Source organism: Anoplopoma fimbria, chromosome 17, assembly GCF_027596085.1.
Source record: "Anoplopoma fimbria isolate UVic2021 breed Golden Eagle Sablefish chromosome 17, Afim_UVic_2022, whole genome shotgun sequence".
Taxonomy (NCBI): Eukaryota; Metazoa; Chordata; class Actinopteri; order Perciformes; family Anoplopomatidae; genus Anoplopoma; species Anoplopoma fimbria.
In genome coordinates, this window is record NC_072465.1 from 16,058,701 (window position 1) to 16,172,067 (window position 113,367).

At 40.6% G+C, this 113,367-nt stretch overlaps 8 protein-coding genes across 17 annotated transcripts; 5 read left to right on the forward strand and 3 right to left on the reverse strand.

Moving 5' to 3' along the window:
- Nucleotides 1-840: 840 nt before the first annotated feature.
- On the reverse strand, nucleotides 841-58,357 carry bsnb (bassoon (presynaptic cytomatrix protein) b). The gene is given in 13 exon segments (XM_054617536.1): nucleotides 841-921; nucleotides 1,108-1,163; nucleotides 1,301-1,447; nucleotides 1,539-1,650; nucleotides 2,152-3,086; nucleotides 3,467-4,524; nucleotides 4,526-5,559; nucleotides 7,508-13,831; nucleotides 15,211-16,011; nucleotides 37,109-37,711; nucleotides 38,060-38,245; nucleotides 50,525-50,915; nucleotides 58,170-58,357. Coding segments are annotated over 12 exon segments (11,820 nt in total). The 3' UTR covers nucleotides 841-921; nucleotides 1,108-1,122.
- A 1,694-nt stretch (nucleotides 58,358-60,051) lies between these two features.
- bap1 (BRCA1 associated protein-1 (ubiquitin carboxy-terminal hydrolase)) lies at nucleotides 60,052-68,223 on the reverse strand. 2 transcript variants are annotated; one of them, XM_054616256.1, is made up of 17 exons: nucleotides 68,019-68,223; nucleotides 67,700-67,729; nucleotides 67,557-67,611; nucleotides 67,254-67,386; nucleotides 65,968-66,087; nucleotides 65,498-65,559; nucleotides 65,207-65,349; nucleotides 65,031-65,109; nucleotides 64,827-64,950; nucleotides 64,451-64,583; nucleotides 64,181-64,359; nucleotides 63,223-63,359; nucleotides 62,629-63,092; nucleotides 62,145-62,380; nucleotides 61,880-61,972; nucleotides 61,715-61,787; nucleotides 60,052-60,995 (listed from the first exon to the last, which is right to left on the reverse strand). In XM_054616256.1, exons 1-17 carry the CDS (start codon nucleotides 68,053-68,055, stop codon nucleotides 60,862-60,864), a joined length of 2,232 nt encoding a protein of 743 aa, XP_054472231.1. In that variant the 5' UTR covers nucleotides 68,056-68,223; the 3' UTR covers nucleotides 60,052-60,861. The 2 variants fall into 2 exon arrangements, with proteins under 2 accessions (XP_054472231.1, XP_054472232.1); XM_054616257.1 differs by lacking the exon at nucleotides 67,700-67,729.
- rad54l2 (RAD54 like 2) lies at nucleotides 68,221-82,939 on the forward strand. Of its 5 annotated transcripts, none has more exons than XM_054616252.1 (22): nucleotides 68,221-68,283; nucleotides 70,645-70,846; nucleotides 71,005-71,314; nucleotides 71,405-71,541; nucleotides 71,647-71,784; nucleotides 71,866-72,098; nucleotides 72,212-72,394; nucleotides 72,519-72,652; nucleotides 72,740-72,936; nucleotides 73,062-73,404; nucleotides 73,494-73,671; nucleotides 73,809-74,039; nucleotides 74,293-74,411; nucleotides 74,682-74,800; nucleotides 75,156-75,255; nucleotides 75,351-75,556; nucleotides 76,094-76,263; nucleotides 77,105-77,301; nucleotides 77,976-78,160; nucleotides 78,315-78,404; nucleotides 78,491-78,583; nucleotides 79,269-82,939. In XM_054616252.1, exons 2-22 carry the CDS (start codon nucleotides 70,696-70,698, stop codon nucleotides 80,291-80,293), a joined length of 4,539 nt encoding a protein of 1,512 aa, XP_054472227.1. In that variant the 5' UTR covers nucleotides 68,221-68,283; nucleotides 70,645-70,695; the 3' UTR covers nucleotides 80,294-82,939. The 5 variants fall into 5 exon arrangements, with proteins under 5 accessions (XP_054472227.1, XP_054472228.1, XP_054472226.1 ...); XM_054616253.1 differs by lacking the exon at nucleotides 68,221-68,283 and adding an exon at nucleotides 68,812-68,878; XM_054616251.1 differs by lacking the exon at nucleotides 68,221-68,283 and adding an exon at nucleotides 68,850-68,960.
- Nucleotides 82,940-82,998: 59 nt separating this feature from the next.
- LOC129106173 (transmembrane reductase CYB561D2) lies at nucleotides 82,999-85,102 on the reverse strand. The gene is made up of 3 exons (XM_054617520.1): nucleotides 84,671-85,102; nucleotides 84,532-84,569; nucleotides 82,999-84,261 (listed from the first exon to the last, which is right to left on the reverse strand). Exons 1-3 carry the CDS (start codon nucleotides 84,801-84,803, stop codon nucleotides 83,758-83,760), a joined length of 675 nt encoding a protein of 224 aa, XP_054473495.1. The 5' UTR covers nucleotides 84,804-85,102; the 3' UTR covers nucleotides 82,999-83,757.
- A 2,467-nt stretch (nucleotides 85,103-87,569) lies between these two features.
- Nucleotides 87,570-93,762, forward strand: rassf1 (Ras association domain family member 1). The gene is made up of 7 exons (XM_054617434.1): nucleotides 87,570-87,699; nucleotides 89,250-89,757; nucleotides 91,018-91,142; nucleotides 92,339-92,443; nucleotides 92,588-92,876; nucleotides 92,971-93,086; nucleotides 93,189-93,762. Exons 2-7 carry the CDS (start codon nucleotides 89,466-89,468, stop codon nucleotides 93,336-93,338), a joined length of 1,077 nt encoding a protein of 358 aa, XP_054473409.1. The 5' UTR covers nucleotides 87,570-87,699; nucleotides 89,250-89,465; the 3' UTR covers nucleotides 93,339-93,762.
- Nucleotides 93,763-94,067: 305 nt separating this feature from the next.
- Nucleotides 94,068-98,589, forward strand: tusc2b (tumor suppressor 2, mitochondrial calcium regulator b). 3 transcript variants are annotated; one of them, XM_054617010.1, is made up of 4 exons: nucleotides 94,068-94,107; nucleotides 95,010-95,255; nucleotides 96,413-96,533; nucleotides 96,630-98,589. In XM_054617010.1, exons 2-4 carry the CDS (start codon nucleotides 95,107-95,109, stop codon nucleotides 96,693-96,695), a joined length of 336 nt encoding a protein of 111 aa, XP_054472985.1. In that variant the 5' UTR covers nucleotides 94,068-94,107; nucleotides 95,010-95,106; the 3' UTR covers nucleotides 96,696-98,589. The 3 variants fall into 3 exon arrangements, with proteins under 3 accessions (XP_054472985.1, XP_054472983.1, XP_054472984.1); XM_054617008.1 differs by having other exon boundaries at nucleotides 94,072-94,235; XM_054617009.1 differs by having other exon boundaries at nucleotides 94,077-94,118.
- Nucleotides 98,590-99,712: 1,123 nt separating this feature from the next.
- hyal2b (hyaluronidase 2b) lies at nucleotides 99,713-106,003 on the forward strand. 2 transcript variants are annotated; one of them, XM_054616729.1, is made up of 5 exons: nucleotides 99,713-99,787; nucleotides 100,935-101,007; nucleotides 101,617-102,596; nucleotides 102,919-103,008; nucleotides 103,101-106,003. In XM_054616729.1, the coding sequence occupies exons 3-5, from the start codon at nucleotides 101,646-101,648 to the stop codon at nucleotides 103,488-103,490; spliced, it is 1,431 nt and encodes a 476-aa protein (XP_054472704.1). In that variant the 5' UTR covers nucleotides 99,713-99,787; nucleotides 100,935-101,007; nucleotides 101,617-101,645; the 3' UTR covers nucleotides 103,491-106,003. The 2 variants fall into 2 exon arrangements, with proteins under 2 accessions (XP_054472704.1, XP_054472706.1); XM_054616731.1 differs by lacking the exons at nucleotides 99,713-99,787; nucleotides 100,935-101,007 and adding an exon at nucleotides 100,862-100,934.
- A 243-nt stretch (nucleotides 106,004-106,246) lies between these two features.
- Nucleotides 106,247-110,175, forward strand: abhd14a (abhydrolase domain containing 14A). Of its 2 annotated transcripts, none has more exons than XM_054617222.1 (5): nucleotides 106,247-106,582; nucleotides 107,190-107,467; nucleotides 107,738-107,853; nucleotides 108,536-108,771; nucleotides 109,272-110,175. In XM_054617222.1, the coding sequence occupies exons 2-5, from the start codon at nucleotides 107,208-107,210 to the stop codon at nucleotides 109,452-109,454; spliced, it is 795 nt and encodes a 264-aa protein (XP_054473197.1). In that variant the 5' UTR covers nucleotides 106,247-106,582; nucleotides 107,190-107,207; the 3' UTR covers nucleotides 109,455-110,175. The 2 variants fall into 2 exon arrangements, with proteins under 2 accessions (XP_054473197.1, XP_054473198.1); XM_054617223.1 differs by lacking the exon at nucleotides 106,247-106,582 and adding an exon at nucleotides 106,962-106,985.
- The last annotated feature ends 3,192 nt before the right edge of the window (nucleotides 110,176-113,367 follow it).

Genomic DNA, 113,367 nt, shown 5'->3' on the forward strand with positions numbered 1-113,367 from the left:
CACAGCAGTGAACCAATTAAATAAAATAATGAAGCAAACCAAAGCAAAACCAACAACAAAACTAAATTCAATCAGCCCATAATCCAGCAACAGAAACACACATACATGAGCACACACATGTACACACACACACACAGAGATGTGAATGGCTTCAGTTACTTACCATTTGTCCAATGAGGCATAAAACGTCTCCGCAATCATTATTCTGGGACTGTAGTTCGGTCAAGACATCCACTTACTCTCAGGCCTCTTCAGCCCTCTGCTCATGTCTTCTAACACCGTGCTGACGAAGCGATCACCATTATTTAATTCACTTCAGTCGTGTGCCCGTGTCTGGGGAATTCAGTGCTGACAAGGCATCCTTTGATTCCAGCTCTGTTCAGTAATTTAAGGTAAGGGAAAGGTACAACTGATCAGTCAGAATACAACACAATCACAATCACAGACTTTAATCAGTCATCAATTTGCTTGAGTCTTCTCATTATGCAGACAAGGACTATGCTAAACTATGTAAATATCCAGCTGATAAAACACTTACATCAATTAATCAAAGCATGACAGCATTCTATGTTTTCACAGTTTGTAGTCTTGGTGTGCTAAATATAACTAAAACTAACAAGCTAAAACAGTAAATATGACCTTACTGCTTTTGTTTTACACAACAGAATGGTAACAAAAGTGAATAAACATACATTGCATTTTTAAATTACATTCTTGTTTTCACTTCCTTAGTGGACCAGGTGACACAATATTTATCATAAAGACATGTCCAATGATGATGAGATATTAATGAGATACTCACTGATGCACTCAGGATCTCTCTTCTTCTATTTATTTTGTTATGTGAAATTGATTTATTGCAGTTTCATAGGTTTTTCAAGTACAAAGCTACCAATCCATCTCATTTCAACTCTGCATACCCTGGAGAAAAGCACAGTTGATTCAAAATTTAAAAAGTGAAACAATAAGCACAAACATGATGACACCCATTATTTAATGCAAGGAAGCATTTCATAATTTCTGTTGATAAGCCCATTCTAAAATCAGCTTCTAAATTGAGTTTCACATGCCTGTTACTTTCAGTAAAAACAAACTGAATTCACTCACCCTCCTCTCTCCAGTTCACCATAAAGAAGTGAACTTCTTCCCAAATCCAGACAAAGCTGCGAGAATGACGAAGAGAAATAGGCGATTATCAGAAAACAACCTAACCCAAACAGCAATATACCCATTCCATTTGCTAGACCTGAAGATAAGCTGTATTTCAGTTTCTTAAACATTTATTTATTCATGACTGTACCATCGCCCAGTTTCCCTGCTTGCTCTGCTGCCCCTCCTTGCAGGATTTTAGTGAGAACATTATCCCCTTCAGCAGGTGGCTGTCCTGCTGCGGCGCTGCCTATACCTACAGGTTTGCTACCGATCCCAACGGGGGTGGCCTTGGAGCCTGCAAACAATAAACAATATAACCATGACATATGTCGTTGTTTGCCTGTGTTTATTGAGGGTTTTAAGTTAATGGTGGAACTAAGACTTACCAATGCCTGTAAGAGGAGGTGTAGCTATTTTGGTAGGCTGAGGTGCTGTTGGGGCACCTGTTGTAGGTTTCATTCCTGTGGCTGCTGCTGCAGGTGTAGCATCCATTTTTGCCTGTCAAACAGAACAGAGACAAATGGTGAGTAAATTGCAAAGTTTGATTTACTATGTATTTATTCTCGACTATATTTTAAATGTAATACTGTTTCAAGTATAATCTTATATAGTTAAATTGATACTATAGTTAAACAAAAAAAAATCTTATTCTATACTTTTGTTTTTTATCTCAGTGTAATTCTTAATTTTTCCTTTCCCACTTCTGTCTTTGTTTAGTTCACATAATGCTCACTTTCCACTAGAAGTGTTATTTTTTGAGTGAGTTGGATTGTTCTCAAACAATCCCAAAGCATACAACATTTAAAGTATTTTTTGAAGGTTAAAAGGTCACAATGCAATTTTTAATGACTAAACTTATTTTCTGTCATCATAACTAGCTTCATGCAATATTTGATTAAGAAAATAACACAATACAGGATTTTTAAGTATCACATCCTTAGTAAAAGAAAGTAGAAACAGTTAATGTATTACAGTTAAACCAGGCTGAGGTCTACTCACCGCTGTGGTAGCTGGCTGCCCTGCTGCAGACCCTACTCCTGGCTGTCGTCCCTGTGGTGGGGCTTGGCCAGATTTGGGTTGCTGCTGTGCCGGTCCAGCAACTGTAGGAACTGGACCGGACCCAGTTGTCGGCTGGCTGCTCTGAGGGGTTTGGCTGTGCTGCAGGGGTTGCTGCTGATGCTGCTGCTGCTGCTGTTGCTGTTGTACGCTCTGCTGATGCTGCTGCTGGGCCTGCTGAGTACCATCAAGGGGTTCGGGGCCTGGATGTCTCCCAGACGGGCCCTGACCGCCTGACCGCTGCTGCCCAGCATGGCCCTGAGAGGGCTGCTGCTGCTGCTGCTGCGGCTGCTGCGGCTGCTGCGGCGGCTGCTGCGGCGGCTGCTGCGGCGGCTGCTGCTGCGGCTGCTGCTGCTGTGGCTTAGGCCCTGGTGCAGAGGGCTCCTGCCTCCTGGATGTTGTGCGATCTCCTTGGGGTCTCTGGCTCCGTCCACCTGTGCCGTGATGATGACCAGAGGCTGAGTCTCGAGAGAAGTCGCCTGAGTTTCGGGGGCTCCCCTGGGCAGAACGGGAGTCTGGAACACTCCTTCTTTGTGCAGACGATGAGCCTCTGCCATCAGCTCGAACAGATGGATCTTTGGGGTGTGTTCTGGAAGTACGGGCCGACCTGGGATCCTCTGAGGTGTGGCGAGAAGAGCTGTGTCTGCCAGTGCTGCCGCCGTGATGACGGTGATCTCGGGGTGTTGTGGAGGAGGGGTGGCGTTGTTGGTTGTACTCATCCTGGGGACCGTATTCTTCTGGTGGTTCGTCATAATCATGGTAGGTTTGTTTACTACGCCTACCTGTGGATGAGTGACCTCCATGATGTCTTGAGCGATCAGAACGGGCCTCCCGTGGCTTCTCAAACCAATCAGTCTCCTCTTGGCCCAAATGATAGGCTTTTAAAACCAAAACAAACATTATCAGTCAATTTTTTTTTGTGGTGAGAGGAGTAGCATGCAGATTGAAGCCATGCAAAATAACTTGGAAAACATGCTCCACATCCCAGAGCCATGCACATTTTTGAGGAATCCAACAGAAAAAAAAAAAAAAAAGGCGATATCACCTTACACTTAGACATTATGCACTCAAAAATAAATATAAAACAGGCATTTCTGGCTTAATTCTTCACAGCATAAATTAAATAATGAAAGACAAGACATACAAAGTAATGTCGCTCTTCTCAAAATTCCACACTTGGCATGCAGTCCCTTTCCAGCACACGATGAAGGTCGGAAGAACAAATGTCATACAGCAAAAATTATTCAGCACCAGTTACCTTCACTGTCAGAAACAGCACAGTGCATGTCATCTACGAGGTAAGGGTCATCTGGTTTATAGACATGACTCCTGGGCAGGTCCTTCTTGTGATGGTCCTGCACATCTGGCAACGAATGGCTGGAGCCATACTGGTTCCTCACATCATGGGCTTCTGGTATGCCAGAGCCTCTTCCCATGCCTACAGGCTTCCCAACAGGACTGATTGGACTCTCCTCTTCTGAATTCTGGCTGCGCATTGGAGGCCTTCCACTGCGGCTGCTTCTCTGAGACCGCTCCATGGCATCCCTCTCGTAGGATTTACTTCTGTGTCCTGTGGCATCTCTTGAGGAGATCTTGTCCATACCATATCCAGTAGACCTGGACCTGCCAGAGCTGTACATGCGGTCCTCCTCCTCAAGACCATCACGACTGGTGCCGTAATATTTCTGCTGGTCGTATGCATTCTTCTTGATCCCGTAGGTGGAATCATCCTGAAGCTTCTTGGATCTGGACACAACTGTACAGCTGCCTCCTGTTGATGTTGTCATTGTGTAAGAGGCAAGGTCAGACTCCACATCCCGTGCTTCCTCAATAGGGGAAAATTTTGAAATCTTCTGCTCCATTCCCTGCTTCCTGTGCTTACTACGTTTAGAGGAGACTACAGCAGGGGCAAGATTCTTGGGTGCAAGTTTATGGCTACCAGAGCTGCTCCTTGTGTGTTTATAATCATCATAGTAATAGGAAGAGCCTCCACTCACTGTGGTGCTGGTGCGACTGTCCACTGTACTCTGGTACCCTGTTGTTCCACTAGGTCTGCCATAAGCATCCACGGGCTCATCTTCAGGCCTACTGTAGGCGCTCCCACGTGCAGGGCCATTCTCATTGCGATACCGCCCTCCCACAGGATGGCCTAGAGCATCAGTAGGTTGGCTAGCGTTATCTTTTGTCAACTCACTGATGTCATCAATCATGACATAGTTCCTAGGAATATTCTGCTCCAGGTTAGAGGTGTAGACTCCATCAGAAGCATAAGCTGATGGGGGGCTGTCCGCAGAGTGAGTCAGGCCGGGCTCGGGGGCGATACTGTCCATATGCATTGCTGTAGACTGAGCCAAAGTTGGTATCTGGAGCTGATGTGGCCACTGACACTGATGGGTTGCTGATGACTTCATAGTTGGTGGGGACTTTTTGCTCAAGGTCAGCCAAAGAGGTTTGACGTGGTCGTTGATGGACTGTAAGGATCTCTGCCTGGGGCTGGTAGGAGAGACCAGGTTGGTAGGAGCTGTGGCTGGGGTAAGGAAGGCTCTGGCTTGGCATTGGCTGACCAGAAGGATGGAAGCCCTGATGACCATGTTGCTGCATGCCAAGGTCTGTCTGGTAGGGGGGCTGGGCATACATGCGATTGGAATAAGTTCCCTGGTTCTGGTAACCAGGGCCTGGTGGGGGATGGGGCTGGAACGTTCCTGGCTGGGGTGCAGATGATGAAGGGTATTGAGGAGGTTGGAAGCCTATCTGTTGGTAAGCAGAGCCTGGCTGCTGTGTTGATGGCTGACTTTGAGGGTATGGATAAGACATATAGGATGAGGTTGAAGGATACTGGGAGGTTGTATTGAGGTCATTGGCAAATTGGCTCAATGGTGCAGTGCTGGGCCTTGTCAGCAGACCATTAGCATCAAAGTTTCCTGTTGCAGCAACCATCCTGAGGTTATTGAGCTCACTATCCGACATGTAGTCCCGAGCATCACCCATACATCTCAGGTAAGCCATATCTCTCCTCTCCCTATCCTTCACCATGGTCTCCTTACGTTGGGTGATGCCTAGCTCCAAGTAACGTAGCTTGGCGTCAATCTCTTTCTCTTCTTCCTCCAGTTCAGCCTGCTGCTTACGGAGCTTTGACGACTCTTGTTCCACAGCTTTCAGTTCACTCAGCAGGCCAGCCTTGGTGACTCCCTGGGAAGGTCTTGGTAGGACCCTCTGGGGCATGCCAGGGGAGCTGTACATTTGTGCTGGAGTAACAATCGGGAGTGGAGTCTCCTCTGGAGGGGGGCTAGGGAGAGTCCTCTTTATTTTCCTCATCAGAGAGTTCTGCTGCTGCTGCAGGGAGGCCATCTGCTTGGAAAGGCAGAGACACATCAGCAAACACTGAGCTATAAACAGAATGTGTTTATGTAAATTAGACTCATTACTGTACACTGGGTTCTCACAGAGGGTCTGCACAAATTTCTTCATGCCTAGACCAAAGTGAAAAGCTTGCCAGCCTGATATGTAGTCAGACTACGAGGTTAATTTAGCTTATGCACTTCAGGGGCATTAGCTTAGATGGTTTAATTTCATTATATGAATTACAATGTTGTTTCAGTGAAGCCAAAGACACTTAGTGACGTTATTCATTTTATCCTTGATTAACAATCTTAAGTCAAATGTTAAGTAGTGGAAGTCATTGTAGTGTACACAAAGTGCCTCTTTAACATAATAATATTGCAAAGTTACACTATTTATTTTAATTTATTTAATTTTAACCATGTTAATTGTTATACCAATCCAGTAACATTTATAACATTGTTACTGCAATGGATTTAATTTCAAATATGTGGAATCTATGAATGTTAGAATAATTCTAAATGTAAGAATAAGTCTAAATCAAAATAAAATACAGAACAGATTAATTTATGTAGTTCAGTAAATGTAAAACTCATGAAATGGTAAAATACTTTCTTCCAAATCACAGACATCAGAGTTAATAAAGCAATTGTTTGTGTTTTGAGTCATTTGATTTCATTCAAATGTATTTCTAGTATATGTTAACTCTCCCTCTTTTCCTTTAATTAAACATCCACAATAGCTATAATTTCTTTCACATTGCTCCAAACATTTCTATATGGCATGCAGGTAAGAAAAGTCAAACATACAGTATAAACTAGAAATAAAAACAAAACTTAAAATATATCTGTGCTAGTCTAATACTTACAAAATAGTTGTGTTGATTAGATCCATAAGTATCCACAAGAGAACCATGTATGAAACACTAACACTAAAGATTATTAGTAAAAATGTGTTAAATGCCAGAAATCTGATTTCTATGTTTCCTTCTCAGATTTGGTCTAAGTGCAGAGCAATGTTAATTTACTTTGACCAGCTGCTAACAAACAGGAAGACAGCAAATCACCACCACGATTCCTCAACATACTATGTCCCCCTGGCATCTCTTAAGGGTTTGCCTGATATAGAAGCCATGACAGAAAGTGAGTGAAAGAGAGGGAGAGAGAGTAAGAGACAGAGAGAGAGAGAGAGAGAGAGAGAGAGAGAGAGAAAGAGAGAGAGGAGAGAGAGAGAGAGAGAGAGAGAGAGAGAAAAACAGGCTAAATGAGTAGAAAGGAGGAAGATAAGGGAGGAGATACAGCAGAAGAGGATGATGGGAAAAGGTTTTTTGGCATGGCCAGCTGCTCTCATGAGAACATTCTGTCACCTTCTTGATGCCAGATCCTGTGTGATCATCTATCCACACACAGCGTATTCTGCATTAACATGCATTTATTTTGTCGCTGAATTTTCTTACTCTCGGACTATTAATTGACGAATACTACCTTAATTTAAAGAATTCTGTTTCTATTTAAAGATGTGAAACATTTTAAGACATCCTGCATATTGTCCGTATGACCTCTAATACTGTAATGTGTGTTTATAATGTATGAAAAATAAATAATGCATTATGCTCCTACATAACTTATAGCATATTTTCCCCAGCACACATACGTGAATGGCATTCTTGACATCCATCCACGTTGTACATTTGCAGCAAAAACACATGAGGTGTTACATCATTATACTCAGATCTCCCTTGCTGACCTAAGGTGTTGACGAAGTATGCACTGTAGCTTTATTTGAAGGAACTACTATAGATTGTGAGGGCGTGCTGCATTTCTAAAAAAATATATTTATTTATTTTGAATAAATTTCCCTAAAATATATATATTTTATAATTAATTCATTATTATTTTGTAAGCCTTCAGAAATTTTGATGAACTAACTTCTGTTCATAGAAAAAGTGCTGGTTTCGTACCTGACTGTTGGACACCGCTTGCTGATGATATGGGGAGAATCGGTTCTTGGCAGGGTCCTCTGCTGTGGGGCTGAGAGGCTTGGGATCCGACATGGAGCGCTGCACACTTTTAATGGGTCTTGGTAGGGTCTGGTGACGTATGGGTGATTCAGCAGTGAAGGCCTTCTGCTGGGGTGTAACATGGGCCTTGTTCAGTTTCTCCTGGGAGGCAAATGTTGTCTCCAGCATGCGATGAGGAGACAACGGAGACACAGGGGAGTATAGCACCTGGGGAGATTTGGGGGGCTGCCGAGATGGAGACTCATTTTGTTGATAGCCAATTTCCAAGGGGTCTGGTTTCCTCCTCTCAAACTTCACAACTCCTTGGTGTCTAGGAGAGGTTGGGTCAGATGTGTTCGCACCTACTATATGCAGACTTGTTGAGTATGGACTAATAGTTGTAGGGACACTCAGCTGAGGGGCGACCACACCCTGGGACTGAGACTCTGGTTCTGTCTGGCAGGCCAGACTCTCTCCTTTGTGGGTCCTTTCAGGAGCCGCTATGTAATGTAATAGGTCAACCTTTGAGGTCTCGGCCATGGTAATGTGGATTGCAGGCGAAATCCTGCTTAGTTGGTCGGGCTCTGTTTGGCATGACGAATCATTTGTGGTCTGAATAGCTATACTTGCAGAAGCCACTTTAGATGATCCTTCTGATTTAGCCTCCCCACTGGACTCAGAGTGCTTGGAAACACGTGATCGCCTGCGCCTCACTGGCTGCTGGTCCCATTCTCCCTGGTCCTCCTCATCAGTTTGCACACTGCAGTCGGCAATACGCCTTGTTCTCCTACGCCTGTTCATAAATCTGTCCTCTCCATCTTCATCATCTGTTTGCACACAGCTGTCTGTAATCCTCTTCCCAGAGTCTTCCTCTGAGCCATCCCTCAAACGAGGCATGGAATTCTGCTTTTTCATAATCTTGGAATCAGCCTGTTTGTCACTGCTTCTCAAAGACATTTCAGAGGCAGAACTATGTATGGGTCGAGCAGCCATCACGGCTTGGACCACTTGTCCATCCTGCCAAAATTGGACACTCTGTCCATCTTGTTGAATAACTCTACCACTCTGGTCACAAATAATGAACCCTTGAGGGGGCCCTCCTCCAACAACTACCCCTTGTATAGCACCCTGGGCAGATGTGGCTGCTGCTGCTGCCACTGCTGATGCTGCGGCTGCCTCCGCTGCTGCAGCAGCAGCTGCTGCCTCCACTGCTGCTGTCTTTTGTCTTTTCTGCTCCTCCAACTGCTGCTGGAGCTGCTGCTGCAGAGTCTGAATTTGTTCAAGCTGCATTCTCTGCTGGGCCAGTTGTTCTCTTTGCATAATGAGCTGTGTCTCCCGCTCTGCCTGCTGTTGGTGTAGGACTTGCTGTTTGATTGTCTGCAGCTCTTGAATCTCACGCTGAACAATTAGTTGTTCTTTTTCTCTGTGTCGCTGAAGCTCCATACGATCTCTTTCAAGCTCCTCATGTAGGCGCAGCTGCCGTAATTTCTCCAGTTCTACGCGCTCACGCTCTAGCTGCAGCACATGCTCTTGTTGCTGACTCAGTCTTTCATCTTCCTTACTTTTCTGGGCATCCATGGGAGGAGAAAGCGTGGAACTCGGTGCTAGGGCGGTGCCCTGGGGTATCACTTGGAGCTGACCCTGTGGCGGAACTAATGGTTGAGGTTGACTGATGGGTTGAACTTGAGGTGGTGTTTGAGTCAATGATAAAGGTTCAGTTTGAGCAGGTAACTGGTGTGGCTGCATTTGAACCTGCAATGGCTGGACAGTTGGAGGTTGGACTTGAGCTTGAGAGAATGATGAAATACTCGGTGAAGTAAGTTGAGTGCGGTCTGTCTGTTGATCTGCCATGGTTTGCATACCAGTTGCCGGTACATTTTGTGCTCCTTGGTGTGCTGCAGGTTGGGTGGGTGGAATGGTTGCAGCTGTTTGAGCAACGACTGTTGTTAAAGGCTTTCCAAGGTATACAGGAGTTTCCTGGTGTGAGCTGCTTGCTTCAGGCACACTTCCTGATGGTGTGGCTGAAGTAGGATACTGGTTTGGAGCAGGGTAGGAATATGGTCCCTGTGTGGACAGGGGCATTCTGGGAGTCACTTGAGGCAACCTGGTAAGGCTAGCCAATGGTACAGCAGTTACACCTGTGGGGTATGGTCTGTAAATTCCTCTAGGTATGGGACGCAGGACTGAGGAAGGCTGGGTGGTAATTGGCAAGGTGGAGGCTATGGGAGTGTTAATGGTGGAATATATCATGCCATCACCTCCTCTCATAGCCGCAGGGTACAAGGCGCGTATACTTGCTTGTCTTGCATTAATTAGGTTTGTTAGTGTTTGGCCATTTGCGGTTGGTCTTCCATCTGGGCCATACAGAAGGTTTGCCCTTATTGATGCTAAGCTTTGCTGGAGATTTAACCTAGCTAAAGGTCCACCCCTTCCAGCCCCATATGGTACCAATTCAGGGTTATTCCCATACCGGCTCGCAAACTGGTCAGCAGAGTTTAGAGCTGCACACATGCGACTGATCTCCCTGGCAGTGGTTGCACTATACTGAGCCAGATTGGAGTCAGGTGGTCCTGTTTGGTCACGTGAACTGTAGGCGTAGTCAGAATTAATATTTGACATGGAACCATATCGACGAAGGGGTAATGAAGGAGCAGTTAAATCTCCTTGTTGACGCAAGTCTGTGTAAGATCCATACTGTGCTCCAATGCCAAGGTATCCATTATCATAAGCCTGATTCATGCTGCTAAGATCTACTGCCAGACCCCCCTGAACGTTACTTTGATAGTGACCAGCATCAGTCATGGAGGGCAGATTATTATCAGACATGGAGGGCTGAATTCTTCCTGAGGGGACTACAGGTGGTTGATGTGGTTGATATGGTATATGTTCCTCTGTTACTCCTTGGGTAGCTTGAGGCTGATGTTGTTGTTGTTGTTGTTGTTGTTGGATGACATTGTAGTGTTGTGGATGGGGAGGGTTGGCTGATTGAGAAGTTTCAGTGGTGGGGGTTTTATCTGAGGATACTGTTGTAGGCTTCTGAGTGAGTGACCCTGAACAGGAACCAGCAAAGGGCAATTTGTAAACAACATCACAACAAGCCACCTGGTTTTCTGGTTTGATCTGTCCGGTGAGATCCAAGACTTGAGGTGGGGGAGGAGGTTCCTCTCGCTTAACCAGTTGAGTCACTGTGCCCCCCTGTGATGGTTTATTTTCATCAAGTTGCACCATCATAACATGGGGCTTACCAGTGGACAAGTTCATTACTGTGGGCTTGTTTTTTAGCTCTAAGGCAACTCCACCATAGACCTCATGGGGAGAATTAGAAGCAGGAGCCCCAGACACTGAAGGTGGAGCCAGGGGGGATACTCTAGGAATGGCACTAGCAGTCACTGCAGGCTGGGCACTGCTTGTCTGGCTAACTACAAGGTCTTTTTTCATTATGATTGGCTGGACCTGATTAGCTAAATTGTAACGTGCAAAAGAGGATTGCTGATGGTGCTGCTGGAGCTGCTGCTCAAGAAGCTGTTGCTGCTGCAGGAGCTTCTGCTGCTGTAATTGCAGTTGTTGCTGTTGTATACCCAGGTTCTCCAGACAGGCATCAATTTTGGGAATAGATGGGTCAGTAATTGGAGGCTTGCTCTGGGTTAAACACACAGCTGATCCAACACCCTGCCCCAAATCCACACGGTTTTGCAAAGGATCTCCATACACAACAGGTTGCTTGGGTTGGGACATGAACATAGAACCTGCAACTGTGACGCTTACTGTAGTCGGTGTTGATACAGATATGTGCGGTTGCTCTTGTGCATTCAGGTTCATAATTTGAGATTGCACTGCTGTGTGTCGACCAGATGGCTGCTCTGCTCCTAAAGAGTATCTCCTTGCATCAGAGGCAAGAGATGTTAGGTCCATTCCCTGATCTGTCATTATGATTGGAGCAGGCCTCACTGGGGCTCTCAGATCCACCACGTTAGAGCTTTGATGTGTTTGAACCTGACCCACAACCATTGAAGAGCCTGGAATATTTGAGATTTTACACAGAGATATGTTTTCCATAGATCCACGATTATGTGCAGTTGTGGTCCCAGTGCCAATACCAACATTTTGAGCCATCTGTGAAGAATGTTTAGGAGACTGTTGAGATGGATGCATTTGTGGTGATGTTGGGGAACTTGTCGAAGGGGTCTGGGAGCTATATAAGGTTTTACAACTGACCTGTGTTGGTGATGACAAAGGGGAAGTGGAAGAATTTACAGTGAGTGGCTTGGCAGGACTGGTTGTTTCTGAGCCTAGAGTTATCACCATCACTGGCGAATCTCGAGAGGACTGTTGTCGTGCAAGACGTGGTGAAATTGCCCTTTGAGGTGCCTGAGCTCCATGGGATGTTGTAGCTGATGTAGGCCCACCAGGCAAAGATGGGAGCTGCCTGCCACTACTGCCAGTGGATCTTACAGATGGCGTATGCGTTGGGCTTTGTGCTGGAGAAGCATTTGGGGAGACAGGGGGGCTCGGACCTTTGAAAAGGGAGAACACTTTGGAGGTTAGGGAGGACGCTCCAGGGTCAGGTGATGCCTGTGTTGGCCTCTGTGAGCCTGCTCTGTTGCCAGCAGGTGCTGTGCTACCTGCCTGTCGAGTTGTGGCAGTCTGACTGACTTGGGCTTTGGTTGTGGCAACTCCGACAACACCCTCAATTTTGGCACTCTGCGTCATCATCCTATTTTGCGTTTCTTTTGATAAATGCTGTGCTGCATGAATTCCTTGCATTCTTGGATCAGTCCCTGTTGTGGAGAAGGTCATAGGTGCAGTAACCTGCGTTGGGCTTGAACCAGGGGTTAAGACAGTTCCTGCTTCAAGATGATGTTTACTGTCCGGCTGAGAGGCACCTTTCTGCCTCTGCATGAGCTGAGCTTTCTTCATCATCTCCTCATAGACCTCCTCTGCACTTTTTAGTGTTTTATCAGATGGTGACATTGCTGATGTCTTTTCTGTAGGGGAGTAGAGTGATGTGAAGGTTGGAAGGTTATATTCATTTCCTGTTTTGTAAAGCTTTCCACCAATCATCTCAAAGCCCTCTGCCTCCGAGTCCATAGATGGTGAGTATTCAGAACATGATGATCTGTGAAGCTCCTCCATCTCTGCAGCCTGCCTCAGCTCCTCTGTTGGCGATGCATCCTCAATAGGGGAGAGATTACTAGGGGGAGTTTTGGATCTTTCCCTGCGTCTCTGTGCCCGTAGCTCCTCTTTATCCCTCTTTGTTTTTCGAGCAGTACTTCGTATCCTCTGTTGCTCTAGATCTCTCATCTGCTCCTGTTCTCGAAGTAGTTCTTCCTCCTCTCTCAGCTCATCCTCCTCAGATGAGTCTTCGATAGTGGGCAGCAGTGGCCCATGTGACCGATGTCGAGCCTTCCTCTGTTGCTTTGCCTCCTCTAATCTTGCCCTACGACTAGGGCTGCTGTCACTGTCATCTTCCATGGAAGACACAGATGTGGGGGATGTTCCAGAGGTGTAGCTGGGTGTGGTGGCAGGCAGAGTGGATGAATATTCTCCCTTGGACCGCTCTTCAGGAGAACCAGTCAAACTTTCCATCTCTAGCTCTGGTTCTCGTAAGTCATGTTCGGTGCTGAGCTCCATGTCTCGATTGTAGCTGTTTGTGTTATTCAGCTCAATGGTCTTAAAACGCCGAAGGCCACCGGCCATTACAACATCTTCCTCTTCATTTGCCTCTGTGGCCTTGGTGTCCTCTTCAAAACTATTAGACTGGTGAGAGAGTCGTCGCCTCTCCTTGCTCAAGTCCCCACCAGTTTTATGTACCCTTTTAGTTTTCTGGTTTCCATGTTCTTCCATTTCCTCTTCATCCGCACTCATCTCCATAATTTGCCTCCTCATGAATTCCTCGTCTGTTAATTCTTTATGTGACTTCTTCTGTCTCACTGGCAATGGTGACAGACCACTTTCACTGCTGTCCTCCACATAATCATGGCGAAGCTTACAACTTAGTTCATCCTCTGATTCATCCCTTGCTGCATCGTCATCAGGATTGTAGTCCCGGCCCTGTCCTACAGACAGTGAATGTGGCCTGTGTTTCGGGTCTGATGACTTTGACTCTAGTAGAGGCTTCATGGAGCTCTCTAGCTTGGTGATTTCTGAGGGGATGGAAGCACCTTTTTCACTGAGCTTGATTCCTTCTTCACGGATATGTCCTGTAATCTCCCCATGAGAGCTCGAGATCCCATCTGAGGAGTATCCAGTGTCACTTAGACTCTGTGTACTTGATTTGTTGTAATCCTGAAGAAAGAGGGAAAGAAATGGAGAGAGGTCAGAAGCAAAAAACGGCATCATTTTGTCCTAAATTACCTCATGGCAGGGTCTATTACAAGCCCCAGTGCACACCTTGTATCCCATTATTTCATCAAACTTATCAGTAGTGACATTTTCCTGAGCTTTCTTAGATGATAGGGAATAAAATTAATGCACTAGATTTTATACAGTTGAAAATGTCTCTTATACTAGCTATCAGAGAATAATTACATTGGAGAGAAACCTTAATCAGACAACCAGATATAGTAAAACTTTAGGCAGAAATCAACCCAAATATGTACTATTGCACTTTGGTTTGAAGCGAATTTGACTTTGCATAAGGTTTCCACCAAGCAACATTTATACTTATATTATCCTGAAAAGAAGACTTGTTTTAAGTCTTATTTTCTTGTTGTTTATCAAAGGAATTGATCACATTCTATTGCTTTGGGTTGAGTTTGCCTGTCAAAGTTACATACATACAGATGGATAAATACACTGACACACATAGAATGAATATAACAGACAGTTAAACATACAAACATCTACAGACAAATGTCATTTGGTCACATGCTTGATTGTCATCTTTGACGCATTCTCCTTTGCATTCTTCGAATCGTTGAAGAATAACGAACATGCTTAGAATGCTTAAAATATCATCACAAAGTGTTACAGTAAACCAAAAGCTTGCGTTTGATACAAATAAATTAAAGTGTACAAAACAGGCGGAGAAATGGGAAAACAGACTGAGGAATGGCCACTTAGAAAATGATGATGATGATGATGATGATGATGATGATGATGATGATGATGACGTTGATAAGTGGTGATGATGATGATGATGCTTAGCATGAAGATGCTGATATTGATGACAATGAGGATAAGGATGATGATGGTTAAGATGATAGTGATAATGATGCTAAGGATTAAGATGTTGACAATGATGATGATGATGATGATGATGATGATGATGATGATGATGATGATGACGATATGATAATAGTGACATTAATGCTAATAGTACAAGTTGATGATAACTACTGCTAACTAACTTCAGATTGAAAGATGACATTGGAATGATGGAACTGATGAGTATGAAGAAAGAAAAGAAGAGCAATACAAAATTATAGAAAACAAACATTAATATTAACTATTAAAATCATAATTATGAGAAGAAATATAAAAAAAGATAAAGAGAATGATGTAATGGCCCCAATAGTCACGTGGAATGAATGATTAAAAGGATGATGATTTAATGAAGATGTTTCTGAGAAATGGTTACAATTATTTTAATGGAGCAAAAACATAAAATAAAAATGGTGATTCAAGAGTAACACGTGAAGACGAAGAAGTTGCAGGTAGCTCACTTCATGGTGTCTTGACTTCTGTGTATCTTCAGCAATCTTCATGTCTTCTGGTGAAGTGATAGTCTCTGACAGTGACTTCTTTGGTGAGGCCTTGACATCTTCTTTTAGAGATTTAGATGCGACTCTAGTCTTCTCCTGCGGCTGTTTGCGAGCTTGGTTGTTACCTGTGGGTTTAGACTGAGTAGGTGCTGTTTTTGTTGGGGTGGGAGAGGCCTTGGCATGATTGGGTGTGGCTTTACCAGGGGTGGCCTTGGCACCAGAGGGATGAGAAGGGCCCTTAGTCTGAGCAGAGGGCTGAGCAGATCCCTTTGTCTGAGTGGGCCCTTTGGCCTGGCTCTGGCCCTTCATCTGGTTAGAAGACTGAACAGGGCCCTTACTCTGAGCATGTGATTGATTAGGACCTTTACTTTGAGGTCCCTTACTCTGAACTGAGGGTTGCGATAGACCCTTTGTTTGGGACGGTGGTTGAGTTGAACCCTTAGATTGAGGAACAGGTTGGGCAGAGCCCTTGGTTTGAGGGGAAGCTTGGCTGGGCCCCCTGGTATGAGGGGTAGGCCCAGAATTTTTCACAGGAGAGACAGGGCCACTTACTTGGGGACCCGATGGTTTCTGTTGTTGTTGAGGACCTGTTGGCCTAGGCCCTAAAAGCTGATTTGGCCCTTTCTGCTGAGGTGGTTGTTGATTGGCTGTAGCAGGTGGCCGAGGGGATCCCAAGGGCTGTGCAACAGGAGCTGCAACATCTCCCAAGCTTCCTGACAGAGCCCTCTGCGTCTGGCAGTTCAAGCACAGCCATTCTTTCTTCTAAAAAACAAGCACAAAGAGAACAGCAAAAAGTTTTAGTGTCACCTGGATTCTAAGGGAAACTATTTCAATGGGAAGCTGTCTACATACACAAAGTATTTTCAACATTGGAGTTTACTTTGATATTAACACTTTGTCAAAACATTATTTAAATATTTTTTGATGATTGATGGGTACAGAAATGTAATTTAATTTATTGTGTTTGTTAGTTTAAAAAAAATGAAATCAGAAATTTGTTGCTTTATAAACGGTCATGAAATGCCGAGGACTCGTAATAGCGAGTCTGAACAACTGAATATTTGAAAGCCTGTCCAAACAAGGCCTTTCATCTCTTAGTGAAGACTTAATCATTCGACAACATTAAGCACTCTCGAACAGGGTACACAGAGGAAGAGTGCTGTGTGAATACAAATTAACATGTCTGTTATTAGATTGGGGGAGTGCAACTGTCATTAGACCTTTTATTGAGGCCACAGCAAACCTTCAATCTGCTAGAGTATAGCATGTATGGTGGTAGTTATAGATGCGTACACTGCTAAAAAATCTAGAACAAAACCCATCAAAGACAGATATTAACATGAACAGATTCAATTTTAGGTCAATGCAGCAGATCAATGAAACGGCCTGTTGGAAAAAATGGTTATATTACAGTTTATGAAAGCTGAAAAGAGAGGCAGCGGCACCATGTTTGTAGCGCAGCCCTCCGTTTTATGATAATCATCTGTGCCCGAAGCCTGAAGAGGGAGCGTTATTGTGTCACAGACTCATACAACAAAACAAATAACCTCATAAACATCTCTACTGCAGATTACCATCTGCCAAATAAATCATTAGTTTTATCTGTGTCATACTCAAAAGCTTAATAGAGAAGATGGAATTCAACAACATGCCCTGAAAGAGCAAATAAACAAAAACAATGCAGGTGTTCAATAACTGTATCAGAGGACACCTTTACTGTGGTCCAAACAGCCAAGATGCCAGATAAGGTTGCAAAAAAATGATTTTTCCAATGTACTTACATTATGCTCACATTGCAACTATCAAATATAATCACTACTTTTGGAAGTTATTGAGATTCTGTCACTTCTGTCACATGTCTGACTTGGAGGAGTGAATGATATAAATAACTGAGAAAAGCTGTTACAAGCTAGACAAAGGGAGATAGACAGAGAGTGACAATCATTTAGCGGGCAAGAAACATCGTAACAGCTGGATAGGGATCTTAATCTACAGACCCCAGAGACCGGCGTTTGACAGACAAGTCTCCAGTGATAGTGATAGTCTTATTTGTCGCTTCATACTTTATCTGTGTAAAGAAATTGATCAGGCTCTGTGTGGTTAAGAAGATTGATTAATTTTGTTCTTCTCAGGGCTACTTGTGTGTCCTCTGGATTTGTATAGAAAAAACAGTTTGGCTCACTGGCCACGATGAACGGTGGATACCAACCATCACAGGCCGCTTCTACTATTTTCCCAGTAAAACAAATAATGGTTCACCACTAGCTGATGTGGGTGGCAGACAAAGCTATGGCTGAAATTAAACAGAAGAGGATGGAAAAGGATGCAGAGGAGGATGAGGTGGAGGCGGGTGGAAAATAACAGGAAGAAGAAGAAAGTGGTGGTGATCTCATGATGATGATGATGAGCGGAAGAAAGAAGGTGGTGGTGAAGATGATGGTTAAATAAATAGATGCCTACCAATCAAAAGTAAATTCACAAACAGAACAGAAAAAGTAAAATTCATGATGTTCATGATCTTCGGAGAATCATTTAAGACAATTTCCCAGTACATACACAGATATAAAATAGGGAGCTGCAACTGACAATTATTTCCATCATTGCTAATTGATCCATTTACCGGTTATTTTATTGATTAACTGATTACTTGTCTGGTCTAGAAATAGAAAAAACAAGTTCTCAGAGTCGAAGGTTATGTGTGCTTGTTGTTGATGTCTTGTTTTGTCTGAGTAATTTCCTGTCCATCAAGTGACCATTCGACTTATTGTTGTAGGTCTAATTAAAAGCTACATTTATCAGTTTTTTAAACAAGCTGAGAAACATCCAGCTCTGGTATATTGAGGCCTTTTGGAGTTGGCATGCTGTCATGTTAACAGAAACTTGCCAAACTACACAATCAGCAGACACAGAGCAACATAATCAATCCACTTCTGTTTCTGGCCAACTGACAAATACAATCCTCATGTGAACTAGACTTTTAGCACTGGTTTGATTTCCAGCAACTCGTGAATAAAGTATTTGCGCATCAGCTATCAATTATTTTCATTCTCGTTTAATGAGCCAATTACTTTCTTAAGTCATTTGATTCATCGTACATCACATCCGTCAAATAATCAAATCTGAAAAGCTGAGACCATCTAATGTTTGTCATTTTGGCTTGAGAAAATCCAATTCATTTTCTGACAATCAGATAATTGATTAATCTGCTAATAGTTGCAGCTCTAGGTTCTGTAACTTGATAAACGTTGTTTTCTTTTCACCAGCTGCTGTGTGGTGTGGTCAGGTAGCTTGCGAAAAACCAAATCTGCTGCCTGTGGTGAGGGACTCAACCTCTCTGGATTACTGTAATGTGAAAATTGTGATTAATACAGCTTTGGTACTGTTAGCCTTCAACTGTTTTTCTGTTGATAATAACTCAATTAGATCCTTATGCAACATGAGCGTTAAATTATGCAGCTCCCTCATTTAGAAATGATGCCGTTTGAATCATAATTACTGTGAAAATATGGACTTCATTAAGGACATCGCTGCAGCAAACTAAGGAATAGTGGTGGCAGCTGCAACATTTTTTTTGCATAAAAGGAGATAAAATAAGAGCCTGGCAAATGCTTGGCCAGTTTGAAAACCTTTCAAGGAGTAAAAAACACAAGAACAACCTTTACAGTAACTTCCCCTACTTAGTTTAACAAAGTGTGCTTATTAAATACAATAACTGCCTGAACCAAATGTAATAAAACAAAGTACAAAGATACAGTGGCTACATTTGAAATCTATGTGTTACATGCTATTTATATTGATGCTATTTTTCCATTCAGGATAAAATCTTTCTTAACGTGCCCAAATCCTACAGGAATCTGTTGTCTCCACTGAGACCACGAAGCGTGGATGGAGCCATTGGCATGCCAAACGGACAGACTTGCTTTGTTTTCATCTCTCTCAAGTGCTCTACTGAGAAGCTATATATAAACAGGTGCAGTACTCTCAGAACTGGCCATCTGTGCCGGTTCTTTCACATGTAAAAAAAAAATGTGAAGAAATGTCAGAGACAAGCGTCTGTGTGCTTGTAGACAGCTAGTGCACAATGGGACCGACGGAAAACCACTGAAGCGCCGACAGAGACGGTGAGGACATGCTATGTGTGCATACCGTGTGCACACATGCATGCATACGATCACATAATCACCGATCTAAATACATCTCCCAGCCTCTGAAGTCTCTAGTCACTTCCAACTTCTTCAAACCCATATCAAATTTGCTTTAATAATTTTTTGAGCATAATTTAATTATATGCCTCAATTAGATACTATAATGAACATTTTTCCTCCACCGTGAAGCTTTCTTGCTGCCATTTTGGTAAAGCCAAACTCTTTGCTCCTGATTCAGCATAACATCACTGCGTGGGTGAAAGGGAGAGAGGAGCAAGGCCAAACCGGAGCTGGGAGTTGCAAATTATTCATGCAGAGTGCTGTAGCTTGTACAGCAGTGAGCTTTGTGGGCTGCGTTTCCCACCTCTGCCCACACTGTGTGGAGAAAATCAGGTCCGTAAAAAAGACTGAGCCGTTGCGCCTCAGAGACAGGCCTTTAATGCACCCTGAAAACAAAGCAACCAATTCACTGTGTGGCAATCTTCTACTGACTAACTGCCCTCTGAAGAAAAGAACCTCAGCTCAATACAAAGAGATTAAACTGCAGATAAAACTAAAGAGAAAGAAAAGGGAATTTGTTGTTCAAGCAGAAAATAATGAGTTTTGAAACACTGTTTTTGTTTTGTTTTTATCGTTCACTTGTCTTTCACACTTTTTTGGGGGGATTGGTTGTGTATGTATGTGTGTGTGTGTACCGTATTTTCCGCACTATAGGGCGCACTGGATTATAAGGCGCACTGTCAATGAATGGTCTATTTTCGATCTTTTTTCATATACAAGGCACACCGGACTATAAGGCGCATTAAGCGAAACAAAACAGTCAGTCAGTCAAACTTCCTCCACTTCCGTACCATTGATTCATTAATGTTGAATTCTCTCGCAGCTGCTTTATTCCCATGTTCTACTGCGTGACTGATAGCCTTGAGTTTGAAGTCCGCGTCGTAAGCGTGCCTCTTGACAGGTGCCATTTTGGGGTCCTTATACACATACACTGTAATATTATGGTGAAGCACAGTATGTATTACTCCGCCGTAATGCTGCAAGCGGTGCGGCTTTGTAGTTTACCAAAGTCGTACTAAAACATTTTGACAGAGCGCCGTGTACCACACAAAATCGCTTCGAGGTCAGTAAGCACAACCAGAATTAATCCATATATAAGGCGCTCCGGATTATAAGGCGCACTGTCGTTTTTTGAGAAAATTAAAGGCTTTTAAGTGCGCCTTATAGTGCGGAAAATACGGTACATGTGTGCGTGGGGTTCCACTGAATGCATGTGTGGGGTTCTACTGTATGTGTGGTAGCAGCAGGCTCAGTTTGTTAGTGAGATCATCTTGTTAGTGAGCTGGTAACCTCATTAAATGGCATGAGGTTAACTTGTGTGCTCAGTTGAGAGCGTATTTAACCTCGGCTCTGAACTGTAACTCAGATGCAGCTGACAAGACTACACACTGTCTGTAATCTATCAATCACATCTGAAGCATTTGGCATCTGTTCTTATCCACTGCAACATGTAATGAGTCAATGTTGCTTTCAGCATCTAGTTTGAAGATATTTTGACAGAAAACATTATTTATTTTACACCGTAGCCTTCTAACAGTCTCTACACTTACCAGTGCAGCTACAGCATCAATGTGTTTATTGCATATCTTTTCAAAATATGTTGAATTTAACGTTTCACATTTGAGAGAAGCAGACAGAATTAGGTATTTATAAGACAAGCTAAATTCTGCTGAACTCGCCGATCTCTAAATTAAGCCCAAACTATTTTTTTTATCAGATTCTTTTGTTGTTGCTACTAGGAGAGAGAGATGACTGGTTGATCTGTGTACTCAACAGTAGATCAAAAACGTGTAGGGTTCGCTTGGAAAACAGGGACTAAACAGGAAATGCACTGATGAAGACCTACAGTGGTAAAATCATATTGGCTTTCTGATGGTTTACCTGCTACAAAGATGTTTTTCTCAAATGTCCTTCCTTGTTGTTACTTGCTCTAAGATGTTGGAGTGCCATGATCTACTTCTGTAGATTTACTTCTCGGATTTACAAGTGGACCTTGTAAATTATTTTACAAATTCACAAATAATAGCACGCTTGCAAATCTGAATAGACGTTTGCAGATGCTTTTACACATTCACAAGTCTGAGTACACACTGTTAGATTGAGATAGTTTCACAACTCTCCACACACATTTCTAAATAATATTGCTACTATAATACCCCCATATATTTCTAGTTCTGGTTTGTTTATTTGCATTTGTTTCCTTCAGCTGCAGAGCGTTTAGCTCTCAGTGCAACAGTTAAGTTCCCTTTAAAAAAGAAAATCTAAAAATCTAATTTCAGCTTATAAGGAGGAACCTTGTGAAGCACCTCCAACATTTTTAGTTTTTTTTACAGTTGTACATCTCTACAGTAAATATGATGTTATATACCCAGAACACAGCCGAAGCAAAAGTGTTTGACGCATTAGCAAATGAGAATTCAGTTTTATTTTTTTCATTTCAGTTGACAAGGTACCAAGAATAGTGTAAAGAGAGTGAAATTGAATCGACCATGAGGGAGACAAGGTTGGATAGTGTGAACACTGGCAGTGTAGTGATGCTCCAGTCAGCTCACAACCGGAAAAGCTGCCCTTTCACTGTCAAAATAACGAGGGATTGAACACTGCAGGTTACCACAAGGAAAAGGTCAGAGAGATTGATCCCATTCTCATAGATTGATCCCATTCTCAGAGGAGCTTTCTAAAACATTACGGGCCTGATTACTCGTGTGTGTGTGTGAGTGTGAGTGTGAGTGTGAGTGTGAGTGTGAGTGTGTGTGTGTGTGTGTGTGTGTGTGTGTGTGTGTGTGTGTGTGTGTGTGCAACCAGAGTATGTGCATGCTAGTATGTTAACATGTGCGTCTGTCCATGTCTATACAAATTTGGTTTAGTATAAATTCACCAAATCATGTAACGCAGCAAGGAAAGTTTATTCATTATCCTGACTGCTAACCCCTAATGACAAGCAAAGCTAAAAGCAGGTATGTGAATGATAAATTAAAAGTGTTCAGATGCTACTTAATTTGATGAAGGAATGTACCATCCTGAATTAAAATTTAAAATGACTATAATGTAATGAGGCAAGAAGATCTTAAAAGTAAAAGATGAACTCCGGGCTATAAAATATGTTCTTGAAGCTGTAAAAAAAACACAGCTCTGAAGAACAAAAAGGAGTCTGCTTAGTACTTCAGGCAAACTTGCACAAGGGAAGGGGAAAAATTGCAAACCCCTGCAGGATGTTCCTCCAGAGTACGACTCAAAAGAGGATTTAAAACTGACATGACATGTTTACTTTCTGTAGTTTCGATGCTAATTAATCAATTACACACTTCTAGAAGTAGAAGACTCCTCAGATGACATCATGTATGAAACCATGAAAACAGCTAATTTATTTAGCTATTTAACTATTCTATAATTTATACTTCTGTGTAAAAGTTTGCACAGAGCTTCCACAGAGCCGCAGAGAGCACCTCCATTAAAATGTGACTACGTGACAGGCACTGCAAACGCCGCAGAAGATTTATTGGACATCAGAACCGGTAGATGGGTTTTCCGGACAAGTACCTCACATCCTGTTACAACAACAACAACAACAAAGCATAATACTGGAGCTCCTCCTCTTCATCCAACACCACCATCATGTTTTTCTAGCTGTAGAGTTGTGTTGAGCCAAACATACGTGGAACCATTAAATCCAATAAATCAAGGACCGCCTGACAAAGGATTTAAACGTGGGTCTAAATCAAAAGAAAGTGCATCTTCGAGAGGAGCCCATACAGAATGCATAGGTACACAGCTGAAGGAGTATAAATCACATAACTGGTTTATTCTTTTTGCCACTTGGAGGCAGTAGAAACAACAGTCAACATGGCAAATGTTTATTCATTTGGAGTCGTTTTTTGGCCATCTGGTGAATCCCTCTCCTTTTAGCTCGGTTTTGCTCTACACCAACTCCTGAGGGTAATATGTGGCCCTATTAGCTGCTAAAAACTCCTCTGTGTTCACCAGCTAATCGTTAACTTTGTCCCTCTGCATACTGTCATATATTAAGTAGTGACATTTATTTGTTCAAATAAGATGTTAGAACTGCCTCTTTGTGACAGAACAGTACATGTATTGTTTCAGGAAATAAAAAATGTGTCCTTATGCACTTCATTTTTCTTAATTTCTGTCTTTTTAGTAATACTGAAGTAGTGACTACTCTATTTTGCATACATTTTAGACATATTGGTGGCTCACCTTCTAGCAAAAACACATCTATGCAGTCTCCCTTTTGATAGCAGGAGCTTATAAGAGAAGAAGTGGCTAATGTCTTCGGGGTGAGATGACTACAACGAATGCCAGAAGTGGACTCTGTGATCTGCCTTAAAAATACGGCATGTCACAACTTTTTCTCCACTCGCCTAAAATAAAAGGTCACATTCTTCAACTCACAATCCTGGTCATAAATCAAAGACTATCTCTAGTTATTTATTTTTGGAACCATGAAAAAAAATCCAAAATGCACAAAAGTTACATTTACCAGAAATGTGCACAGGTACCAGACCTACAGAGACAAACTGCTGGTGAGGCAGGAATATGATGTAGTCCTTTAATACTTCCTGCCCATGGAGGGAGCCAGAGAGTGCAGAATTTTCATAGAGAGATATGGAGCCCCGTGGGAGGATACACACCCACACAACAACATGAAAAACAAACAGTGCACTCACAGAGTCAGATTCAAGCATCCTGCTAAATATTGCACTTGCAGTGGGCTGCTTATTTAACGCCAACCCGTTTTACTGCAAAACCATCTCAGCTCTTATTCCCTGCACTAGTGTGGAGACAGTCACTCCCCCGTTGTCCCACTTTACTTCTGACACAAACACATACACACCGTTATATTTTTGATATGCTGATCAGCAAAGTGTATGAACACATGTGCAAGCAGACATACTGTTTGTAGCCTACACAACCTCAGTATTCCACCTCTCACTGTCAGTCAACTCACAGCAAGAGTCTGTCCCCCGCACGGTGTCTCTCCCAGGAACCAGAACACAAGCTGAGAGCAAAAAATGTCAGCTGTCATTAACCGCAGTCACAAACCTCACAGAGGTATATAATATTTTAGCTGGCCAGAAATGAAAGCAAGATCAATTCCCACTAAATAGTTATTTTCATGTCACAATAGAGATCACAATTGTTAAACCGAGGCAGTGTTAGAAAGTCTGCTACAAGCCTTCTGCGAGGAAAATGAGCAAATGGAAGCGTGACAGCAATGCACGGCGATATAAAACCTTTGTCACGCATCATGTGTAATCCTCTCCACCAAAGTTTGACTTCTAAATGTCAAACTTTGTCTGTCTTCCTTCTTACCCAATTTATTCCAAAATAATTCAACAGTAGCTTTCACGTCTTTCCCACCAAAACAGCTTCGGTGATTACCTGAATGGAATATTTTTTGACGGTGCATTACAGAAGCGCTGGACGCGTCAACCTTCAAAGCAAGGACTGAAATAAAGAGGATAGCTTTGTAACAACAAAGGCAGAAATCATCATAATAATCCCTCACGTTCTGTCTCTCACAGAGATTAATGAGGCGTACGTCAGAGGAGGTCATAATTAATTCGTAACAAGTGAAGGTCAGGGGAGCAGAGGGTCAGTGTGAATTATTAACTACCAAGTGCACGGGGGCGCGCTGCCAAGCAGGTATGAATGGGGTGAGTTTAAGGTGAGGGGGGGAATATGTCATGCACAGTTTGATGCCAAGTGACGAAGACACACGCACTCATGTTTAATACCAGTAAAGGAGCATAGGAACACTTGAACACGCTGAATGTTAAGTTTGGGCAGTTACAGTAAAAGGTTTAATTCAATCGAAACTAAATTCATCACTGCAAATAACCATACTCACAGTCCTGTTTCACTGCAGTGATAGTGACAATAAGAATCAAAGATCAGCAGAGCAGGTTGCTCTATTGAAGCCCTATCGGAGCCCTTTAAACTATCGTATCCATTTCCATTGTGCACAGTCTGAATAAACAGTGGTTTAAAACGACCAAGTGTGCAGCGCACGGTGTGTAGCGAGCACATGTCACAGCAGTGTGCCAGGCTGTGCCACTCCACCACACGGCTGTGACAGGTCAGTAAGAGTCAGCAGGTATATAGGTCAATCCCCTGGGACTCCTTCAATGGCGACACGTGGTCAGGCCTGTGGATTAGAGAGGAAATGAAGGATCATCCACGGTGAAAGCAGGACTCAACTACAGTCACAGTCACTCATATACAGTCCCCCGCAGTGTGTTCAACATAAAGTAGAGGATCATCTCAATAAGTTTGAAATACTTCTTCTTCTTCTACCTCAGGGCGTGGCATGTTTGATAGACCAACCTGCAGGTAGTCAATCTGTTATAGTAGGAGCAGTCAATGAGATTATTTTATTAGAATACTCGCAAATCAGTCTGATCAAGGTCTACCTCGCTCTTCTCTCTGCTGTTGTAAAGTTTCTCTGTGCTTTGCTGAAGTAGCCGGTCCCGCCGCTTGTGCATGTTAGTGCATGTTGTGCATGTTAGTGCATGTTAGTGCATGTTAGTGCATGTTAGTCCCAGCGTGTGTCCCACTGGCTAGCTAAATGCCTCCCCTCTGCAGTGTGCTCTTATGGCGGTAGCTGCTGATAATGGCGTCCAGACCCACGGCGGCCTTACTCAGGTATACACTGTTAGTTCTGTCAGCACTGTTGCCGTTGTTTGCATTGCTGCTATCCACACGGCTCCATGTTGAGAGCCGTGTGGAGGCAATCCCTCATTCAAAGATATGCTCTGAATGTGGAATTTAGCACTTTGAATTGATCACTGAAGTGAAAAACGATCCATCCACTGGGAACCATAAATGTTTGTGCAATATGTCATATCCATCAAATAATTGCTGAGATATCAGTCTGGAAGTCAGTGTGCGAAATGCAGGGGGCATCAACAGCAAATCTTTAGGGGGTCCATGGAAAAATCCTCCAAAAGTAATTTGTCACTTGAAATCATCTTTGAAAAGCTCTCTATGTCCAGCAATATTAATAATTCAAAGTGCAAAACATTTATTCATGAAAATGACTACAGAAAAATATTGTTGTTTGTATTTCCTTTGAATACCCGCTGTTCAAATGTTGGTAAGCAGTCGCTTTTTTCATGTAAAGATGATTTTTTTTTTTTTTTTTTTTTTACATTTGCCTGTTTGCTGTGAGTGAATTGTGAAAGACCTGCTGTGCATAAGGTGAAGCTACATAAATGCGTGTGTGTCAGGTTAGAGAGAGAGAGAGGCGACAGTTTGGATTATTTTGCCGGACTGTTGTGTGCGTGGCCTTATTGTTAATGATATTAGCCTTACTGATGTGTGTGTGCAAAGCATGTATAGCCTAGTTGATTGCCTTGACTTGCATCCATGAAAGCTTTGAGGTTAGGCCCTTTGCGTATAGAGCCTTGGTAAGACTTCAGTACAATACTGGAGCACTAGTTAGGGGGGATTTTGCACACTGATCCAAGTGGTAAATAAATTGTTCAACTGACATTCTCATCTACTGTATGATGCTGCTGTTATGGCTAAAATAGATACAGATGGGAACAAATAAAGAAAAAAATGTATATGAAAATGATCAGACTAGCAGATCTTAAAAGATAACCCTATTCTTTGCCTGATTATTACGTGACTTATGTGCACAATAAAGCACATTATCAAAGTATTTAGAGTAGAAGACTTTTCCATAACAGTGGCAGTGTTCACATGAAATTACTTTTTATAGAGTGTTGCTGAGGGACAACAGTGTGTCATCTGCCATTAAGTATGTGTGTCTCTGCTGTCCCTCGGGGGGGCCGGGTAGCACAGGGTCAGGTCATGCTTTCTGCTCTTCATTTACTCATTCTGTCTGTTTCTATTCGTATCAACGGAGGCAACAGGTGCCCTCTTTTGGCCCAGGAAACAGGGGCCCGATCACATCAGAGTGTCCTGCCTCAGTAGAGGGCTCTTGATACATAAATAAGTCACAGTGAAAGCACCAAGATATCCAAATTAACCCACAAATCATTTTATCTGAAAGCTTGTTTCCAACCACACATCTTCATTTTGGAGGGAGTCTGACACAGACACAGACTGGTGGATGATATATATATATATTATTTTATTTTTCTGCTACATCTGGGCAGGAACATTCAGGGGAGGCTACAGGATGCCTTTAAAGCACATTGTTTGTTACTGTTCTGGATCTGTAACAGTACCAGCAGCCATCTACGTAGGAAATAAATCTGCAAGAATCATACAGTACAAAGGGTAAAATGTAGAACTTTTACAATTCATTACTTCTTCATTACCTCGTTGAGGTTGAAAATGTCTTAATCAAGAGTGTTCTGTCAGCAACAACAATGGGTTACAGACCAAGAACAAGACAGATGACTTAAAAAAAATAAAAAACAACCTGCATTGCACTTTGAAACAACACGAGGGTTGTCTAAATACATAATAAATACTATTACCAAACTACCATCATATTTGAGGCACTAAGCTACTAAACATGGCAAATAATAACCCAAATCCATCGCCTCCACCATGTCTAAATATAACTGAATCTTTAGGGGGGTTCTGTGGATCCACCTCCTTCATCCCTCAAATAATTGAAATCTTTCCTAGAGGACAAGAACAATCCAATATCCCACTTCACAGACTTCAGAACTTGTAAGAAAGCATTCAAAGGACGGCTGAAGCTGTTCTGGAGGCAGAGGGTAGTTTTTGACAGTTTTCTTTGTTGTTGTTTTTTATTTTTTGGAAAGCCTTTTAGCCGAGCTCTGCTAATTTACCCTGAGAATATTCAAGATGAATTGCAGTGTTTATCCCTCTGCAATCTTGCTTAAAAAGCACCAAGAGTGGCAGCACACAGCTCAGCTTAGTTTAGTGAAAGCAATTTCCTCTGTGGTCAAAGTGTCTAATGCAGCCAGTATAATAAGAAGTCATTGATGTGGCTTATTTTCATCTTTCCAAACCTACACTTGCTTCATATTTCCTGACTGCTTCACTGTTCTCCATTGTTTCAGTCTTTGATCTGCAAACAAGCTAAATGTCAGCAAGATAATGAGACACAGAACGCCAATGTGGCTGATTGAGATTAAGTCAGATGTACACACACAACAGTATAGTTTGTCTGCAGCATCATATGGAGGATGGGTGATGCCATGGGTAATTTGCGCACTCCTTTGTACACACAGGAAGACTCAACAGTCAGATGTGCTTTTTGCAAAACTCCTCAGAGGCGAAAACAGAATAAAGGCAGTGGCAGAACAACAGTAAAACCACTAAACATACATCTGTTTTTCCAAAATGTTAATCAAGCTGCAGCCAAACAAACCTATTTTACACCGTGGTTGGCAGCCAAGCCCAAACAAGTCATGTGTCTTGTCGCATATGTCTGTCCCCAGGACGAGTTAATCAGGCTGTCTCCTCAGCCCCGTTTCATTTTAGATGAGTTTCTAATACCCTTGCCAGGGCGAAACTGCAGCTATCAGCCAAGCAAATACAATTCATGTATCTCACATTTATCTTTTAAACAAGTTACTCAAGCTGCAACCTATCACCAGCGCCAAGTCAGGTGATTACTTTACTGGAATGAGTCCAGCAAAAATTATGTTTAATACTACATTATAGTCATTGAGTCTTTCAGGTTAGTAAGTCTGTAGGGTGGCATGGGCATCAGCATCCTTTGAGTGGAACTAACTGTATAAGAGAAGTAGTGAGTGACATAATCCACTATACAAAATGTCAATTAAAGACGACAACAGTCACAAGATTGTGGTCGCACATGAGACGCCAGTAAGAAAGCAAAGACGATGAAAATAAAGAAATCTCTAATGGGCAATAACCAAACTATTGCTGCTCTTGCATTAAAAACGATGATCATGTAGAACCTCATTGCTCATAGTCTGACGCTGATTGAGAAAATAGGTCAAGACAAGAAAATGCAAAAACAACATTTCCTACTTTCATTTAAGGATAAGCTGACACCGTCACTTTGGGCTTGTCTCGTACTTTGTCCTGTTGTTGTTAATGGAATGATGAAAAAGGTGGCACAAAGTGAGTTGTTCTCAGGGGACATGTCAAAGTTCAAAGTGCATTAGGTAACGTATCAGACAACACTGCTGCATCATTTTGTACATTATGTACGTTATAAAAAACACAGGGATCACTAACCCCGCTGTCAAAAGAAGGTAAGCAGCTATATATTTGAGACAAAACAACCCTGTGTGTGTTGGTTTGTGAGCTGAGGTGTTTATAAGAAGATGACAGTGACCAAGTGAACCCCTTAAGCTCTATTACCCTTCCTTTGGTTGTTGTGTCACGCCCCCAGCAGCAAACTGCACTGGCAGTGGAGCGTTAGTGTCTTCACTAATCGAGGTGGTGGGAGGACCTTCTCTCTGGCCGAGTGTAATGATCCTCATGCTGCTTTTGCTATTGTTAATATTGTTGTAAGGCCCAGACCCTCGCAGCTGATCTGGTCATCTCTACTGCTGCCCGACAGCTGCAGCACTGAGAAGATTAGCAAGGGGTTAAATGTAATATCTGAGCGATCAGTGAGCTTTATCTCTTTCATTTTGCCTCTCAATCTCCTGCTCCCTTTCATTATAGCGCTCCTTCTGTCCGGCTGTGTGTTTTCATTCCCCTGACATACAAATACACGTCTCCGTTCCATAATCTCACATTTGTGTCGCCAGCCTTTTAGCATTTGCAGCCTCTAAGCAAAGCGCACACTCAACTGACCCTCCTCCTTCTTTCCTAATGCCAGCATTAGGGAGTAGTTGCATGCCTGAGGAGCTGCGGGGAGGAGAGAGCAGGAGCACCAATGAGGCGGGTGAAGTGATGTGTTGAGACAGGAGGGCCCAGTAGCAGGGGTGGGAGGACTGCTCGGGCCCACCTCTGTGGCTCCAACACAGAGGATAGACACCGCACTGCCAGGGGCCCTCGGAGCATCGCTAAAGCTCGTTAGCATAGCCACCAGGCCTTGAAGATGATGAGTTCTGAAGAGGTGATTAAGCCAATGCTGAGGTCCCTTGTAGGCTTCAAAGCAAATTCACTCACAAGGTAGGAGAGGAAGGGCATTTGAAGAAAAGAGCCACAGAAAAGAGCTGGAGGGGTAATTTAAGTTCAATATGGCCACTGTGCTCCTGGATAGTCATTCATCAAAACAGCTGATACGGCTGCCGGTGCAGACAGGGCTGGGAACAGGTCGAGGTTGACCTCAAAGACATCTCATGAAAAATTAACACTAGTGGTGCACAGGCGCAGAATAAGGCACATACAATGCAATCCCAGTGTGAAATGGTGCTAGTCGTTGCAGATTCTCCTCTCACCCTTTTCTATTTCCTGTCAGTCCCACGGTTAGAATCAGGAAATACAGTTCATCGTCTCAGAAATCTTAAAAAGCACCCAAAAAAAACCTCTGGAATATACAAGCAGTTGTGGGAGCTTTGTCCTGGATTTCTCAGCAGGTCTGTAATATAGAGAACTTTAAACAAAGTGCATGCGACTCCAGCTCAGACAGAGCCCAGAGCCTGCCACCAAACAAAGAGGTCCCAGAGATGAGAGTGAGTGGCATTTAAGCCTCCAAACCAGCGAGCCATCTGTGCTGGGTGCCTCATAATCTCAACAGGAAGCAGTCATTGGTGAACATCACATCATCTTCCTGTCTTCTTGTCTACAGCGGTACAGTCACGCACTGAATTTTGTCACTGTGGCACAAAGGTTTGCCTCGTGTCATTCCAACCGAAGACGTGCCGCCTCTTTTGTACTACAGGCTTTAGGTGGAAAACCGTTGTTTCACCATTACAGTCGCTTCAACTCTAATATCAAATGAAAATGGGCTTCGTCTCGGTTTAATCAGCCAACAAGGCTTACTATTCTCCGATGGCACTTATTTGTGTGGGTGGATCTTTACAATGGTGTGTCGGGGTTAAGCATCGTACTCAAGGGGATCGCTACACTCCCTCAACACGGATTACAAACACTCTCAACTATTAGCTGCTTCTACAACCCCCCTCCCCCAATATACACACAGAAACACACCCATCTCCCTGTCTCTGTCTCTTGTTGTTTGTGTGTGTCACCTGTGTCTTATAAATAAATACTCTTGTATTATGTGCAGGGGTTTTAAGATGCTCACCCTGCTGTTGCTGCTAAATCAACGGAGCGTAGACTGAATCAAGAGGGCTGAGTACCCGTGTTGCAATGTCAACTGCGAGCGATCCAACCAGAAGTAATTGCCAATTCAATCAATGTGTCAACAGCAAGCAGTCTCCAACTAAAGCATGTAGACAGCAGGAGGAGCAGGGCTGGGTGAGTGAATGTGGATGTTTCCCGAGCTGGAAATTAATTTAAAAAAAAGGTATAAGATGCTAACGTTAGCATTTATAAAAAGGACTCAGTAGAATAATTCAACAGATGGACGTTTGAAATAACTAAAATCACAAGAAGATGTAGTTATGGGTAATAATATTTTATTTTTTAACTCAGTAATTTGAATTTAAGTATAGTAATATAATGCTGTTATTATGGTAATATTATTACTACATATAAAACAATTTTAATATTTGTAATAATATTATTCAAGATCAACAGTGTGAATCTGTTAGTTCTCAGTATTGTGTTTCAGTGGGAGTGAATACGTGTATTTTGGTATGTGCAGCATGTGTAAGTTGCATGTGGGCATCTGAAGCTGAATTCTTGTAATACATGTGCACTTCCACATGCACATAGTGCATGCAGCACAAAGGAATATGGAAGTATTAACAGACAGAAAGCAGCTGATTGAGGCCGGGTGGGTGTTTGAATCTGTGATGGTGTACCATCATCACTTTGGGAGCAGCCAGGCTGAGCATGGCAGGCTTGGATGCATGATGCCGGCAGCCATCTGGCTTTGGATGGGACTCCTGAGGGAGACACAGGCTGGTGCCAACCTTCAGAAAACACTTCCAGTATGTTTGAGAATGAGAATGACATGTCCATCTATACTGTGGCTCGGTGTGAGGGTGACAAACTGTGTTCCTGCAGAGCTGTGGCACGTAAGCAAATACCACATGTTCTACACATGTTTACTGAGCGCCTGGTTTGTCTTCAATGTCACTGCGGTCTCAAACAAATTGTCGTTGTGAATTGAAAAGTAGAGGTAGAATAACCACCAAGACTTTGATTAATTTAAGGTATGGTAAGGTTTATTGTTTGATGTAAGTGATTCTTCAACTGAATCAACAGTACAGTCCATTTTCAGTAAAACAGTTTTTAAAGGCTAAATTTCATGCTACACAATCTTTCTGCAATATCTCATTACCAACATTTCATTGTGTGCTAACCCCAAAGTTTACTGCATCCTGTGTTCTGGGCACATAAAACTGAGCCAATATATAGTTACTGCAGACGGTGTTACAGACTGTTAAAAGGTTACTCTTTGCACAGTCTGACTGTAATTGCTTTGTCACAGCTGAGCGTATTATAGAATGAGACTGTGAGAGCGCCTTTGTGTCTCTGTATGTGTGTCTGTATATATGTGGAACTATGGATTCATCATATACAATGAATGCATACTGGTAAAGGTGACATAATGAGCAGTTGAGTAGCAAATATAATGTGAACACTCTAAACTGTTAATATGTCGATGTAAAGTTACTAACCCTGTATGCTGATCTTATTCAGCTTTGTGACCAAGGACTGGAGTCAGGAAAGGCTACAGCTGAACTTTACTTTGCTGACACATCACCACGATATGTTAATATTAAACGGAAGTTTGTCTGATCCACCTTAATATTCTAGAGGATGAGAGAGGGTCTTATTTAGAAGTTAAAAAATAGTTTCTAGGCTGCAGAGGCAAGTTTAAATGTTTAAATAAAACTGCTCTGAGCTGCCAGAATAGTTAATATATTTGATACGAGTCACCAAATATATGTTCTGAAAGAGTAAGTAGACTTGTGAGTGCAAGTAGAGAATTTCATACCCTAATAAATCATATTGGATTCTAACACAAACCATACAGCCTGCTCCTGATACTCAGCCTCATACAAACAGACACTGTCCTGCAGTAAAACTATCCACACCTGCACGTATACATTTCTCTTCTCATACACATGCATGCAACATGCACACGGGCATCAACACACACTGACCCTGTGTGACATGATGAATCAAACACAGCGCTCTCCCTGCTCCACACCGCATGAACTATTCATAATGTTCTCCCTAGTTGAATTATTGATGAACTATGTTTGCTGTTTCTCTACACTTTTTCTACAATTCTGTGAGAAATTCGGTCTGTTTACTAATGATCCACTCAGGGCCTCCATCTCGTTATAAACAGAGGGGACGCGTCTATATCATAATAATAGACACACTGAGTCAGATCAGTACGCCCGCCCAGCCGTGGGAACAAAATGCTACGCATATGGGAAAAATAATGTTTTAGTGAAACTGCTGGGAACTGAAACATAATGCATTGTGTCAAACACACCTCCACCTATATTTACTGTCAAAGCTAAGGCACGGCTGTAGGCTGGGGCAGCCTGTGCAAGTGGAAGGAGATAAAGAATTACATTTCAGGGATGAGGATTGACATGCAGCGTACTGTAAATCAGACTGAGCAGAAGGCACTCCAGTGGAAACATCTTATGTTCTATTTGCAACCACACTCTGGGGAAACGACAATGACACAATGTTGGTTTAGATCTCCTTGAGAAGCGTAATGGGGGAGGAAACGGCCCCAAAACAAGGACATCTTATTTACTCAGAGCCACACATGACTTTCAGCACTAATTGATGTGAAATATTGTGCAATGTAACAAACAGTTGGTGTCCTCTCACTCATTATCTCTGATTCTCACTCTCTCTCCCTCCTCCTCCTTCTCAATCTATCACCTCTTTCCTTTCTCTCCTCCTCCGTTCTTCCACTCGTTCTCGCACAGACACTGGCGTTCATCGTCTCATCGCAGATGAAAAAGGGACCGACTATTTTCTTTTTCTTTTATATGATACAGCTCAGCCTAATTTGCTCTGAATGAATTATGCAGTGTGTCACTCATGGGGTGACAAAAAATGTATTTGCATGAATATTTCCAGCATTTTTCCGATATCCACAAGCTACAGATCCTCCCTAAGTACAGTTACAGAGAATTTCATTACATGATGTCTCTGTGGTAATCATGCTTTAGGTGTGATATAGTAAGGGCGGCAAACACTTAATACACAGTATTTCTGAATCGAACACTGCATTTGTTATACATTTAGGTCAATTTGTGGATATCTATTTCACCTTTCCCATAATGCAGCCTTTCCTTTTGTCAGTGTAAAAACCAAGCTGATTATGTCCACTGTGATTAGAAGAAAAATTAAAACCTGAAAAAGACCAAGGTTGGCCGAATGCTTTCTGTAGCTACTGTCGCTTAATATTGTATTTTCTAAATAGCTTTCATTAGTTTGGTACATACTTACAGTAGCAGCTCATTTGCATTTTCTCCCCATTTTTGATGTCGCTTTCTATTAGTGGAAGCATTTCCTCAGCTGTCAACAGCAGGAGAGGACTTTATATACTGTAAATTGTTTCTTCTTTGTACCCGGAAAAACAATAGCCTTTGGGAAAATGGGGACATATGTTCCAAGTGAAAAACTTTTCAAACTAGTTTGCTTCTAATTTTATGGAAAACACTGAAATTCTACTCTCGTACTAACCAGTTTTGATAATGCATATTCCTGTTATTCCTCCATCAAAACTCAAAGATCATCAAAAATGATGAACACATGAATGAGCCCCACTGTTGCACTGGGTGACATGTTCCTTCATTTCATGAAAATGGGCACTGTAGTTAATTTTTAGCTGATCCCACACTAATCAGCTAAAAATAATTAATGCTTAAAATAAAATGACTATGTTCAGCATTTTAAATCTCCTTTACATCTTCAGTAATCACCAATGGGCTAAGAATGACAGATCGGGCAGGGTAGTATTAAGAAGAGGACAAACTCATTGTTAGTTTTGGTCTTTTCAGGATTTGTTGATACTATCAAAAATATAATATATCATTATAGCCTATTTCTTTAATACATTTCTAGTAACTGGTAAACAGTGGTCACTACTCAGTTGTTCATCCGCTGAGCATAGATTTGAGTTTTTTTTGTCCATCATAAAGATTGACTTGTCCATCATAAAGATTGAAAAAACAGAACAAACCAGTCACGAGAAGAAATTATTCACTTACAGGCTTTGTCACAACACCATGATGAAAACAGGGAGCAGTGATTCAAATTCTGCCTGCAACAGGCGAGAAAAAGACGGAAAGGGAGAAACAGAAAAGTTTGGAGAGATAGAAGAGGATGAGAAGAAAAACAAATGTGCCAAACAGTCTGTGGAAATCAAGCTGAGAAACCAAGACTCAAAGTACAAAGCCTCACACCATGTCCAAATGGTTCTCACCCACTCTGGAGCGACCAACTTGCCAGCTCACATGGAATGACAACAAAACTTGTTCACAGGTTTGGAAATAATGCACCTTATTCTGGATTGAAGCTGAAGCCAGCAGAGCGGAAACACATCAAACCTAATAACATGAGTCTCTCATGAAAACAGAGCAACAGCAGTGAAAGTTTTTGTAGACTCTCAGCATCTTAGCAGCCGAGCATGAAAGGGACGCCTGACAAACAAATTATCTCTCTGTTTCCATAGCGATCTATGAATGGCCTGTGCTAGTGCCTGTGACAACCAGATGCCAGGGCAGACAAGGCTCGCCCATAAAAAGCCAGCGCTCCACAGAAAGCCAGTTATTACAGCTATCATTCAATTGGACTTGATTTGCATAATTAAACTCTGTTATTGCCTGGCCTACTGCAAGTCTCTGCTCTTACCAACTGGATTCCCACCATGACAGAGGACCAAGGATCACTCCAGGAAAGAATATACCCTCAGCTAACCCCTGTGACTAATCAATACTGAGATTAACCATAAAATTGAACTTGATAAGGCCCCGTTTTCTGTAGATGGGTCGTATATTTCTGTGCAGCTCCAGGGTAGTGCACACTGATGAGGTGAGTCACAGCCTGGACTTCACTCAGCTAACTACATGAAAGGCCCTGACAGAGCAGAACAGAGCAGGTCCTGACTGAGAAACACTGAGAGAGAGAAACAGAAGAAGCTTGTAGGCTTACATAAAGCATTGTGTGTACAAGCTGCAGACAGAAACCTGCAGCTTGAAAGTACAAATATCAACCCTTAGCGTGCAGAAATTCTCTTTTGTCCTTTGCGTGACATATAAGTAATTTGTTGATCCCTCTGTATTAAGGAACGAGAGTGAACAATAAGGCACTGTTCTTTAAAATTACTAAGAAACAATAAGAACCAGCACTGACATACAAAATGGGGATCATGAAGAATCTCAGAGAAAGAGCAAACTGAGACAATTGTGGGCCAATTGAAAGCCCCTGAAGCACAAGAATCCTCTGTAAATTGCAGCAATTTACTCGAGGAGCAGTCGACCACAAATAGATAACACAACCCATTCAACTGCACCATGACGCAGTATTTCTTCTGAAAACACATCAACAATTTCATTTAGCAAATTCTAGGTCTGAAAGCCGTTGCAGACCGGTTGGCACTTTGTTTCACATAGCTGAAAGCCAAACAGATCAAATCAGAGTCTTACCTCGACCAGGTGTGGAGTGGGATTGAATCCACACATGTTGCACACTTGGTGGTGGCACTGTGTGCAGGTGTTGTAGTTGGGTTGTTCTGCTGTGTTGCCGATGTTGAGGTTAGTCTTGCAGAGAGGACAACAAGCTTTGGGTTTAGTGGAGTCCGGGTGGGCTTGCTGTTGTTGTTGCTGCTGAGCAGGGGCTCGAGGCCCTTGTTGTGCAGGCTGAGGTCCTGAGGGTTTACCCGCCCCAGATCCTGGACCAGGAGGTCCTCCTGGTTTGGGGGCCGTTTTGGGGGGCTGTTGTTGTGGTTGAGTAGTCTCAGATATGAGAGTGCTGGCCTGGTTAAGAAGAGAAGCACCAAAGCCAAACAGCTTCCCAAATGTCTGCTCTGGAGGTGGGGGCTGCCGTGAAGGAGAGCTCCCCGCACTGCGAGTCTGGTCGTGGCGGGTGTTCTGGGGTTGGTGGGCGGGAGAGTTGCGGGACAGATCAGGCTGGGATGGGGCTTTGGCCATGCCGGGGAGAGGGACTGCCCCTGGAGGGAGCTTTACTTGATGCTGACCTGGGCCAGCTGGACCAGCCTGTTTGGTAAAGCCAGGGGCTGGATGATGGGCCTGCGCTGGATGTTGAGCCTGCGCTGGATGTTGAGCCTGCGCTGGATGTTGAGCCTGCGCTGGATGATGAGCCTGCGCTGGATGTTGAGCCTGCGCTGGATGTTGAGCCTGCGCTGGATGTTGAGCCTGCGCTGGATGATGAGCCTGTGCGGGATGTTGAGCCTGCGCTGGATGTTGAGCCTGCGCTGGATGTTGAGCCTGCGCTGGATGTTGAGCCTGCGCTGGATGTTGAGCCTGCGCTGGATGTTGAGCCTGCGCGGGATGTTGAGCCTGCGCTGGATGATGAGCCTGCGCTGGGTGTTGAGCCTGCGCTGGATGTTGAGCCTGCGCTGGATGTTGAGCCTGTGCTGGAGGGTGGGGCTGAGGAGGGGGCTGTGTCTGGGGTGCAGGCTGAGACGAGGCATCAGGTTTAAGTTCTGGTTTGGCTGCATGAGAAGGAGAGTGTATCTGTTGCTGACTCTTGGAGCGTGGTGTGGTCATGTCCATCCCCAACGCTCTCTGCATCTGACAGTTCAGACATAGCCACTCCTGAACCTGTGAGAGAAAGAAAGAGACAATAACAATGACAAGAAGTTACAGCATCTAGTCTCCACCGTTTAGTAAATCAATGTCTGTGGGTGTCACAGTTTGGCAAAAAGGCTACAGGGGATGGACACAAATGCAGATACACACAAGGAGCAGAAGGATGATAAACAGTGATTTTCATAATGAAATGAAATGTCAAAACTTACATGCAGATGAGTCCAACAAGAGAAACAGAAAATCCAAGAAACAAGAACGGGCAAAGGACACAAAACAGGATCAGGTTAATCGGACATGTGCATGAGGGATATGAACATAGCAGACATAGAAGATGAACCAACACAGAGACAGGGGAACTCAGGGTTTAAATTCGCTGGGGAGATTTAGGTGATTGGACATAGGTGGATTCAATCAGGGGTGGGGCAGACAATTCAAGGGGGGGAAAACAAACAAAGACAAGAAGTGAAGTGAACATGGGACACAAGAGGCAGAGAAATAAAACAGGAAGGAAACTAACCCAAAACCAAGACCGTGACAGTGGGAATAATAGAAAATAGTTCAGCATATTGGGAAATAGGTATATTTGATTGATGACTCTCTCATGTCTGTACCCTTTATGTGAATTAATCCAACACAATATAATATAATTAATATATATTATAATATAATCAGAGACACTGGTAGGCAGATGTTCTTACCATTGGACAGCCAGGCTAGCTGTTTTCTCCTTTTTTCAGTGTGTATGCTAAGCTAAGCTAACCATCAGCTGATCGTAGCTTCATATTTACTGTGCAGACACAATAAAAGCGAATATTTCCCAAAATGTCAAATGATTCCTTTGATAAAAGGTTAAACTGGCGGGGCTGTTGTATATGATGAAAGAAATGGGTGCATTGTTTAAATAAGTCAAGATATCTTTCAAAAAGAAACCCTCACTTAGTTGTTTGCGTCTCCTCCCTGCATCCCACTGGGTTTCTAGTGGGTGCTCCACTTTTGCCTTTGGGTGTGAATGTGAACATGAGTGTGTTGTCTCTGTTTGTGATGGACTTGCTGCCTCTCCTTCCCCTCACCCAATGCATGATGGGATAGCCTCCAGCCTGCTCTGAACAGTAATCATTGTGTATGGAAAATGATTGAATGAAAGAATAATTTTAAAATATCTCATTGAGGATGGATTTAAGCTCCCTGCAGCACACTGCATGGACATTTATTGGTAAACATAATTTACCCATGAACAAATGCGTAGGAAATAAATGTGACAGACGGGCTGATCTCTAGACTTCTTCAATAAATCATGACTGCCCCTGATTTAGTATCTTCCCTCGCATCTTCTCTGTGTGTTTCTTGTCTTTTCTTTTTTTTCTTTCTCTTACATTCCCACTCATTACACAACATGTTCCCTTTCTCATTAAAATTCTCCCACTATTCTCCTCTTGTTCCTCCTGCTGTTGTCATTTCCTTTACGGCTTTGCTTCTCCTATCTTCTGCTCCATACCGGCACATAAGAAGGTCAAAGTCAGAAAGAGGCCCTAGTGATGGCACATGGCCATACGTGGTAATTGGCATCCTGTTGCTTTGACAGCTGCCACACCATTGTACCTGTCTTGGAGTTGTGGTCATTACATAATGCCTTAATGCATTATAAATGCAGTCAGAGAAAAGTTGTGTGAGGGTTGGGGCTGGGTTGGAGGTCTGGGGCTCAAAGGACGAGGTGGGAGGCCTGGACACACTATTTTTCCTTTATACCTTTGTGGTAAAAATTCCCTTTTAGACTGTAAAGGTGGAATCATAAAGATTTGGGTTTTTAGTACTTTGGGAGCTGCTGAAGCGAAGACTGAAAATGCAGCAGGTTCTCTTTACTTCTGATGGGGAATCAAATGTCTCTGCAAGCCTGTGGCCACAGCATGTGGATTCACCAACATGCTCACCAACAACACGCACATACACATTGTCTATGAGGGACCATGAAGAATCCACAGTGCATAATATGATTTGCTCAAACTATTGCCTACAATTAAATATTACAACACTTTTTCAACAACAACCAATACCTTTTAACTCTACATGTTTGATCCAAACTTTATAACGACTGTGTACTAATACTAGAGTATATAATATCCTCTAAACATGTTTTGCATAGTAGTATTTGTGATTGTTTGCAGATTTTATGCTGACCTGTGCTCATGTAAATTGTTGTTGTTGTTGTTAAACTTGACTGCCTGGAGCGTTCCATATATTATCTGTTAAAACATTTAATACAATCTAGCACAGTAGTTGTCACTTCACAGTTTAGCTACAGCAGTATGATTCACTGGACCTTAGGTGTAGTATCGCTCCACATAATGCCAAACGCTGACTCACTGCTGTGCTCAGATTTTTAGTTTATCAGGAAACTTCAATAGTAACTTAACCCTGAGGATAGAACCGAACTTTATTATAACCAGACTGAACTACCGCTTGGTTTCAGTTCTTTATTCTTTAATAATCATTGGGGATGCACCGATCTGACTTTGAGGTCCGAAGGTCCCGTCCCAGCCTGATCTGTCCTGCAGCTTTTCATTTCAAATGTTCACTGTTCACTGTTTAACAACGGTCAATCAGTCAGTTAGTCAGTACAGACAGAGTTAGTCTCGGGCTCAGCAGCATCTTTGCCATGTGACTGGCTCACTGCCAATCCTCAGTATGAGCAGAGATGAGGCCATGCTTATCACTGTCAATCAGGGGAGCTGAGAAGCCAGCAAACAGACGTGAACCCTCGGGACAGTCGGAGTATTGGGACAGTGAAATATAACACTGGAGCAAAACAACAGCATCCAACACTGGACTCTTCATCCAATCAGAGACTCACAAGTGGGAACTCCTCTTTCCATCATTATTATTGTCCTTGTTTTTTTTTTCTCTCCAAATTACAGTTAGGATAATCATATTAAGCCCATTGAGGAGAAAACAAACCGGAAAAACAAAGAAAGCAGCTGCTGGGAGGGCAGGCAGCTATTTATCAATTCCATCGTGTCTCTGCTTGCCTCCGCCTCATCTCTCCATCTCATTCCTCTCTGGGTTCCCCTTGTTATGAGGCAATCATGTGGATCTTTATGAAATCTGATCTGTATCGGCAAAAAACAAGCACACTGCACACTCTGGCTCCTGCCCTCCTTCTCTATAAGCTCTCTGTTGAAAGCCTCCATCTTGTTCTCCTTCACCCATCTTTATTTTTCCGTCTTATCTGCATCTCTCGAATCACACCACTCCCTTTAACTCTCCTCCTCCATCTCCATCACCGTCCCTCGCTCTCAAGTACTGTATACATTTTTGATGGCTCTCATCCGGCTTTGCTTTCAAACATGGAACCCAATTCCTGCATTAGCTGCTAAGTGTGTGTGTTTGTGTGTAAGTGTGTGTGTGTGTGTGTGTGTGTGTGTGTTGTGTGTGCACAATGGTATGATGCACGTCAAAGGTCATAAGATGCGACCTGAGCCCACAGTTCTGAGAGAAATCAGCATCTGCCAACAGGATGCTCGAGCAACGTGGCTTCATGCAGAACAACGACTTGCTGCCAGAAATAGAACCTTTTATCAGCAAGGGTCCACCGAGACTTGGATATGGATCAAATCATGAGAGCAGAGCATCCTTATTAGCACCACACAAACACAGACATATTTACACGTTGAATGTTATGCTTTGGGTAAGATCTTGTACATATACTTCATCATATCAACCAACAATTATTATTTATTTTTTTAAATCGGTTCCTTTGGAGATTATTTTCACAATTTATTAATTGTTTGGTCTGTAAAATGTAAGATTTTTTTTTTTATTTGCAATCATATTTTCCTAAACCTGGTATCTTCAGATATCTTCTTTTGATCAACCAACAGTCCAAACCCGGATATTAAGTTAACTATCACATGAGTCAAACAGAAGCAACACTTCCTCACATTTGAAGAACTGTAACTAGACATTTTTTGGCATTTTTTTCTTAGTAAATGATTAAATGATTAATTCAATATCAAAATAGTTGATTCATTTTCTGCTGACTAATCAATGAGTAAACATATTTTTCCAACTCTGAAAGCAGCTGCAATGGGTGCAATAGTAGAAACACATTCCTATAGCTAAACATCAAAAAGCCTGGAATTAAAGCATCTTCAAATTCAATGACAACCGGGCTAACCCTAATTGCTAATGAATATCATGTAATTGTTCAAAAGCTGCCAGATCAGCTACTAAATGCACGTTTTGGTGACTGCCGTTTCCAACATTAAGATCGAACATTGAACCCATCATGTTTAATTTATTAAATATGATGCATTTCTAGAGTTTACACGAGTTACACAAACAAATAAAATGTTAAAATTTGTATAGGCTTCTTTCACCAAATGCATTTTGACTTCTCACAGCAGTAAAAGCACAGGTGTAAATAATAAGATAAATGATGGCTGAATTCCATTTAGCTGCTTCAGATTCAGGGTCCTGGTATTGTGCATGCTGTACCCTTATCACAAAGCCATGTACATTATGAACACAGGCTTCATTTTACTAAAGCAACAATAAAGACAATGCTTATTTTTGTTGTTTTAATTACTAATGCTGAATATTTTGGTTATCACTGCTAATATTTAGGGTGAAAACGTTTATTGCTGGCCTCCATTGGCCGCACCGGCTGCTACTAGCAACAATAACTTTTTCTTCAGAATGCGGGTTACTCCTCATATTGAGAGTTATTGATAGATAGTCAAGCATCATTAGCATATTGTTTGTTTTTTAACTGATCATAACTGAAAATAAAAGCAAGTTATCCGGTGTTTAAAGACTTAATTGAATTAGAAAACATCCATAACTCAGATTAGAGTTCAGACACGTCGATCACAAATTGTGACGTTAAGTATTTTAGTATTTTTGCAGCAGTGACCTGAACAACATCCCTGTGACCCCAAAATGATCATATAAGTTACAAGTGTGAAGAAGCAGTGACAGCTAAGGGAAGGAGAAGGGAACCTTGCTTCACACAAACACACACACACAAACACACGCGTTAGAAGATGTAAAGATGTAACACTGCATACATCACACAGGTGCACAGAGTTACACACTTTTTCTTCTCCAGTTTGTTGACAGGAGTGAGACATCATGCACTCTCCATCATCCCCCAGGAAAGCTGAGTTAAGAAAACGCTCTGAGACAGAACCGAACTTCAACTAAACAAGAACGCAGAAAAGGGAGGAAGCTCTGTCTCAGCGATCACAATGCGGTATCACCATGCAGTACGCACAGCAGCTGAGCACTGCAGTTTGGGGATCAGCATGCTTGGAATGCAGCGGTTTATCAATTCCTTGCAAATTGGGCCAGTAGACATTGAAATTCCTCCCAATACCTCTCTCTTTCTCCCCCCCCTTCTCTCTCTCTCTCTCGCCCTCTTCCTGTCAATTTGTCTCCTTCTGCATCTGCTCCTCCAGTCAGTGCTACAAACAACTACGCAAGTACAAGCTTAATAAAACACATCTGTTTTACTCCTAAACATTGCCAAGCAGGGAACATCATTCATAAAAAAGAAATAAATTAGACGAGTAGATTTATGAATGGTTGTGGGAAAATCACTGTTAAATTTCTGTTCATGCTGTTTGTTGTGCTGGTGCAGTATCAGGCACAGCGTAGAGCTGCGGTGTATCTGAGGATGCTGGAAATAGTGCAGAGAGATAGTGTATAACATTTTATATTGGTGTAAAGTGCAGAAGATGGACACAATGAACACCTGTGCAGTGTAATGCAAGACAAAAATGATCCCTGCAAAAGACATGCTGCTACCTTTTAAAAGCTTTGAATGTTCAATTTTGGTTGAAACTGTGTCAGACTCTTCTCAGCTGTAATGTTTCAGGCTGCATTTAGTGCTGTTGTAGTTTAGTTTAGTTTAGTTCAGTTTAGTTTAGGTTAGTTGTATGCACAAAGACCAGATGCACTGTGTTTAGTTTTACGTTACTGAAAAGGGTAGCTATTACCTGATAAGAGACAACAAAATGGTTACACACACCTTTGTAAATTATGAACATTACCATAACCTTTGCAAAACAGTCCCAATTTTTGTGTTTTTGTTCACCCATTTTATTATATATGTTTATAGTCTGATCAGAAATATATAATGACTTGAAGTGAAAATAAACAAAATAACAACAAACAACAAAGGACAAGTTTAATACAGTCCTTATTGAAGGTAGAATTATTGTTATAAGACCTAATACTTTAAAAATACCTAAAAAGGAAGTGTTAAGAATCCATCATCTAAATTCAAACAGATAGAAAAGATGTGACGGTTCCTATTATTCCCTTCTGGAGAGCAGAGCCCAACAGACTATAGCAAGCGCAGCCTTTAAATGCAGCTAGTTATAGGGTAATAATAAAACTAGTGTCCTAGATTTAGTGTCTGGCACTTCTCATTGCAAAATATTTTGGTATATGCAAAATTCAGCATGTAGTGTCTCAGCTGGATACCTGACCCAGTTCATACCGTTTGTCCACTTAAAGCCCCAGTCTGCGATTACAGCCTGGTGCAAGGTGTGGAACACTGTCACATAAACACATTTTAACATTTGGATTTATGAACACACTGTATATGTTCAATGAGAAGTTTCCTGTCGGAGGATTTACAGTAAATAGGATTATAATATTTATTAAAAACACACACATTGTAATTTGAATCAAGCCTACTAAAATAACCTAAATTTTATTTCCAAAACATTAGTGTGTGTTCTAAGAAGTCAGAAAGTCAATAATAATAATAATAATTTACAATATGTGCATGCTGTCAGAGTTTGGATGACCAAACCTTTTAAACTAAAATATAAAATATTTGTGTTATATGTATACGATACTGATCTAATACAACTTTAATATAAACTGTACATTTTGTATCATATGTGTCGTCAGGGAAACAGCTTTGATTTTTTCGGAAGTGGCACAGCCTCAGTTGCTAACTCAGCAAATGACGCACACAGGCAGGCTGACTGCTGCTGTCTTGTTGGTGGGAAACCAAGAACTAAACGAAGGCTCACTTTGTCCTCACGAATAATTAAATATTCCCCTAGCCCATTTTTCTGCAAAACCTTTGATGACAAGCATTTGGCCATAAAAACAAATTTCTTAAACTTCCATTCAGAATATATTTTTTACTCATAAATGTTTTCAACATCTTCCAGCACAGAGAAACAAAAGACAAAAACCTCAACAACAAAGAAACTGTTATTTTCTCAGAAACTGTCCTACTGACCTAAACTAGAATAGTTCCATATAACAACCTTATTGTCTCCCACTTTGCCTCATATAAATGCCATTGAATCTCTTGAGCCACATGATGGAAAGTTAGAGGGGGATTAGAGATGTCTGATATTTGAATTAATTCGAGGGGATTAGGAACCAGTCTCCGGCTCCCTTGAGGTATAATGGACTTATCCTTCAATTATATGACCACATCATATTGGTTTATATATTTGTATTTATTATTCACTTTTGATCCGAGACAGTCTCTCCTAGAAAAATCAGACCATGGATAATGTTGGAATATAAATGTGTTCCTGTATATAAACAATATGCATGTTATAAAACAACTCAAGGAGCTCTCACTCTGAGGCAAGCAGTAAACCCTAGGAGAAGTTAAAGTTCAAACATGAGACAATCACAACCTTCAATGTTGCCTTCATGAACACTTTGAAAAAATAACTGAATCTTCCCTCATGCCACTACGGACAGCCTGTTCTCCCAGGTTGGTGTTGCTGTTGCAGCTCGAGAAAAACAATTTTGGGCCTTTGAATTAACAACTTTAAAGTCCATGCCAGCTATAAAGCACCCATGTCTCTGAAAAACTTAGAGGTAACTCGCTATAAGTCTGTATCTCACAGCTGTATATGTGCAGGTAGAAGGGGGTTGTAACGTCCTGTAAATACCCTCTTTTACAAAAAAGAGTGCTGGTGGAAAACTATTTGACTTCACTCAAAGTTTTCAATTTAGCCGTAAAGGACAACCTTAAAGCAGCACCTTAAACACTTGGATGAAGTAGACCAAAGTTGTTGTGGCGAACTTGTTAGAAAACTGTTGCCTATTAACACATTTAGCATGCTCGGAGCAACATTCATTAGGAGTTGTGTTTCTGGCAACCTGTCCAACATTCACTCTGCTTTTAGCTTAAAACAGTTGCCTGCATTTTCAAATGGGTGGGACTGAACTTAAACATTAAACCAGAATGATGACCTGAAAGTCGTTGAAATTCTCCGTAGAGCTGAATCGGGTGAGAATTATCAGTGGGTTCGTCACTATAAGCTAACCCTTTCACATGCAGGACGTCATGTAAATTATAAGAAAACAATTGACTAGTTCAGCTTTAAATGACTAAATATTATAACTTTTTATGGATAAATGTATTGTACTAATGGACATACATAATTGCTAGTGTAATCTGAAAAATATTGTATATTGGAGATAAAGTATATTTCACATTTCTTTGCTCGGTTGCTAAATATATCTAGTGCAACTGCCAACTGTGGCTACCTCCCTGCTATATTTTGATCGGGGAGGAGGAGATATAAAGAGTGCCTGTGCAGAGTCTTTTGTGTGGGATGTTGGTTAAACCAAAAAGAAGCAGTTACAAGGCACTCTTCAAACAAAAGTATTAAAAAAAAAAGTCTACATTTCATCAAGACAGAGAGTGTTTCAAATCCATCTCCAGAGTGTTTTGGCAATGCTGATGCCTTCATCATGGAGAAGCACACCGAACTGCATACAGAAAAGGTTTTGTTTTCAAAAGTGCCCCAGAATAATTTTTTGATTCATCTCTATATTTTGCAATTTTGTATTGTGGCGCTTGGAGCTGAATCAATGTAGCGTTGCATAGCGTTAGTGCGAACACTCTGACTATTATGGTTAATTTATGATGATGCTTTTCTCTCCCGTTCTGTCACCCCCCACTACCACACCACACAGCTCTCTCTCTCTCTCTCTCTCTCTCTCTCTCTCTCTCTCTCTCTCTCTCTCTCTCTCTCTCTCTCTCTCTCTCTCTCTCTCTCTCTCTCTCTCTCTCTCTCTCTCTCTCTCTCTCTCTCAGCTGTGGCTTCTCAGGACCCGGCCATCGTTGCAGACAGAAGGAGGGTAGGATCTATAAATAGAAATTGTACCAATTATAAAGCAGATGTTCCCCTGTATGATGGTGGGAGAACACTGTGGAGGGGAGTGGGGGGTGTCTGTGTTACTTTCATTATTTCTCTTAACTCCTATTCTGTTTTATTCTCCGTCTCCAAGTCTGTCTATGACTGTCTTTTTTTTCTCTGATTCTGTCTGCCTTCCTCTTTTCCTATTTCATCACGATGCCTTTAATCAAACACCGCCTTCAGAACTATTTTTTGTTCAGCCAATATATTTTTTTACCACTCGCACACATACACGCAAGCTCACACTTGACTATGATTGCTTGCACCTTCTCAGCCAAAACTTCTAAATAAACCCGGTAGTCTCAGCTTGACTGACAGCTCTTTAACAGCCTGTGTCACATAGCATCCATTTGTTGCTTGCTGTTTACATCTCTCTAGATTGCATTCCCATCACCAGGTTGTTATACACAGCTACGATTTGTATTTTAACAATTGTTATCAGTCATCAAATAATCTTACAAGAACAGGGATTGTCGGTTTCCTGCTGAATGTAAAACAAAAGAAACTGCTTTACTTTATAACTTCGATGCCAGGCTAGAGATACCATTTGGGAATCTGTGGTGAATAAGCATAACCTCAAATATCCAAATATGGAATCGCCCTTGGTTATCAACACTTTAATCAGCACTGCCATCCTTCTGTAATTTGAGAGGAAAGCCTCTTCAATAACAGATTTTGCTCATATTATCCCTATAATCCTGGACAGTTTAATCAGTGTCTGTAAACTATTCGCAAACAGAAACATCTCTGACAAAGCGGGGCATGAACCCGGACTGAGCCTGTGTTGTGATCAAGAGACGATACCGGAATAAAATGAGATGCTGTTTTTAAAGGAAAATGCCAGGTGACTGTTCCACCAAAACACCAGATGTACAAACAAAAACAAATATAATCCTAGAATATCCTGAAAGTCTGTCTCCACGTCACCCCAGATATAACAATGTCTGCTCCTGCTCAGGAGGAACGTCTCACTCCGCGTCTGTCCTCGCCTTCACTGTAATTGTAATTCCAGTCCTGATAGTCTTCATCGTTATCATCACCTTGATCGACAACAACGTGACCATCATCAATTTCACTGATGAGTGATAAGGCCGTGTTAGATCTGCTGCAGTGAGGCAAAAGCCCAATCCATGCTAAGTAGGTTAGGGGGGTACATTTTCAGGTCTCCAGAGGCTGAGCGCTTTCCCTCAGAGTCTCTCTCCCCGTCAGCATCTGACAAGCTCACCAAGTCTGAGCTGAAAAATACCCATAACATCCACCTCCGCGGTTCTCTTTACTGCCATGCTCTCCTTCAATCCCTGCCATGATCTATTCTTTTCTGTCTGTCTCCATTTTGGTCCAAGCATTTCTTTCTAGTCCTTCCATCTCCCCCACGACTTTCTCTTTTCATCTTCTGCAGAGTCTCCCTTCTTACACACACAAATATGCACTCATGCAAGAGTGTAGTCAAGATTTGCATGCATGCAGCTACATTTAAAAAAAACGAAACATTTACTCCATGAATCCTAGTATTTATTCAGCCTACAGTTGCTCTGCCGGCCAGCTTAACTGACATTGCATCTTTGGCCGCAATTTACAACATGACTCACTTGAGTTGATGTGAAACTTTGTGACGGATGACACAGCCACACTTGACTCACAGTAACAGCGAAGCATAGACTAATTCAAATTAGGCAAGTGATTTATTTTAGGATGAAGGCAATAGGCTTCCTCAGCTACCTGTTAACAATGATGACTGTTTAGATGCACATGAATGATTGTGAATGATGGGGAGAGGTGTTGTGATGCGTTCCGCTGTGTTATAAAAAGCTTTGTTTGGGAGAGGCTCATGGGCATGATTTGGATGCTCGCTAGAGCCTGTCACAAAGGATGGATAGAGCTTTGTTCAAGTGTGTGCAGTGACTATGAACATCGGCTGTAATAGAACTTAGCACCTGCTCAAGATAAGGTCCTACGATTTATTACAGCTAATAGGAAGTGACCAATATGTTACTGGGCACAGAATTATGTGATAAGCATGTCTTTGGGGATGAAAGATCATGAGCCCTTCAGATCATTAAACACTTCATCAATCAAGGTAAACAATGGCCAAAACCAGGAAGTTCACAGCTCTCAATCAGCTGCGCAACTTATTCACATCCTCTCTCAGTTTCAGTTGGTGTAATCCAGCCCGCAGGCCAGTCACAGCGTACTTGACAACAATAGTAGTCATCAGCGACATTACTCACAAATGTCAATGAGAAAAAATGACCACAGGACAATCTAAACCAAAATGAAGTACCTCTATCACCCACTTTGATCAACATTTTTAAGTGTACACTCACTGTAAGATACTTTGTATTCCTGTTGATATGCTTTATGAAGACGCTAGAGATATATGGTGTGCACTGGTGTCACTTTTTCGCATACCACCTTCCTCACCACCACCCGCTATGGATGCTATGAATAGGTAGAGCTGTTATACAGTTTGGAGGAAGCAACTGAAGAAAAAAAAACTGCACAAATAAAACAGCCGTCAATTTGCATATATGATTCCATATGTAGCTCCACATTGGGGAAATAATGTTTACCGTTTAATTTTTTAAATAAAACCTGAAATGATAAAGACAGCTGATCCTATTCTGAAGAAGGATTTGTAAGCCTGATCACAATTACAAGGCCTTTATAGAACATCCTGGTTGTCTGTGGATAGGTTTGTAAAATATTAAAATTTTATTATGCGTTTCATAACAATGTGCTTTGTAAGTCAGCGTCACACAGCAACACAACTGCCTCTCTTCTCTTTAGCCTTCAGGCAGTCTATAATACTGTTTGCCTGAATTCATTCTGAATCTGTTTGTGCAGCTGATTGTACAAAAGCTTTTTTTTTTACCATTTGTGTTTTAGATGTTTTTGTTTTCCATGTGAATGTACTGTGGCAGATGCTGACTGTGTTTGTTATTCAGGGCAGAATGACGGTTGTGACTTCCCAAACATACCATGTCTAATAAATAGATGTATTAGGTTGGTTGTTGGGTAAACTACTACAGAACTGTGGGAAAATAGAAAAATGTCCCTATCATGAAAGAACAACACTGGTGTTGTTAAAAATCGCACGACTTACCTCTGTGAGGTGAGGGTTTGGGTTGAAGCCACACTGGGTGCACACCATGGAGCAGCACTGTGTGCAGGTGTTGAAGTTAGGCTTGTCGTCCCCCGTGCCCATCAGGTCGGTGGTTTTGCAGACGGGGCACAGTTTGCTGCTGGGCATGGGTGCGATTTGTGGCACAGAGTAAGGGGAGGTGGGGACACTGCCTCGGTCCGGGGACACGGAGGGGGACCTCCCAGTCCTGCTGCTTCCCACATCCACATGCAGACTCTTCCTGGCCACATGACCCTGGCCCTGCTCTCCTTGAGGCGCAGCATGCTGTCGGGTGTCGTGGGAGGCCAACCTGTCCCCCGTCCCGTGACCGCTCTGGACTCCTGCCTTAGGTCCCGGGTCTGACGGAGGTGGTCTGGTAGAGATGATAAAGTGAACACAAAGGTGGATTACAATTTGTAATACGCATTTTTCTGTATTTAACGCTGACAACATTTGTCCCCCTGCAGAAACAATTTGTCACGCACTGGTTTTATACCAGTGATCTCTGTTTCATTTCAAGACAGAGCTGTTCTTCTGCTTGAGTGGTATACTTTGGAAACATTCAGCTGTGAGATGCACAAGGTCCACATGCCATTAAAAATGTTTATTGTTATTCATAGTGTGATATCAGACTACTCAAAACTTTGGCCAACAGAGAGGCATATGTTGAATATTTTATATTGCCTCCATCGGTTTCTGTGAAGTGCTCCTTGTGGCTGGTTTTCACTCTTTGAAGCCGTTCCGTTCTGGATTCAGCGACGAGTTGAGGGTGGAACAAATGTAGTGTATCAGACAACAGCATTGTAAACTTTTGGTTTTCTTGCTCATTCCGGCCCTCAGGGATTGGTGTCAATAGTTAAATAGGAATGGAGGATTTCCACTGTCATAACAACTAAGACCTTGTTTTGTCATGCCTGTCATCTTCAAAGACTCAGAAGCAGCTCTGCATCCATAGTAAGAGAATGGTGGAAATAAAAGGAGGATAAATAATTAAAATAGAGCATGTTAGCAATTAGAATTCCTAGCCAATAGATTGAGCTGCTGCACAACTCCAACCTTGTTCCCCTCTCTACAGGAGTCCTGTGTTCACCGTTGTGAGCTCATCAGGAAAAACCTGCACTTTTCAAACCATCACTGAACTGTTAAATTTGAAATGAAACACAGGCCTGCCAGTTTGCTGACCACCGCTGTCATTCTGATTGAGGCTAAATACGACTTTTGAGGATATTGTTAAAGCTACTGACCACTGATACACAGAGTAGACAAGTGTAGTCTAAATCCTCCCGGTGTCCTCACAAGATAGAAGGTAGTGTCACATAATAATCATCACTTGAACGGCAAAGATACTCAAGTGGAGTCTCTTGTGATTTATGCAAAGCCTAGGGCATGGCTTAATGAGGAAAAGAGACACCTTTTCAGAAGATTTCTTTAGATATTCCCATCCATCAGCAAATAGGAGTCCACTGAGAACAACTTGAGGCTTTGTGTCTATACCAGTACAAGTTGCCCTCTTCATTACAAAGTGGATAGTGAAGGGTTTGAAAGCTGCCTTGGTTTGTAAAGGAAGCTCCCTGCAAAACAATATCCCAGTGTCACTTAAAGGAACAGTTCATTTTAAAAACCTTTTGGGAAATAAGCTTATTTATCATGCAGCGACGAAGAGAATAGTGGTATCAATCTTATCATCTAACTATTGGCAAAAAAGTGAATAAGTGTATGTGAAACATTTCCTTTAGAAGATAGCGTATATACTTGAGTTGTGTGGTAATAAGCACACGGTTGACGCCATGTTTTCAACAGACTGTCAGAGAGGACATGCCAATAAACAGTATGCAGAGTCTCTCAAACCAGAGTAAGTAGTTCTAAGATACTACATCACACAGATAGGAATACTAAAAATTGGGTAGTTCAAGAAAATATATGAATAGCAGCTCTACTAATGCAATAACAGAAAGTAATTATTTCCTGTTTTGCAAAAAAAACACCAATTTGTGGAAGGATCTGGTACCTGACTCAACAACATGATCAAAATGTAATGTTCTCATCCATTTTCAATTAGAAAACAGAATGAGGACACATCTAATCAAAGGTAAGTTCAGTAACATCCCAGCAGCCAAGTGTGTGTGCCCCTTTCTCTAGTATCCTCCAGCAGTGTTGGCTGGTACAAGGTGCCGACTCATTACATAACTCTGAAAGGGTTAACTGAATAATTAACACCTGGTCACTTTACTATTAGTACAAATCAATTATCCTTTAAAAAATGACTTACTTAATTTATCCCGACATAGAATATCTGTATCAATATCCCTTTGATGGAGATTCTATATGTTTCTCATTGACTTATTCCTCTGTCCATTGGAAATGAAACTGGTAACCTCAGGCCTCTGAGTGAAACATATCTCCTGTCATCCATTTAGTGATATGTAATGGTCAAAACAAAGAGATAGTGGATATAGCACCCTTTAACATGTTTGAATGAAAAATAATTTGTTTCCGATGGCCAAATGCATGTTTAAGGCATCAAGTTGAGCATAATCCACGTAATTGTTTTTCTGTTTTCACAAGGTTTCAGGAATGTCAGGGACAACTGACTTTTTGGAAGTAAAAAGGAACAAGGCAATGATTTTTTTACATTACTCTGGAAATACTTTCAACTTTTTAATTTCAGATTTAAGGGAGATTTAATTTTGTCGTGCTGCGGCTGCTGACACCTTGCTTGTTGGACAATAAGTTTAATGTGTTCAAGTGCTTTTTATCAGCTCCTATTACCAGGGTTAAAGTGGGATAAAGAGGACATCCAAGAGATTTCTGTCCCAAATGTTGACTAATGCATCCTTTTAAAGAAGTAGTTTTGGTTGATGTTGTTAGCAGCAAAGGGTTACTTTGTGCTAAATTCCCACTAAAGAAAAAATACACATATTTAATATTATATTTACATTTTCAACTAGCCAAACCTTTATCAGAGGCTGTGACAAATAGACCCAAGTCATGGCTGTTACAATATTCAATAAACTAATTATCTGACAGTCTCTGACAGAGGTGGATAGCAATGTTATAGGCCACGGCACTTTTTATTTCCATTATTTGCAGCCATTTCATCATTTAGAATCAGGCAAGCTTGGCAGACCCTAAAAAATTATTGATGAGCAGTGAAAACATGGATGAGGGAGAGATTCACTGTAGTCCCCATCATATTGGTCAAATGTCTATGCAGGAGTTCTACTGCTGAGACTTTAAATCCCCCACCTGCAGTGCGTCACATGAGAAAAGGCTTGTCACATGAAGCAGACTACAACAAAAGTGGCCCTCAAACAATGATCCCAAAAAATGCACACATACTGCAGTGTGTTACAGCTATGTCTTGTTTTATGGTGATTGTTTGAGGGTAATTCAGATGAAAGGCAGGCGGCACTATAGCCCCAGTTAATGCCTTGTGTGTAGTGCCGATATATTCAAGTCACAGAGCTAAGCATTTTATTTCCTTAAAATATATACCTGGTGATCTTTTAAAAACACAGAAGGTCGTTTAACAACACTTATCGCTGTTCTGAAGGTATTTCAAGAAAATTCAAACAGTTTTCAAACCTGCTGAATAAAAACTATTGTGCCCACCGCACCTATAAAAAAAGATATTGAATCTGTTCCCCGAAAATAGTCAAAATAAGGATTGGAAGCCAGAATGATTGCCTCCCTTTTACATTGCAATATTGATGTCCCTTACTGATCTTTGACATTTTCATACAGAATAACGCATTCATATTTTGTTTGTGTTTTAGAAAGAGTAAAGACATAAGTAATTTCCAGCTGCCTGAATTAGACGAAAGCGAGTCAAATGTCTTTTTTATCGTGCAGCAAACAACATTGTTTTCATCCAGATGATTTAAAGAGTCTTTGAGGATTCTGTAAATACATTCAGAACGGTGGTAATTACTGTTAAACAATCATATGTATTTTTTAAAGATTGTCGGGTATGTATTTTCCAGAAAATCGTTTGCTTTGCTCCGTGTCTCAAACTTGGGTTAGGTGCACAAGTGCGTCTGGCTCTAACTCACCAACCACAGTGTCTGTTCAGCCAAAAGATGACACAGATGCAAATGGAAGTCTAAGATAATGCAACATATTGAGGTGGTATGTTGTACTGGTTCAGTCAGCTTAACCACCTACATATAATTTACACGCATGCAGCTAAAACTGCCCCCCCAACATAATATGCAGTTCGCTGCAGAAGAACACGAAATTAGCCACGGAAAGATACAGTAATGCACATTCAGTCACTCACTCACTCACTCACTCACACAGTCACCAACACACACTCAATCAATCACATTATCGTCCTGGTCGGATATAATATTTCACATATGTTTAAATTAAAGGGTAAAGTCCATTTTTGGACACAAATGCTTCACTGGCAATGACTCATAGGTAGCCATTCATTTTCTGTATCCTTTGGCTGTCATAATGTTATAAATAATAAGAACTGCTTTTGCATTATTTGTTTGAGTTGTGAAAACCTTTTGGTGTGTTGAGGCTACACAGTGAACATTGCTTTCATGAAGGTAAATTAACTATGAGGGAATACTGTTTGCACACTCTGTCTTAGAAAGAACATGACCGTATCCATCATGTTCATGGATTTTATTTATAAAGCTTTGTTCAGGTTTTTAATGGACTTTTGACTTATTTTGATTAACATTATTTGTAAAGACTGAGTGAAGTAGCTCTCAGCACTTCATAACATGTGCTTTTACATGACAGAGCAAGTACAGCTCTTAACTTATTCGGTCTTTAGACAGAAAACAGTGCAATAAAAGCATAGCATGTTGTAAACACAGGAAAATCTGTTGGCATGCCTTCAGCTCAAGGTAGTATTTCTTACAATTGTGAAGACTTGTCAGTTATGGTCATTAAGTCTGGATGACTGTGCACTTTCCTACATGGGCTATTCCCTAATAGGGGGGGAAATCGATTCAGTTACGAATCGCAATTCTTGTGTGTGACGATTTTTAAATCGCCACGCTGCCTCCCAAATCGATATTTTGTCTGTAGCCTACTTTTAATCGTTTTATTCAAGGCGGGAAAAAAACGTTGCCGCTTATAATCCTACAGATGGCGCAATGCAATCTATGCAATCTATGCAATCTATGCTATCTATCGTTCATGATTTCCTTCCGGCTAGAAGCGCAGCTTCACGCGTAGTAGCTCGGTAGGAATACAAAGGCTGACATGTTGGACAGCAGACATGTCAGACGTTAGTCCCGAGATTCATGCTGCACCTCAACAGCTTAAATCGCACGTCTGGAAGAACTTTGGCTTTCATAATTTACGAGGAAAAAATGAGTTAGACAATCAATATAAACTTTATTTCAAAGTTTATATTTTAAGTAAACTTTTATTCATTCTATTTAATTTACCTTTTATTTATTGTTTAAAAGTAGCCTAAGTGGCATACATTTCTTAATCTGTCAGTTTGTGTGCAGTTGACAGGGGCTATACAATAATGGGGCACATTTTCATTTATTTTCTCTATTGGCTGCCCTGCAGTCATTAAGTTAATGTTAAGATTTAGGAATTAAAACTTGAAATAAAACTTGGAAAGCTCCAAGTGAATTTGACTGTGTTGTATTTGAAGGTATGATTCAACTAGTCCAGTGTTTTAAAAAAAATAACCAAAAGAAATCGCAAGAAATCGTAATATCGAATCACAATACTTACAGAATCGCAATACCCACAGAATCGCAATACATATCGAATCACCACCTAAGTATCGTGATAGTATCGTATCGGGAGGTCCCTGCTGATTCCTGTCCCTATGGGCTATGAATATATATATATGCCCATTTATATTTATTGGCAAATTCATAAAATGCTGCAACTCATTTGAACTAGGATAAAAGTATTCTATCTACAGTCTCAACACAGCCACTGTCTCATTGTTTCTCGCACAACTTCTTTGTGGAAGAGTATTTTTACGGAAGATTCAGACTGAACGTGGGGTCCCCGGTCTAAAGAAATCCATTTAATCAGCCATATGATATAATCGCTCTCACCATCTCTGTGTCTCACCCCTTCTACATCACATTATGACACATCTGGGTGGATACCAGAGAGAAGACTAGATATGAAAGAATCATGAGGTTACAAAAGAGCCTTAAAACCTGCCCCACAGTGACTGTTTTTCCGAATAGAAGCATAGAAAGGGCTCAACGTTATCAGAAGTAGGCCTATGCAATTTTCTAGTAACAGTAGCAGAACACGTCTATACAGCTCCACACTATACCCTACAATCTGTTTGTGTCATGACACAAATCAGGATAGACAGACTTTTTAGACCCAGCTTGAATTTTAGAATTGAACGAAGCATATATGAACATAGAGAGCTTCTTGGATGGCAAGCTAAAATGGCAAGTACAGAGAGACTGTAAGCAGGTGTGGCAGATCCAAGACACAGCTGTGCCTCTGCATGTGCGTATTCAGGTTTGGAACTGTTGAACTGTGTAATAAAGGCAATATCAAATTTGTTGGAAGGGTAATCCCTCCTACACATCCACACACAGACCTAGGCCTCCAGGCTATACATGTGATTAAACACCTCTGACCTGGGCTTGATTTTTTGGAAAAGGCTTTTATCTGGTTATATCGCCTTCTAATAGCACAACAATCGAGTGTTCATATTGTACTGCCAAAATAATATAATACTGTTATGTAAGGTTACCATAACTGTTAATGTGTCTGGGCTCAGTGTCTGGATTTTTTTACTCTGAGATGCAGCATCACTCTTCCAGAAGAAATTACCCTTTTTTCCCTGTGCTGTGTAGTGGTGTAGTGGTGTAGTGGTGAGAAACAATTCCCATTAGCTGGATATCGATTTGGTTTGAGATCTGATGAGTGAGGCAGCTATGTGGCATATGCGTTCCGGTCCTGTGCTCACAATGACGCCGTCTGATGGCACTGTCGCCCTACACAACAATCCACACCAGCAGGAAGGTGATTTATTGGAAAGACTTTGTATTTGCTGGTTTTCATGTCGAGGCATGTTCAGGAAATCAACCCGTAATGGAACCGAGTGAGCCATTCAACATGAGATGCAGTGCACTTTGCATCATTTACATTTCTAATTTATTTATCACCTGCAGCCATGAGGGACGATAATATTTGTGAGACCCATTCTGAAGTATTAATATCTACTTGGCACTGACTCACTATGAGGAGGGGGAAAAAATGTCGCTCATTCATTCATGTTACTTAGCCACTGATGCCTGAGGACAGACACCGTGAAACGGGCGTAGAAAACCCCCACTGAAGCGTTAGAAAGCTACATTTACGTATTATTGATTCTACATCGAAAGCATTGCATTTCAAATTTGACTTCCATCCAAATCCGACGTAGAGTAAAAGGGTGGTGCTGCCAATGAGATGGGGAATGGGTCTCAAACAGGGTGGTGAATTGTGTTGACAAGGATATTGAAATAAATAATTAAGCACCCATTCAGGTCTATCTCCACGCAATCGGCTGGTCCTAAAGCCTATCTACGCTGCACATCGGTACAGATGTACCGGAGCCTACACGCCTCCCCCCGGCTTGCTCTCCACAGTTTTGTCGGAGGAGCGTCGTAGCTATAGCGGCTACCTGTTAATCCCCGGCCCGGATCCAGCCCCACTTCCTCCGGCTGGCGCTCCATTGCTGGGCTTGATGAGCTGTCCAGAGTCCGGTGGTGCTGAAATGGAAGCCGGAGCCCCCGCTGCAGGGACGGCGGGGCCGGGCTGTCCCGCCTGTCCCGCCTGTCCCTCCCCCTCCATACTGGCCTCGTTCCCCATCGCCTCAGGGATAGGTCTCGACGGAGAGAAACGGTGTTGTAGATGGTTCTACAGCTGTGGGTTAAAAACTCAGACGAAACTCAGCGCTGCTCCCCTTCCGCCATCATCGCCTACAATTCAGCATCCCGCACGGAGCAAGCGCGCTGACGGTGAGGGTGAGGGAGCGCGCTGACGCAATGGGTGGGAACTTGAGTGTCTCGTACGTGCGCGTTCACGACGCTCGGTTATCTCAACTAACCATGCAAATGCCTCTGAGCCCTCTGAGGCACATGACTGGAGACCACTGGGACCTCCCTCATTTAATCATTTCCCTCACAGACCATTGGTTTTTTAACATGAATGACCAGCAACATCACACGTGATTTGTTTGCAAATGTTTTATATTTGTCCATATTTTGCATTTCTGTTCCTGTAAGCATAAAAGAGGTCCACAGTACACTAGAAAATGATTTGTGCGTACTCATCATTTTATTATATAATTATCTAAAGCTAAAAATATTTATGGACTAATTGATTAAACATTAATCAGAAACTATCTTGATAATCAATTAGGATAATCGTGTAAGTCATTTAAGCAAAGAAGCCAATACATCTTGGTTCTAGCTTATGAATATATTGCTGTTTTTCTGGTCTCTTACGATATTAAACTAAATACATTATGGTGTTTTGACTTAATAAGCAGCTATATGGCTTTGGGAATTTCTGAAAATGGTTTGCCATTTACAAAAACAAAATTCAGATTAAGTAACAGACAATTGAATAATCAACTCATCGAGAAAAGTGAAAATTGATTAATTCGTAAAGAAAATAACTGCTAGTTGCAAATCTGATATTCTTAAATCCACAGATCTTGGTCTGTGTCTCTAAACCAAATCATAGGCAAACAGTGGTTACATAACATTACAGGATGTACAAATGTGCGGATGAGGCATATTTTTTCAAGCTCCCAATCCAAAATATGCTACTGTGTGGAAAATGAAATAAACAACTATATTATTGTGAAATAGAATCAAGAAGTCCTGTTAAGATTGGTGGTTTTGACTATTGGTAAATTATGTTATATGTTACAAAAGCCTGTTAACTAATTTGGTTAATTTGAAAATGCTATTTTATTCTGAAAAAATAAACTGAAGCTAAAATAACAAAAAAATGTAGTTGGAAGACATAAGCTGAAATTGTTCTGGAAAAATATATATAATTATTATTATTATTATTATTTTTACCCTGCGACAGACTGGCGACCTGTCCAGGTGAACCCTGCCTTCGCCCATTGACAGCTGAGATCGGCTCCAGCACCCCTGCGACCCTTAACTGGATAAGCAGGTTATGGAAAATGGATGGATGGATTATTATTTTTAATAATAAAATAATACCAGATCAAACTAAATAGGAATACAACATGTGCATCTAAATACACGTCACAGCCATGGTGCCACAACACAATCCCTCTGCAGAAAATCTAAAGTCCATTTTATTGTGAAATTCTCTTTACAGAGTAGCAAAGGAGATGATTCTGAGATGGTCCCACTCATACCTGAATGATTGCTCTCCCTAGTGTACACCAACTGTCACTACAATAAAACACTTGGGTTACGTCAATACATTCACTCCCATATAAAATACTGTAATTCTGGATCAACCATTCTAATCACAACACTTTAAAAGATAAGAATGAAATCTGGATTATAGCAAGACATTTTTATTGACTTAATTGTAGTATGAATTGGCAAATACACAGAACAACTGAACTCAGTGTACAGGTGAGCCAATTAACAGTTACATATGTACAAAAACATACAAGTGCACACATCCAACTTAATATTCACTCACTTTGAGATCCATTTCAAGTACAAAAATAACAAAAATAAGAGCGTGTTTTTCATTTGCCGGACCTCAAAAGATATTCATACACAGCAAGAGACCCTTTGTTGAAAAAACATTCAAGAGTGTGATTAAAATATGTTTTTTATGGTACAAAGTGAATAACCAACAGTGAAGAGATTATAACTGAAATGCTATGGAGGAATAAAACACATGGCCTTCTTTTGTCTGAACACTCAATACTTCATTGGCACCATAAAAACACAGGTAAGAGATGCAGTTGAGGAAATATCGACTTATTGTTACCAAATTGAATATTTAGTGACATACTAAACTGATCATAAGACTGTAGAGGAGATCTTTCAATAATAATGAATACTTTGCCAGATGAAAAAGCGTTCAACACCATTGGGCACATGCCTTTTTTTCATATTTACAAACAGTCAATAGCAGTGGCACAAGAAAGAAGAAAATTTACATTGAGTCTAAAATGGTAGTAAATATTTACATGAATGATAAGAACTAACCAAACAAATGGTCGATCTCATGAAGGAGTGGAGGCTCCGACTAAAATACAACCCTAGACTGCCGTTACGAAAGAGGTTCAGGATTGCATCGATTTCATTTGCTCTGTGGTGATTGCTCGGTGCTTGGTTTCTTGCAGAAGTTTTGATTGTTTGAAATTACTGGCGCTTGGCTTTGTACGGTCGGGAGCGTTTCCTGCGATCAGGCTTCCTCTGTTTGTGCAACCGGCCAATACTCACTCCTTGTCGACGACGCACGGAAATGTTTTGCTCCACAAGGCTGGCCAACATGCCTGAAAGAAATACCCAGTCACGATGAGTGATGGAGCAAAGGAATTAGAACAACAACAAAACAACAGATTTTAGCATGTAACTAGGATTTTTCAAATTTATAGTGGTTAAAATGTTATTTATTTTTTGTCTCTTTAGGAGGGATGTGGCGTAGTGGTTAGGGGTAGGGGTAGGGTTAGGGATGTGGCGTAGTGGTTAGGGGTAGGGTTAGGGATGTGGCGTAGTGGAGAGCAAGGTAGTTCTCCAATCAGAGGGTCGGTGGTTCGATACCCGGCTTCGGCAGTCGATGTGTCCTTTGGCAAGACACTTAACCCCAAGTTGCCTGCCATCGGTGTGGACTGGATGTTGCATGAATGTTAGTTAGAGTCTGATGGCCTGTCATCAGTGTGTGAATGGGTGAATGATATGCAATATACTACTGATTGTAAGTCGCTTTGGATAAAAGCATCTGCTAAATGACTGTAATGTAATGTAATGATATGTGCACACTTAGTAGTAATTGCATGCCTGTTGTAATTTGTTTGTTAAGCTGGTAAAGAGGAAAAAAGTGGCCCTGTATGTGTTTTCTACATACATAAATATGGTGTGATGTGAGTGGAGAGGTACACAACATCTGGATCCACCACAGTGAAGCCAGGAATTTAAAAGGTTTAAAAAAATGTTTTTAAAGGGAGAGAGCAGATAAGAGAAGAAGAGAAATCGTCAAGATGATGGGATTTACCTTCTTGGGCCAGCATTGATATAAAGGTGCAGATAAACTCATCGTAGTTATGGGTCCTCCTCTGATCATCAATCTGATCAAATGAAAACCAATTTATGATTAGAGGAAAACAAAAAAACATTTCTCTCACCAAAGTTGGATTGGTTCCAAGTAAACAAAACCTACTTTGTATTTCTTTCTCTTTTCTACTTCCTCCTTTAGATACACCTCATAATTGGCAATGTCGGCCTCCACACACTTCAGCAGTGCAAGCAGCTCCTGCAAGAGACGAATAGGATTAACCGCTCAGTGTGTTTTGTTTACTATACATTTCTAGTAGACAGCTTTAGAAACAGCTTCCTTATTGGCAGCAATGTTAGAGAAATGTGATGTTAAAAAAACATATTGGCTGGCTGATGTTCATATAACACTAGGAAATTCTTGGACTTACTTTGGGAGAGTACTTATCCCCAGGTGGCTTGGTGTCTGCCGTAGTTTCCGTAGCATTGGGCTTTTCTTTGCTAGGCCTCACCTCTGCTCCATCTTTGCTCTCCTCTTGTTTCATTTCCACAGACGGCCCCTCGTCTCCCTCATTCACGCCTTCCTTCTCTGCTGCTGAGAGGTCTGCTCTTTCGTCTTTTATCTTCTCGAGAGTGCAAGGCGGCTTTGTGCCATCAGCAGCCAAATCTACCGTACAGAGACGAGATGAAGTGAGAATCTATCAAAATGAGCTAAACTCAGACAATCTATTAATAATAAAATAGTGCATGTAATTCTCATTATAGGTCCCGTTTACGCCTATTGTCTAAAATGATTAATTTGCTCTGACTGTTCTATAATTATCAAGTGATAGACTCAAATGCTTGCGTCAGCGTAGACTTTTAAATTCCCCTCTGTAAATAACACAGACTATATTAACGACCTCTTGTACTCACCAGATGGCGGGAGAGCAAAGATCACTCCATCCTCCTGCAGGTGTAACAAGGCCGCGCTGACAGAGGGACCCAGTTCTCTCACAGCGCGGTTATGTCTGGAGTCTAGCCTGAGCATCTCATCTTCTCCAAACAGCACACGAGACAGATGGGATGCAACTGGACTGGATGGGCGCGTGGCAGCCTGGGAGCGGGCGGGTGAGCGTAGCGGGGAGTTGAAGGCGCTGCCAATCTCAGAGGCTGTGTCAGTGCTTTCGTTGCTGGGTGTCGGGGAAGGCTGTGAAGCAGATGTGATGCAAATGCCTCCTGTGCGCCCTTCTGTGCGTACAGAAAGGGGTGTATTTAGGGCATCTTTCCTTTGGGCTTCCTTCTTCAGTTTCTCAGCCAATACAGTGAGGGCAATCTGGCTCTCCATTCCAGTCCCTACACGCCCCGGTCGGGATCGCAGACTTGCCTTCCGTCTAAACCTAAAGGGACAGCAAATTCAAAAACAAGAGCAAAATATAAAAGATGAATCTAAAGAGCTTTAGCTTCCTTCAGTCGGGTCATAAACATAGAAAGAAATTATAAAATATTTATATACATTACGATGCTAACCTGTTGGATTTGGCTGAGGAACCAGTTACTTCCTCCTCCTCATCCTCATAATCATCTTCATCGTCAGAGTATTGGGGTTTGGGCGGCGGCCCTGCCACACGAGAGCGTCCAACTACAGCAGCAAGATCCTCCTCTTCCTGTTAATCAGATAATCTTAAGTGAAACTTGACATAATCTTTTTTATGCAGCAACTAACATGACTTTAAATTTAATCTGGTTTAACAACAGGAACAGAGAAAAAAAAAGGAAAATTGATACATGGGGCCTTTATTTAACAGTATAGTGGTTTGCATTTTGTACAATAGAACCAAAGCCTCTATCCAAGATCTTTTCTGGCCAAAATTGGTGAAGAATCTACAGAACGCACACTAAATCAAATCAAAAGACTTTTCAAAGGCAGGACCTTAAACAGGCCCTATTATGCTATTTTTCAGGTGCATATTTTTATCTCAAGTTACAGTTACAACATGTTTACATACGTTAATGCTCATAATCCTCCTTGTTTTTCTCATCATTCTGTCCTGCAGCACCTCTTCTCACCCTCTCTCTGAAACGCTCCGTTGTAGCGCTTGCTCCTCCCTCCAGAAAGCAAAGTCTGCTCTGATTGGTCAGCTAGCCCGCTCTGTTGTGATTGGTTAACGTTTCACATTTCAAAAAACTCTTCCTCCGGAGCTTCAGCTCCGTCTCTCTCTTTTGATGTTTTAGGGAGGGCCAAACTAGCCGATGAGTTTTACGTCACTTCCGGAACATTATGACCTCATAAAGTTACGGAAGTGAAGGAGAGAATTCAATCGAGCCGTTTCAGGCAGCTCAGGAGCTTCTGAGGGGGAGGGTAACTCCTTTTAGGTGTGGACTTCAGGTTTTACACTCTACGGACCTTTTACATGTACAGAAACACACTAAAGAAGAGGGAAAAGGTGGAAAAGCATAATAGGGCCACTTTAACTTCTGCTCTTACCAGCATTGGAGACTTGGCATAGTTGTGGTTGTCCAGGAAGGCCGGCAGCCGCTGAACGATTGGGTTGGGACTGGTGACCCGCTGGGAACCTCCTCCTGTGGGGACTGGTGGTTTGCCCATGACCTTAGCGTTGACTGAGGGGCTAGGGGTATCCTTAGACTGATCTCCTGACTCATCCACTGAATCGAATATGAGAGTAGGTGTATTTCAGTAGAATGTTAACAAGATGTATTTTATCAAAGGCTGGGGAAATAAAGCCAACTTAAATACCTGGATCAGCCCCCCGGGATGTAACTGGCTCCACATCTGCCTCTTTCTTTATCGCAGTGGTGTTATCATCAGCGGAGGAAGACTCCTGCTGCTTCTTGTCGTGGACAAGCTCCGGCTGAGTGAGCCGGATCATCTGAAGGCATGACAACATACAAAGGATATTGTACAACATATTCACCAATAACAGCAGAAGTCACAGAGGAGATCCTGCTTGGCTTAATATCATCCCTATCACATTATCTTATATTTCATACAACAACAAAAAGGCTTAGCATTAACTATAAGCAATACCACATTAGGACACCAAAACAAGTGTAAAAGATGACATCCTGCAGCAAAGGTTTTAACAATTCGTATTTGTATTCTTTTTCCTGACCTTCTGTAGACCCTCCAGAACAGTCTGTCGATTCCTCTTAAGAATTTCAAGTTTGGACTCGTACTTCATCCTGCGGTCGGGCACCACTGCCATGAGGTTGAAGCGAATGTCATGGTACGGTTCACTGAAAAAGAGCAGAGCACCAGCATGAGAAGAAGAAGGAGGGGAACCATCACTGCTTGAGCTTACTGGTTCAGGACTCACCCAGCAGTGGCCAGTCCAATCCTCTCCATGATAACCCGCCGAGCTTTATCGGTCCATTCCTCCTCCTCACCCCAGGGGCCTGAATTACAGTGAAATATTATACTCGTGTACCAGTGTGTGGCCTGGATTCAGGCCAGGAACAGGGCTCTGTATTTCTTTGTCAGTGTGTCTCATACCGTGGTCAATGGGGTAAGCCTTGAGTCCATCGAGCTCAAAGAGGCGGTCTTTGATGGGCACATAGCTCACAAAGTGGAAGGCCTCCATAGTTCGCACTGCACTGATCCCATTCTGTTTCTCCGGCAAGTGCCTGGGCTCCGGTCTCCATAGAAACACGGAAAGAGAGCTTAAGAAACTGATGATTGCACAAAGCCTGACATCTCGCACAGCGTGGTAGACCAATCATATAGGATTTTTTTTCCACAGAGACATGTGAAATGTTTTTAAAGGAACTACTGACTGTAACCTACCTGGCATGGCTGTTATGTGCTCTGGCAAGCTCTGGGGCATTTCCTATTGCGTAACCTTTACTCTGAAATATACATAAAAATCTAAAGTTAAAAGTTAAACATGACAGCGGGTGAGCAGGAGAGAGAGATGTGATCCGTTGAAATATTTATATTGTGTACTTTTGCATTTTGATGCAGAGAGAAGGATAGAGTGTGACTGTTGATACAAATGAAAACCTACCGATTTTAAAATATATCTGAGCTACAAATAGTTAAAAAATGCTCTCTGGGGCCATTTTTTTTATTAACTTCTCAATTAGCACCCAGCACCTATTAGGTTTTTGTCAACTTTCTACAAATTCTTTGACCCCAACAGCCAAAGAAAAAACAAATCTGAGAACTGTTTTTCAAATGAAAACTGTGAATATAAAGCACACTATTAAATTACACTTAAAACACAGATACATGAGTGAGTGTGAGAAACATCTTACCTCTGGACTAAAGCCTTTTGTGAAAGCCTTCATGCGGCTAAGGGTTGTGCCGAGCTCAACGCCACTGCAGTTCAGAAGTACACTCAACAAAGCGTGGGTGGCACATGAATTTGGTATCAACTAGATAAAAAAAATGACAGCATAAACACAAGTCAGAGTTAGAATATGCATTTCATCTAATTTGTTTCTTACTACATTATTACAAGACGTGATTTTTAAGTGCTGGAAGCTGAAAATAATCTTTTGCCTTTTTGTGGTTGAACTGATCTCTACAAATTTTAAGGTTCCATATAAGTTAGGATATAACAGCACTATATGTCCTTTCATTGGGGCGGCTGTGGCACATGAGGTAGAGCGCTTGTCCCGTAACCACAAGGTTGGTGGTTCAAACCCCTCTACCGGCAACATGCCGAGGTGTCCTTGAGCAAGACACCTAACCCCAAGTTGCTCCCCGGGCGCTTCATTGCAGCAGCCCACTGCTCCTCCGGGATGGGTTAAATGCAGAGAAATAATTTCCCCATTGTGGGACTAATAAAGGCTTAATTATTATTATTATTATTATTATTATTATTATTATTAATACTGAATATTTTGATCTGTGGTTTCATATCTTTTTTTAATCAAGCTTCTTTTTTAGCAGTACAGTCTCTTGAGATTAGGAAAATCGTGCTGAAATGATTGATCGATGATTAATAGTAGTTATTAAACAGAACATTTTCAGAAATGTTTTATTATTTTTTAGATATTAATGTACACATTTTGCTATGTATATTATAGAATGTGAAAACACCAAAAAAAATACTAGTTAAAACTTCCATAATTTGCTAGCTTATCGCAATTTCATAAAATTTTTAATTCTTACTTGTCTTACTTACTTGGCTGATAGTCAAAATAATTTCACAAATGACTTTCAGGCCAGATAAAAAATGAATGCCATTTTTCACCTTAAATGAAAAAGTAACAACTTAAATCCTAAAATAATTGGTATCTAATGTGACGTTAAATGGCTGTTTATGATTATAGATTATGAATGAAATTTGCGCAGGAGCATCGTATTTACTTTATGGACTATACTAATGCAAAAATGAATTTCCCTTAGATGACAATAAAGAACATTTTATTTTATCTAATTTAATCCAATATTGATAACATGAGAGCTCTTAGAAATCTGTTAAAGGTTTTATACCTTCAAACACAGATCAGTTGCTTAGTAACCAAAATACTTACATCAATCACATCAATAACTATCAAAGCTGATCAAAGTCTATGATCACATCAACACTTACCTGATGAGCAAAGAACATATCATTTACAATTTCCTCGTCAATGACAGAAGTCTCATCCACCAAAGTGTTGACTTTCCTCCTGGATCGACGTTCCTCAATCCACTTGAACAAGAAGATGAAGCCATAGACAGGGCTAAAAGATAAAATCAAGCCAAACACTGTTCACATGTTGACACTACAGTAACACAAGGTGTAAGAAAAGGGACATTGTGTATATTCAGATACAAGCTAGGATGGCACTGCTGGTTTTATTATTGATATACTGTTCATCAAACAGACTTTTATTGGTTACAAATGACATACCTTTGACATTTGCTTTGAAGATCATAGATTTCTTCCACTTGAACACCTTTGATGCCTGCAGAACACACACAATATACATTTAATTTGGCTTTATTAGCCTCAGGACAGGATTTAACTTTTGTAAAAGTGCAACCATTACTCACCAAAATCTTCAACCAGCAAAGTGAAAAGTCCTGAAATTATAAAAAAACGTACTTATAGTTCAATAACATAGAATATACAAGAATAACAATCATGAAAGAGCAGTTTAACGTTATTATTTAGGCTAATAAAGTTAATCCTCCTCATATTTTGGTTACACGCTCCATCAACTTGCACAACACATGACAACAGACATGCATATTGTTGTTAACCGTGTTTAAAGCTTAATAAGTCAAGCTGCTTGGAAAGCTAACCTGTCCATCTAGCTGTATGTGGAGCTAACGCTGGTGACGCTGGTTACGTTAGCTGTCTTCTTCTTACCTGGATCACTCTCGAGCTCGAGCCACCCTTTGTTCATTTTCGCATTGGAGCAAAGCTGACTAATCTTTAAGATGTATTCCAGTCCATGTCCGTAAGAGGCGTAATAATCTTAAACGACAATGCTGTACCCATTCACGAGAAGGCTGTGGAGAGCTCAAGATAAACACAATAGACAGAATTGGCCGCCTACAAACTACGTCATCAACAATCGACAGGGGGGGGTTGCAAGAAACACGTCCTCTCTGCAACTTCCTGTAGTAAAAAAGTAAGACCAGAACAATCAAAATCGAAAGTCAATCTATCAATACGTTTAATTTATTAGGTGTAGCTTTTTTTTCTTTTATGAAATGATGATAACATATATGTAAAAAAAATAAAAATACCCAGAAAACTCTAAATGAAGGCAAAGGTGAAAGTAGACGATTAAGTGAATGTCGTTATTTTTCGCACTCATGGCTATAAACCCAGACTTTTTTCCAATGCAGATCCACAGTGTTTTCAGCCATCTAGTGCGAAACAAAAAATGAAATTAGCGCATATTTAATAGTCGTATTTATAAACAAACTGGAACTCTAATGTGCAATATGATACTTCAAAGGTATCCATTTATACGTTGTTGTTTTGTTTGAATGCAACGTTGTAGGATTAAAGAAAATACTGATTGGGATGGGGCTGTTTACAACAACAAAAAAAGCTTGACGTATTGCTCGCATTAAAATAGTTTAATTTAGTTTCCCTCGTTAACGGGCTTTTATTTAGCCCCGGAACCAATCACTTGGAGTTACGTGTATGGGGACGGTATTTACGGTTACACTTGGAAAATTGGAAATTAGCAACGTTTATCAGTTCAATCTACACAGGTAACGTACTGTGCGAGTTTGTTGGTCGGTTGTTGTATGCACAGCGAGATTTCTTGAAGAGTGCAACCAGGCTGCATACGAGGTAAGAGCCGACGACAGCCCGATGTTTGAGCCCGACTGGCGCGTCTTAGCCAACAGACAGCAGCGTTAGCCTGGTTGTAATGCAGGCTAGCATTAGCTACGTTAACGGTACACCTAACGCTAGACGCGATCAGATTGTTATCCTTTAAGACAGCACATGAAACAGTCGGTTGTGCAAAGAAAGCTGCTGTGCTTTTCAGCCCCAGATGCAACCAAACACCCCCCTGTGTTTTGCTGCCACTAATGGACAATGTATATTCAATCAGTTACGAGGTGTTAGCGTTTGGATTTGCGTGCATTGTTGTGTAAGTAGCTAGCATATTGGTGTGCTGACCCTGAGGAACATTAGCATTGGTTTGCATTCATTTAGGAAGCCCATTAAGCCGAGCTATCGACGGGTGTTTGATGTTCATGTTAAACAACAATGCCACCAACAACATGATAAAAAGGTGAGCTGCAGAAATAGCTTCATGCTACTTGCTAACTGCCTCCATCCTCGGCTCAAAAGCCTTTGGGAGAAATCCCTCCCATGTTTCACAACATATATAACATTGAATATTAAAAAATAAATTCCGCGCTGATGAGTAGCCAGTTCTTTCTCTACTATGGACTCAGATGACTGACTGACATTCAGTATTTGATGTAGGTACAAATGTAAAAAATAATCTATGGGGGCTGGAGGAGCCTTACACATATACCCTATTTTGGATACACCACAAACATGACTAACTTCCACACAATGTAAACCCCAAACGTGTTAAAGTGTTTTGCTGTCAGACTTTAGTTCTGCATCTGTAAACTCACCAAAATTATTTTAACATATAGGTGGATATCCCATCTAGTTAAGCTGTTTGCAGTATTACCATTGTTTGTATAATCTGGCCAAATGACAAGGACTCAGCGGCAGCAGTTGTTCATGCTGACTTTTTTATTTTGTTTGTTTATATATCATCATCACAAGAATATTTAAAGGAGTTCAGTGTTTTTTGTCACAGTTATATTCTAACACTTGTTCATTCCTTTGTCATCAGCAATCTAGCCTAAATTAATGTTCTTGTTGAGAATAGTGCTTCTCTCCCTATTTGGGGTCAGAGCTTGATTTAGCATAACGGTTCACCTTTGCAGAGATGACGATGTAGGGCTCGGTACAAAGTTAAGTTTAGGTTAAGGGAAACCACAAATCAATGCAATAGCACAATTGGCCCTCTTCATAGTTATCTCATTCAACCTGTTGTCCCTTACTTTATTAAGGGCCAAATCATTCAGTCATATCCCTCTAGTTCTTTAACATCAACAGCTGGGTACCTGTTCTTTACAGAGGTGATTTTTAAGATTTTTCCTCCTGGTGCCCCAACTTGCCTCCCAATGGTCTGGCCCCAGTCGGATTATGTATCTGACATGTTTAAGTTCTAAGAATCCAAGAGATTTCTCAGGTCAGAGATCAGTCGGTTGCTATCAGATTTACAGTGTGTTAAATCAAATCAAACATTGTAGTATAGTGGGTAGAGAATACTGAAAACTGGAGATGGACTGAAGTTTAATCATTGTCAATTGTCAGAATTTATTAATAGTGCAACAATTTCATCATGTAAAAATACCAAACATTTGATGGTTGTAAAATCTCATTCTCCAATAACTAGTTTTACTTTTGAAATGTTAAGATGTGATGTCTTTTATTATTTTAGCGCTCCTGATGAAGGTGTGCAGGTAATACTTTGAGAGCCTTGTAAGACGCCATGTCTGAAGAGGCGATTTCAGAAAGTGACCTGGAGCCCAGCCTTAACAGTGAAGAGGAGTATTTGGAAAATGAGGAGGAGGAGGAGGACAATGAGGACCTGGAGGAGGATGAGGATGAAAATGATGGAGACGATGAAGAAGATAGTGTTGGTGAGTGACAAATGAACTTTTCTTGTGCCTTTTTATAATTCAAATGCATTCACAGACAACTGTAGAAGAAGAAAGAAAATTAATTGGTGCCCGTCAACAGATATCAACTGAAACACTCTTTTGTTTTTTTGTTTGTTTTTTTTTTTTTCTCTCTCAAGAACGACCTGGGAGTGCAGAAAGCAGGACCGAAACGGCTCAGGATGGCAGGGACTCCACTTCAACTACCTCCGGAGAGCCATCCCCAGAGCCTCCGTCTCAGCCTGCGTCCCCCCTATCCTCCAGGGTTCCCTCCAGACCTGCCTCTCGTTCTCAGCCTCCAGCCAGCCCAGAAAACTCGAGCCAGAGCAAGCCACCCTCCAGCAAAACAAAGAAACACAAAGCCTCTAAATCAACCAAATCTTCTAAGTCCTCGAAAGGCTCCAAACCTTCCAAGCCATCTAAGCCTACACACATGAGGAAGAATATCAGGTACATTTATCTGCTTGATAGTTTCCCTCAAGTACAGTATATTGCTAAATGTTGGTAATATAAAACTGAACTTTTTCTTTATGCTTACAGAAAGCTGCTGAAAGTGGATGAGCTGGAGGCTGGGACCAAGGCGGCTCAACAGGAGGAGATGGACAGGAGGAAGCGTCTGGAGCAGCAGAGGAAGGACTTCCCTACAGCAGCCTCAACTGTCCCAGACTCTCAGCTAGGTGACTGTCCCGCTATCAGTGAAGCTCTACTTTTCCAGCCATATTGAAGTTTGACATTTCTTTTGGTTACTTTATATCCTAATACTTTCCCATCTCTCCCAATAGTCGACACTGCTTCAATTTTAGGAGAAGTGTCTCACTTGGTCCCTGCCCTCCTGAGCAAGCAGGATGTGATCTGTCTGGACAGCAGTGGTGATGAAGATGAACAAGTGGACCAGCTGCCTGCGCTTGCTATTCGAGATGGTAAGATATCAAAAGATTTCAGATAATGTGAAGATGGCGCAAGCTCTCACACCGTTTTCACTTTCTCCTGTGATGATGTAGATATAATTGAGCTTAGTTCTGGAGACGAGGACGCCTTTCAGATCAGCAGCGAGTCGGCCGATGAGGATGCTGATGGCAGCGCCGCCTCAGAGGAGAGCAGCGGGGCGCACATCAACGATGCCATGAATCTGCCTGATGCCCAGGGTCGAGTGCTGGTTAATATCAGTCACCCTGCAGAGGAGAAAGACATTTACCTCGCTCCACAGCTGGCCAAGGCTGTCAAACCTCACCAGGTATGCCCAAAATATTGTACCCTCTGTCAAACTCTCAAAACATCCTCCTTCAGCAGCAGAAACCCACAGTCCAGTCTTGTTTACTCTTAAACATTTGTCTCCTTATTAATAAGATTGGGGGAATCCGGTTTCTCTACGATAACCTTATTGAGTCACTGGAGCGGTACAAGACCAGCAGTGGCTTTGGCTGCATCCTTGCTCACAGCATGGGGTTGGGCAAGACGCTGCAGGTCATTTCCTTCACTGACATCCTGCTGAGGAATACTGAGGCTCACACTGTGCTGGCCATTGTTCCTGTGAGTAATACACGTGTGTACAGTGCTAAAATAAATATGTAGACTAAACATTCATGTTCCCTGAAGTCGCTATCTTACTTTGATTAAATTAACCTCTGAATTTATTTTTTTCCATTCATGAAAGGTGAACACACTTCAGAACTGGCTGACAGAGTTTAACCTCTGGCTCCCACCACAAGAAGCCCTTTCTCCTGACACTGACCCTGCATTAGTCGCAGGCCGCACATTCAAAGTTCACATTGTCAACGATGAGCACAAGTATGTAACATGCCATGTTGTGTGCAAAGTTAGGAATTGATTGTCAAACATTTTAGCTGTTAATCACGCTGACTGTGTGACCTGCAGGACGACGGTGTCCAGGGCCAAAGTTGTTGAGGAGTGGTCCAGAGATGGAGGGGTGTTGCTAATGGGTTATGAGATGTACCGTTTGCTGTCCATGAAAAAGAGCTTTGTGATGGGCAAGAAGAGGAAATCCAAGAAGCCAGCAGGACCAATCATCATTGATCTGGATGAAGAAGATAGACAGCAGGAACTCATGAAAGGTCAGCAAAAGTCATTAGTTAAAGGGAGACAGTGGCCTAAACAATTTTGTGAAGTTGTTGACACAAATGCAAACTATTTACAGACTTATCCTCTTAATCTTCCCTTTTGACTTTTGCCTTTCCAGTTATTGAGAGGTCCATAGCGCGGCCCGGCCCAGATGTGGTGATATGTGACGAAGGTCATCGCATTAAAAACTACCACGCCAGCACATCACAAGCTCTGAAGAACATCCGCTCCCGGCGCAGAGTAGTCCTGACCGGTTACCCGTTGCAGAACAACCTCATTGAATACTGGTGCATGGTGGACTTTGTTAGGCCCGACTTTTTAGGCACACGTCAGGAATTCAGCAACATGTTTGAGCGGCCCATTCTGAACGGGCAGTGTGTGGACAGCACACCGCAAGATGTCCGCTTGATGCGCTACCGCAGCCACGTGCTGCACAGCCTGCTGGAAGGTTTTGTCCAGAGGTAAACTTTCTGTCAGTGCTGGATTTAGAAACTGGACATCATTGTGGAAAAAAAACCAATAATCTCTGTGGTGATTTTCTGGGTTACAGACGAGGTCATGATGTGCTGAGAGACCAGCTTCCCTCCAAGGAGGAGCATGTGATCTTGGTGCGGCTCTCTCCCATTCAGAGGGCGCTGTATACAGAGTTCATGAAACGCTTTCGAGAAGCAGGGAACAACGGCTGGCTCGGTCTAAACCCACTCAAAGCCTTCTGTGTATGCTGCAAGGTGAGGCTGTTCTACCTGCTGTTAGGTAGAAACTTCTGGTACTGAAGGTCCAGACCAACCTGTTTGGTGGTACATTTGATGAATTGGGTCTATTTTTGATAAAGAAAGCCTCCTTCTTCTTCCCTGGATCCCTCCAGATCTGGAATCACCCAGACGTCCTCTATGAAGCCCTGCAGAAGGAGAATCAGGCCAACGAGCACGACCTGGACCTCGATGACATCACTTCAGCTGGTAACACCCGCTGTTCTGCACCGGGTGCCGGCCTAAAAGCCAAAGGGGCCGACTCAAGCAACAGCAAAGTCAACAACACCCTGCCACTACTCAATGCCTCTCAGGAAAGAGCCAATCAAGTCATCACATATGAATGGGTATGTCATGACTGTCCGTGTGAAGCTGCTGTCTTCACGGCTCAGTTTTACATCTAATAGAGACTTCTTTTAGATCTTTGTTTCAAAACTCAAGCTCTTGAAATTTAGAATATTGAAATGTATACTCATTTTGTTTATTACTGATATGTCTGCTGTTCCAACATGTAATCTTAGTCTTCATGTCCGTATAGAAATCTGAGGTCACCGGAGTCTCACTGCCTTTTTAATTTAACCTTCACATTATGTGTTACAGGCAAAGGGCATAATGTCAAACTACCACACCGGAGTTTTGGAGAACTCCGCCAAGATGATTCTGCTCTTCCACTTGATTGACGAGTGTGTAGGAAGAAGAGACAAGATTTTGATATTTAGGTAAGTCTAACGTACATTGCCAAGATTTTGATATTTAGGTAAGTCTAACGTACATTGCCTTAAACACAAATCCACCTGCTTAGAGAAGACAAAGACTGAATTTGCATTTCAGCTTATTATATCAGACTTTTTACAAACTGCAGTAACTCTTGACTTCGAGTAAGTTGGCACAACACTGCAGTCACTTGGAGTCCATTATATTTCATAATACATTTCTAACCCAAATGTACTTTTCTTACCCCTTGTCTGTTTCTTCTCTTTACTTGCTAGTCAAAGTTTGTCCACCCTGTCGGTGATTGAGGACTTCTTATCAAAGAGACCCATGCCGACGGGTATCGCCTCCTCTGACGCCCAGAACCAAAACTGGGTCCGCAATATCAACTACTACAGTAAGTCATCCGATCTGTGCTCCCTCTTCTCTCTGCAGAAAGTGTGGTCATCACCACTGAAGCCTCAAAGTTGTGATAGTCTTTATTGATTGAATATCAATTTAGCTGCAATTCCTTGCAGTTCTTGACAAAAACATTTGAATGTTTGTTTTTTGTATATATTGTTTTGAGTATTTTTCATCTTGGCAGATTAGTAAAAAAAGGACTTCTCCCATAAGAATTTGATTGAAATGTCCATGATTATAATTTTCTGATATCTTAAGTATTCAATGAAAAATATTACCATGACACTCTCTAAGTGTTCAAGTGCGTTCAGGTGTTTCAGTGTTGAGAGATAGTGTTTGTCTGCCTACAGGACTGGATGGGAGTACATCTGCCTCAGAAAGAGAGCGACTTATAAATCAGTTTAATGACCCAGAAAACAATAAAACATGGGTCTTCCTACTTTCTACAAGGTATGTGTCTCTGCTCTCTTTTCTCTAATATTTTTTTCACACTTCCTACATTCACTGGCAGAAATATTCTCAATCATTTGCTGTGTTCCTTTCAGAGCGGGCTGCTTGGGGGTAAATCTGATAGGGGCCAACCGTGTGGTTGTGTTTGATGCCTCCTGGAACCCATGTCATGATGCTCAGGCGGTGTGTAGGGTGTACCGCTACGGTCAGAGGAAACCCTGCTACATCTACCGCCTCGTCTGTGATTTCACCTTGGAGAAAAAGATTTATGACAGACAGGTCTCCAAACAGGGCATGTCCGGTAAGAGATTTGTACATGTGAACTATCTTTATGTTAGACATTGAATTCATATTGCATTTGCACAATTAATATCCGGTTACTACTATGTGAACTATAGGGGTCTGTCTCATGAAGCGGGGAAGATAAGCTCTCCAGACCAGTTCAATGTATTACTAGTTACTTGATTAGGTGCAATCAATATCTGTTAACATTTACAGTTGTCAAATGGACACAAAGAAATTTCTACTCTGTTTTAATTCTTGATTTGACAATTAATGCTTGAATATATTTATTTTAAGTTATTATTGAGCGCATTAAACACTTACTTAAAGTCACTATGAGGACCTTTTTAACAGTTGTTTATTGAACTGAAATCCTGACGCTCCTTTTTAAAGGCACATTTTCTGAATGCGGACAGTGTGTATTTCTCCATTGATTGTGCATTTCGATACTTTCACCCTTAGACCTGCTTTATGATTTAAAAAAAAAATGACATAAAAATCTAACATTTTACAATATGGGACCTTTTTAAAATGTTGTGTCTGTGTTTGTTTAAAGACCGTGTGGTTGATGACCTGAACCCAGTGCTGAACTTCACTCGTAAGGAAGTGGACTCGCTGCTGCATTTTGTAGAGGAGGAACCTGATAGAATTTCTCTGGAATCCCAGGAGGAATTTGAAACCGTGATGCATCAAGCTTGTCAGCTTTACCCACACCTCATCACCAAGGTACAGTTGCATGATGGGGCATTACTTACACAGCCATTTAAAAGTTTGGAGTCCCCTGTTATATTTAAGTTTTTCTTCTTTCCTATGATAATGTCTATTTAAGACTTAATTAATATAATTCATACACCAAATGTATTATTTATGTTTGAAATAGTTTTGATGCCCCTGAACCCAGTGCTGAAACTGGTAAAGGAAGTGGAATCGCTTGCATTTTCAGAGGAGGAACCTGATAGAATTTTTTCTGGAATCCCAGGAGGAAATTAATAAACCACAATGATTCTTGCATTTTGGCTCTAAAACTCTCGGGTAGCCATTTTTCTTTGAGTCCTCTGCAGTCTACTCAGTAGTTGGATTGAAGAGGGTTAGACTGGGATTGTATGTTAATCTGATATTTCAATTCAAATAGTATTTCTAATGGGATGTTTTGAGAATGATTTGCTAAAGCAGCACACCTGTAAATATTTCAGCTTGTCATAAACTGAATTATTGTGCACTTGAAACCGATGTTCCTTCTCAAAGTTTTATTGGTTAATGTTCGAATTAAGGTATTTGATAACTTAACTCTAGCCCAAGAGCAGTGGGTGGCCAGTGGTCCTGGGCTACAGGAGTACAAAAACACAAACTTCTGAATGCCTAACTGCTTACCAAATAAAACACAAGAATGAAAAACACAAATTCATTCTAGTAACACTTACATTTCCTTAGAATTTCAGTTTGATTTAGTAATCAATCTGAAATGGGCAGAAGTCTGTCTGTGGTGAAGATCAACCTGCCTGTTCAATGGAAAATCCATCTTAATCCATCTGTAATTTAATTTCCCTCTTTCCATTTGTCTCCTTAGCAACCTTTTCATCACGAGTCTCTGCTGGTTGATCGGAAGGAGTCGAAACTGACCAAAGCAGAGAAGAGAGCCGCCAAGAAGAGCTACGAGGATGAGAAACGAGCCTCTGTGCCCTACTCACGGCCATCATACGCCCCCTACTACCCAACCAGTGATCAGACGCTCACAAACATACCAGCATTTAACCAACGCGGCTGGTGGGTTTTAGACTGCATGTTTTAGTTTGCATTCATTTTGGGTCTCTACTTTAAAGTGTGCATTGTGGTTAACAGATGCTTAGGTTTTGTTTCCCTGCAAACCATTAGCTCCCCGGCTACAACAACAAACTAACCAGCGGCGTTTTCCTTATATTCTGTAATGCAGTGCATTCAATTTACACTTTCCTCCACTAACATATTGAGGAGTCAGTGAAATTGCATCCACCATGGACAAAATCCACACACCAATCAGGCTGCTTTGCTTACTATCACAATTAAACCACCATTAAATTAGTTGCTTTTTTTGTGATTGAAGCTCCTCGTGAGTTTATCTTATTTTTCTAATACATTTCCATCAGACTTAGACTTTTCAATTCAGTTCAATTCAGTTTATTTTGTATAGCCCAGAATCACAAATTACAAATTTGCCTCAGAGGGCTTTACAATCTGTGCACATGCGACATCCTCTGTCCTTCCCTCACATCGGCACAGGAAAAACTCCCCTAAAAAACCCCTTTAACAGGGAGAAAAAAAAAAGGAAGAAACCTATGGGAGAGCGACAGAGGAGGGATCCTTCTCCCAGGATGGACAGAATGCAATAGATGTCATGTGTACAGAATGAGCAGCATAACAGTTGATTGAGCGTCTCATGAGTTCAGCCCTCATATTTTCAGGCGTCCGATGGCACGGCCAGATGACAAGCCTGTGGCAAGTGTGCGGCCCATCCAGTCAACCCCAATCCCCATGATGCCTCGCCAGGCCGGCATGGGCATGGCTGGCTCCAGCTCTGCCGGCAGCCTGCCTGTCAACTTCCTGCAGAAAGCTGGAGTTTATGTGCAGAGAATTGTCACCACAACTGGTAATGTATACTATTTTAAATGCTTAAATTATTGATTGCACCACACCAAACCCTGAAATGTGGTTTCAATCTTTCAACAGAAGCAAAATCAGTTCTTTCTTGTAAAAATGTAGTGACCAGACGATAACATCTTCCATTTTGTCTACAACTACAGATATTGTAATCCCAGGAGCCAACAGCACAACAGATGTTCAAGCTCGAATTAGTGCAGGAGAGAGCATCCATGTTATCAGAGGATCGAAAGGTAGTTGCAACGCATTCATTTCTCTCTGCATACAAACAATTTTGAGTTACTGCCGAGTCCATCACTTGATGTATTTTCCACCACAGGTACCTACATTAGGACAAACGATGGAAGGATTTTTGCTATTCGATCTGGAAAGATCAGTAGGCCAGCAGCCGGGGGCTCTGCTGCTTCAAGGGGTACAAAGACATATTTATTCATCTTGGTTCCAGCTTTATAGTTTTGCATTACAACCATCGAAACCACTCGCACAACGTTGAGGGTGATATTCTTTTACACGTGAAGTTCAGTTTACTTGTCATGAGAAATAACTATACAACATGTGAAAACAGTACTCTGTCTTCTGTGGCTCTGCAGGGGGAAAAAACCCAGATGATGTCATAGTGATGTCATCAGGGTCATCTCATTTTTGCCTTTAGACTTAGAGGTTATTTCAAAAGGTTTGCGTGGGCATTTTGGAGGTGTGGGGGTCAGATCAAAGACACCGTCCATTTGGAAGGATATGAGCGCTTGACCCTTATTAGGGAGTGAAAGTCAGATACCTCAACTTCTGCTGCACAGATTTTAAATATCCTTATTTAATTGTTTCTGACAACTCTCCAACTGTATGGAAGTGTCATACCTAATATGGAGTGCATGTTCAACTATTAAGTATGTTAAATACAATGTGTTGGAGAAGGAAACGCCATAAGGAATCACTGTTTGTTATTAGTTTCTAATAACATTTGCACATTAAAGGACATTGTGGGCTTCACCATCTAATTTCCAGGATTGACCTTTACAAACATAAATAAATTATTCAGAGACAGAGACACTGTACATGTCTCCTGACATTTCACGTCTGCATTTCTCTCTCCGCCACAGAGGCCCAGGGTTCCCTGATCCATCCACTCAGTAACGGCTGTTCGTCGCCTGTTGATCAACAGCAGGGTTCACCCAACGGGGAGCAGCGGCCCTCCTCTCCCTTAAGCTCTGAGATCCTCAGAGAGCTCAGCCGCTACGCTTCGTCCGCAGGTGATGCCACCGGCGGCATGGGGAATGAATTGCCGTCACCGTCAGAAATGTTGGCTGTAACAGCGGGGAATGAAGGCGGTTCGCAAAACAATCAGACTGGTGATCTCAACAGGCAGATCAGTGACGACCTGTTGAGCTCGGCTTTAGAGATGCGTGGCAGCAAGCGCCGGAGTACTGAAAGCCTGGGCAACACACAGATAGGAGGCAAACGCACCTCTGCTGCGTCACGTTTCTCCGGACTGTCCATGGGCTCCAGCGGACTCGGTTTTCCCCCCGTGGGTCTGAACTCCTCCTCCCTACTGGGGAATCTAGGTCACATGAGTCATCCTCTTCTGATGGGTGGTAGCGGTGGATCGTCATTCCTTCAGACGCCAGGACAAACCCTGGCTGACCTACAGAACATGTTCCCCTCTGCAGGCTCGGACCTACTGAGACAGTCCGCCACAGGAAACGGACACCATCCCACCTCCTCCTCCTCCTCATCCTCTCTGTCAAATGCTTTCTCCTCTGCTTCCACCACCATCCCTATGTCGTCTTCACCCTCGGCAGCGACCTCTTCCTCCCTGGGGTCCAGTTCTCTGCCTCCGTACTTGATGAATCCCAACATGGCTGGCCTGCTTTCATCTGGCTTCCCTCTCAACTACAGTCAGTCGCTGCTCTCTGAGCCCAGGATGTTCAATACCCCTCTCCTCTCTGGGTCGGGGGGATTCCCCACGCCTAACTCCAGCTCTGCTACATCCAGTTTCCTCTCCCATTTCAACAATCCCACTTCTAGCCTGCTGGGGGCAGCTCTGGCCCAGCCGGACATGCATCAGAGTACAGAAAACGGCGGCAGTAGTTCTGATGACGACGTTATCGAGGTGACAGGACAGTAGAGAGGCAGTTTCACACGCAGTTTTATCAATCATGGCAAACATAAATTAGGGATGGGAATGATTTAAATTTTTACTAAATTAACTAAATGGATTCTGTTACAGTATCCAGCCTAACCTATAAACCGATGGTCAGATGCATTGAGATATTCTGAATATGTGAGCACATCAGAATGCAATAAGGGAGAAGAGAAAAAAAGTGATGATATACAATCCTTTGATCATTTATATTACAAAAACCATCAATCAATAAATAGAGCTTTTCAGGAACTTAACAGTTACCTTTTAATCAAGTTCGAAAAGGATGTTCAGCGAAATGTGTTTCGGCCTTGCTGTTCATTAAATCAGCTTATATCGTTCACAAAATCCCCAGTGAAATTGGCTGCATTCCCATTCCTAATGGTCTCATTAAACCACACACAGACAGACTCTCATCTGCAAATGAGAGGATCAACTTGTACCTTAATGATTTTACAAAGTCAGAGTAACAAATCCTTATGCTGAATATCCCAGAGTTGTTCAGCTGGAGCATTGGAGCAGTCGGAACGGACCACTGCCGTTTGGGGACCAGCTGAATCTTTAGGACGCTTTCTAAGCACAGCCTCCACTGCGATACTTTAAATCAAGTCCTAACGGTGAAAAGACTGTCTTATCATGACATATTGCTGTGAAACAGTCTAGTGCAAACCAAAATTTGTCCTACTGTTTCACCTGTCAGCAGTACTCACCTGCTGAAACCTAATCTACTCCTTTTTTCTTTTAGCACAGAATCTTTTTCTACTAAACAATACTGGAAGGCAGCATAGTACAATAAATAGCTCACAGTGGCTAAAGAACGTGGTGTTCATATTTGTCAAAAATCCACTTGACAATGTATTTAGAGAAAATCCTTTGAGGCTTACCTTTAACAGCAGAATTCTTAGGCTTTCAGAGCATATTTTAGTCTTTAGCAATTTGATAGACATTGTAGCATCCCCTGTTGAAAGGATATTATGTGTGATATTATAACTGAACATGTTGATACTTTGTAAATAGCATCATTACTGTTGTTTATATTGCAAGTCAATACTGTGCAGTGTGTAGATTTTGGATGGAGGGAGATTGTTCATTGTTGGTCACGATGATAAACTCGTTCTCGCATTGATGCTGGGGAAACAAATTCATGTCCAACTTTATAATTGACCTTTTTCCCCTTTAAACTAAAATGATTGTACTTTCATGATAGCCTTTGATAACACGGGCTGGGACGAGGATTTGGACTGTGTTCTTTCATTTTTAGCCTTAAATAACACAAAGGGGTCTTGAGTCTTGAGCATTTATCTTAATACATCCTTTTAACAAATCTGTTAGAAGAACTACTGAGCATTAGGACAGTTTGTGTCAAACTCAGAACACCAGTGTCGGGCAGATTCAGCGTTGTGATGAAAAGCACCAAGTGTGGAAGCCGAAAGGAGCAGAAAGCAAGGTTTTATGTTGCTTGCTCATTCGCCTCTTGTTTTTGTTGCAGTTTTTACTTAAGTGTCCCCACCATCAGTCAGCCTACACCCTACATGTAGATTTGATGATCCTAATTTTCTAATGGCTTATTTTCCAAACCTTGCCGAGAACAAATATTACCTAAACTGTAGGAAACATTGCATTCATTCAGCCTGAGTGTCTAAAACCTTCAGTAGACGTAGCCACCAACCATCAAAACAGATAGCGAACATTTTCCTACAACCACCTGTGACTGTCGCAGAACCAGGTCAGGTGGTGCGGTGGCCTTACCGAACTGACAGTGCCATCGTGTGGTAGCTTTTCACAGAGGTGCGTCTTTAAAAGCGGTGCAGTGTAAGTAGCTTCTGTCAGTAGTGTCGGTCTGCGGTGCTTTAGGGAGTTTAGGTCTTTGCTGTCCTCTGTAGCCTTGTGTTTCTGTGTTGTGATGACACTTCAAGGTATGTAGATTTAGGAAAGCCCTTCTCCTTTGTCTGTAAAATAGGCTAGACACAGTTGTTGTTAGCCTTTAGAAAACACTGGATTACCTGAGACAACAGATCACTCCCTATGAGGTTAAATTTTGGTGTAGAAATGTTGTGGAGTCCTTTTTACTCCCGCTGTTCCCCTGTTGTTCTAGATGCTTCATTTCTATCATCGAAGATGTGTCCAGTTTTGTTCAGCATGTTTCGGGAAGTTGTGATGATTTGTTTCAGATTTGAAAGTGGAGCTGGCACTTACAAAAAGGATCATATCTGCTTGTTAACTGTGTGAGGTACATCGTATTGACTCCATGTCTTTATTTTCAGTCTTTTTGATCTGTTGGAAACATTTTGCATTTGAGTCTTGGGACTCTTCAATTTATAAAACAAAACCTGTCTGCCATTTCTTGTCAATTACGTGCATTTTTATGATCAATAGAAATATTTCAGTTTTTTAAATGTTTTTTATAACTTGTTATTGGCGGTTGTTTCCCCTTATTTCAATGTAAGTGTCCGAAATTTATTTATTTATAATGCAAAATACATTCTTTTTTGTAATTACGTTTTTTTTTATCGTTTTGTTCACTTTGACCCATTGACGGCTGATTCAGTAAGAATTTCGTACATGCAGCCTAGATCGAAGCAGAATATGACTGTGTTATCAATGTTATTTTAACAATAAAACACTCTTCTATTGCATTGTGAATCATTTACAAATGCTTTTAATTTACAACATATCTTCAGTGTTATGCATTATCTTTTATTTAAAACAGGTGGCTACATAAGTAATCACAGGCAACATAAATAGTCAAAAGACAGGATAATAAGCAACCTGAGATACAATTATTCAACATAATCAGGGCCAGTGGAAGGATTTTAGAATCTCTTAAGAAATAAAATATTTTTGTATTTATGGAGGTCAAGACATTCACACTGCACAGTTTGCAGTAGATAATATGAACAGCTTTATTTTCATTATTTAATGTATGTATTTTAAGCACACATTTTAAGCAATTTAGTCTAAAACAGAATCTGCATGCATGCTAGAAGCTCACTGCTCTGCAAAATGCTATAATGATTTTTATCAGGTATAATGTTAACCATGTTCACCAGTTTAGCTAAGCATGTTAACAAATGGGCAGTAAAAAAACAAAATTAGAGCTGAGGCTGATTGGAATGTCATTAATTTTGTAATTATGTGGTCACAAACTAAATCCCAGTGGGACATTTTAACCTATAAAAATAACCAGAAATAAATCCTTGGAAAAAAACAAAGATACGATCTCGGTGGTCTCAATGGTCATGTGTATATTCCATCCAAGAAAAGTAATTCATTATCCACGTTTGGCACTAGTGCTTCGTGACCTTTAAAGAGGCGTGCGGCTGCAGACATCAGTTCCTTTTATAACGATCATTCAAACCAAACCGATTATATGTGACTAATGAAATCTCGCGGACGAACCTTGCGTAAGTGTTCAGAGAATGATTTGAGTGTCAGCACAGTCTCTTCATTCAGGACTGCAGACGCTTCTTAGCCGTGTACGCACTGCTGACTTGACTCATTATGATGAGGGCATTGAGAGCAGAGCAGAGGGCTGACAGGTACCAGGTGTATTCCCCGACTGCTGCAGTAAACCAGCCAGAGCTGAGGCCGAGGAGCAGGCTGGCGCTGCCCAGCAGGTATGTGACGAGTCCAGTTGCTGCATGGTAGCGTTTGAGTTTGGCCAGAGACCAGCCTTTGGCCAGGGAGTGGTAGATGAGAGGCACAGCTGCCAAAGACTGCAGCCCCACCACACACACCGTGAGCAGGCCCAGAAAACCGTGCCACGAGGTGAAGTGGGGTTTACCGTTCAGGTGTTTGTTATAGGTGATGGCTGCCAGGCCCAGGACTGCACAGGACACACAGAGGCACTGCAGGATCCAGTGAACACGACCTTTTGTCTTGTGTGAAAACTGCTTCAAGAGGGAGCCATAGGGGGAGAAAAGCAGTATGGCTTCTGTCATGAAGAAGGAGAACTAATGGGAGAGGAAAAGATAAATAAATGGAGCTGCAACTCACCATCAATGTCCATCACAATTTCCCAAAAGCCCAAGATTACATATTCAAATTGCATGCACAATTCATCAGTTAACAAAAATAACTTTCTATATAAAAAAAAAATGTAATTACATACCTAATGATTAACTTAGTAACTGTGTCAGCTTTTTAAATGAAAATGTGAGGGATTTAATAAACTCATTATGTTAACATTTGAAAATGATTTATCATGAAAGCTTTCCACTTACAGCTAGTGTCATAAAGAAAGGATGCCAGGAAAACCAACCTGAAATAAAACACACAAACAAACAAATCAAATGAACAAATGGTATTCCAACAAGTTACACCACTACCATGCACCATATCTTTAATACTAGGAGCACCCACTTGTTCCCGGTCGAGACAGGACTGTGATGAACACAGTGAAGACGATGCAGATGCAGTGAGACAGCAGCGCGGAGGCTGTTCTGGTGTAACCGTAGATCCGCAGCTCGGGTCCAGCCTCTTTGTTGTAAACCATATTAAAGACAATGTATGTGGACTTTGGCAGCTCAACAGCAATCGACCTAAAATTAACTCAGCCAGTTTCAGCCAAACAGAAGCGGAAGTGGTGATTAATGATGAGTTGTCGTTGCCACCTCGTGATAAAGTGTTGTTGATTTACAAGCTAGAAGGCGGGACTTTAATAGAAGAAGACAACTTATACGGATAACGGCCACATGGCGGTAGCTTGACGACTCACATAACTTTATATCGGCTAATGAAGTCCAATGTGCTACTATCGCTGGACAGAAAACAATAAAACATCCGGTTAGTTATTTTCAGAATAAAGCGTTAGTTTAACAATCTACCGGCACTCAGAAGACTATAAGGGCTTTTCTGGCTCCACCAAAGAAATTGTCAGAATGTAATTTCCATTGTCACTTAACCTTAAATAAATCATAGTCAAACGGATTTGTAACTGTCTTTTTTTTTTTTCCAGGGACAACATTAAGGTGTCACTTTCAGATTATAAAATGTAGGTAAACACATTTACATCTGGAAAGAGGTTTTTTTTATATTCCCTTATATAGCCAAACATTACTCAGATTAGTATTAGAGTCCACCTCTCTGTGAATACAAATAAATAGTCAATTGTGTCCAAACTTTGTTTACGCTTTTGTTCTGAAATTGAAATATCCGGATATCTCCTGTGTTTATGTTGGTGAACTCAGGTTAACTTAACGCACCCGCGCCCGGCTGACGTGGATTCCTCCAGGAAAGATTTCCCACATGCATTTAGTGAAAACACGTTTTTTTTTTTTTTTTGCTGGTTGCATCGAGCCCAGAGCTGCAGGCACAGAGATGCAAAGAAAATTGTATCACACAAACGTTTGCAGTCCAACTACCACAAGTCAGTCAGGGTGCATGTTGCTGGTGTGATGGTGTGAATGGGTGGTGTAATACCACCCATTTCACCTCCAACATTCAGTGGTCAGTTGTGCTCCAGTTACTCTCTCATAAGCTTGTGACTCTGCAGGGCCTGCACACACTGGGCACACAAAACAAACAAACAACATGCTCATTCAGGACATCGCTCTCTTTGTTTTGCTCAGTCTGTCTCGCACACACATTATCTATTATAGACACATTATTATGCCCACCCAATACAGTGCCATATGCTCTCTTCATGCTTAAGCATATACAAATTAGTCTAATTACAGTGACAAAGCTGCTATGTTTTTGTACATTGTGTGTTTCTATGTTTTTTTTCATTGTTTATTTTTCTAGAGGAGTCAGATTTTTAATGCAGTTTCCTTTTGTGACCAATGCTCATAACTCAAGTCACTTGTGATGTCCAGATAGTGGCATTTAATATAACATCAAAATGATAAGTAGTAGGCTATCATAAGTCCTTGATATGAGACTCAGGATTGTAGTAATGCATCAATTTATTACTCACTTATTACTTATTTTATTGACGTTTAAACAGTGGTGGATGAAGTTTTCAAATCATTTACTCAACTCAAAGTAACAATTCCACAGCAAGTGTTGCATTCAAAATTTCCCCTGAGTAAAAATTCACAGGTTAGCAACAAAAACTATCAAAAGTAAGTTGAGTGGTTAGTGTTGATCGGTTTAATATTGGATCATTACTGTTGATGCATAAATATGTAAGCACAACTTTAATTTTGTAACTTAATAGTTGGTCAAGGTGGAGCTAAAAAAAAAAGTAATGCTGTGTCAAATACAAAAATCTCAAAATCATACTTAAGTACAGTACTTGAGTTGATGAATTGACTGTAGTTACTTTACACCACTGTTTATAAACATGTTTTTGTTTTCAAAATGTTTTGACGTCTTTTGGGCTAACAGATGCAAGGCACGTTGACTTTACTTAATGAAATACAGTACAAGTTAATTTTATTAGAATTAGTATAAGTATTACCAGTTTGAAGTAGTAGTAAAGAGAGATACTCACACCTCTTTTACTGTATTTTACATTACCTCTCTGTCACTGCTGGATCTTGTTTTTCTCGCTCTACAAAGACTGAAAGTCAGTGAAGAAAATTAGAGAGTGGTTCCTCGTGGTATTTCATCGTATTGGCTGGAGAGTGATAAGAAGGGTCCTTCGTCATCTGCCCCATATATTAAGCCTGGAGGACTTTCCCCCATTGAGTGATCTCCAAATGGCCCATTACAGATTAAACAGTCTATTAATTACCAAACTGACTTCCTCCCTCAGTATCATATTGATCAAAAGTGCCCTTCATTAGGAGATTTAACACATTTTTGTGTTTAACAGTCTGAAATCTTGACATCAATCTGAAAAAAGAGAGAGAGAGAGAGAGACGGAGAGAGCGAAAGAGCTACATTTATTACAACAATTTCAGTCAGTGGTTTATCATCGTTTTATTTGGTAATAACACAATAATAAAGTTGTAAATATTCTAAACGCATAGACAAATGCATTCTGATAAACCCTAAAGTCTGCAGTTATAAATGTTAATAAATCAGAATTTGTTTTTATTAATGCTTTATTAATGATCTTAAAATCATTAGAACATTATCTATTAACTATTAAAGAGCTATCAGTCACAATCTTTATATAGATGGTTTATCATAAAACTACAATTCATGAATTGTAGATTTTTGTTATAGGACATTTCTATTGACCCCTCCATCACTGTAAAGATACAGTACATTCGCTGGACGTGAGATCAGAGTGCGTTCTCCCTGTGGTTCCTCCCCTCAGGATGCTTTAATACACATAGCCTACTGTACGGGATTAGGGGGTAATCCCGCACTCACAAAGTGCATGCGCAAACTGAAGTGCGTGCGAAGGAAGAGGGGCAGCTCGGTGTTAATGAAAACGACAAACTGCGTTCACTCTCCAAATCTCCTCTGCGATAAGTGGCGATGATGAATTAAACGAGGTAAGGTCATTTATTCAACGCTTTGGTTGTCAGCAGATCCGAACATTTGATCGGGTGTCACTGTCAACTGAGTTTTGTCGTCTCGTCTCGTTTCGGACAGGATTAAACCGGGCTGTCCCGTTACAGACTGGACTGCACCCTGCAACAAATGACAAACGAAGATGAATAATCAGAAACTTTATTAATCGAGCAACGAAGGCTTAGTTTCACATTCAAGTAATTGATGACAAAACCGGCAGAATCTGGATGGATGATCCCGTAGAGGGTTCATTGTTGCCCTCTGTATGGATAATTGCGCCGTGTGGTGACCCACTTGGCAGATAGAGCCCCGGGTTGTTCATATTCAAGTCACAATGCAGCTCCACAGAGAAACTAATGAAACTAAGTATCTGATGCACCTGCGAACATTTCCTCACAGTGACACCACAGAGGAATGTAGTCCTACCACTGTCAGCATACACATGCACAAGAGGTGGAACAGGCATTCATTAGAGTAGCAATACCTCACTGTAAAAATGCTCCATTATACATGTGAAAGTCCAAAAGGACTTAGGTAAAAGTACACAAAGTTATCAGCAAAATGTATGTCACATCTCACAACTAGAAGTACACATTGTGCAAAAGAATGACCCCTGTCTGTAATTATATTGATTTATCATCACTGATTCATTATGTGTTAAGCATTATTAATGTTGTACTGGGTCATTTTAGACACTGCTGCATTGTTTAGTGTACAACAATGCTTCTTATACTTTACCAATATTTTTTTATGTTTTCAGGCTCTAATCTTCATCTGCAAATTTACTTTGGATATAAATAAACAGTGGAGGAAATGTAGAAATATTTATCTCTGAAACACAGTGTAGAAGATGTATAAAGTAGCAATAAATGTAAATGCAAGCACCTTAAATGTGTACAGCACATGAGTACACATTCTTCCACTATGTGTCACACACTCAGCATCTAGCTTTGATGCATGCATATATCATTTTATGTGTGTTTAAAATTTTAAAACCATGCTGGTTGACTTTTTTTCTCTATTTTGTTGCCATCTATTTCAAAATGTTATCAGTTCTGTACTTTCTGAGTTTAATGAATGAAATGGCTCACTATTATATACTGTTTCAGTGTCAAACACAGAAAAACAGTATGAGTTGTCCCAGGATTGCACAGGATTATAGCGGTCATCTTGTCCCACATTTCATTATAATCATATGAATCCTGGCATCAGATAACAAGGGTTAATCTCTTGTTTTTTCCATTTATGAAGCCCATACACCAAAACAGCGATTTTATAAGTGTTATTGCTTGACTAGAAAAATGGGGGTTTCTCGCACAACTTGTGGAAAAAAGAGGTCACTTGTCGTATATAGAACAACATTATTATTTTGATCAACAAGTTTTAACTTGTGGCCTTCATCAGTGTCATCCTGATGACATCATGATTTGGATGAAGGCCACAAGCCAAAAAAACGATTATTTAATGTTGAACTGACTCATACATGTATTCATTGTATTGTCCTTTTGTATGATTTTAAACTGTCTTGCAGCCCAGAAGGACTTAGCAGCCACCATTCCTCTTCACAACACACCAATCTGGACCGACACTTTACATTTCTACAGAGCCCGACATTCCCCACATCTTCATTAAGGCTGCAAAGGTGCAAATACTAATGCTGTCTCCTCTCAGGACGGGGTGTACACCCATACTGGCTCATGGACAGCAAGTGTTCACTTGACATGTCAGAGTCTGTATCAGGGACAGGATGTCTAAATGTGAGCTGATTGAGCTGAAGGACCTAAGTGTAAATGATACCATTGAGCTGGCTGCTCCTGCCGCCCGCACAGCTCCGCCACCTTTAAACCCAGCTCAGCCGAGCCCCTTCCATGTCGTCCGTCTGCTGGGAGACCGCGTTAGAATCGAGGCGCCCGGGTTTCAGATAGTAGTGGCTGGATTGGGTCATGACTTCCAGCCCTACAGTCACACCAATCTCACCTGGTGTGACATGTGTGGAGAATTCATCTGGGGTGTTTACAAGCAGAGTTTACGCTGCACCAGTGAGTACCTTCTGCATGTGCATTTGTTTGGTAAAAAAATATGTTTTCACTCTGTGCCATAGAGCTCTGTTCCCAAACTATTAAAAGTATATCAATCAGCCCACCCAATTGTACTGAGTGACATGTTCCTTTAATCCCATCAACATTTTCACTGTAGTTTATTTTAAGTAAGGCCCACATTCACCATAGACAGAAAAATACTCAATATAGCACCAAAAGTTTATGAATCCACAGCTGATAATAGTCCCTAACAAACTCCCCATTTTCTCCTGTTTGTAAAATTTGCTAAAAACTACAGTGTCCAGGTAAATTAATAAGCCATATTTACATATGATAGTATATATTAGCGAACTATTTTAAAGTCTCTAGTAGAAACAAATTGGCTTTTAGAGCCACAGGCAGGTTGGAAAGAATTGTTGTATATTTGACTTTGGCAATAAGAAAGAATATAGAATAACACCAGCCTTGTCCTTTATGTTTGGTGTGTACAGGATGAGCATGTTTTTGCTGCAACCATTGACCTACAAAGCAAAGAGACTCAACCAGCCACTAAATAATTATTGCATGAGACACAAAGACTTGCAGTTTATTAGGCTGCCTGAATCCTCATGTTCCTGTATATGGGCTTAATAATAGAAATTGTGGACTACTGTAGTTGCTTTCTCATGGTTGGTAAACAACACTGGTATGAAGATAAAACCTTTAGTCTTATCAGAAATGGCTTAAAATGCCCTCAAATGAAAGCCCAGCTCTGTTACCCCATAATAACTAAGATGTGTCCGTCTTAAAACTCACAGAGCTGTGACACAGTCTTCACTTTCCAGTATCACCAGAATGCAGGATGCTCATGTTGTTTCTCCATTCATGAGAAACTTTATCTCAGAGTTTGTTCTAATCTGTAGGAAGCACTGGCAAGCTTCATGTTGTACAGATAGTTCCTGGCAATGTATTTGTTTGCCTATATCATTTGACTTCATGCATTTATGTCCCAGTTCATAAAAAATAAAAATGAACTGCTCGAGCACTTAAAAACAGTTAAAGGACATTAATTAACATCAAACATGAGCATTATTATTGTACAAACAAACATTTTGGCATGATCCTTGGATAATGCATCTAGGTCAGTGTGCTGTGGGTGATGCTTTTCAGCACAGGGACTGATTACTGAAGAAAATCCACAACAAACATTGATCGCTAGCCAGGCCATAACTAAGAATTAAAAAATCTCTCTCTCTCTCTCTCTCTCTCCCTCTCTCTCAGATTGCAGTTACACTTGTCATTACCGCTGCCGACCATTCATCCAGCTGGACTGCAGCACAGATGGAAGTTTGTTAACAGACGAGGAAGATTTCTCTGTTGACTCGCTCGAGACAGACACAAATGTGGTGAGGAAAAAAAGCTATAAGATACATATATTATTAATAGTACATTTGTATAGAAAGCAGTCTTCATTGGATTGTTTTAGGTTGGTAGGTCAAAGCAGATGGAGGCTACCAGATTGTCCACTGCAGAGTATCAGTGTGCCATATGTCCTCAAGGATGCTGTTTTTATTACCTCCTCATTGTCAATGCATCTATACAGAAAGTACTTTGTGAGAAAGCTGAGGGGAGGGGGTAACTTAACAACTTCACAATAAAGCAGCTGCCTTCATTTCAGAATCGCACAAAACAATCCAGGTCCAGCACAAGTTATCAAATAATTAAACGATTGGTTGACAGTTTTTCAGCTGGCTCAGAATATATTAATAAGAAATCAAATTAGACATTCAGCAACATTTGATTTATCATGATTTTGGAAGCCCCAAATGATTGGCTAACTAGACTATGTTAAAACACAGCATGAAGGAGTGGCAGAATATTGAATTGGAGTTAGTCATATGGTGAATCATATATGATAGGAATCAACGGTTTGATGTTGATATGTATGCACACATATCAACAGTAACATTGGTGAAAGTTTTGCTCATGGGATGATTTGAGCCGATCTCCTCTTGGAGTGGGCCGGCCCTTTAGACATCTTTGTGAGGTTTTATTGTCAGGGAGGAGCAAATGGAAACGCTAAGGTCAAAAAGAGCTGTTAGCCGAATCCGATCTCTCCAGACAGAACAGAGAGAGAGAGAGAGAGAGAGAGAGAGAGAGAGAGAGAGAGAGACGGCAAAGCTAATAAAATTCTGACTTACAACTCCGGAAATTAAGATTTTTGATAGGACAAAAATCTAGTAAAACCAACCTGAACCACGGAGATGACCCGAGGAAGCACAGCAAGAGACACATTTTGCACTCAGAAGGACAGAAGCTCAGACCTGGAAGTGTATTTTACTGCATATACATCTTTCTTTCACAAGATCAGAAGATCAGCGGTGAGGCTATGGCATAATTCATTAGTCCTATTGGCACAAAGTTTGACTGTGCTTGAATCATGTCTTTATTTTGTAACCACAGACAAAAAGCTTTGTTTTTAAACTTTTACAGATATGCATCTGTTCACTTTCTCTTCATCCTCAATGCTCAATGCTCACAAGCTTTCTGCTGACTTTGTGTGGCCTATTTGCTGTACTGTAACTGCTCTTTTTCTTTTTAGGATGAACAGATCGATTGGGGTAAACAGGAGTTGACTGTCTGTGAGATTCAACATAAGGTTAAGGAGTATAATGCACAGATCAACAGCAATCTCTACATGGTGGTTGTGAGTGTCTAATAAACCTTTTTTTCTCAGGATATTCATTCATGCACAAAATTGTACGTCGACTGTATTTTAATTGATTAGTATTCCGTATTTTGACCATTTCACTCCCATTCTAACAATATAGCATATCTTTCTTACTTGCAGAATAAAGATGGATCTTACACTGGATTCATCAAGGTCCACTTTCAGTTAGTTCGTCCTATCTCCCTGCCTCCTCCTCAGAGCCTGGGCTCCACACAGGAGGAGGATCAGCAGGGCAGACATGTGAAGCGGCGGACATCTTTCTACCTCCCTAAAGACACTGCCAAGCACCTGCATATAAGTTCCCAAACACGCGTGCGAGAGGTCATCGAGGCATTGCTCAATAAGTTCACCGTGGTGGACAACCCGGCCAAGTTTGCCCTGTTTGAACGCGCTGAGAGACAAAGTCAAGGTAAAATCCCCAATAATGTGCAGTTATTGTAAAAACAAAACAGAACCAAGTATTAAGTAAAGTAAGTTTAAGTGCTGTTTTTTATTTCCTTTAGTGTACATGCGTAAACTGCCTGATGATGAGTTCCCCCTCCACCTGCGCTTGTGTGCCGGCCCCAGTGAAAAAGTCTTGAGTCTGGTTTTGAAAGAGAATGAAACAGGGGAAGTAAATGTAAGTATCCATTTGGCTCTGAGAATCTATTTGTATGATCAACATGGTGATGCTAAAATAGTCAGTCCACAGATTCTAATGTGAAATTGCTCTCCTCCACAGTGGGATGCATTCAGTTTTCCTGAGTTGTGCAACTTTCTGCGAATCCTTAAGCGCGAGGAAGAAGAGCATGTACGACAGATTGTGAGGCGCTACAGCCGCTCTAGAGACACCATGAAGCAGGCCATGGCCCGGATTACTACTCCTGGTTGACTTTGAGCGATTCAATTGAGCATCATCTTTAAACATGAACAAGAAAATTCTGCCACTGATTGCCAATATAAAAGGGAAGGAAAGAGCTCAGACAATGGTGTTGTTTTGAATAAATGTTGTTTATGAAGCAGGGATACTGCTGTTACATTTAATGTGAACTACTTAAAGGCTTAGGCCATGCTAATTTTGTGCAAGCAGAGCCACTGTTGTGAACTGAATGGGGAGAATAATAGATTATCTTGGATTTAATTGGATGCAGTTCTTTCTTGAAAGACCATGCTGCTTTACTGGATTATTTATAGTGGTATTAAAATCACACGTTTAGTCTTTTCTGTGGTCATTTATAATGTGATTTTTAGTTTCTATTATATTCTGTGAAGATGTTTTTAAAATGTTGGCACTTTAATGAACCTGTGAAGTGGATTTGGGCAAGTTATAATGTGAAAAATGTGTTAACATTATAACAATCTAATAAATGTATGATAATAAATCATTGGGGTATTTTGATGTCATTGTTATGTCATATGTCAAGATACAGGAGTGCTGACTCTGACTGACTGATTGTCCGACCAGTAGGCCACTCTTTCAATGTCTAGTTAATGTGAGTAGGCAGTTTAAATACATTTTTCTCCTGTTCAGCACATTCTAGCATCTGTCCTTCCTTGTAGTTTCTTATTTCACACTCCGGTCCAGGTGGTGGCGCTGTCTCACAATAATCTCTTTACAAGCCGCCGAAGAAGAAGACAGAAGAAGCCAGAAGAAGAAGAAGGTGTAACGTTGGTTAGCATAAACAGCTAGCGTAGCTGTGTGTCTTATCTTGTATAGATTAAGCAACCCACCAAGACAAATCCATCAAAGAATATTTGATACCTGCGAACACATCAAACCCCACGTTAGGTAGGTTTTCAGCTTGCAGCGAGGCCGTGACAAACGCCGCTCACTAAACGAGCTAGCTAGTTAGCATTCTGCAGCGTCAGAAACGTCCAACGTGACTTTGTGGAGCAGATAGAAACATGTTGACCTGGCTAATGCTACTGACAGAGCAACTGTTTTTAGCTAACGGCAGTGTTAGCAGCCAGGGTATGAAGGGACATAACAGCCAGTGTAACTAATCAATGTCTTAATGGTCTTGTCTGGTCAACGCTAGCTAGCCACGTTAGCCGTCCCGTCCAGATCACCTATGCTAATGTTGGCCAGCCCTCTTCACCCGACTAACGTTATTCACTATGTTCTGGTTTTCAAATACCAATTTAACCTGATAGTAATAGGATGTAGAAGAGTGGCCAGGCTGTGTGTTGCACTATGATTTAACATACAATGTTGCATTGCAATGTAACGCTAACTGGCCTGCTAGTTGTGTTATTGCATACATGACGTGAATTATAACCTAACATTAGTCTGGGACTTGACTTGCATGTTAGCTATAAGCAATAAACAATTGCTTTCCATATAGTAATGACATCTAACGTAACGTTATCATTTTGCACTGGCTATAAGTGCACATGCACAGGAGTTGTAGTATTCTACAGCCTATTTGTTTGCTTTTTCACATATAAGAGTAGAGTTATTGTCCCTGTTAGTAGTATCACTTTTCTGTGTTGACATTTCAACTTTGTTTTTTTCTTGTGTGAAATGACTCAAATCCACCCTTTCATTTGTCCCTTTTTGTAGGTTTCATACTCTGAAGGTCACATTTCATCTGGTACAGTAACACTGTAACACCACTGGCAGTCGAGTGACCCAAGAAAATTATGTGCTGCAGCTGAAGATGGGAGGTAGCGTCTCCAAATCCAAAGGATTTTGGCCTTTTTCTGGCTCAGGTAGTACGGACGATCCAACCAAAGATGGAAATGAGCAGCCCATGGCGAGAGTTCGAAGTTTCCATAGTGCAACCCCTTTTGTGTTAACTAGAAAAAGGTAAATATAGCCTCAGCAGGATGTAGCCTTTATCATACCTTTTTCAGGTATTATAGCGGACTGATGTAGACTTACATAATGATCTGTTCCAGGAATTACATTGTCTGACAACAACACAAATACCCATATTGACATTGATTGGTTTGATGTCCTGGTCTCCTTTGTGTCCAGAATGTTCCACCGAAAAAAAGCTCCATATTGATGTGATGGTTATCGCTCAAGTCCTGCCATTGTGGCAATGCATACATGCTTTAAATATCCCACCCAACCTCAGGTTTACTATTGGGCTGTAATGTGGGTATGAAGGAGGTGATCGGAGTAAGCCAATTTCACTAATGCTATTGGTTAAGGCTTGAACATATTGTATGACGTGGTATATTATGTGCTCATTTGAAAAAAAAAGACCATTGAGAGATATACCTGTGTTTGCACATACAGCATCCACACACATTCAGCCTGTGTTGTTGACACTGGGCAAAATGGAGCTATAAATTGACATTGTTTGCAGAACAATTCAGACCAATCCTTTGGTGTATTATACCATAAACCAGGACTTGTCAGATCAGGTGATATTTATTCCTTCAGCCAATTTCCACATTAATGTGTTTACTCAATCTTCATTCCAATTGTTTTTATTTTACAGGACACAGGCATAGTGTTCTTGATGTTGTATGTTGTGATCGTAGCTGCCATCATATACACCACTGTTGTGCTGAGCTGTTTGCTTACTCCTCTGACTTTTCAAAACCAGGCATTTTACCCACAGGAAGACAGCTGACTAAATGTTTTGATTTCTTACACTATTTTAGGTAAAATGTTGAAATGTACAAAATTCCAAGGAGGTTCACTAACGGAGCTAAAACATATACAACCTAAACATCCAGACCACGTTTGTGGTCTGGACACCCTAAAGCATTTTTTGTCGTGTTTTTTTTTGTTGTGACTATTTCATCAAATATCTCTTTTTGTGAAGACCCGAATACAGTATAACTGAATTTAATGTTTGATATTCACATCATCATACATTTAGTTATATTTGTAGTATATCTTGTAATATTGTCAACAACCTTAAGTTTTAGTATCTCCTGAAGGTTTGGATACACACAGACAGACATATGATAGACGTATGGATTATTAATGTAGTTTCTCTGCTGCAGCTCTATGTACTTTGATGAAGATGGCGACTTGGCCCATGAGTTCTATGAAGAGACAATTGTGACAAAAAATGGACGTAAAAAAGCCAAGCTGAAGAGGATTCAAAAAAACCTAACACCTCAGGTGAGGAAATTTAAATAACTAAACTTTGACTTTACTCACCAACAGCAGCTCTCTGTTCTATCAGTCCAAATAATTATCTTTTTTCTTTCCTTCCAGGGAATTATAAAGCTGGAGATCCCTTGCATCCATGTAGATTTCCCAGTTGTCCTCTGTGAAGCCTGATGATGTCCGAGCAGTGTCTCAGAGTAGCCACTGTGTCAACTCCGTCCTGTGGTTTCCCCTACAGCTGGAAGCCTGAACCACCTTTTAAAATAACATGATCTCTTGATATATTTGATGCCCTTATGTGGACCGGCTGATGCAATGTGTGCTGAGCCTCTGCATGTGATCTGTTTCGGCTTGTGTGCAGTTAGTCACAGAATAGGTCACCAATGGAGAACTAGAAGGGGGGTCAAGATGGCAAAAACCTACTCAGTTTACAGGTCATGGTTTGTGTGCATGTAAGTGTGAATGTGTGTGCAGACATGGGATGAAATGTGACAGAGTCCTGAATTTAGCTGCAGATTGTTTTCTGGTATGATTCATTGAACTCTAGGACTGTGAGGAGAAGGTAACCAATTCTTTCCTCTGTCACAATCATATCTCGTGCGGGAAAGTTTTATGTGCACACTTTCGTTTTTTGACACCATCATGACTTGCTTTATTATGCATGGAAAAGGATCTGCTTATCGGTAATAGCCTAGGGAGTTGACAATCAGTGGCCCACAAAATCTCAAGTGGATTAGTGTCATAACGTCGGATGGACCGGCTTCAATGACCTCAGATGATGGTCAAGTGGTGGTCACATGTACACAGCAGCAGTGAGTCTAGTAAGAGAACCTGTTGTTTCGTTTGCTGCTCTGGCATACTATCTTTCACTTTTAATTTATTATAACTGTTTTTTAATTACATTATCAAATGCTAAACTGTGTCATGGTCCTTTTTTTTTTTTATATCAATACAATTAAAAGGAAAATTAAAGTGCATTTAATTTATCAGAAGCTGTCAAGATCAAAGGGGAAAGATAATTCATGCACATATTTTATAATCTTTGCCTAAATATACTACTGGGGGATCACATTATATAATTGAAAAGTGTGGAAGGCATTTAAATTGCTAATTCAATAAAAAAAATTATCTGAAAATAAATCCACTCAAGATCCACTTACAAGTTTTTTCAAATTTTTTTTTTTTTTATCCCCCACCATATGACTGCCTGTAATGACAAACATAAGAAAGTCTGGGAAGTAGGTGGGAAATATTTACCTCATTCCAAATTTTAGGCTTTAAGGGGATTTAGATCCTGATACACCACATATTCTGCTGAGTTAAACTGAAATTGGAAGAAGATGAAGGAAGTTACAGGAGGAAATCTCTCTTTATTAGCATCAAATATGTCTTGCTAGGCTGACTTTGAATTATTTGGCAGGCTTATCAGAGCTATTTGTCAAATTACCAACAGAAAGAATTCAGCTTTTTGGGAAATGTTACTAAACTGAACTGACGGGACCTTTTAACACATGAAGTGGAAATAACTCCACCGACCTCCACCTGTGATGAAATTAGCCACCTGCATAGGCAATTGCAAAGGCAAAACACCGGGGGGTAAAGTGTGTGTGTGTGTGTGTGTGTGTGTGCGTGCGTGCGTGCGTGTGTCTGCGTCTGCTAATGAGGGCTGGGTTAGAGAGAAGTGAGGGGAATGCAGTTTCCATGGGAAAGGGTTTCCTACAAAGCTGTCTGTGATATTGTTCTCCTCGGAGGATAAAGAGGGCTGTGCCAAAATCCACTCCACTTTATTGCTTCCATGAAATGATTTTACTCTACACAAGTCTTTGTGCTGTTTTTACCTCTCTTAACTATCTTTTTCAGCTGAGTCTGGGGGAGATATGGCAGTACAATAACTTTTTGTTGTTTACTTTAACAAAGCTGTAATAATATGCAAGGCTGTGAGGTAAATTGCAGTACTGAGGTTAAAAGAAAAGATTTGGCTCAGCAAACCATCCATCCTCTTGCTTCGCTTGCAAAAGTCTGAGCGCATTAAGAAGAAATTAAAGTAAGCTATTATTCACAGAAACCACTACCTTTATTATCTTATCACCTTTATTATCTTTTTTTTGTCAATGAAAATGAAAATTATTCTACTTTAATACAAAGCTGTATGTTTCAGACATGCCATGTCGGAACCTTTTTTATAATCAGTTTGGTAACAACATCCAGAAAATCAAGAATAACATGGCTGATTTACATGTGGACTCTGGAGAAAATGTCTATTAGTCATGAGGTCTGAATTTGCATTTGAAATAGGTAATAATGGGACTATGAGGTCAATTGTGTACACACAAATACACACTGTCAATATAAGCACCTTAATGTGTTCTCTTTGCGATGGGAGCAAACAGAGATCTTTAAAAAGTTATTTCTTAAGTAATTCATTAACTCTCAGAGGTTCAATGACCCCCACTAAAAGGTTGAAAAGGTTTATTTTATCACGCAAGAGTCTTAGGATTGGCATCTACAACATGTCCCTATATGGAGAAGTCCCTTTTAGCTCTTGCTGATCTTCGCTTCTTTCTGTACATGCCTGTGGTAATAACTTTTATAGATAATTTGATGGCTGTTACGTAAGCACTAACTTTACACACGTCACATAACAGACAAACAAGTGATTCAAAACAACTCAAAAAACAGTAGCATTTATTGGAAATCACCTTTTAGTTTTCAGCTGCTAAACTTCAGTTTACAAACAGTCTACAGTGAGAACCTGTCATACACTAATTCAATAAAAATGTCTAACAGCATCAGCAGATATGGCTGTTACTGTCGCAGTAACATTGTTGATGTTCAAACTCACTGACAAGCAGATAGCTGAAAAAATGAACAACATGCTACATTATCAACTACTCAGAAATTTACTTTGTAGTGTCAAAATCTTCAGAATGGATTCTAAATCTACTTACTATGTTATCCACTGTTTTGGTGCTTTTAAAGGCTTAATTTGAACTGACTACTGGTGTAACGGAAAAAAACAAACTAGTACAAAACACTGTACTCAACCAAGTATAGAGCTGAAACTGCCTTAATTGGATTGACACTCCCAAACAGAAAAAAAAAAAGCTACTGTTTGAAACTCCCAAAGAGAGGTGGAGTCTGCTGGATATTATTTAAATAGCAGTGGGTGGTTGGTTTCAGCACAGAACGAACAACTGCGTTTGTCTGCACTATGGGGGAAACTCACAGACTAAGATAATGGAACACTAGAGAGGAAAAGATTTCTGGTAAGAGACATTTTAGAACTCATGGAATTACAGATTTAAAAAACATATTCGTATGATTATTGTGAGATAGATATATAGATAAAGATATAGATATATTTACATATTATTTGATCATGTTCAAGTTAAAATCTTCTGAGAAAGTTAGACTCAGTAGAGATACAAGATATACATTGATTTAATTCCGAAGCACTGCCATTACCCAGTTTTTAATACAAAAATGATGGCTATTATAAGATAAAATAAGATAATCCTTTATTAGTCCTGCAGCGGGGAAATGTACAGGATTACAGCAGCATAGATATAGTGCAAACAAGGTACATAGTAAAAAATCAAACAAGTATTTTAAATAAGAAAAAGAAAAATCCACAATAACTAAAAAAAAAAAAAAAAAAAAAAAAGATATATACACATATATTATTCTTAACAAGATGCAAGTAGTCTGGAGATTTAGTTAGGACTCTAAAGCGTGTTTCACCAAACTATTTACAGTTCAATTCAGTCAATGACGCTCTTATAGTCACAGACAATTAAAATAAAATCTGTTTAAAAATATGTGTTTCACCTGATTTAGCTGAATGCAATAATATAGAAAGAACCAAAAGAACCTAACCATGCCAAGTGTCTTGCGCCCGTATTCATTTACTCAGTTTGAATGTAACTGTTAACGCTACTGTCACTGAGTTACTGAAACCCAGCCAAAATAGGAACACAATACAACAGCCATCAAACAACATAACGGTGAATCTGTTTCATATTTGCTCTCATCATTGAAACTCTGCAGTCAGTTCAGGGCATAACTTTCAGAATGTACTAACTTTGGTCTTCATTAAAGGGGGATGAGCGGCATTGGGATGTGATGTTACGCTCAAATGAATGCTGGACAGGCTTAAAATTGGACTTAAGTGGTACAATATAAGTTTTATAAAGTAAATATTTATGATATGTATTGATAAAAACGGCAAACCGAGATAAGTTATGCCTTTCATAAATTAAAACACCCCCTACTCGGGACCTCAATGCGCTGAACTGTTATTGCTCAACGTCATCGTCGCTCCTTCCTTCATTTCTTCTGTTAGCCTTAGCTGGCAGATTTGTAAATCATCAACATGGATTGACAGGACTCTGACTTTTGTTTTTCACATGGCAGGTCGGTGTAAAAGCATTTTATCTGACGGTTACATGAGTGGAGCGAGCCCCTGTCCTCGGCTTCATCTGAACAGGTCAGACTGGATGGGAAGAAGAAACAACATGTCAGCTCACTTATTAGCACGTTTGTTAGTTTCAATGAAACTTTGAGCTCACGGTTCATTTGACCAAACTACTGAGTTCGTGTACGGAAGTAGTTTATAATAATCCGAGAGAACCTAAATGTACAGATACATGTTTCTGTTTTGTTTTAATGTTGCATCTCGCTCTAATTAAATTGACTTGATTACTGATTACTGAAGTAAAACTATTCATGTAATGTTAACTGTTAACGTAAAGCAGTTTCTTATATTGTAAGTTACCATAGAGGTGTTATAGGTTACTGCTGAAGCTGTAACTTTATTTAAACAATATTTATGCTCACTAAATATCAGCCTGTCTATTAAATCATGTTGCTCTTACTAAACCTAAAACTGTGTAAGTAACTGTAACTCAGTAACTCAGTAAGACAATAACATTACATGGAAGTCGACCTAAAGATTTTTTACATTTTCACAGATGTAATATCGACGACACATCATTAGAAAAGTTTTAAGTTGCACCTTTATAATAATTGGAATGTTTTGTTTTTATTTAAAATGTTGTCTGTATTTAACAAAAGCGCTTGTTTTTTTCTTCTGAAGAGAAAGAGGTGAGAAGGTGAGCAGTGACCATGGAGGCTGTATCTCACTCTCCCTTCACCACAGCTGGCCAGCTGCCTTGGCTGATTCTGACTCTGTTAACATCGTGGACAGCCTTCTGTTCAGCGGAGATAAAGCAGACAAGATGGCCATTATATTCCCAGAAGCCGGTTCTTCTTGCCTGGAATGCCCCAACACAAGAGTGTGCCCCGCGACATGGCGTAACTTTATCATTGGACCAGTTCGACATTGTTGCGTCCCCCAATGAGGGCTTTGTCAGGCAGAACCTCACAATCTTTTATAAGGAACGCCTAGGATTGTATCCCTATTATGAGCGTGGAGGCACTGCAGTGAATGGAGGCCTTCCACAGCTTGCTAGCCTCACTCAGCACCACGAAAAGATGCCTGAAGGTTTGAAAAAATATATACGTGAACCAGAGGCAAAAGGGCTGGCTGTAATTGATTGGGAGGAGTGGCGTCCGTTGTGGATCCGAAATTGGGATATTAAAGATATCTATCGAAATAAATCCCGTGAAATGGTGGCCAAGAAAAATCCTAAGTGGACCCCAGAACAAGTGGGAAAAGTGGCACAGCTAGAATTTGAGCTATCAGCTCGCAAGTATATGCTGGAGACTCTTAAATTTGCCAAGAATATGCGGCCCAATCAACTGTGGGGCTTCTACTTGTTTCCAGATTGTTACAACCATGACTACAGGAGTGGCCTTAAGAACTACACTGGCCGCTGTCCTGATGTGGAGATGGACCGCAATGATCAACTCAACTGGTTGTGGATGGAGTGCACTGCCTTCTTCCCATCTATATACGTGGGTTCTGTGCTAGCCTCCACAAATGCTGGACGCCTATTTGTCCGAAACAGGGTAAAGGAGGCGATGCGCCTGGCATCTGTTGGGGATGGATTAGCACGGCCTGTTTTTGTTTATACCCGCCCTACTTACATCAATCAGATGACCCTCCTCACTCAGGTTAGTTGGCTAGAGCAACAATTCATCAAGTATAGGAGGCTTAACATTCATTATGTCATATAGAAGTTCAGTTATTACATTTTACCATCTGATTGGGGGGATGCAGTCTACAGGAGACCTCACATTGCTGATGAATAGAGATGTATGTGTAGTGTGTATATTTCTGGGTAGCAGCAACATTAAGTATTGTTTGAGCTTGGGCTGTGCTTGACACTATGACAACGTCACTGCCATGAGAAGGTTAGATAAAATACAGGTTAACATTATACTTTCCCCTCATTGTATGGTATAGAGCTGAACTGTTTGTGTAAATGTTTTGTAGACAGATCTGGTCTCCACCATTGGTGAGAGTGTTGCACTTGGAGCTGCAGGTGTAATCTTCTGGGGGGACACCTCCTATGCAAGCAGCGATGTAAGTGTCATACTCTCTCTGCTCATTTGATGCTGAATAGCCTAGTTTGGAATGGTTTGGGGTTAACATCCTTTTCCTTTTTGTGCCTGCAGGCCAGCTGCTCCATCCTGAATGAGTATCTTAAGGGACAGCTGGGCCGGTACCTCCTCAACGTGTCTACAGCAGCAGAACAGTGCAGTCAGGTGGTATGTAAATCCCACGGCCGCTGTCTGCGCAAAGTACAGGACGATGAAGTTTACCTGCATCTCAGTCCGTTAACACACAGCATCACCAGTCAGGGTGGCCGGCTGAAGGTTACAGGCGTGCCTGGCCAAGTGGAGCTGGCCCTTTTCCACACACACTTCCAGTGCCAATGCTACAGTGGGTACAGGGGTGAGGCCTGTGCTGAGAAAGAAAAAGGGCAGAATAGAGCCTCCTCTGTCTTAGAGACCTGGCCTCTTTGCCTTTTACTCCCACTAGGACTCCTCACACTGCTACACTAAGGAAACTGAGAAGCCCAAACTATTCTCTGTTTCTGTCAGCCCTTAAAAGGACAAATCAGACTTTTCAACACATGGTTGGTAAGTAATGGTGCACTAGTGATGATGCTGAATGTTGATGCGTTTTCATCAGCGATTGATTTATATCACATGTCAGATCTTCATGCTCCATGCTGACCCTGACCTCCAGATGAGGAGATGCTGCATAGCATCATTTCCCAATCAATGGGGCTATAGTGTAATTGTGGGCTTTTCCCACAGAGGATAAAATGCATTATGAAAAAAGACTCCTTATCGTTAAAGTTTTTTGTTTTATTTATCTTTTTTTTTTCAATGGACATAAGAAAACAATGTGAGGCTTAAAAAAAAAGTTGAAGAAAGGTACCTTTGATGCCCAGCGGCATACAGTATTCACAAGTTGTTGTTGTTGTTGCCCACTCTAAACATTACTGTTTCTATCTGTTGACTGATCAAGCTGTTAAGTGTTGAAATCGAAATTATGAGAAATGATGCCTTAACTATCTTTGGCTTAAAGAAACAACATGGCTGGACCTGCCTGTTTCAGTTCAAAACTGCCTTAACTGGGCTACAAACTACAAAGTGCTCTTTTTTATGGTTGCCTTTATTTACAAGTTTTGTCTATTGAGGTTTATACCGCAGCGTTTATCTTAGCCCTCTGCTGGCGTCGGTGCTTTATACTGATATGAACTCTTTAAGCCTAACAGTTTTCATTTTATTTATAAAGGAAAATGTATGTATAGAGAAAAAGTGGACGGATCTGAAAGACAAAAAAATAAAGATAAATGGACTTACTTAGCATCTTTCTAGTCTTTCGACCATATCAATATTCACCCATTTCAGCATTTTGGTAATGTCACATTTGCTAAATTGCTGTTAATTTTCATGTAAACGTACAGATACTAGAAGCATGTACAGATACACAATTAGATTCAAATTCTTCATGGCAAATTCAAGCTGGTTTAAAAATGTACTGGTATTAGCGTATCTGTCGGCTGTTAAGTATCAAGACATTTTTGGACATAAATGCCAATAATATGTTTATTTTTCTTTTATTAATTGTCTTGTTCACTTTGTGTCTTGGCCACATTTTTAAATATGTAAGGGACCCGTTTGTTTGTTTGTGTGTACGTTTAAACTATTTGGCAGGTACTAATCAGCTTCACTTACCAGATTTTCTTTAAACTCTCAAATATCCATATTAGCCTCAGAAAACCAGCATTGCTCTGGCTCTATACACAATTATCAATCTAGATTTTGTTTGTGTGTAGTTTGCCAGTGACAGTGTTGATAGCAACTACTGTAGGTACATTTTCAAATTAGTTTATTGAGAAATAAATATATTTTCTAGAGTTTCATTTTTATACAGTAGGTTATGTATTCACTTTCTATGGCACTGCTCAGAAAAGTTTTCAGCTACCTAAAATAAGTTATGTTTTTCATAAACTGAAAAATTGAGAATTTTACTAATAGTATTGCAATAGGACGTTTTAATTATGCTGCGACCATTTTAAATTACTGCACTTTAATTACTTTTTTTTCCATGTTAGTGATTTGTTCTACTGTGAATTTTGTCTAAAATGAAATGCCTCTGATAGTTGGCTTTTCTCCCTTGGCTTTCAACTTTCAAAAATACTCTAAGGTTTATTTGTCATTATTTTTAAATATCATATTTTTTTGTTTTGGGAAAGTATTCTGAACATGTTAATCAGATTTAGAGAACCAGGTCTGACACAGTAACACTGTTTTATGGTATTAAAAGGGAAGATGTCACCCATGTATAATGCAGATTTCTCCCCTAGTAATATTTGACCATTATGTACATGCTGTAAATCAGTTTGTTTTCCAAGGCATGCCGTAGTATTTAAATGTGTTTTTTTCTCTACTTTTAGTCAGCAATTTCTTTTCACAACAGTATAAATATCAACGTGAGACTTTAAACATGTTTCAGATTGAGTAATTATCAATTATTTTTTATCAGTGATTGTCAAATTTTAACTATCAACTCTAGGGGGTTAATTCAACCCCTTATATATAATATTTGCTGCAATGGATTGTCTTACTCAAGCAAGTGACCAGTCTCACTGCAGTCAGTGGCTGCCTCAAGAGTAAAATTATCAAAAATGTGAAACTAGGAATCTGAAATATATAATTTACGTAATCTTAGAATTGACTTTTGTACTCCTCATCCTCTCTGTTTTAGCATCGCTGTTAATTAGGAAATTACCTTGGAAGCCTTATTTTGTCCTACATGTATTGTTATTCTTTGAAACCAAATCTTTGAAACCAAATCTTTGAAAACATTTTGTATTCACCTTTTACATCATATAATATAATTATTTAAAGAGGAATTTAATTATATTTTTTCTGATTCTGTTATTTTCTAGGGAGACTTTAGTCTAATGGGATTTTTGTATTCAATTAACACAACATGTTTATTCTTTTTGCCAAAATATTGTAAAAACTGGAAATAAAACAGTGGACGTGATCAAATGTACTTCTGACTTACATTGATCTATGTGTTATATTTATTGAAAACCTCATATACGCTATTCAAAGTTGATGATATTAAAGAAAGTGGAAAACAACGAATGTCATGATGCTAGAGGGACCAACTTCAGACATTTCAGACTTCAGACAACGACGTTTGTGACGTTTGTTGTTTTTTTGGTTTTTCTGATCGCAGGAAATGACGTACAGTGCTTAGTGTTGTTATGTGCAGCTAGTAATGCGCTCCGACGAGGAACAGATGACTTAAACCGTTTATGAGAAACAGACATAATCATCATAATTCCTTTGCATCCCTCGACTTTCTCGTGTGACATTACCTGTGCAGCTTTTACTTGATAATTGATTGGACATTTTCTACCCAAGGAGCGTTCACCGAGGTATTTTCTTCTCAGTAAAATATTGTTTAGCAGTATATATAGTATCTACCGTTAGCTACCAGCATCGACCCCGAAGCCTTTCAGCAACATTTCCCATCACTGGCAACCAGCAATGCAGACGACATGACGCTAAAGCGGACAGCCTCGTCCCCCTGTCAGTGAACGTGCACGTTTATCTCCTCTGTCTCGGTAGGTTTCCCTCTTGTGCTGCACCCTGAATGTCTCCCTGTACAGAGATGTTACCTTAGCTAGTAGAAGAGCGACACATCGAGCCAGTGTTAGCTCATTTGCATATTTAAGCTAAATTAATTACATTGGTCAGTTTGTGAGATTGGTCATATGCAATACATCATAATATCCGTCCTTCATTCTAGAGGGTTAGCTTTCCCTTAACATGTTTCATGTTTTTTCTCGATTCACTTTGTTTCACTGCACACTCACCTCAACCTTTTATTTGTTTATATGTTATATTTCTGGCCATCATTCCCATGTGTGGTTCAATACTTTTACTCATCAAGTCAATCGTTGGCCTCCGCAGATTTGGCAACATTAGTGCACTGTGCACAAAGCCTGTGTTCTTGTTCCTCAGTTGGTGAGTTAGTCGATATGACTGATTTAAACTATGAAAAATGATTTAGAAAGTTTTTGAATTTGAAGCCATAGGTTGAACCACAATAGTCTTGATGGATTGGGATTGCAGTTTCTGTATACACTGATCAAACAATTAGAAATACTGTATGATCAGGGTCCATATGATGGGCTCTCAGACAATGCACTCTCTATCCCTTTTCTCTAGATCGTTTATCTTGACGAAATGAATTTCTTGCGTAATCGTCTTGTCGTCCTGGGCCTGGTGTTGTTGGCCACGTTACTGCTGTACCTGCTGCTGCCATCCATTCGCCAGGGCAGCATGGAGCCGTCCCTAGAAGCTCAAGGAATGGGGCTGATGGCCACCCCTCCTCCAATTCAAGCCATCAATGTGTCCATTCGCACCGGACAGCTACCCGGGGACCCTCCGCTGTTCTTCAGAGAAGCTTTACCTGTTGATGGATCTGGACGACAGATATTGCCAAGGTAACAAGTGGAGAGACCTATTTAAAACATCTGAGCACATAACATTCCTGTAAGTCGCTTTGGATAAAAGCGTCTGCTAAATGACTGTAATGTAATGTAATGTAACATGCCTTCTCCTTGTAATCATAACCAGAGAGTGAGGATGATATATTAAAGGGTTTTAGGAAGTCTATACAAACACCGGTAGTGCTGCTAATATACCGCTCTAACAAATGTTAAATATCTGGCCTTTGAAAAAATCCTGAGAAATAAAAAACGTTTTATATGCAGGCTGCAAGTGGTCCTCCTGCATGGCCAGGCCTTCACATCCAAGACCTGGGAGGAGCTCGGTACGATGGCCCTACTGGCAACTAATGGATACCAGGCCTTAGCGATGGACCTTCCAGGTAGAACTTATTCTTATTGCACATAATCCTCACTGATGGTATTTTCTATAGAAAATATTTGATATATTTAAATTGTGTTGGTTTGACTTGTTTGGTTTTCATGAGCTGATAGTGCACTCTTACCTGCCTAATCTAATCAGTGTTTTTCATACATAGATGAGGTCTGTACAGGGCACGTTGGATGCTGGTTTACCATCTATGAGATAAAACAGACAAAAATGTATGCATTCTATTTTAAATTATTAAATTTGGTAATATACTGAAAACGGACACAACTGACGTTATCATTGTGTGAGATGTATAAACTGTGTTTGTAGACCTTTCCCTCTCTGGGTTGCTAGTTGCTATGCTGTTGTGTGGCATGTTGTTGCAGCACAAGGCTTAAATTTAGTTTGAGATTATAAGCAGTGAAATTAGTACATGGAGTTGGGTGACCTCAGGTGATTCCCAGCATGGCTACACCCCACATCAATCTAATAATTGAGAATAACTCAAATCACCTGTGTTTGTGTGCAGGGTTTTAACAAAGTCGGTCACACGAAAATATGTAACTAGGAAAACATTTTTTTTGCGTGAAAGTAAATTAAAAAAGTCACTGTGAGTACACTTTTAAAAGCACACTGGTGTGAATAGATGTTGATCTGAGCACACACATGTTTCACATTTGTTCTTCTTCTCGGAGGTTATGGAAAATCCCCTGACTCTGAGGCTTTAAAGACAGATCAGAATCGAGTGGACCTCCTTTCAAGATTCATGGAGTCTTTGGGTGTCAGGACAGCTGTGCTTCTGAGCCCCTCCATGAGTGGACATTACTCCATCCCCTTCCTCATGAAGAACAGCGCTCAGTTACAGGGCTTCGTACCAATAGCACCAGTCGGTACACGAAGTTACACTCCACAGCAGTATCAAAATATTCAGGTGAGGGAGGTAAAGAGGTAAAGATTGTGTGTATTCATATATTCAAACAGACATAATGAAATCATTATATAACTACGTGTTGCCAATCAGTGCATGCCAATCAGTGCATGGCCTTGCATCCACGTCAATCATTTCAGGTCTGCAGCTAGCGATTATTCTCTTATTTGATCAGTCTGCCATTTATTTTCTTGATTCATTGTTTGATTTACTAAATGTCCAAAAAATGTCTCTTACAATTTCCTAAAAAGTCCAAAGTGACATTTACACTGTGCTTGTTTTGTCCAACTAACAAATATATTCAGTTTACTGTCTAAGACGAGCAAGATAATCTAATGTTTTATGCAATAAGTATACAACCACCATTCACAGTGGATTCACTACCCACAAGTATATCAAAGGGTTTTGTACATCTTTATACAGCTCTATGCTGATATTAGTGTAAAAACTTGTTTAACTCTGTGTAGTTTCATAGTTTTCTCACTCCAGTTTGCTCTTTTTAGATTCCCACTCTAATTGTGTTTGGAGCCCTTGACACAAATCTGGGTGCCCAGTCCCACAAGAACCTCATACAACTTCCACATCACTCAGTGCTTAAGCTGGAAGGAGCTCGCCATGCCTGCTACATGGACAAACCCAGAGAATTTCACCAAGGGTTGATCGACTTCCTCAGCAAACTGAAATGAGATGTGTGGTGGAGGAAGAGGAGGTAGAAAGATGGAAACAAAATAAAGAAGAGAAAACAGTCAAATGAACACTGGTCCCCTATCAATGGTTTAGTGTGGTGACAATTTTGCTAAAAAGGTTCTAAGAGCAACATCATTCTCATATTATCATCACCTGAAGCAAGAACATTGGCATGGGAGTAGGCTTTAATACATGGAAATGGCCTGTAAAACCTTGTAGTGACATCTAACAACACAGTAGTTCAGATGTTTCCATCATAAAAGTATTTTTTTTTGTGTTACCCCAAAATACTACTTCAGCTCAGCTTGTTGTTAAAATAGCTTCATATTTGTATAGTGGTGAGTTTTGTTTCATGTGTTTCATGTCTCTCTTTGCATGTCGAAACATGGAAAGTGTTTGCTTCACTGTTACCATTTTTGTAGGTGACATGTAGGTCGCTATAAATATGCAAATGTAGCAGATGCCTGTGTTTTAATAGCTTCCATTAGCTTCACATTTGACAAAAATATTTGTATATTAAGATCTGGAAACCTTTCCAGCTTCCGAGAAAACATGCTAGACAAAAAGAAACAGAAGTGATACACACTGTAATAAAAAAGTAGAAAAGATTTTTAAAAACGGCTCACATTTATTTATATAATGATGATAAAGTTATATGTAATATATTTGCAATAAGTTTGGACAATCATGCAAAAAACAAAAGACGTGCATATAAAATAAAAAAACTAAAAGTTTGTGTTTCGTATGTCATTTGATAAAATGCCATATTTTGGGAACTGGATGTTATTTTGATGTATTTATATAATTTTAAGTTGTTTTTTTTTTACTTTTGGGAAAGTTCATGGGAGTTTGCTTGGCTTGCCTTGAAGTGAGTAAACACAACTAAATACAGAAACGCTGCAGAGCACAGACATTGTGAATCTGCTTTGTATGTTTTTAGGGAGTTGCAGTGCTTTTGAGCTCTCAAGGCAACTGTATATTTTAAACCTTTTGTGCAATGCATGACTAAACATGTAGAAAGTAATGGATGGAGCACACAGAGCAGTGAAAAATATAGAAACTGTAATAAGTATTTACATTTCAAACAAACACACTGCCCACATTGGCATTCAAGAACTTGCTGTTGGAGCAGGTGACCAGCAGGAGGTGTAGTGTCATGTTGGTGAACTGACAGTGGTTGACCTTTTCATGCTCCTCCTCAATTTAGAGGAAAAAATAAAAGAAAGCTGGATTGTATGTATTTTACTTGCCTGTTTGTTGCGTTAAGTTGGTCACAATGGGTGATTTGACAGTTATCAGCCTACTTTGACTGTCTTGACATTGGATCATGTTGCTAGGAGATGGTTGTCAGGGGAGAAGGCTCAGCAGAGCACCTCATCATCATGGGCCACCGGATCCTAAAGGTATGGTGACAACATTTACACATCATAAACAATGTCTATATTCAGTAAAAGACTTGAATAGATCATGTGGAACACAAACTCTTTCCCTGTGTAAGAAAAATAAAATCGAGATTATGCTGTCCTCTGAGTAAATTCAGAATGAACTGGATAATTTGGGATTGAATGACCTCTTTATGATTGTGGTTGTTGCTATTATTCGATGTATACAGTGAAGAGATTTCCCCAGTGATGGATAAATATACCTCTTAAGACATTTCCTGGAAATGTAGCATATGTCATGAAAAACTCATAAAATATGAAGCCCAAAGTGTATTGGCCACAGAAGTAAAATTATGTTTACACATGTATACTTTAAGCAGTCTATTTCAAGTGGTTGCTGACAAAAATGCATTTTTTATTATTTCAAATATCCAACAATAAAAATGATTGGCCCTCTTTCTTTTACAGTAGCTCGTATCCATGGCAACTATTTGACCTTTATGATTTTATCAAATTCACAAATACACAAATACACTCAAAGAAACATGTCTGCTTTGATATCTTGAGCATTTTGTTGGCTCCACTGGAGGCGATCTTGGCTGCAATGTGGGAGAAACGGGGGGTGGATCACCAGACGCAACCAAGAAAATCTACACTGCCAAAGGTGCTTTAGCTAAGTACTGAGTTAAGGGTCTGAATACTAGTTTTAATTTTCTTTATGATAATTTCCTGTTTTCACTTTGTCATTATTGGGTATTAAGTGTAGGTTGATGAGTGCAAAATCCACTCTACTTGTTCTAGAGCACCAGGAAATCCCCAGTAAACTAAATGTTATGATTATGTATGGGGAAAATAACCTTGGTTGTACAAAATTAGCATTGTGAGATGGTGCAAATTTTACTAAAATTATACGAACTAAACAATAAATTGAATCGATGGCTCAAGAAAATAATCAGGGGATTAATCCAAAAATAAAATGATTAGTTGCAGATATGTCCCATACGAAACAGGCACTGATTTGCTCCACCTCAATCAGCTACATATGTAAAATCCTGCTTTTACATAAATGCACGAGTTATAACAGTAATCCAATTCTATAACATATAGTAGCATAACACTCACAGTTATTAATTTTTTTACTTTTAGTTTTACTTTTGATATATTTTGCTGATTATACTTATACTTTATAATATATTCATATATATTTATTTGTTAATACCTCAAAACATTGTACTAAAATAATATATGTCTTTGTAATATATTGATATATATTTATTTGTTAATACCTCAAAACATTGTACTTAAATAATATATGTCTTTGTAAAATATTGATATATATTTATTTGTTAATACCTCAAAACATTGTACTTAAATAATATATGTCTTTGTAAAATAATATATTTTTTGTTAATACCTCAAAATATACTTAAATAATATATGTCTTTGTAATATATTAATATATATTTTTTGTTAATACCTCAAAACATTGTATTTAAATAATATATGTCTTTGTAATATATTAATATATATTTATTTGTTAATACATCAAAACATTGTACTTCAATAATATATGTCTTTGTAATATATTAATATATATTTACTTGTGATATATTTAGCTGATTATACTTAGCATTGTAATATACTTTATAATATATTAACATATATTTATTTGTTAATACCTCAAAACATTGTACTTAAATAATATATGTCTTTGTAATATATTAATATATATTTATTTGTTAATACATCAAAACATTGTACTAAAAATAATGTCTTTGTAATATATTGATATATATTTATTTGTTAATACCTCAAAACATTGTACTAAAATAATATATGTCTTTGTAATATATTAATATATATTTATTTGTTAATACCTCAAAACATTGTACTTAAATAATATATGTCTTTGTAAAATATTAACATATATTTTTTGTTAATACCTCAAAACATTGTACTTAAATAATATATGTCTTAGTAATATATTAATATATATTTTTTGTTAATACCTCAAAACATTGTACTTAAATAATATGTCTTTGTAAAATATTAACATATATTTTTTGTTAATACCTCAAAACATTGTACTTAAATAATATATGTCTTTGTAAAATATTAATATATGTTTTTTGTTAATACCTCAAAACATTGTACTTAAATAATATATGTCTTTGTAATATATTAATATATATTTACTTTTGATATATTTTGCTGATTATACTTATACTTTATAATATATTAACATATATTTATTTGTTAATACCTCAAAACATTGTACTTAAATAATATATGTCTTTGTAATATATTAATATATATTTATTTGTTAATACATCAAACATTGTACTTTAAAATAATATGTCTTTGTAATATATTAATATATATTTATTTACTAATACCTCAAAACATTGTACTTAAATAATATATGTCTTTGTAATATATTAATATGTATTTATTTGCTAATACCTCAAAACATTGTACTTAAATACTATATGTCTTTGTAATATATTAATATATATTTATTTGCTAATAC

Bases quoted from the DNA above. Each gene is read 5' to 3' on its own strand.
- bap1 (XM_054616256.1), bottom strand. From the start codon at position 68,055: ATGAACAAAGGGTGGCTCGAGCTCGAGAGTGATCCAG. The intron at 64,584-64,826 runs GTCAGGAAAAAG...TCATGCCTTCAG, and splicing joins TTCTGGAGGGTCTACAGAAG to ATGATCCGGCTCACTCAGCC. The intron at 64,360-64,450 runs GTATTTAAGTTG...TATTCGATTCAG, and splicing joins ATCCCGGGGGGCTGATCCAG to TGGATGAGTCAGGAGATCAG.
- rad54l2 (XM_054616252.1), top strand. From the start codon at position 70,696: ATGTCTGAAGAGGCGATTTCAGAAAGTGACCTGGAGCCCAGCCTTAAC. The intron at 72,395-72,518 runs GTGAGTAATACA...CATTCATGAAAG, and splicing joins CTGTGCTGGCCATTGTTCCT to GTGAACACACTTCAGAACTG. The intron at 77,302-77,975 runs GTGGGTTTTAGA...TCATATTTTCAG, and splicing joins GCATTTAACCAACGCGGCTG to GCGTCCGATGGCACGGCCAG.
- LOC129106173 (XM_054617520.1), bottom strand. From the start codon at position 84,803: ATGGTTTACAACAAAGAGGCTGGACCCGAGCTGCGGATCTACGGTTAC. The intron at 84,570-84,670 runs GTGGGTGCTCCT...GTTTTATTTCAG, and splicing joins CCTGTCTCGACCGGGAACAA to GTTGGTTTTCCTGGCATCCT. The intron at 84,262-84,531 runs GTAAGTGGAAAG...CTCTCCCATTAG, and splicing joins CTTTCTTTATGACACTAGCT to TTCTCCTTCTTCATGACAGA.
- rassf1 (XM_054617434.1), top strand. From the start codon at position 89,466: ATGTCTAAATGTGAGCTGATTGAGCTGAAGGACCTAAGTGTAAATGAT. The intron at 89,758-91,017 runs GTGAGTACCTTC...CCTCTCTCTCAG, and splicing joins GCAGAGTTTACGCTGCACCA to ATTGCAGTTACACTTGTCAT. The intron at 91,143-92,338 runs GTGAGGAAAAAA...TTTTCTTTTTAG, and splicing joins TCGAGACAGACACAAATGTG to GATGAACAGATCGATTGGGG.
- tusc2b (XM_054617010.1), top strand. From the start codon at position 95,107: ATGGGAGGTAGCGTCTCCAAATCCAAAGGATTTTGGCCTTTTTCTGGC. The intron at 95,256-96,412 runs GTAAATATAGCC...TCTCTGCTGCAG, and splicing joins TTTGTGTTAACTAGAAAAAG to CTCTATGTACTTTGATGAAG. The intron at 96,534-96,629 runs GTGAGGAAATTT...CTTTCCTTCCAG, and splicing joins AAAAAAACCTAACACCTCAG to GGAATTATAAAGCTGGAGAT.
- hyal2b (XM_054616729.1), top strand. From the start codon at position 101,646: ATGGAGGCTGTATCTCACTCTCCCTTCACCACAGCTGGCCAGCTGCCT. The intron at 102,597-102,918 runs GTTAGTTGGCTA...AATGTTTTGTAG, and splicing joins AGATGACCCTCCTCACTCAG to ACAGATCTGGTCTCCACCAT. The intron at 103,009-103,100 runs GTAAGTGTCATA...TTGTGCCTGCAG, and splicing joins CCTCCTATGCAAGCAGCGAT to GCCAGCTGCTCCATCCTGAA.
- abhd14a (XM_054617222.1), top strand. From the start codon at position 107,208: ATGAATTTCTTGCGTAATCGTCTTGTCGTCCTGGGCCTGGTGTTGTTG. The intron at 107,468-107,737 runs GTAACAAGTGGA...TTTTATATGCAG, and splicing joins GGACGACAGATATTGCCAAG to GCTGCAAGTGGTCCTCCTGC. The intron at 108,772-109,271 runs GTGAGGGAGGTA...TGCTCTTTTTAG, and splicing joins AGCAGTATCAAAATATTCAG to ATTCCCACTCTAATTGTGTT.